At 44.5% G+C, this 144,179-nt stretch overlaps 2 protein-coding genes and 1 non-coding gene across 3 annotated transcripts; 1 reads left to right on the top strand and 2 right to left on the bottom strand.

Moving 5' to 3' along the window:
* Positions 1-8,261: 8,261 nt before the first annotated feature.
* On the top strand, positions 8,262-31,176 carry Cnn3 (calponin 3). Its single transcript, XM_042677813.1, has 7 exons — positions 8,262-8,541; positions 25,042-25,163; positions 25,347-25,413; positions 26,402-26,539; positions 26,931-27,047; positions 29,859-30,005; positions 30,720-31,176. Exons 1-7 carry the CDS (start codon positions 8,485-8,487, stop codon positions 31,059-31,061), a joined length of 990 nt encoding a protein of 329 aa, XP_042533747.1. The 5' UTR covers positions 8,262-8,484; the 3' UTR covers positions 31,062-31,176.
* Positions 19,357-19,480, bottom strand: LOC122112983. The gene has a single exon (XR_006148350.1). It is a non-coding gene; the product is annotated as a small nucleolar RNA SNORA40 (small nucleolar RNA).
* A 3,052-nt stretch (positions 31,177-34,228) lies between the features above and the next one.
* Slc44a3 (solute carrier family 44 member 3) lies at positions 34,229-94,267 on the bottom strand. Its single transcript, XM_042680126.1, has 15 exons — positions 94,202-94,267; positions 93,817-93,924; positions 89,938-90,080; positions 87,793-87,929; positions 86,820-86,913; positions 77,660-77,820; positions 75,986-76,075; positions 74,613-74,737; positions 72,655-72,841; positions 64,728-64,893; positions 56,650-56,806; positions 53,092-53,178; positions 37,737-37,874; positions 35,476-35,712; positions 34,229-34,482 (listed from the first exon to the last, which is right to left on the bottom strand). The coding sequence occupies exons 1-15, from the start codon at positions 94,226-94,228 to the stop codon at positions 34,378-34,380; spliced, it is 1,962 nt and encodes a 653-aa protein (XP_042536060.1). The 5' UTR covers positions 94,229-94,267; the 3' UTR covers positions 34,229-34,377.
* Between the last annotated feature and the right edge of the window lie 49,912 nt (positions 94,268-144,179).

A 144,179-nucleotide genomic window follows, 5' to 3' on the forward strand; every position in this document is an offset into this window, starting at 1 on the left:
GAAGAAGAAGAAGAAAGAAGAAGAAAGGAAGGGAGGAAGGGAAGTAGGGAAGGAAGGAAGGAAGGAAGGAAGGAAGGAAATCACAGTGGCTTACACCTATACTCCTAGATACATGGGAGGTAGAGATGGGAAGGAAGATCAAGGTTAGAAGCTAGCCCTGGCAAAAAGCAGCTCACTAGATTCCACCTCAGCCAATGGTTTGGTGTGGTGGCAAACCCTTGACAATTGCAGTTCAGGCCAGCCAGGCATAATATACTGCTTTGGAAATAGCCAGGAAGCATGGCCCAAGTGATAGCATGCCTTTCTAGCAAATACAAGGCCTCTAGTTCAATCCTCAGTACTGAAAAAAGAAAAAAGAAAAGAGAAGGTTAGCCCCAGAAAATGATGTTAAGAAAAAACAAATCAGAGGGATTAAAAACACCATATTTTCCCCCAATCAAATTCAGTAGTTATTCCCCTCTCCCTTCCTCCCTCTCTCCCTCTCTCTTGATCTCTCTCCTGTCTCTCTTCTTGTGGTCCTCCTAGCTGCAGGCAGACCACCAGTTGCTGTGTGAATTCTCTTTCCTGATTGTCTTACTCACATTCTCATGACCTGACCACCTCTTACAGAACTACCACTTACTATTCCATGGCGAATATGTCTTCACATATTTTTTTGGGGGGTGGGGGAGAGACAACATTCAGGCTATGGTACTTCCAATGTGACAGCAGTAAATCAGGCAATCCATAGGCAAATTTTAACAGTTGAAAGGGACCTTTTATTTTGGACTTTGGAAAGGATGCCTATAAGTCATACCTATGCCTTTTTCTATCTGAGAGCTTAGTTTAAAAAACATTCAAATCACATTGCAAAGCAGTTGCCTTGAAAACTTTATTTTTGGGAAAAATATTAGGTGAGGCCAAAATATATATTTTTTAAATTCATGGTCATGATCCAAGCAATTTACAATGCAAAGTGGGAAAAAGAAATTAAAGTGTCACTGCCAATTCTAAACACATAAAAAAGAGTGGAAAACTTTTTCCTACTGTGTTGACCACATTCCTCCCTTAAAATACAAGCTCTAGGTGCAATGCAATGAGTATTATAATGTAATCAATACTATTTATCTAGAAATGCTGGACAATGATCCTCCTATTTAATTCTATTTTGGGGATGAGCTTACAAATGTGCTACTCAAGACTTTCCATGTTTAAATCACCTCAATACTTAATTAACTGGGGTTTATTTTACTCTTTAATTTTGAAACAAGCAGAGAGGGTTTCTCAGGGCCTCTGTTTCTTGTAATTACTTTTATGGATCTGGTGTTTTTGTTGTCGTTATAATAACAAAGTGTCTGAGAGTGGGTACTTTCTAAGGAACAGAGGCTTCATTAGCTCATAGTTTCACAGACTACAAGTCCCAGATCATGGAGACTAGCTGCTGGAGAGGGTTCCCTTGGTTGCATTTCAATATGGTGGATAGCATCTCAGCAACAGGGAGAAATGAAATGATGTGATAGGATGATAAAGGCTGGGAAAGGGCTTGTTTTAACAACCTACTTGTGAAAACTAACTAGGGTCCCGAGAGAATCCCCACTGATCTCTTCCAAGGGTGGGACCCAGAGACCTCAGTACCTTCTAGTAGGTCCACATCTTAAAGCTTGAAATACTCAAACACCACCGTGCTGGGGATCCAGGCTGTAGCACATGAATCTTGGGAGAACAAACCACATCCAAACCAAAGGATTACGACTCAAAGGCTAAACAAAGTTCTCAACTCCTTCAAAGCCCTTCTTGCTCTGATCTTCGTTCGTCCCTCCTGCAACTTCTGTTTTTCTCTCTGAAGTTCATTCTCTCAACACATAGGCCTGCAAACCTTCTTCCTGAAACACATTTCCCCTTATCTTCTCAACATTCACCCCTGATTTTGAGCATCCTTCCCCCCCCCTCCCACCCCCCCCCCCCCCCCCCCCCGTCCACCCTCTCTCCAGCACACATACAACATGCTGAAGCATAATATTGGCTTGCTATCCTTGGATGCTCTGAAATAATCTTCCTTGCAGTGCTTGTTGACTGTGGGCTGTCCCGCCTCCACTAGACTGGTAGCACCTAAAGAAGGATATTATTAATCCTCATAATTTTCATGGCCTTGGAAGAGTACCTGTGTTACAGTGGCACTCAACAAATAGGTGCTGAGCTGGGAAGGTGGCTCAGTGGTAGAGCGCATGCCTTACATGCCAGAAGTCCTGGGTTCGATTCCTCAGCACCACATAAGCAAAAAGAAAAAAGCCGGAAGTGGCGCTGTGGCTCAAGTGGTAGAGCGCTAGCCTTGAGCTGAAGAGCTGAGGGACAGCACCCAGGCCCAGAGTTCAGGCCCCATGACCGAACCCAAAAAAAACCAAATAGGTGCTGAGTTAATTAAATGAGACAATTAACTAAACAGCAAGACTCTAAAGATGCTTTTTGTCGAATACATTCAGTTATGTCTTATTTCCAGTTCATCTATTAGATTGTTAAAAGATAACCAGAGCCAGACCTTGGAGGCTCATGCCTGTAATTAATGGTAGCTATTCAGAAGGCTGAGGTCTGGGATCCTTATTTAAAGTCAGCCTGGGCAGGAAAGTTCTTGAGACTCTTCTCTCCAGTTAACCACACACACACACACACACACACACACACACACAGTGAAAGTGGAGCAGTGGCCCAAATAGAAGAGTGCTAGCCTCGAGCACAAAGACTCAGAGAAAACATCCAGGCCCTAAGTTCAAGCCCCAGGACCAGCACACACTATACATACAAAAGCAATAAACATTGACACAAAAAGACTTACAAGGATTTGTTGGAGCTACTTGGATTCAATACTTGGGCATCCCTGTTCAGGGGAGCATACGGGCAGTTCTGTGCTCCCCTGGACAGGGAGTAAGAAGCTTCTGGAAAGCATTTGCTGCAACATAGCAAAGGAAATATTTGATTGACTGAACTAAAAAGTCCATAGTTAGAGTTCAGTGGATGGCTACTGATTAGTTAAGAATAAGTTTTACTGCTTACATCGGGCAGGGTTTTAACCATCTCCCAATTATTATTGTTATTATTGTTAATTATTAATTGGATAGAACTGAGGGCCTTGCATGTGATAGGCAAACAGGTCTACCAGAGCCTATCCTTACTTCCTCAATTAATTATTTTAATAAAGTGTGTAGAAAATAACATTAGCTACTTTCCATAATATTAATAATATAATATCATTACCAAATACTTCATTTTTAATTTTGCGGCAGGATTGAACCAAACATTTCTTTTAAGAAACAAGTGCTGAGCAACTTCGAGTAAAAGCTGGCCCCGCTCTCCTTTGTCAGGACAAAGCCCAAGGAGTGACATTTCATTAGGGAACTCAGGCCCTTTTTATTCAGAGTAAACAGCTTTACAAAGTAATTAAAGTGCATTAGTACTCTGATACCATCTTAAATCAAGTTATCTGACATTTTCGATAAGCCACAAAGAAGATTGGAATGTGACTCATTCTGGACTTCAAAAAGCTTGCTTAGCTAAGATTCTGCAAATTAGTTCATCCAACTCCTTACAACAGAAGCTTTCCAGCTAGCTATGCCCTTTATCAAAATCAGGAACATGTATTTTATAGAAGTTAGAATTGAGCAACTGTATTTGATAGAGGTAAAAGGCAGCAGGACTCAAAGTTTTTTGGTCCTCCTTTCCATCAATAATAGCAGTGGAATAGACTGCCGAAAAATGTATAAAAGGACACACAGGTGTGCACATGTGTTTGTACATACACACACTCGCATCAAAGTCCTGTGATGATAGCTCTGATGGGGGCCTCTCTGCTCTTGCTATACTTGCTCTCCAGGCTGCTCAAGCAAAGGGGGTAGCTGCTCAAGCATTATGTTTTTCTGTGCTTTTAAAATTTTTGATAACTATTATTATTTTGGGTGGGGGGGTCCGGTCATGGGGCCTGAACTCTGGGCATGGGCGCTGTCCCTCAGCTCTTCAGCTTAAGGCTAGTGCTCTACCACTTGAGCCTCAGCGCCACTTCCGGCTTTTTTCTTTTTGCTTACGTGGTGCTGAGGAATCAAAACCAGGGCCTCATGCATGCAAGGCGAGCGCTCTACCACTGAGCCACCTTCCCAGCCCTCGATAAGTATTATTTTATATGATCAGAGGCATTGTGCCTTGGGGGCTTCCCCTCAGAGTATCCTCTGGGCTCATTATGTTTCATTGCTAATGCCAACTGGTAATATCTTAAGTGACAATAGATAAAAGTGCTCTGTGTGTGTGTGTGTGTGTGTGTGTGTGTGTGTGTGTGTATAATTCACAGTTGCTTCAAAGAGAAAATAAGTCAAGACAAAAGTAAAAGGAGAGAGAAAAGAGGAGAGGAAGGACAAGACAGGAGAGGAGAAGCTAGGTAGGCAGGAAAGGTAAGAGAGGAGAAGAAATGAAATGGGAGGAAGGGAAGGAGAGGCTGGTCAGAATGATGTATGCTTGTAATGCTAGCACTCAGGAGGCCAAGGTCTAAGGGCCTTGAATTTTAGGCCAGCCTGGACTGTGTAGTAGTTAGACCTTGTGTGTGCATGGGTGTATGTGTGCATACACATGTGCATACATGTGGGTGTCCTTATGTTTATGCAAACTGATAAACTATGGGACCCTGGGCCAGGAGCAACCATAGAAATATTTGAAAAGAAGAAAGGGCCCGTAGGAAAGGATGCAACCTTTCCTATGATGAAAACCTTGTCTGAGAGAAATGTCAGCTTCTGGAGAAAGCCGATGTGTATGTGTGCGTGCATGTGTACACACATGTGTGACAGTACTGGGGCTTGGATTCAGGGTTTTGTACTCTCACTTGGCTATTTGCTCAAGGCTGGTACTCTTCCAGTTGAGCTCTACCTTCACGTCTGGCTTTTTCCTGGTTAATTGGAGATAAGAGTCTCATGGACTTTTCTGCCCAGGCTGGCTTCTAATGGAGATCCTTAGATTTTACCTCTTAAGTAACTAGGATTACAGGTGTGAGCCATTAGAACCTGACTTGAGTTGGATTTTGAAGGCTAAATGTAACAGAAGCAGAGTAAACCACCCATGTTGAGGCCTGAGGTGAACCAGCATAGTATGGCTGCTCGGGGCTCTTTCTAGAATTGAAGCAAGCAGTTGGAAGTGACAGAAGACAAGACTGGAGAGAGAGCGAGAGGCCGATAATACTCTGTAATAATAATGGTAATGACCTCCAATTATTGCGTGCTTACCCTGGGCAGTGAGCAGACCTACGTCATTAAGCACTTTGCATACATGATTTTTAAAGTCCCTGTGCTGGACAGCTGAACAGTTTAGATTTATCATGGTGGCCAAATAAAGAAGCATTAGACTTCTGTTCAGGATGGATACCACAGGCAAATGTGTGTTTAGAGAAGTTATAGGCATCCATTTAGAGGGTTGTTTTGTTTTTGTTTTTTAGCACTAAGGGTTTATGCTTATTAGGGAAAGCATTTTACCACTGAGCTACACCCTCAGCCTAATTTTTCTTAATTATGGCAAACTACACATCAAATTGCCAACTTAATGACGTAAACGTGTGCAAGCAGGTGGCATCAAGCACAGTCACATTGGTGTGCTTCCCACACCATCCATCCATTCAACTCTTCAGCTTGTAAAATTGAGATTCAGTACCCATTGAATGACAGCCTTCTCCCCGCCCCCCCACCCCCCATTCTCCTAAGCATTCCCTGGCTCCAACACAGACAGAGCATTTCTTCATCTTTAGTGACTGTGAAGCCATCAAGTGAAAATTTGGGATTTGTTGAAAGGTAGTCTGTCTTTAGCAGACGTTGGGCAGTGTTATGGGGGAAAATGAATAAAAAAATTCACATTACTCACAACAAGAGTGCTTGCCTCACATGCATGAGGCCCTGGGTTTGATTCCTCAGTACTACATAAACAGAAAAGGCCGGAAGAGGCGCTGTGGCTTAAGTGGTAGAGTACTAGCCTTGAACTGAAGAGTTGAGGCACAGAGCCCAGGTCCAAAGTTCAGGCCTCATGACTGACTATAAAAAAAAGAAAAAGAAAAAAAGATAAAGCCACAGAGGTAGACAGCTTTATTAAGGATATTTCCATGGTTGTGTGGCCCTTTCCACTATCCACTTTCAGAACTTTTTGAGGATCCCAAACTGAAGCTGTAGTCCTTAAAACAACAGCTCCTGATACACAATAAAGCTCATTGTTTTCATGAATATAATTCTTTAAATTCTCCAAAGAAGATGCTTAATCAGATTAAAATAATTTTGACCTCAGTGTTCATGGCCTCAGCAGCAGACCGGAAGTCTTTAGGCCTGGACTGCTGGCATAACATGCAGTTAAGGCTGTCCTTGTGATTTCTACCTCAAATTTGCTACCCCTTTCTCACATATTGGTCCTGATGAAAAGTGGGTGAGGTATGTGAATGACACATGGTCCTGTCACACTGGAAAAACAGCCCAAACTGCTTGTCCCACAAATAGTGGGTCAGTTGTGTTATCTGTGAGTGTGGGAGGAATGCCCTAATTATCCTATGGTAAGAGTTAAGAGTCAATCGGCAAATCATTTATAAATCATTTCACTGGGCTGGGAAGGTGGCTCAGTGGTAGAGCGCTTGCCTTGCATACATGAGACCCTGGGTTTGATTCCTCAGCACCATATAAGCAAAAAAAAAAAGGCCAGAAGTGGCGCTGTGGCTCAAGTGGTAGAGCCCTTGCCTTGAGCTGAGGAGCTGAGGAGGGACAGTGCCCAGGCCCAGAGTTCATGCCCCACAACCGGACACCCCACAAAAAATAAATCATTTCACTTTTCCCTCATGATCCTTCTCTCCAAAAGTCTCCCCAAGTTAAGAGCAGCTTTGTGGGGTTCCTTTTCAAGCTGCCTTATTTGTAATTCCAGAAGGTTTCCACTTGGGGAGATACTCGGGCTCCTCTTTTCAAGCAGGTTGCCACGCCTTGTTCTGTGATCTCCTTTGGTATTTTAGCTTGTGTTTGGCAAACAGTAGGATTCAGAGGACTGAAACCTGCTCTCCAACCAAAAAGGCCAGAGGTGAAGTTCTGGAGGTGAATTCCAGCCAGGATAGCAGGAGTCTGAGTTACAGCTCATTCATCTCTGGAAGGGATGTCAAAGTATGGCTAGAGTGGTTTTTTTGTGGTTGTTGTCAGTTCTGAGACTTGAACTCAGAGCTGTGGGTGCTGTCGCTCAGCTTTTCTGCTCAAGGCTAACGCATTACCATGTTGAGCCACAGCTTCCCCTCCGGCTTCCTGGTCGACTTGGAGATAAGAGTCTCAGGGACTTTCTTGCCCAGGGTTGGCTTTGAACCGCGATCCTCAGATCTTGGCCTCCTGAGCCACCCCAAGCTCAGAGGCCTGGTGAGGAAGTTCTATCTTTTCCTTCTTGGATAGCAGTTGGACTTTCAGGTCAGAATGCAAAGAGACAGAAGCAAAAGGACCATAAAAGACGAGAAGTTTTAGGAAAACTTCTGCTTTATAGGAAACTTTCCACACAAACTATTTCTCATTCCATGAGGACCCTTGATTAAAAACCAAAGAAGAACCAGGTCACTTGAGGGGACGGGTGGGGTCGGGATTTGGAACCGGTGAGCGATCGAAACGCAGGGTACTCATTCATTGAAAGGCCTCGGTGCAGCTACTTAGAGATCACGATAATCACAAGGCAGAGCCACGGACGACCCGACCGTGGGGCCAGCTGCCTGGGGGCGAAGATGCTGGAAGCAAGCAGCTGCCCAGCAGACACGGCACGGGCCCCCCACGGGCCCCGCACGTCCCCGTTTACCCCGCACAGCGTCCAGGCGTCAGTCGGCCCGGGATCTTCCCGTCCGGGTCGACCCGGAGGTGGAGGTCAGACCCTCCGGTGTGGGCGGCTGCGCGGCGGGGACGGGGGGTGGGCGGTGCGGGCTCTGGCGGGGTCTCCCTTGGGCGGGCACTGGGGACCCAGTCGGCTCCCGCGGCGGGTCGGGAGCATCGCTCTCCTCGGGGTGCGCAGACCCCGCTGGGCGCCCCCCGAGGCCGGTCTGCATCCTCCGCGCCCCAGCCCTCCGATGGACGTGGAGGACGCCCCGGGCGCGGAGGGGCGGGGCTACCAAGGGAGGGGAGGGGCCTCCAGGGGGCGGGGCTCCTGGCGCGGGACCCGCGAGGGGCGGGGAGGGGCGGAGGAGGCGGCTCTCCATTGGTCGGGCCGGCCAGCCAATCCCCGAAGGCCCGGGGGACCGGGCGGGGGGCCCTGCGTGCGGAGCGCGGGGCGGGCGCGGCAGCCAGCGCGTCTGTTCGGAGCGGACCCGAGCCTCCGCGGGACCCCGAGCACCGAGTGGCCGAGGCACCGCCTCTCCTTCGCGTCCCGGCTGCTTCTGCCCCGCGCGGGGGACCCAGCTCCGAACCTCTCCCGCGCCGCCACCCCTCGGGGCCAGGAGCGGGGACACCGAGTGCCAGGGACTCCCGCACCCCAGCGCAGCCTCCTCCGGGCACCATGACCCACTTCAACAAGGGCCCCTCCTACGGGCTCTCGGCCGAGGTCAAGAACAAGGTACGCCGGCCCGGGGGACCCCGCGAGACGCCGCCGGGGCCGGGAGACCCCGCGAGACGTCGGGGTAGACGGCGAGGGGCGGGGGGCGCCCGACGCCGGGGGTCGGCGGGGTGGGGACGCCGAGGGGACCCCGGGGTCCCCGACCCCGGCCGCGGTCCTGGCTTTGTTCCCGCGTCGCGGACCGGGACTCGCGGCGGGCAGGAGGCTCCCCGGACGCCCGGAATCCCGCCTCGCCGGCCCCTCCGGGCTTGGGGAGGAGGAGAGGGAGAGGGGGGCGGCGGCGGGACGAGCACCCCTCCGGGAAGGGGGCGCTGCTGCGCGGTCCTCGCCCTTAGTCGGGACTCGGCGTCGCACCGGGGTCCCCGCGAGCAGCCGTCTCTCCCGCTCCCGTGCGCGGGGCCCGGGCTGCGGTGGGACGCCCCCCCCCGCGCCCCCCCTTCCACCGGCGCCCCCTCCGCCGCCGGGGGCGAAATGCGGCGGCGACGTGGCCGGCTTGGGCCTCTATTGTCTTCGTCCCGGGTGGGAGGGGAGGCGGGGAGGGATCCTGGCCGGGGCGGGGGGTCCCGCCGACCCCGAGGACGCCCCGCAGGAACGGACCGGGTCCGCGGAGCCGTGGGTAGATTTCTCCCGAGACAAAGCCGGAGCGCAGGGCGCGCGCGCTCTTGGCGAGCGGAGTCCGCTGCGGATCGGGGACCACTTAAAAAATAAAACCCGGAGAAGTTTGAGGCTGGAGGCTGTCACCGCGCCGCAGTCTTTGTGACTTACTTCTGTGCGGGGTTTGTTGGCCCGGGGCGGTTGGGGTTTTGGTGACGGTCAGCCTGACCCCCCCAAAACTAAGAACGCATAGTCGGGTTGATCTTTGTAACTTTTTGGCCTGCCTGCGAAAGAGATGAGGGGCGTCCCCCCCCCCCATCCTCTCCTTCCTTCCTTCCTTCCTCCGGGCCTGCATTCCAAGCCCATGACATCAAGGGGTTCGGGGAGGGGGGGGGGGACCAGCCAATCGGCGTGGAACCGCGCACAGGCCGCTCATTGTCTCCTGGCTGCGGCTCGGGCCCGGGCGCCACAAAGGAGGGCCGTCGGGGGTTTCGTTCCCGTTAACCTCCGGGGAGCCTCCGCCCGGACGGCCCACCGCGGGGAGAAGGCACCCGGCCTGGTCAGGCCTCTGACATCCCCTCCACCCCACCCCGCCGCCGCCGCAGCCGGGGGCTGCGGGTGTCCGCGGTGGGAAGCCGATGCCCTCCGCGCCAACCCGGGCAAAATGTGCGGGGCGCTCCTGGCCCGCCTGCCCGCTGTTGGGTCCTCCTGGCCTCCTTCGCCTCCTGTGTGGTTCAGTGTATTTTGAACCGGCCTGGAGATGGGAGTTGGTTTTAGTCTGAGCATCTAATCTGAAATCGTTAGGATTTTCACCTTTCCAGGCCATCTCCTTTTCCTGTGTTGTTTTTTTGTTTTGTGATGGACCTGGGGCTTGGACTTAGGGGCTGGGCACTCTCCCTGAGGTTTTTGTTTTCGTTTTTTGTTTTCAAGGCTAGTTTCTACCACTTGAACCACAAGTTCCACTTCCAGCTTTTTGGTGATTAATGGGAGATGATAGTTTCAGGACTTTCCTGTCCAGGCGGGCTTTGAACCGCGATCCTCAGAACTCTGCCTCCTGAGTAAGGATTATGGACAGGAGCCATAGACACCCGGTTTTCGCTCATATTTTAAAACGGTTTCATAATTTTTTTCTTGGAAGAGACAGAAAGGTGAGAGGTTTGTTGTGTACCATTTGAGAATAAACATCTCCAACCGAAAACTTTGTTGGAAAATATTGCTCCTTGCTTCCTTCCATGGTTTACAAATCAAGTTTTAGGGGGCCTGAAGCTGATCAGAGAGCTGGAACTGTTGGACGCCTTGCTCTGGCCTGGATCCTGCACTTTAATTACAACTCCGCCTGTGATTCTTGGCGGGTGAGCTCTGCCTGCTCTCTTTACCTTTGCATTGTAAATGAGCTACTGATAACTTTGGCTGTCCTTCAAGTAGTCCACAGGCTTTTCCTGGATGTTAAGAACCAAGCTGGTTTTCTTTTTGCTGACTAATGTAGCCAGCCCCTGCCCTTTTCTTAATTCTAGTTGAGCAAACCCAAAGAAATTCATAGACTGGGGCTAGATCACTATAATTACAAATGTTTCAAACAGCAAAACCTTGCTTTTCAGAACCTTAGGAAAGTTAGTTATAAAGGCTGTGGGGTTATCCCTTTATGCATTAAACCTATTTCTTTTTAATAACCCCTCTCGTTTATGTGGTCTTTTCATACAGTACCCTTTCATAGGAAGTCTTTTGATCTTAACCAGTTAGCTAGGATTACCCAAAGCCCTGGACTGAGGAGGGCACAGAAGCTCAGAGGGGGTGTGGTCACTCAAGGTCACTCAAGAAAGTTGGAATAGTCTAGTTTCACCTCTACAAGCAATGTCTTAGTTCAGTGAGGAATGTAGATGTTTCTACCACAAGTCACTTTTGTCTGCCCCTCTCCTTATTTATTTTTGTCACCCATCTGTCTCTTCTTGACATTTGATAATTCTTCTTATGCTGTTTCTCATCTGTTCTAGGCTTGGAAACCAAATACCCATGCTTGCTAGTCTTTGCATGAGATAGTGGTACATCTCATATAGTTAAGCCTCATGGCTTAACTGTTGTTGCATGGATATAAATGGAAGGCTGGTGGTACACACCTGTGATCTCAGAATTTGTGGGGCTGAGGCTGGATTGTGAGTAAGGTCAGCCTGGGCCACATGGTGAGTTCCACATCAGTCTTGACTACATAGTAAGAGCCTGTCTCAAAAAACAACAACAACAACAAAAAACAACCCAGTTGGACTCAATGATTCACACCTGTAATCCTACCTACCTACTTGGGAGACTTAGAATAGGAGTATCATGGATTGAGGCCAGCCCAGGCAGAAAAGTCGTGAGGCATCTCAACCCATTGCTAGGCTCAGTAGCCTTCATTCCCTTGACATCCCAAACACATGGGAGGCTGAGAGTGGGAGGACGATGGTTCCAGGCTGGCCCAGACAGAAAAGTCTGTGAGACTCCTTCATAGAAAGGAAGCTTGATGTGATGCCGTATGAGGACTGGTCTGGTTGGGTGGAGGCCTGTAGTGGGAGATCCTGACCCTGGCAACCTCAGGCAGGAAGAAAGGCCCTATCCTAAAAATAACCTATGAAAATCCCCTCTGGAAGCATGGCCTCTGTATCACTGCAGCCTAGCGAATGCCAGGCCCGGAGCTCAGACCCCAATATTGCCCTCATCCCCCTAAAAAGAATGGGTACATGGAAACATGAGCTATGATATTCCTTGGTTTGGGCACCTTGCTTTTTTTTCTTTATGTATTATACAATTTGTATGTTAATTAGAATGTCAGGTCTTTTTTCTTAAAACCTCATTTAACTCCTTTGTACAACAACTTAAAAAGTAATAATGAAAATGAACAAATGCCCTCATTGAACAGTGAAAAAAGCATAAGCATTTTGGGGAGCCTATGTGGACTTCAATTCAAGCACACATGGGTTCTGGTCTTCCCTAAGTCCTTTACTACTTTGTTTGATATTGTCAAGTTGTTTAACGCCTCTACTGGAAGGAAACTTGAGTTTCCATCCCAAAACCAAGCACTGTACTAGGAGGTGTACCTGTTTGTGTGTAGTTACTCAAAGATCACATTGTAGCTATTGACTCTTAGTAATAGGAAATTAGTGTTAACATTTCTTGGATTTGCATATCCCTTACTCTTTAAGTGTTCTATTTGTATTAATCAGTCATTTTGATCTACATTTTTATCTGTGAAAACTGTTCAGCAGCAAATTGAAGGAACCTTTAATTGTAAATGCTTTGTTTTTTGGTGGTATTGGGTTTTGTACATAATTGTACAAATTGTACCCAATTTATACCCAAATTGTACCCAGTTTGTACCCATTGTACTTTCCAGAGTGGCGCTAGACAAGTGAAATGGGTTGAGCTATGCTTCCAGCTAGACTTTTGCTGGTTACTTTTGGAGATGGAATCTGATGGGCTTTTCTGGCTGGGCTAACCCTGAACCGTGATCTTCCAAGATCTCAGCCTCCAGAGTAGCTAGGATTACAGATGTGAGCCACCAACACTCAGCCAATCTTAATTAGATACTTTTAACTAGTAAATTTCCAAGGGGGGGGTCTGTAAAATTAAAATATTTGACTAGATGATAATATATAGCAGAATATAACAAACTTTAAAAAAATGGGACAAGAAGTTGAAACTAGCATTAAAACATGGCATTCTTCAGCCTAGGTTAATGAAGTCTTATAACAACAAAAGGATGCCTAAATTATGATGTGCAGAGAACCATGATATGGCCATGGCAAAGTAGAAGATGCTGGTCTAACCAGTCAGTGTAGGATAGCAACACAAAATGCTGTTGTCCTCCTATAGGTTGAGCCTGGCCCTCAGTGCAATTTGGGGAACGGAAGGAAAGCACAGATATCCCAGTGACTAATAAAGGACGAGGAAAAACAGTTGGCTCTATAAACAGAGCCAGTGAAGCTTCTGGAATGCTGAGGGTGCCAGGAAGCATGCCCTCTCTGGGACGTAGCAGATGCAGCAGGGACCTTTCTTATAGGGAGTAGGGAAAGTGGAGGAATAAATCGAGGTGTGGCAGGACAGCTGACATGATCTTAGCTCAGAACCTCCATTCCGGGAGGAGGCTGGGCCTGCAGGATGGATGGCTCAAGTGCATTCCATCTTCTGCTCCCTGGAATGTGATTGGAACAAAGGAGCTGCTTTGGGACTCTTTTCTGGTTACAGAATGCTATTCCGCAGCAGGGGAAAACCACTTAGAGGACTTAATAAGAATAAATGAGACAATTCTGTAGTTAGCAGCGAGGGATCAGGAAGGTCCTTCAGCTGGGGCTGCCAGGGGCCTCTGGACCACAGCTGCTGGCCTGTGGAGTGAACTGAGGAAAGGAGCCTCAAGGTAGAGCCCCGAGGTGACTCCAACTGTAAATGAAGCCTTAAACTAGAGCTCCAGAATTACTGGGAAAAGGCACAGGTGGCCTGTCTTAACATTTTCAAGTTCAGAAGTGTATCATTTTTAATTAAAGCTGTAATGATGTGTCTTCCACCAGAGGGGTTTGCTCAGTAACTGATTGTTGAAACTGGAAATTAACCCCACGTAAGAGAATGCAGAAGTGTAAATACATAATGTTTTAGAATGGTGTGATGATTTATATCACTTGCTTGCCTTTTTTTTTAGTCTTAAGTAGTTTATTCATTAATATTACCCTGCATGCATACATCACTGAGAGAATTCTATCCGGGTTGTGATTTGTGGATTATCTTCTAAGAAGACACCTGTTTGGTCAGGGTTCTTTCCTAGACTCAGTTTGAAGTCAGGGTCACCTTTTGCAAAGCTTTGGCCAGTGCTTGCCTCTCCCTGCAGACCTGTAGAAGTGGCCATTTGGCAAGTCAGCAAGCCATAGCTCCTGCTGGCGGCTGACCATTTTGGTTTGTCCACTTACTTTCCCCACCTCCCACCCTCATCTTGACAAAAACAGATAAGGAAGATTCACTCCGATGAAAAGAGGAGAGAAGCACCAAACTTTGCTCTTTAAAATACTCACACTTCCTGTGGGATTTTCATGGGGATTCTTGTCCTGCTCCTCATCCCAGGACGGCAGCTTTTGGTGCTCTTTTGTGAGGTTGTTCTGTGCGCCTCACCTGCTCCCTTGGATTAATGCAAAGGCATTGCCAGTGCTGCCTGCCATCCACCAGAAATAACTGCTTTTCCCTGTGCCTGCTTGTCCATCCAGGTTGGGGCTTGAGGATTATTGAGGGGTGTTTTTTGTTGTTGTTGCTTTCTTTTCTTTTTTTTCCCCCCACCCCACGTACCTGTGTATTATGAGCTGTGATTAATGGTAGCTGTGACCATTGGATGGTTTTGGTACCTTGGTTTCCAGGAGGATGAGCAAATGCTGAACCTCCAGGAAACTTGTCCTTAGAGTTATTGGCAGGTTCAACATTATTTTAGGCATTTGCCGACTGTGGCATGGGTCCTGTTCATTGTTTCTGTTAACTCCCAATCCTCAGCCAAGTAAGATTTTTATTAAGGATTTCTGGAGCCCACGGGTAGATCCTAGTTTGTTTGTGGGAACTCAGGCTTTGTTCTTATAGAAATTCATACCTTGTGGGTTTTAGGAAAACATAACCAATGAATCTTTGTCAATTAGAAGATGTTTTCTTGCTAGATTCTTGTTAGAGAGGAAGTTGTTGAGCCTGGGCCTCAAGAACTTGAATACTGGTTTGGATCCTGGTTTTACCAGATGTACTGTGGGTTTGGAACAAATGGCTTCTTATCTTTGTATCAGCTCAGTGGAATGAGGATATGGTAATATACCTGTGCAGCAATGTTGGGAGAAACTAATAAGGTGGTTAAGTCAGCTCTAGTGTTCAGGATACTAGTGCCTGAAGCATACTGCATAACTGAGAGCCTTGGTTCCCTGAAGCTGACTGGTCTGGCCAAGTCGTGCATTCTGAGCTGCTTTTATCTTCTAGATGTTGATAATACCTCCAGAAGCTGACCACTCACTCAGGAATCTGTGTCTGGATGAGGGGACTGGTGGAGCAGGGCTGCAGTGTCTTGGATGTGATGTCAGGAAAGTGATGGCCTCCTGGGGTCCTTGTGCAGGCCTGCCATGTGAGATCCTTGGCTCACTGCTCTTGCGTCCTTCTGTCCACATGGCCCTCAGTGTCCAGGAGTTTTTTGTAGAGCCAGAACAGAGCTCTGTAGAGCAGAGCTTTCAACATGACAGTTTTCTGCTTGTTCTTTGATCTCTTTCCTTCTCCTTACTCTCTCCCCTCTCTCCTTCTCCTCCTTCTCTCCTCCCTCTCTCCTCTTTCTCCTTTATCTTTTCTCTCTTCTCTCCTTTTCCTCTCTTCCCTCTTCTCTCCTTCCCTCCTCTCTCTCTCCTTTTTCCCCTCTTCTCTCCTTTCTCTTCCTCTCTTCTCTCCTTTCTCTTCTTCTCTCTCTCTCCTCTCCTCTCTATTCTCCTCTCTCTGCTCTCTGCTCTCTTTCTGCCTGGATGCTGTTCCCTGAGAATTTGAGCCTCAGCTCCACTTCCAGTTTTCTAGTGGTTAATTGGAGATAAGAGTTTCACAGACTTTCCCACCCTGTCTGGCTTTGAACTGCAATCCTCAGATCTCAGCCTCCTGAGTAGCTATGATGACAGGTGTGCACGTGAGCCACTGGCTCCAGGCTTGATTTCTCAACATGATACTTCTTTTGTTTCTTAATTTCAGAAAGGGCTTGTTTCCCTCACCCAGTTCACTGCTAAGCCTTTGAGTGAGTCACTGAAAGCTCAAAAGTTTTGTTGTTTTGTTGTTGTTTTTATTTTTTGAGTCCTGTACGTGCAGGGGGTACGAGGTTGAGAGTGAAGAAGGTATGTGGGCAGAGAAGAGGAGAGAGCCTCCCAGTATCTTCCCTCCTACCCTGGGACTGGAAAGCTTCCCAGGGGGTAGTGATTCTTCAGTGAGGCATCTACAGAGAAGAGAGGTCCGTTTTGCCTGGAGGGACACTTTGAGGGTGGTCCTAACCTAAGCTGGGAGGGACTATTTTCTACCTCCCTCCAAGCATTCCCCAGGGGAACCTTATTCAGTGGCTGGATGAGGCTGGTGGGGATTCCCAAGTTAGTCTTATTTTTTTCCTCTTCTGAATGTGTAGACTCTGGTGTGTGTGGTGTGTGTGTGTGTGTGTGTGTGTGTGTGTGTGTGTGTGTGTGTGCGTGCGTGCAGCGCGCATGTGCGTGCATGCCTGGGACTTGAACTCAGGCCTGAACTCAGGCCTGGGCACTGTCCTTGAGCTTTTCTCCTCTAGGCTAGTGCTCTACCACTTGAGCTGCACCTCCACTTCCACTCCCACACTTTCCTACCTGGGCTGGCACTGAAGGGTAATCCTTAAATCTCAGCTAGGATTCCAGACACGTGGCTGGGTTGTGGTCTTCCCCCTCCACTTCCAGCTTCTCAGCCTGCTGCCCAGGCTCTAGAAGTGATGGAGTGCTTCATTGTTACACTTTTCCCTCTGCTTTTGTTGCCCATGGAGGAAACAGGAGAGAAAATAATCAGTACCATGTGTAGCGATTTTCGATTTTCGTAGAGTGGGTCAGTTCAGACACACGACTCTGCTTTGGTCAATAGCAACAGTGGATCATACCTTGCTTCTAGTCAAGTATAGAAATTGCATGTATGCAAACCCCCAGATGGCAATCTTGGGTTCTCTGGTGCTCTGCAGCAAAACCAGACCCCTCAGGCTGCTCTGCAGACTTGAGGTACATTTGTTTCTGGTTTTCCCTTTTCTTCAAGCCCTGAATGTCAAATTAAAGCCCTCTTACCCACTACCTCACCCTGCCCCCATCTTGCCAGCCAAGCCAAGCTTTCATTTCTAATTTTCTTCCTTTCCAGCCTTCATTTTCTTTCCCCATTTTTTCTTCTCTCCATGGCAGTAGCTCTGTTGTGGGTACTTCCCTACCTCTGTCTACAGTGCCTGGAAAACATGCCTGTGGCATTTGCTACTTTGTTTAAAGGAGGGCCTAGAGAAGGAGGAGGAGAGTGTTTTATTTCAGAGACATCTCTGCCGTAGATGTCCTTTTTTTCCCTTTGCAGTACTGGGACTTGAATTCTGGGCCTGCGCTTACCAGGCAGCTCCTGCGACCACTGCCTTTTGGCTTTAGTTATTCTGACTTCCCGTAGGGTTTTGCATTTTCCTGGCCTTGAACCTGGGTCCATCCTACTTCTGGTGGCTTCCAGCATAGCTTAGATGACACGTGTGTGCCACTACTACCTGGTGTATTGATGGAGATGGGATCATGGGAACTTTTGGGGGGCGGCTGGCCTCACCTCTCGATTCTCTTGATCTCTGCCTCCTAAGTAGCTGGGATTTACAAACGTGAGTCACTGTGCCCGTCTTTGCCAAATATCTTATTGTGAACTTTTGCCCCATGCAGACAGCACCCCTGGCAAATTCCTGTGGGCTGCTTTAAAGCAGTGCTTTTTAAAAAAAAAAACAAAAACACTGGCGACTATTCCAGTGTATTTGTCTGATTCAGTAATAGCATGTATTACCAGCACGTTCCCCTACCTCCACTCTCCAGATGGATTTTAAAATGTTGTCCAGACTGGTCTCTAACTGCCAGGTTTGAGAGATTCTGCTGCTTCAGCCTGCTGAGTGGCTGATACTATAGTTGTGTTATGCTGTACTGGCTTGCCACCTTGGGATGGACTTGCTTCTCTGGGAATTGAGAAGGACTATGTGTCTAGCCACAGAGCCTAAGCTGGTCTTACAAAGAATTACATTGTATTAGGTATTTATCTAGAGATGGTTTGAAAATATACGGACAGGGAGGCTGGAAAGGTAGCTCTATGGTAGACCCTCTGGATTCCATCACTCACAAAGTATATCGGACAATGTGCGTAGGTTATTTACGAATACTGCTTTAGGTACTATTTGTTTCGCAAGGGACCTGAGCATCAGCTGTGCTGGTGTCTGTCGGGGTTGGTGAATGTTCTGGAACCAGTGCCCCATGGTTACTGAGGGACTGTGTTCACTGGAAAGGAGGGTTGCCTTCCAGTGTCAAGTATTACTGTTGGCATGAATTAACCTATGATCTGTGGTTTTTAGCAGCGGAAACTTGGCACCTGGCAGAGACATGGGATTTTAACCCAAGCAGTCTGTTTCCAGAATTTCTCCAATGTAATCCTCAGCCGGAGCTCAAGGAGGGGGCAGGGGAGAAGGGCATGGAGTGCGAGAGGGTGGTCAGGGAGGCGGGTCTGTACGTGTTCAGGTCTGGTTGTGAGCAAGCCCTGGCCGTAGCCTGGGAGGCTTGTGCTGTGGGTCACGAAGCTGTCAGTACTTCCAGAGAACTTTCTCCTGCTTTCCTGGGCTCTCTTTGCCTCACAGTGACCTACGAGGAGGTGCCTTTACTGTTGTCCTGGGGCCTGCCTCCCAGCACCTTCTTCCTTCAGGGCTAGAAAAAAACTGGACTCTGACTGGCTTTACAGAGGAACTCTGAGTCTCCTATTGGATCACTTCCTGCTTTGATGTATATATAAAAAGAACTTGGACTCCAGTGTTATCTGGTAGGATTGGGTTTTGAACTTAGAGCCTCCGACCTGCTAGGCAGGAATTCTACCATTTATAAACCAGCCTTTTGTGCTTTAATGATTTTCCAGGAATCTCATAATTTTGATTGGGCTGGCCTTACATGGTGATCCTCTTGCCTTTTCTCAGGTAGCTAGGATTAAGGCAGGATCTCACTGACTTCATTCAGGCTGGCTTCCATCTGTAATCCTTCTGTCTCTGCTTCCTGAATAGCTGGGATTATAGCAGTGAGCAACCACCATGGTTTATTTTTGCCCTGGCTGGCCTCCAACCACTGGGATTATAGTCATGCACCATCACACCCAGCCCTTACCTTGTCTTAGGTAAGATTTATGCAAGCTTCATGGCATGTGGGTATTTGAACTTTAACCCTCCCTCCCCCATAATATCCTACTTAAAAAATAAACCAAAAACATTTTTTGTGTGAAAAAATGAACCAATAGGCCTCAAAAAGCAGCATATGTTTTTATATCCCATTTTATGAGACATGGTTACTAATTTTTTTACGAAGAGGAAATGGGAAATTCCATCCTATGGTTTAATAGAAACCTCATATCCTCTCATTTTCTTCTTTCTTTTTCAGCTTTCATGTCAACTTTATTCTGAGCCAGCCTTCATGAGTTAACCATACTTCCATCACTGCCAACTATTGTAGGAATCATATTCCTTCTTACATGTACCAAAACTCATAAACATGATTCTGGGTTGCAAGAGAGGATTTACTGTTTGCATCTGTCTGTAAGGATTTGTTACAAATTAAACAAAGATACATACACAAGTGCTCCTCCGCTCCTTTTCATGAAAGGGGGGAAAGGTGGTTTTATTTTAAATACTCAACATACTTGTTATACTCTTGTCCACACTTACTCTACCTTTTGTGTGTGTGTGTTTTTGTGCTTGCACCAGCCAGTACTAGGGCTCTACTACTTGAGCCACATACTCAGTTCTGACTTCTTGCTGGCTAATTGGAGGTAAAGAGTCTTCCAGCCTTTCCTACTCAAGCTGGCTTCAAACTCCAATCCTCAGATCTCAGGCTTCTTGGAGTAGCTAGGATCACAGGTGTGCCCAGCTTCTTCCTTTAAAATGAGGTACTTGAGCTGGGAAGGTGGCTCAGTGGTAGAGTGCTTGCCTTGCATGCATGAGACCCTGGATTCGATTCCTCAGCACCACATAAGCAGAAAAAGCCGGAGGTGGCACTGTTGCTCAAGTGGTAGAGTGCTATCCTTGAACTAAAGAGCTGAGGGACAGTGCCAAGCCCAGAGCTCAGGCCCCACGACCAACAAAAAAAAGTCACTTGAGCTCTGAATGCTGTGTAAAGCCATCTCGTAGTAAAGCTCCCCGCCCCCCCACTCCCAAAGGCATTCATGATCTGAGATCTAGATGTGGGTCCCCAAGGGAGTTCCAGAGTTTCCTAAGGCTGGCAGAAATGCTGAGATGGTTTCTCCTTGTTGTCCCCCTGCCCCCAAAGCTCAGGAGGAAGTGGTATGGATTCTGAGCATTTTTTGACTCCAGTTTGGATCTGCAGACAGACAACACTTGGATGGCTGGTCGGTGACCAGGGAGGCAGAGGGCTCCCCAGACCCCTGCTGATGGGAGAGAGCTTCACAGCCCCTCTGTCTTCAGGCATTGTACCTGTGGCAGTTCAGCTATTACCATCTCTGTAGATCTCTAAGATTCAGAAGCAACCTCTCACCCGGAGCCATTGCCTGCCAGCAAGTCCGCTGCTGTCTGTGCTGCCCACATTCACACCTGTGTTCTTCCCTTCTTGCTTACTTAGTCTGTCTCCTTGCAGATTTATCCCAGGATGCACCTGGATGTCCTCCAGGTGGCCCCAAAGTAATCTTTTGTTTTTCTCAGGTTATTTTGTCACAGCAACCAAAAACTGCCTCATGCACTGACTCTAACATGTCTGGAGAAAGAACACTGTGGTGTCACGTGGGCACATGACTGATCCCTGATGTCCCTAGCATCCAGTCCTGCTGCAGACAGGGTTTTCCATGGCTTTCGAATGTCTTTGGCAAGTTGGCCCAGGTTGATGGGGAGGAAGGCATTGTGGACATCCTGATGGAATTAGAAGTGTGCAGCGATTTTTCCCCTAAGATAGAGCCCTGCTTTGCGAAGACGGATTACTTCTTCCCTTTTATCAGCTATGGTATGAAAGGAATGCAAATTTGGGATCAAAGACAAAATAGGCTAGAAGCTTAAAGACCCGGGCAGACCAGCGCCTTTGGTAGTACGAGGGTCCCAGTTGTGGAGGTTTTCTATTGATTATGAACAATAAGGAAATAATTGTTCATAATAGAAAACTTCATTCCTTTCCATTCAAGCTGATAGGAAAAGTTTGCAGCACTTCTGGAGTGCATCATGTGTTGGGTGGGGCTTTACCTGTGGGGCTTCCTTTTTCCTGAAGAAATGGAGACCTGTGGGGGAAAGACCAGCAGGTACTTAATTAAGATCTCTCTGGAATTGCAAGCACTGAGTTTTGAAGTTTGACCCCCAAAGCATGTGATCTTTAGTCTAATTAGACCAATGTGAATACTTTAAATTTTTGCTAAGATGTTTATAGGGTCTGTTCTGTGAGGAATTTCTGGTAGGGAAGAAATACTAAAGCTTGTTGGACTGTTCTGGTTTGAGGTGTCCAGAATGCAAAGTGATATATCAAAAGGAAGGGAATTTGAGGTAACAGGACATTTCAGATGAAAATGTATTTAGTTGAGATTTTGAGACTGTTCCTATTTTAACTCCCACTTCCCATTCTTTATTTTAAATATATGCCTTAATATGTCTTAGTGATTATCTCCCCCCCCCCCCCCCCATCATCTTTAACACACCCTACTTAGTATTTGTCTCTTTCTAGACTGAAGAGCTGGGCAAAATGATTTTTTTCCCCCAGCCATTCTTGGTTGTAGCTCATGTTTTGTAACTCCACCAAAGCTCCACTTCTGCTCTTTTGGTGGTAGAGATAAGAATGTTACTTTCCTGCCAGGGTTGGATTTGAACCTCGATCCTCAGATCTCAGCCTCCTGAGTAACTAAGATTACAGGTGTGAGCCACCAGCCCTTGGCTTGTGTTGTTGTTTTTTGCTCAAGGCTAGTGCTCTACCATTTGAGCCATAGCTTCACTTTGGGATTTTTTTGTGGTTAATTGGAGATAAATCTCATGGAATTCCAGCACCAGCTGGCTTTGAGCAATGATCCTCAGATATCAGCCTCCTGAGTAGCTGGGATTACAGGTGGGAACTACCCACCGCCACCCAGCTAAAACCAATTATTTGAAGGTAATTATTTTTGTTACAAGAAAGATATTATCATTTTTCTTTATGTTCAGGAATTAAAGCTTTTTTTGGATGAAAGTAGTTTTTATTTTTTAAATAGAACGTTTAGTTGCTTTCAGCTCCTTGCCTTTAAGAGACCATACTTTTTGGGCTCTACTAACTAGAAAAACATTTGCAGTATTTGGGATAAAAGTCTTTGTTGCTTCTTTAAAAGATAAAAGAACAGCCAAAGGTAAAACAGCAAGATGATACGGCTACATACCTAGGGTCTGTTTGGTTTGGGTTTTGTTTTGTATTTATTTGTGTCAGTACTAAGGTTTGAACTCAAGGCCTCAAGCTTTTCCACTCAAGCCTGGTGCTCTACTACTTGAGCCACACCTCCACTCTTGGCCTTTTGCTGGTTAATTGGAAGTAAGAGTCACAGGTTTGTCTGTCTAGGCTGACTTTGAACTATAATCCTTAGATCGCAGTCTCCTGAGTACCTAGGATTGCAGGTGTGAACTATCGGCACCCAGTTGTTTTTGTTTTGTTTCTGCCAGTCCTGGGGTTGAACTCTGAGCCTGCTGAGTTCCTTTGTGGTCAAGGCTAGCACTCTACCACTTGAGGCACACAGGCTCTTCCAGCTTTTTCTGTGATTAATTGGAAATAAGAGTTTCACAGTCTTTCCTCTTGGGGCTAGCTTCAAACTACAATCCTCAGATCTCAGCCTCCTGAGTAGCTAGGACAGGCTTGAGCTACTAGTACTCAGCTCTAGTTACTTTTTTAGATAAGAGTCTACAATCTTTCTAATAATTTCCCGAGTAACTGGGATTACAGTGGTAAGTCACTCTACTGTAGGCTGAGAATGACTTCACTTGTTTTTAATTTTAATTTTTTATTATAAAAGTGATGTAAGGTAGTGACTTTCAAAAAAAATCTCAATTCACATTCAAAATTTGCTTCCATAGCAATTGTTTTGGTACCCATGAGAATACTAGCTTCTGTACTTTCTTACTCCCTTTCATCCATACCTCTGGTTTATGCTGTTTATATTTCTAGCCAACCTAGAAAAAGATTCCAGTATGAAAATATAGTCAGGACTTAGAGATTTATCTTTCCATCTCTACCTTGACCCAAGAGGGGGAAGTTGGGAGAGAAGATCTCTGTGAACTTCACGAGTCTCACATTGTGTTTTCAGTCATATCTTGAGGCTCTTGTGAGCCTGTACCAGGTCCCTGCCTCTTCCATTTATTTGAACTTGGAAATGAGATCTTTTCCCATCTTCAGACTTAAACCGTGATGGCAGAGGGTGGAGGGGACCAGACCCTTTGCTTTTAGGCCCCGTAGTGGACTTCAGTTTTGAGTGATGAGAGGTGAGATGCATCCTGCAGACCTTTTCCAGTTCTCTCTCTTGGAAAAGAGCTGGATGCAGCCTGTAGGTCTGTATTCCAACACAACGGGCCTAGGGCACCTCGAACTTTCTGCCTGGTTCCCTTGTGATAGCTCAGACTAGATTATGTGTATATATTCTGTGTCTTTACCCAAAGAGAACAGAGTATTTGTGAGCTCTCCTTGTTCCCCCCTGTGATCTGCTTAGTAACTCATTGAATGGACTCTTAAGAGGTCTTAAGGTTTTAAAGAACTTGAGTGTGCGATTTTTAGTGATATTTTGTTCTAAATTGTATTTTTAAAAACTGAAGTATATGGTATCTTTCAAAACCTGTATTTTCCTAGTAGTCTTGGCATATGTAATAATAATAGCACAGCATGCCAGTTTTCTTTCGTTCTATTCAGTATTTGTTGTCAGGTACTGCAGTAGGTACTAAGACAAAATGGTTTGTCTTTCCTATGAGGCGCCTACATGAACAGTTTCAGTGGTCTACATTTAGTACTGAGGAAAGAGCATGTATGCACGTGTGCATGTATCCGTGTCAGTCTGTGCATGCAGACCATGTTCTGTGTATCTGGCTGAAGAGAAGGCAAGTGCCAGAACTTCCTAGGTAACAGAACTACATTGAGTGTGATCTGTGCTGGCTAATTGAGATACTATATAAAGTAATTTTGTATAATTCTCTCATTTTTTATTGATTTTTAAATTTTTTTTTTTTGGGTCCGGTCGTGGGGCCTGAACTCTGGGCCTGGGCGCTGTCCCTCAGCTCTTCAGCTCAAGGCTAGCACTCTACCACTTGAGCCACAGCGCCACTTCCGGCTTTTTTCTTTTTGCTTATGTGGTGCTGAGGAATTGAACGCAGGGCCTCCGGCATGCAAGGCAAGCGCTCTACCACTGAGCCACCTTCCCAGCCCCTAAAATTTTTATTGTTATTATTGAGATGATGTACAGAGGGGTCACAGTTACACAACTCAGGCAATGAGTACATTTCTTTTTGGACAATGTCACCCCCTCCCTCACTCTCTCCCAGTTTTTCCTTACTGTCCCCACCCACAAGTTATAGCATTCATTTTCAACAGTGTCTAGTGAGTACCACTGATGCATTTGTTCACCCTTTGTCCCTCCATTTCTGTGGCCCCCCTTACCCTCCCAAAGACAGATAAATGAACAATCAAGACAACAAGAAGATGAAAACAGCAACTAAGAAAAAACTTCTTGCTTCCGTTTCTCCGAGTTCTTTTTGGTCAATATTATTTAGTATGATCAGAGGCACATAGGCATTGTGCCTGTGTGTTCCTCTCCCAAGAGTATCCTCCTTTGGTCCCATCATTTTTTAATGTGATGATTGATGACTTGGTCTTTAAAGTTTAAATCACATGTGATGTCATAGTGTCCTCTACACTAAGATCCTGTCATTTCCTGTGTGTCAGACTTGAGTCTCTTCATCTTGATGGATGGTCTTTCCTTAGTCCCAGCTTTTCTCCATTTGCTCTTCAGAATTTCTCATGACCATCATAACCATCAATTTGTGCTTAGTTATCAAAAGTTAAACTCAGTGCCATTGCTGGTGCGTGTCACTTCCTGCCAGTTCTTGGGGTGGGGTGGGGGTCTCCATGCATAATGAGTCCAAGCAGGGCCCTGCATCGGGACTTGGTGGTGCTGTGATGGAATGGCTCTGAAGCCACTGACCTTGTGTTTCAGATTGCTTCCAAATATGATCACCAGGCGGAAGAAGATCTTCGCAACTGGATAGAAGAGGTGACAGGCATGAGCATTGGCACCAACTTCCAGCTGGGCCTCAAGGATGGCATCATCCTCTGCGAGTAAGGAGGCCCCGGGGGTGGGGCCCTTCTGCCCCGTGGGTCCTTCCCATGGCTTCCAAGGGCATTGTCTGGGACTGGGATATTGCCTGTCCAGTGAGCCCTCTACCGAAGTGCTTACTGATTCAATATTGCAGTTCTTGTTTGGCCAGTCAATAAGCGGTTCCATGTATTTTTTGCCTTTAGACTCATAAACAAGCTACAGCCGGGCTCTGTGAAGAAGGTCAACGAGTCCTCGCTCAACTGGCCTCAGGTAATCACCAAGCAAAGAGCCTCAGCCTCTTGCCTCTAGTTGATGTCTTTTTTTTGGGGGGGGGGGGTGGAAATGAGGAGGGAGATAAGGTCTAGCAGTATAGCCTAAGCCAGCCTTGAACTCACAGTCCTCTTGTTTTGTCTCCCAAAGTGCTGGGATTATAGGCAAACATACCACACACAGCTCGTTTCTTTATATTTGGTAGACAAATGTCAAGTTTGGAGTTTGGTTTTGTCACTCTAAAAAAATGTTTCCATAATGACTATTTGTTTAGCCCTGATTCAGTCTTCACACTTTCAAAAAGCATTTCACAAAACTTAACATGGGAGATACAAATTAGACATAATAGGAAGGAAAGGGAACAAGCAAGGCATTTAATATAATTACTTCTTTTCAGCACAGTGTATCAGATGTAGTTTTAGCTCATGAATGAGTATGATTGAGTAATTTCAGGTATTTATCTGGCCTGCAACTTGTACAAAGGAGTTATACAAAGGGGTGTCAATTCAACATGTCTGTTTATGAGCACAGTGCCTCTTGACCACAGTCACCCCTTTCCTCATTCTCCCCATCTCTTCTAACACCGCTAAGAATAATGTTTTGAGATAGGAGAGATTGTGGACAATTAAATAACCATAGGTTTATTTTTCAATTAAGAATAAAGCATGTAATGGGTTACTTAGTAAGTGTACAATCTTGGATAAAGAAAATTCCAGGCCTGGTTAACTCTAACTGTGATATAGTACAATTCTTCAAAATGTAGAGGGAAGATTTTTGTCCTTAAAGAGCTAGAAAAAAAAATTGCTTAAATATTGAGTCCATTACGTAACTCCTTTTTCAGAGAAAGTTGTGCTTTTGTGTGTAACTGACCAAAAATTCCTTGCCAAGTACTTTCCTGTCTGTCATCTTTAAGTCATGAAGACTTCAGATCTTAGAATGTCAATATTTAGCTTGCCACGTTAGTCATGTGCCTCTTTTTCCTCTACAGTTGGAAAATATTGGCAACTTTATTAAAGCTATTCAGGCTTATGGTATGAAGCCACATGACATATTTGAAGCAAACGATCTTTTTGAGAATGGAAACATGACCCAGGTTCAGACGACGCTGGTGGCGCTGGCAGGGCTGGTATGTACATGTCTTCAGGGCTGGTTAACTCCATTCCCCTCATGTCAGTGTTGATGGATTTCATCATTGTCCCCTCCCACAGGGGTTCGGAGCATGGCGGGGGTGGGGGGGTAGGCCCTGTGTCTTCTGTAATTACTAGCTTTGCAGGGAGGCTGTGATATTATTAGCTGCCTCAGACTTTGATGGGTTCATTGGAACCCACACATTTCAGAGGGAACAGTGTGACACTGATTAGCCTGAAATATGTTTCTCCAGTCTAGTGTGGACTTACCTAGTGAGGCTTGTGCCTGTGGACCTAACATTTCTTCACCAGTCTCTCTACAAAACTGTGCTGGCAAAAAAAAAATCTCTAAAGTGTGCCTATTCAGCTGCTGTAATTGTTTCTGTCCAGGCTAAAACTAAAGGATTCCATACAACCATCGACATTGGAGTCAAATATGCAGAGAAACAAACAAGACGTTTTGATGAAGGAAAATTAAAGGCTGGCCAGAGTGTAATTGGTTTGCAGGTGAGATGTTACTGTTTAGTTACTCGAGCTCATTAATTACTGCCATGCAAAATGTTATTTCTCTCATATGTAAGGTATAGGTAAAGGTACTGTAATCTAGATTTCTTGGGTGGATATTGGTCTATACAGTATTATGTAGATTTCTTAGGTGGGTATGTGGTCTATACAGTATTATAAATGTAGATTTCTTGAATGGATATGTGTTCTCTACAGTATTTATTATTGTTGTACTAGGGCTTGAATTCAGAGCTTGGGAGCTGATCCTTAGCATTTTTGCTCAAAGTTGGTAGTCTAGAGCCACAGCTCCATTCTTTTTTTGGTTAATTGGAATTTCATGGCCCTTCCTACCCAGGCTGGCTTTAAAATGTGATCCTAAATCTGAACCTTCTGAGTAGGTAGGTTTATAGGCATGAGCTACCCATGCTCGGCTTACAGTTACTGCTATTTGAAAACCTATAAAAAGGATTGAGAGTTATTGCTCAAGTGGTAGAGCACCTGTCTAGGAAACATGAGACCCTGAGTTCAGACTTACGTATTTCTAAATACATTTAAAAAAACAAGTAACAAAATACAGTCTATAGAAATGGCTGGTGATTCTAGAAAACATTCCCAAGTATGTCACCTGATTTGACAGCTTTCTCCAGGAAATGAGAAGTGTTTTTTTCTGAAGTCATACCATTTCTAAAAAGAAAAGCTGTATAAATTTCTGAACATGGTTGAACAAATGAAATGTTTGTTTGTTTATTGTTGTTGATATTGTTTTGCTGATCTGGGACTTGAACTTATGTCCTGGGTGTTGTCCCTGAGCTTTTTTTGTTCAAGGTTAGCACTCTACCACTTGAGCTACACCTCTGCTTCTGGCTTTTTGTGGTTAACTGGAGATGAAACTCTCATATACTTTCTTGCCTGGGCTGGCTTTGAACCGTGATCCTCAGCAGACTCCTCAGTGGCTAGGATTACAGGCGTGAGCCACCGGCATATGGCAAAATGAAGCAGTTTTATAAGACTTAAGGCCAAAGTCATTCATTGACTAGGACACTAAACCCTATAAAATCCTGGCAAATGCTTGTTAGGATCCCTTTTCCTTCACATGTTACCCTGGAGAGAGGCACAAACACATCCTGGCCAAAGGCTTTGTGTGCTGTGGACATACCCCCTCTCCCCTCTGAGTCTCTGGGGTGGGTTTACTTTTAGAAAGTACAAAACAATGAAGAGTGAGAAATTAGAAACCTGATTTTTCAAACTAGTCTGTTGGTTAAATTACAACTTGTTGAACTTGGAAACTTATTACGTAAAAATAAAGCCATGTTTGAAAGGTTAAGGGGAAAGTTTGGTTATAAAATACTGTGAGCAGTGTGTTTTTTTAAAAAATTTAAGTATGTTCATGCATTTTTTTGTAACTGTGTGTCAGTATATGTACAGTTATAGAATTGTATGCAGACCCATAAGTTCAAACTGCTGGCTGGCATTGCTCTACCACAGGTGCACAAAATGCTAGAACTCCAGTGAGTTTCACCTCTTCCTTTTTGGCTTTAATATGCCTTCTGAATCTTTTTCATTTTATGTTTAGTAATAAAAGCTTTCCTTAATGTTTTTATGAGCCAAAACAAAACCTTCCAACGGTAGAATGGAGAACACGGTGCTTGATTGGTCCTAAAGGCACAGAGTTCTCAGTGAGGAAAAGAAATTAATTGTTCCTTTGGACTTGGCTGAGTTCTGATTCCTCATTCTTCCTGTTTCTGGCTCTGGCCAGTGTATGAAAGTTGAAGTTATAAATTGTAGTTCTTTTTCCCATGAGAATGTTGGTGATTTTGAAGCTTTAAAAAAAAAAGTTTAATGAGCTGGGCCAGTGGCTTATGCCTGTAATTCCAGCATTCAGGAGGCTAAAGTAGAAGATTGTGCATTTGAGGCCAGCAAGGGCTATATTAGTGAATCCTGTTTTAAAAACAAACAACCAAGTGCTTATTACGGACCTGGTATTTACTCACACTTTCTTAACTTTTTTCTAACTCCATAGCTGGAGTTAGAAGGCACATTTATTGTCTGGCCAGATTGCTTTAATCCATTTCCGTGACTGAAGCAGGTAGCCAGCCCTTAGTGTGCTTATCTGAGCTATAATGAGGAAGAGAAGAGAAGCATGGAAATAATGATCCATAATTTTGCCACTGTAATATTATGTAGGCACGTGTATGTGTGGTTGCTTATGCTGTGAGGTACAATCAATAAATATTTTCTAAAGATTTAAAAAAGTCCTTGAATTTTGTATATATATATATATATATACTTGTGCACGTTGGTTCTGGGGCTTGAACTCTGGGCCCGAGTGCTGTCTCTGACCTTTTTCGCTCAAGGCTAGTGCTTTACCACTTGGAGCCACTGCCCCATTTCCAGTTTTTGGGTGGTTAATTGGAGATTTAGAGTCTCATGGATTTTTCTACCTGGGTTGGCTTTGAACTGCAATCCTCAGATCTCAGCCTCTTGAGTAGCTGGGATTACATAAGTAAGACACCAGTGCCTGGCTAGTCCTTGGAATTCTGTTTGCAAAACAAACCTAGAGGAGAATTAACAAATTAACAAATTAGTCCTCTGACAAACATAAGTTCTTAGGAACTTAGCCAAGCCACATCTTTCCACCTTTTTTTTTTTTTTTGTTTTGTTTTGGTGCTAGGAAATCAAACCCTGAGCCTTGTTGGTAGGAAGGGCTCATTGTCACTAACCACATTCCCAGCTCCATCTTTATTAGCAGCAGAGAATGTTGGGTATGAGGTTGCCATCTGATCAATAGCACTCATTTTCTTTCCACCTGAAAAGATGGGAACCAACAAATGTGCCAGCCAAGCAGGCATGACAGCCTACGGGACTCGGAGGCATCTTTATGATCCCAAGATGCAGACTGACAAACCCTTTGACCAGACCACGATTAGCCTGCAGATGGGCACCAACAAGGGAGCCAGCCAGGTGAGCAGCGCCTTCCTATCTTGCAGCCAAGAGCATACCCTTACTTCATTCTCATTCACCCCAAAACACAAGGATATTTTTTTCAGCATAGTATATTGAGAGAATATTCTTCAGGAAAGTCAATTTTGCTGAGAAAGCAAAAGAATCAAAAGGCCTTTTCTCTCACAGTCACCGAAAATGGGGTGTGGCTTGCAGTTTTTGTTGGCAGTTAGAACAGCTGGCCTTTCTACCTAACCAGAAGGAAAAACAGATGTGTGTGTCCAAGCAAAAGATCGCACTGTTTAAAGGCTGGCTTTTATTTATTTACTTATATTTCCTCTTTTGGTTTAGCTTTTAAAGGGGACTTTTTAAGATGATAGGTAAGATTATCTCATGTTTCTCTTTAGACCTCTTAAACTAGAATTCTTATAACTGAGCTTCTAAGGAACACATTTTCTGTAAAATGTTAAGTGGATCCTAAAATGGTAGCAAAATAGTTCTTCGGTAGCAGATAGAATTGCAGCATGACGACATATGTTAACGTATTTCCTGTTAAAAACACTTCAGAGGGAGAACTTCCCCCCATCTAAGTGAGCTGCACCCAAGGAAGGACCTGCTGCATCCACTGTCACACTCAGCGTGAACATCACACTTTATAGAACACGAACAGGCATAGATTTATTTTCATGTGTTTAAGCTGCTGTGTGTAACCTGTGTATCGTGTTCTGATCCCAGGCAGGGATGTCAGCACCAGGCACCAGACGAGATATCTACGATCAGAAGCTAACATTACAACCAGTGGACAACTCGACCATTTCCCTGCAGATGGGGACCAATAAAGTTGCTTCCCAGAAAGGAATGAGTGTGTATGGGCTTGGGCGGCAAGTGTACGACCCCAAGTACTGTGCTGCCCCCACAGAACCTGTCATTCACAATGGAAGTCAAGGCACGGGAACAAATGGGTCAGAAATCAGTGATAGTGATTATCAGGCAGAATACCCGGATGAGTACCATGGCGAATACCAGGATGACTACCCCAGAGATTACCAATATGGTGACCAAGGCATTGATTATTAGAGTCACAGAGGCAATCAGTATATAGTCCATTGATTTTTATCCAGTGAGAACCAAACTAGCCTTGAGTAATTTTTATCTTGTCTTCCTAAAACACTATTATGCTTCTTGTACCTTTTTTTTTTAATGCCTTACATACATTCCTTTTTCCTTTTTCTGCCTCTTCCCTAAATAGTTGCCTTTTAGTGCTGTAACAGTTAAATCCTACAGCCTAGCCAGTAACCTGCAAGTGAAGTAAAAAGGAATACTGTGAAAGGGGAATTCTTGTACAGCCAGTTCTTTTATTAAAGACCTATGCATTTTTACGATCTTACACTTAAGCTGGTTTTTTCAAACAATAGGAAAGTTTTGTTTTGTTGTTTTTTTTTACAGTTTAGCAGATCTGGTTTCTACATGGAAGACTAAACTCATGTTTATTGCTACACGTGGCCTTTGCCAACTAAATCTAAGATGCAGCATTTTAGAAATTTTCATATCAATGTCTACAGTATTGTTTGCTAATTTTTAAATAAAGTCATGATCGGTGTGCATTTGTGATTAGATGTGTACTCATTCTCTTACTGAGGCTGACAGATCTTGGCGGAGAGGTAGGCCTGGGGCGTGCGGTTGAAGTCTTCATTTGTGCCAATGTATCAATGTGGAGTTGCTCTGTTTTCTTCAACTGTATTTATTGCTGCATTTCTCAGCATAAACTTATCCCATTGTATTTTTTATAAATAAATATTTTTTTTTGGAACATTCATACGAACCACAGGCTGATTATTTTCTGGCTAGCTTCCAAATAGGCAGGAGTAGATTAAGAACAACGGTAACAACAGAAAGTACTCTTTCCTGGGTGCTCTGATAAGGTACTTTAACATTTTATTCAGTCTAGCCAACATTGTACCCTGCGCTTAGGACATAGAAAGAAAAGCGAACATTCTAGCTCTGAGCATGTCTATAGTGAATGCTAGCCAGAAGTGGCCTGACCCTTGCTGATTTCACTGTTTCGAATATTCTAGATCTGAAGTTTAGTAAGGAAGAGTATTTTTGTGTGTGTCTGTCCTGAGGCTTGAACTCAGGGCCTGGGTGCTGTCCTTGAGCTTTTGTGCTCAAGGCTAGTGCTCTCCAACTTGAGCATAGCTCTATTTAGGGCTTTTTTGGAGGTTAATTGGAGATAAGAGTCTCATGGCCAAGCTGACTTTGAACTGTGATTCTTGGATCTTGGCCTCCTGAGTAGCTAGGATTATAGTCATGAGCCACTGGTGCATGGCTAAGAAGTTAATATACATACTGTAGGGTGAAAATAACATACTGCATCAGAAACAGGACGTGCTGTTTGATTAATAATGACAAGGCTACAATCACCGTAGCGAGCTGGTAACTCACTTTCTGACATTATCTCAGCCAAATGATTCCTTCTGGTGGGACATGACCTGTTGCAAGACTTGGGAATTTAAACAGTTCTTTTGCTGACACTGATAAGGAGGCTGTACATGTGCTCTGAACCACAAAACTGAAGTTTATTTGCCCCATTACAAGTCAGTTCAATGTTTCTAGAAACTGCCGTGTGCATCCCTTTCTTAAAGGAAACTTAAAGGAACTAAGCTAATTGAGTGGTATTGTTTAAGAACAAATATACACACATGCGTGCACGCACACATACACATATAAATCTATATGTATAGATTTGGATCTATACATATAGTCCACAGTGTAGACTGTGGCTTTGAGGAGGTGATAAAGGAGGAGAAAAGCCTTACATCACATTACTTGCCCTGCAATGAAGTCACATTGAACCTCCTTGTCAGGAGGGAGGGTAATGCTACCCAGACATCTAACAAATGAGGCTGCCAATCAATGTGCTAGATGGTCCTATTTGTTTAAAAAGGAAAAGCTCCCCCTGATGCCTGTGGCTCATGCCTCTAATCCTAGCTACTCAGGAGGCTGAGATCTGAGGATCGAGGTTTGAAGCCAGACCAGGCAGAAAAGTTTGTGAGACAATCTGTTAAGACTCCACTAAGCACTAAAAAGCCAAAATTGGAGCTGTGGCTCAAGTGGTAGGGTACTGGCCTTGAACAAAGAAGCTCAGAGACAGTACCCAGGCTCCAGGATCAAGCTTCAGTGGCACTCAAAAAAGGGTGTATGTGTAGTGGTTTGGGGGAGATGGAGGAGAAGATCTCCCCTTAACCCATCTAAATCTCCAGAGTCTAGGTCTAAATATCACAAATCTTCCCCTAAGCGAGTCCCAGATGAGACATTAGTTGTAATATACTCAGGCTGTTGGCTAATTAAAAAATAATTTTTATTGTTATTAAGATACAAAGGGATACCATTTCATAAGTCAGGTAATAAGTACAATTCTTTTTGGACAATATCACCCCTTCCTTTGCTCCACCCCCTCCCAAGTTTTCCCCTCCTATTGGCTCATTTTAAGGTCCCTTCTGCTTGATACCAAATAAATTACATCTTTGGAAATTCTGTTTATCTCAGTGGAGGCCCAGTTGTAGTGAGAGGCCAGACTTTGTTTTTAGGTCCCTAATGTAAGAATTGTACTTTGAAAAGTTGATAGATTTTGCGTATTTGTAGGAATAAAGTCCTGCTTTGCAGAAAAGCAGCATTTCAGACTTCTGCTGCCACAGGCCTTTTATAAAAATGGTGTACTGGTTTTATGCTCCCAAACTCATGGATTTTTCCTTCTTTCCTGGTTATTATAAAGGTGACGTAATGAGGGATTACAATTACAGAAGTCAAGTAAGGAGTACATTTCTTTTGGGACCATGTCACTCCTTTACCTTTTTTTGGAGAAAAACAAAACCAAAAAACATTTGTGAGACAAGGTCTCACTATGTGGCTTAGACTAGCCTCCAATTTTTATCCTCCTACTTGAGCCTCCTGAGTGCTGGGTTTACAAGGATGTACCACCATGCCCAACCACATACTTTTGCCGGTCTTGGGGCTTGAACTCTGGGCCTGGGCGCTGTACCTGAGCTGCTTTTGCTCAAGGTGAGCATTCTATCAAGCCACAGAGCCACTTCAGGTTGTTTTGTTTTTTGGTTATTTTTGAGTTGTTTATTGGAGATAAGGTCTCACAGAGTTTCCTGCCTAGGCTGGCTTAAAACAGCAGTCCTCAGATCTCAGCCTCCTGAGCAGCTGGGATTATAGGCTTGATGACCAAACATCTGGCTACACATGGTTCTTTTCAAATTGGTGCACATGAATGGGGTATTAAATGTTCCCAGTTGGTATCAAAAGGTCGTATGTGTTGAACATGCAAACCATTGTGGGTCTTATCAGATCATTGGCCTGGAAGATCACTTTCTCCAGGTACAGGTGTTTCTTATGTCCCAATGGGCCGGAGTTCTGTTCCCTCCTGATTCCTCAATGAGTCCTTGTTTTGCTGGGACCTTGAGTTGCTAAATTTCTGGGTCCTTTTTACAAAGCTCTGAAAAACAAAAGAGTGAAGGATGTGGTGTGTCTGCGCTGTTGGGAACCATTTACTAGTTTTCGGCCTTGTAGTCTGAGGGAAATTAATCCTTAAAAGTTTTATTTTCCTGTGGAATTAAAACTTTGGGGTGGCAAGTTGAGGTCTGAGACTTCAAAGTGCAGTTTTAACTGCAAGAGTAGGAATCAGGAAAAGACCAAGCTAACTTCACACAACCACCAGAAAGAGCCAACTTCCAATTCTCTGCCTCCCGAGTAGCTAGGATTATAGGCATGAGCCACAAAGCCCCTTCTGTTTTTATTTTTAATATAGAAACATGAGGATACATGAATTGTAATAAAACCATAGAGGTGCTTATTAAACTTCATCCTGCTGAACTGAGAGTGCTTTGGGTGCTGTTTAAAGCTAACAGGGTTTTCACACTGAAGTTTTGTTTTTGTATGTGTGACAACAATGTAAGATGAGGATTCCACTTGATGCTGGCAAAAGATGGTATCATTCTGTTGTGGGGGGAAAAAAATCCCTGTCTAGGCAGGATAAGGCAGATGAGCAATAAGTGTGCTGCAGAAAAGAACAGATGCCTGCTATTTCCAGATACATCTGGACACCGCTCAGGGTGTGCCTTGCTTAATGGAGGGCCTGGGGACTACAGATGAGTCAGTACTGGCACAGAAAGCCTGGTCTACAGTGTGTCTCCCTCTCCCTCTTCAGCTCAGTGGGTTATGACATACAAAATGTCTTAGAAAAACATCAGGTGTTAAACTCAGACTGCTCAAGGCATGTAACCTATAGCCTTTAGTAGCAAGGGTATTGGGTTGACTGCTGTACCTCAGGTCCTTTGGTGCTGCTATGACTGAGGAGTTACTGCCATCTTTCTAGGGATGAGGTTCAGCTTTGGAAAGCTGAGCTCACTCAGGTCTGTGTAGCGATAGAACCTCTCAGAGCTCTGGAAGAGGAATGAGCCTTGCCAAAGGAAACAAAATGTTTGCTTACCAAAAACTCTTGGTCCATGAAGTAGGGCTTTTCTGCAGATCCGTCATTGGTTTCCAGGTCCACAGCAAAACACAGGAGAAGTGTATCCAGCACAGTTCCAAACACAGACAGGAAACTGTGAGCCACTAGATAGGCAAAAAAAGCCACCAGTAGCAGAGGGACTGTCCATACCTGGAGCACACGGTTGTAGTTAAATGCCATCAGCCCTCCAAAAACAGTGTAGCATACCACCAACACCTGTCCAAAACCAGAATTTGTTGAAATCTATAAATCGATTGGTTAGAATGTTCTAGAAAGGTGTGTGTGTGTGTGTGTGTGTGTGTGTGTGTGTGTGTGTAATAAGTACTTCTTTGTATCCGTGACCTATTGGAGAGTGCTTGTCAGAAAATTTGGCAGGATGAAATAAGGAAAACAAAAGCTGTACCAAAAGAAAACTTCGTTCATGAGTATAGACGGGGAGATAACATTTTCATTTTATCCACAGCTAGTCTTCCTAGAGATTTGTACCTCTCAAAAGGGATTTCTGTTCCAGTTTTTCATTTAATACCATGATGTCACAAAACCATTTCCGCGTGAAAGCCATTCTATAAGTTTTGTTTTCGTCACAGGATAACAATCCATCGAGTTGGGTGTACCTCATAGTGGTACGTGACTAGTACTACATGATTAATGGACTAGTGTACTACATGATTAGTTCCTGCCCCCACCCCCCCACCCCCCCACCCCCGCCCCTTCCCCGGAGCTGAAATGGAAAGGCTTTCCAGAACTCCTGTGGGGAGAATCGGCTGATTCCATTTATGATGTATAATGATGATATTTTCCAGGCTTGTAATTACAGGCCATAATGTAGCTAATTCTTTAACAGATGCATTATGGTCATCTGAGGTCCTTGCTGCCCTTGGGTATCTATCTGTAAAGATGAACACGGAAATCCAAATCTACTTCCTCCTCAAAGCCAAACAATCACGGCTTGCCACATACTTACTTAAAAGCTCATTAGCTTTTGGTGTGTTTCTTGTGGGAAATGTAGGAAAGTGAACTAGTTGCCAAAGGAAAATAAAATGCTTTGCCAGAACATGTGCCCAAATTGGAATGATACCGAGATGAGCAATGGTCTCTGCTCAAGAGCATCACACATTTGTGAGGCATTTGTGTACATGCGGGGCTTCACTGTGACTTTTCTGCATGCTTCTTCAAAAAAAAAAAAAATTATTCGGAGGCTAGGGGCCAGTGACTCACACCTGTAATCCTAGCTACTCAGGAGGCTGAAAACAAAGGATTCCATTTCGAAGTCAGACTGGGTAGAGAAGTCTGTAAGACACTCATCTCCAATTAAATAGCAAAAAGCTGGAAGTAGAAGTGTGGCTTAAGTGGTAGAGTACCAGTTGAGCAAGGAGCTAAGTGAGAGCATAAGGCCCCGAGTTTAAGCCCCAGCACTGGCAAAGGAAAATAAAAAGGATTCAGATGACAAGAGAAATGCCACTTTGGCTCCATTCAGAGCCTTAACAACCCGTTTTACAGACTTAATAGCCTTAAATAATGCATACATTTCCTTGAAAAGAAATGAGTGATCCCCATACTTTTATGGCCAAACCTCTACAAAACATACTCATCTCCTATTAGTAATATATTCATTTTAGACATAAAAAAGTAGGTTAAAATTACACCAGTAACAAAGACAGACTGAGGATTAAATCTCTACCTGTGTATGGTGGATCCCCAAAAAGTTTCTATATTTTTGTTTTACCATCTGCCAACCAGGACCAGCTCACAGGATAGAAGGTAAAATGTGATAATGAAGCAAAACATCCACTATGGAAGTTGTCAAGAGATACACACACACACACACACACACACACACACACACACACACACACACTTTTTCTTTTTTGTCTGTCATGGGGCTTAAACTCTGGGCGTGGGTGTTGTCCCTCTGCTCTTCAGCTCAAGGCCAGGGCTCTACCACCTGAGCCACAGTGCCATTTCCAGTTTCCTGGTGGTTCATTGGAGATAAAAGTCTCACAAACTTTCCTGCCTGGGCTGACTTTTAAGCCCCAATCCTCAGATCTCAGACTCCTGGGTAGCTAGGATTACATACCGGCGCCTAGCTGCATTTTTATTTTTTACAGCATCCCTGGAGAATGAACTGAGGGCCATGTGCTTGCTAGACAAATGCGCTCCTCTTTCAAATCAATTGCTGTATGGCTACATTTTTTTTTTGTAGTCCAGCTACTTTTATTTATTTAGTCAAGACATCTCACCTTTCCTAGAAAGATTATGAAGTCTCCAAAGCAGTTCACAGAAGTAAAATGACTCGAATTCTTGGATAAGATTTTGAGTGCATCTTTTGCTGACGTACAAAAATCTGTCCCATTAATGGCAGTTGTAGCATAGGCATGCTAAAACAAAAGACAACAGTGAAAATATTGGTGATTCTCATAATGACAACAAGGAGCGTGCAAGGTACAGAAGGGGAGGGGGCGACTTCAAACCCACTCACCATCTCTGCTCATGACCTACCAGTTCCAAGTCTCAGCTTCGGATACCATGCAAATGTAGTCTCATAGAATTACAAGTTGGAAAGATGAATAAGACATTCTGGTCAATAGGGTGGGTTAAACACCCTACTTCAAACATTGGGAACACACAAATGATTTTTGTTTAAAGCATAGCACAGTTTGAGGGCAGGAAAGGAAGTATAGCTGCAGAAAGTAAGCAGACCGCAGTGATTTGTGAGGGGTGAACTCAAGGGTACAGAGGTTGGCAGCTAGGGATTTATGCCCTTAGGCTCTTACTACAGAACTGAGCTCCCTGACCAAATTCGGAATTCAGACTCATTCATACTCAGGCGCCAGCGGTCCCTGAAGCCACTAGAATGACTAAGATCTGGAAAAGTGCAAAGCAAAACCTTCTCCCCCACAAGGCCAGGGAACAGGGGAGCTACACAGACATCCCTGCTCGCAGAAGATGAAAAAGATCTCCTAGGAACAATCTACAGGACTCCCCCGCCCAGATGCATAACATGTGTGCTCTGAGAACATTCTAGAAAGAAATATTCAGTGGGGCATGGTTAAGATGCTAAGAGACAAATGGAAGATTAGCCCCGGGGGCAGGAGGGGGGAGTAGAACCCACGTCAGCTGAATAGAAATTCTAGAAGTGAGTGATACACCTCTTAAATGGTGCAGTATCAAGATGATACAACTGATTCTTTTTTGTTGTTGTTGTTGGTTGTGGGGCTTGAACTCTGGGCCTGGGCGCTGTCCCTCAGCTCTTTAGCTTGAGTCAAGAGCTCTATCACTTGAGCCACAGTGCCACTTCCGGTTTTCTGGTGGTTTATTGGAGGTAAAGAGTCTCACAGACTTTCCTGCCTGTGTTGGCTTTGAACCGCGATCCTCAGATCTCAGCCTCCTGAGTAGCTAGGATTACAGGCATGAACCACCAGCGCCCAGCACAATTGATTCTTTTATATCCTTTTTAGAAGCATTTTATATTGCTACATGGCTTCTATAATTTTAATCTTTATTCAATATAGATTCTAGTGGACTCTGCTATGTTTGCACACATGTACAAGTGGGACTAACTGTTACAGTTATTTTGCTATGACAAGTAACAATGCAATGAACATCTTATTCTTGATTTTGAATAACTAAAGATGAATTTCTAAAAATAAGATTACTGTGTGTGTGTGTAAACATTCATGTGAGAAGATTTATGGGGTGATTTTATTTCCAAAACACTTTCCCCTTAGGACTATTAGGTAATTTCAAGATCATCCACTTCCAATTATCTTGAAGTCTCTGAAATTGCCATTTCTAATAAAGAATTAGTTACATTCCTAAGAAAATACCCTGGAATATTTTCTGCTTAGGATGTTGTTCTTTTTGCTTAGATGAAGAGTGAAATTTTTTTTTAATTCCATGATTTATCCCATGATATACCTTTCTGAACACTTCAAAATCATCCTAAGAAAACCAGTCTACTGGCCCCAACGGCACAGGTCTCCATCACAAGAAGTGGAAGAGGAGATGGTGGTTGAGAAACAGGTGTGTGATGAAGGAAAAATTCAAGGCTCTTTTACCCAACTCCCTCATCACCAAAAACAAGAGGCTGCTAGCCAGTTCCCCATGCTTCCTAGAGCAGGGATCAGATTAAATCCTTGCAAAGATGTTTTAAGTTCCACCCAGAACTTCAGGTGTCTGGTTTACAAAGAATACATTAAAATTTGCTTTTGAAACCTCCAACCCCGTTGGCAGGAAACTGTTGCACGCGGGGGGACTTGAATCTTGGATGGGGATATGGAAATTCACTGGCTCATAATGTTGAGGTAAACATCTTCAACACCATAAGGTTTTCTCAGAGTCCTGATAGACCAGTCTGTGTTGAGTGTGGGGTATGGCAGGGACATGGAGAATGGCAAACTCGTTCTTCTCAAGTCTGACACCCAAGATCAAGAACATTCTCCTAAGATCCCTTGGGGAATCAGTGAGACCCAGAACTTTTTAATTTTTTTAATGCTTATTCTAAGCTTCTGGATATTAAACTCTCAATTTTCCTTAGGCTAAATGCTATTTAAGAGTGTGGGCGGTTAAGGGTGTGGGTTCAAATCTCAGATACTGGTCTTAGGCTAGTGATTTTACCTCTCTAAACCTCCATTTCCTCCTCTATAAAGGAAGCCACAGCATGGACTATAGAGGGATGGATGTTGGGCGGATGAAAGGACACATGCCCCATAAAGCGCCTGGCGATGGAAAGTGTTCTGTGCAAGGTGGCTATTATACACAGCTCACCAGAGATGACCTCATTTACAACCTGGAGCACAGAGAAACTCTTTCATCACTTGGGGGTGAGGGAACCTACAGTTTCTTCTCTCTCTTTTTTTTTTTGACCTCAGGCTTTAATCTCTCACATCTCAGGGATACAGGATGGATGGGCCACTGGTCCCAGTGTGTCCCCACAGGCCACCCAATCTCTGTCTCCATCTTCAGCTTCTGTACCCAGTTCCTCACATCCCCCTTCTAAATTGAGGTTCTTCTTACTGCACTTCCTGAGTCACACAGGGCTGTACAGGTATTATAGGGATTTCTTTTTGGTACCATTCAGAAGCAATAAAAACAGATTGTGCTCCTGGCACTGGTGGCTCACGCCTGTAATGCTAGCTACTCAGGAGGCTGAGATCTGAGGATCTCGGTTCAAAGCCAGTCCAGGTAGGAGAGTCTGTGAGATTCTTATTCCCAATTAACCACCAAGAAACTGGAAATGGTGGCTGTGGCTCAAAATGGTAGAAAGCTGGTTGAGAGCAAAAAGAGCACAGGGACGGCAACCCAAGCCCTGAGTTCAAGCATCATGACAGAGGGAGGAGGGAGATAAGATGTACCCCAGATGGCTGGAGCTGGGCCTAACAGAGGCTTCCCAACTCATACCTGTGGCCCTTTAAGGTTTTGTCCATCTGTCTTGTGTGTGCATATAACTACGGGAGGCAAACATCCATCAAGTGCCTACTATCTACCAGGATGTAGTAAATGTAGTAACTAATTTAATCCTCAAAGCAACCTTAGTCAGATAAGGCAGCCGAGGACAACAAAGCACCGAAGGCTGGGTGGCCTGTCCCTGTCCCACACCTGCCACCTGCAGGAAGGCGATCTCTGATTCCTGCCGTGCAGGAAACCACAGACTTTGAGCTGAGCTTTGTGCTTGCCTTCCAGAAGGGTCCAAAGAATTGAATGGTACTCTCACAAGAGGTGCCCAGATACAGAGCAGGGACCATGGCTGGACAGTGTATGGAAAGAGGCTGGGTTCCAATGGTGCCACCTCTAAAGGCCTGCTGATCAGCCTTTGTGGCACCTGTCACCTCTCTGTTGTCCCGTTTCTGCCAATGGTGAAGTTCTGTGCTGGAGATGTGTCTTGTCTGTGCCCAGACCTTCTCACCCCCTACTCTGCTCACATTATTCCACCTCTGTTTCTCATCACCGCTCAGGGAAACAATCACCATGGTCCTATTATTCCCATCTTCCAGAAAATTCTAAGTATTGATGAAAAAATGAGAGAGCTAAGTATATATGGAATAGAAATGTAGATTCTCTCTTTAGTTTACATTGAGAATTCTCCAAGAATGTCCATCATAGCTTTTATGGAGAAAGCAGAGAGCCTCCATCCGTCTCCCCTGCAGCCCAAACTGGAATGGTTTCTTCTTAGGATGGCAAACTGTGAGGTTAGTTTTCAGTCTTTTTAAAAAGATAAATAGAGACAGGTGCCACTGGTTTACCCTTGAAATCCTAGCTACTCAGGAGTCTGAGATCCTGAGGATCATTGATTGAAGCCAGCCCAGGGAAGGAAAATCTGTGAAACTCTTATCTCCAATTAACCACCAAAAAGCCAGAAGTGGAGGTATAGTTCAAATGGTAGAGCACTAGCCTTGAGTTAAAAAAAAAAAAAAGCTCAGGGGAAGCACCCAGGTCCTGAGTTTGAGCCCCAGGAGCTGCATACTTTCCATTGAGGAAAGTATTGGTCAAACACCAGGCCATTAATGGCCAGGTCTGTTTTTGTGGCTTCCTAAACAAGTTCTCATAGTTAACAGCAAGAGCTACCAAGAACAAACTTGAGAAAGAATTGAAAGAAATACAGTGAATTCTGCATCTGGATAAATCTCCATACACATGGCTCTACAGGAAAAGGTACAGAATCAACCCCTCACCAGTTTCCCCCTGAGCTTCTTTGGCCACAGATGAAGTTTGTGCAAACAGCCTCTAGGGCTGAGAATCACCCTTCACATCCCCACAGGAATTCACTGGTCACCACTGTCCAATGAGGTGGCAATTGGAAAGCCTGCCCGCCCTCTCAGGGGTCCAGCCAAGTGGAGGGGGGGAGGCTAGAAGGAGGGAAATGTCTTTGCTGTGAACTACTACAGCTATAGAAAGTAGGTGCAAGGCAGCGTGGGCATGTTTGCTCTGAAACTTTATTTGCTTTTTGCATATTTTTTAGAATGGCTTTATGATTTCCTTGCTCAACATTAAAAAAAAATCAATAATCCAGCACCACAAAAAGACAAGGAAGAAAGATCACTGATCTGCCCTCAGAAATAATAATGGCAGCTAATATCACCTGACCATCTCCCAGAATTCCTCTGCACGTATACACTGTTGCTGATGGATGGCTGGATGGATAGATGTATTGAAAGATAGAAGGACTGAAGAATGGACATCAGGGAATGAGTAAGGAAAAACAGAACAGCACTCCATAAGGTGTTAAAAGTGTGCATGTCCAGTTGATTGTAACCAAACCAAACAAAAAAAAAACTACACCCGGACTGAAAGAATTGCTGAAAACTGTGCCTTCACAGGCACGCCTTAGGTTTCCAAAGAAATAGAAAAAGTGCTAAAACCATTTACTGTCTTTTCCACTTTTTCTATTTTGAGATAGGTCTTTCTAGGTTACTCAGGTTGGCTTTAAACTTGAGATCATCTGACCTCAGCTTCCGGGATGTGGGGATTGGGTATGTACCACCACACCTGCTGTTGTGAAGCTGCAGCGTAAGTTAGGCAGCACTGAGGACAAGGGACGCTCTATCACCTTCGTCTGCCTCCTGGTTTCTATGAGGTTCGTTACTATTCTGATTTTGCTAGGATTTACATACAGAGGCTCCGTGGGTGGCAGCCCTCTTTTTGTGTGTGCCAGTACTGTGGCTTGAACTCAAGAGCTTGGACGTTGTCCTTTAGTGTTTTTTGCTCAAGGCTGGTGCTCTACCACTTGGGCCACACCTCCATGTTCAGCTTTTTGGTGGTAACTGGAGATAAGAATCTCAGTGGCTTTCCTGCCTGGGTTGGTTTGGAACTGTGATCCTCAGATCTCAGGCTCTTGAGGAGCCAGGATTACAGCCATGAGCCACCCACAGCTGGTCTGACTGTCTCAGTTCCTTAGGGAACAGCACTGCCCATGCCTGCCCCTCATCCCCCTGCTCTGCCCACCTGGCTTTCACACCAACCCCAAAGATCCCACAGTCCCTCTGCTTGTACATGCTGCTGCTCCCCTGCTCCCCTCTCCTGTCTGTACCGCTGCTGGCTGAGCAGTAAGTGAAGATGCTTTTGGCAAATCAAGAATGCCTTCCAAATACTTCTTCATAAAAAAAAAAAAAAAAAGCCAAAAAAACCTTGAATTCAGCCTGGCACTGGTGGCTCACACTTATAATCCTAGCTACTCAGGAAGCTGAGATCTGAGGATCAAGGTTTAATGGCAGCCTGGACAGACAAATCCAAGAGGCTCTTTTCTCCAACTAACCGCCAAAAAGCTGGAAGTAAAGCTGTGGCTCAACTGGTAGAGTACCAGCCTTGAGCAGATAAAGCTTAAGGAGTGCTCAGGGCCCTGAATTCAATTCCTGGCACTGGCACAAAAACAAACAAATAAACCTGAATTCAACTGATTGGCTCGTGTTTTTTTTCTTTCTTTCACTGGACTGTGTGAATGTTACCTGCATTACTGCCTCATTTTACCTCTGAGGAAGATGGGCCCTCAGCTAGTACTCTGACCGACACGCTGGAACCTCCTCCACAGCCACAAATACCCCACTCAGGCAAGGCCATCTTGCCAAACTTTTCTCTTGGCTAATCTAGGAAAGTCTTCATCGGGCCTGCAGCCAGCTCCCCTCCCCCAGCAGTGATGCGCTCCTGAATGAGCTGGCAGGGCCGGCCCTGAGACCATGCGCAAGTGCTGCCTTGATCCAATAAGCTCAGCCCAGTTCCAGAGCCCTGTCATGCCTATTAATCTCATTTGATCTGTGCATAATCAGGAGGAAATGAGCAAGCCAAAAGGGAGGCCTGGTCTTTCATAAGGAAAAATTAGACCGGGGTCCTGCAAAGGATGGGCTGGGGGTGGGGTGGGGGGGACACTGGGGCAGCTGCGGGCTTCAGGCTTTATTAGCAAAATGAACAAGGCACATGTGTCCCTGGGTCATGGGACCAGTGTTCTCCTCACCCTTAACCTTGACAAGGAGCTGTAGACAGGGTAATGGCGCCGGTAAGTCCATGGCTTTTGGTACCATACAGAATACCACCTAGTAGTACAGTCATCCTGGGTTAAGTGTTTCAGCCTCTGGACCTCAGTTTCCTCATTTGTACCATGAGGGTAATACTTAGCAAAAACTGAGTCCTAAGGATTCACTTCGCTGGGCACCGGTGGCTCATACCTGTAATCCTAGTTACTCAGGAGGCTGAGCTCTGAGGATTGCAGTTCAAAGCCAGCCTGGGTAGGAAAGGCAGTGAGACTCTTATCTCCAATCAACCTCCATAAAACCTGAAGTAGTGCTGTGGCTCAAAGTGGTAGAGCACTCACCTTGAGCAGAATAGCTCAGGGACAGCACTCAGGCCCTGAGTTCCAGCCCCATGACTGACCGAGAGAAAGAGAGAGAGAATCTACTTCAATGGTGTGTGCAAAATGTCTACCTTGTGTCTATTATGCTGTCCAAAGACCATTTCTAGGCATTAGAAGGCTGGCTTTTTTTACTTAAGAGAATGGAAAACATCTCTAAATCTCTAACTGAAATGTCAGAAACTGGAAATGGTGAGAGAAAGAGAAAGAGCCAGAGCCAGAGAGTGGAGGCAGAAACAGTAATGCCCATGTGTTTTTCATATCATACTGGGGAAATGACTTTTTTTTTCTTTTCTGCCAGTCCTGAGGCTTGAACTCAGGGCTTAGGTGCTGTCCCTGAGCTTTTGTGCTCAAGGCTAGCACACATCCACTTCCAGCTTTTGTTGTAGTTAATTAGAGATGAGTTTCGTGGGCTTTCCTTTCATGGCTGGCTTTAAACCACGGTCCTCAGATCTTAGCCTCTTGAGTAGCTAGGATTACAGGCATGAGCCACCAGCACCCAGCATGGGAAATAATTTTAAAGCTGATGTCTGTTCCCCATCGGACTCCCTGCAGGTTGGCTCAGGGCTGGCAAAACTAGAGTTGGGGCCACATGGTTATACGATTTGTTGTTCGAATTCAAGAAATTGCTGCCAAATCCAATATCCTACATGTTCTCCTCCACCCCCTTGTGTCTTCCAGAGATTCAGATCTGACTTTAGGGTCTTTAATCCAGTGTGAGTTAATTTTTCACTGGGGTGTAAGGAAAGGTATTTCATTCTGCAGTTTTCCCAAGATCCTTTGTTGAAGAGGCTGCCATTTCTCCCTTGCCTATTCTTGGCCACCTTCGGCCACATGTGCCAGGGTTTTGTTTCTGGGTTCTCTATTTTGTTACAAAGGTCTATATGTCGTCTATCTAGCACATGTCTATATTTATGCCAGCACTAAACTGTCTTCGTTACTGTGGTTTTGTAACATGACATATTTTCTGAGCCCCAAAAGGCTACCTACTTGTCTTCCCATTTTAACTCCTCTTCTATCAGGTGCGTCTGCTGAGCGCATGTATGGTTCAGACAGCTTCCCAAGAAAGGGCAGCTCTTCTGAGCCAGGAATTCCTTCTTCATCACCTCCCTGCTATTCTAAACAAATCGTAAGAGCTGAGCAAAGTCAGCATGAATTCAGGGTAGGTGTGGAAGCAAAGGGGGGACCTTCCCAGTCATCCCTCAACCCACAGACACGTACAGAAGATCTGTGCTGGCCAAACTCCAGGCTGGGAACTGGTACATCACTGAGTGAGACCAGTAACCTCTGATGCTTTGGCCCTCATCAAGTTCCTTTGTTGTAGCTTTGATGAAGACAAGCCTTGGGCATGGCAAACATGCCCCGCATCCTTTCTCCACCCACACAGAGACGCATCCGATGAAGTCATTCAGCCTCAGCTGTCTCAGGCCTGGGATGAATGTAGGTCTTGTAAATATACTTTAATCCCACCCCCCACTGCCCCTGCCAATGGAGGCATTCTATAAAAGGCAAACAGGGGACTTGGGGAATGGAAGATGAAACCACAAGAATGTTCAAAGCCTGGAGCCAACTGCCAAAACTTTTAGGAACTTTCTAGCCCCACCTACTTAAGAAAGCTTGCGGAGCCAAATGTATCCACTTGGCTTCTTCCCTACTGTTCAGGGAACTTGTGTCTCAATGTGTGTAGACTGCTGGGAAGGACCATGGCCTGATTGATTATCCTAACACATGGATGATGTTGTACCACCACCTCATCCTCCTCATCCTCCTCGTCCTCTGCCTCCTCCGCCTCCTCCGCCGCCGCCGCCTCCTCCTCCTCCTCCTCCTCCTCCTCTTCTTCCTCTTCTTCTTCTTCTTCTTCTCCTCCTTCTCCTTCTCCTTCTTCTCCTTCTCCTTCTCCTTCTTCTTCCTCTGTCTTTTGCTTCTCTTCCCTAATGTATTTCTTCTCTCTCTTCTCCACATACCCCATTCCAGCAGGACTCAGGCTTATGTTCTAAGACCAAGAGAGGGGGCCTGGAAGACACCCAGGCTACAAATCTTAGTGGCTTTTGTTTCCTAATTTTTTCCCCTTGGTTAGTACTGCGTCTTGAACTGGGACCTGGGGTGCTGTCATTTAGCTTTTTCACTCAAGACTGGTGCTTTACCACTTGAACAAGCTGAGGGAGCATATGAGGCCCTGAATATAAAGCCCTAGTCCTGGCAAAATAAAAAGATTCCCACTCATCAGGTAGAGTCTAAGGAGCCACGAAGGTGCCAAGATATTTTGTCTACTACTGCATGGCTACACCTAAAAATTTGTATAATCCCATGGTAGAGGGAGAGAGCAAGAAAAAATTAAATTTTTTTATTAACTGTCTAGTGGAATGAGAGCTCTAAGTCAGAAATTAGAGTGAGAGACACAATACAGTGTTCCTTGCAATGTGAGTTTGTGGCTGAGATTCACACGAACGTGAAAACTATCTGAAGAGGAGACTCAGGTGCTGTAGCCTAGGGCACCGTCAGATCCCCACTGGTAGCACAACTCAGTCTCTGCTAGAGCTGAACCCTCTACGTGTATTCGTGTATTCCCCAACTGCCATGACTCAGCCTCCTTCCTGACAGGAGTTTATCTCTAGTCTCTAGCCAACAATCGCTTCCTTCCCGCCCCCCCCCCCCCAACTTCTCTGTGTCTAGGAGGAGAAAGCTGGAGAATGTCAGTTGAGGGATGGACCTACAGTCAGTGCCTTGCTGAAATAAGGCGTGAGAGAGGGAGAGGGCCTGGCTTGTGGCGAAGGGCAGAGCTGCTGTTATTTCAACTTTGTTGCAGTTGAAGAGCCAAAGACAAAGGACATGTGAAGAAACCTATTCTCCATCATGGGGATGATTAGATTTGTGGCAGGAGCTACTTAATTATTTCATTTCCCACACTAAATGAATTGGGGAAATGTTGACACCCATCTGTCATCTTGACATCTTTCATCGTGAGCAGCCTCCTGCACTCTACCTGTAGTCCTAGCTGAGGGTCCAGGCCAGACTTGGGTACCAGGGTGTCTACCACAGGCACTAACCTGCAGAGGGAAGGGATTAGAATGTGTCTGTTCCATGGCTTCCAGATCCTCCCATCCACACAGGGCTCATCACAGCTGTGTCTTCATGAGTCACTGCTTCCTTATTTAGGAGGAAACTGGGTTTTGCTGCCCCTGAGGTGGTTTTCTTTGCGCTTCTATTTTGTTGGTCGTGGGGCTTGAACTCGGGGCTTGGCTGCTCTGTCCTTGAGCTCTTTTTGCTCAAGGCTAGTGCTCTACTTCTTTAAGCCACAGCTTCACTTCCAGTTCCCTGGTGGTTAATTGGAGATGGGAGTCTCACAGACTTTACCCTGGCTAGTTTCCATCTGCGATCCTCAGATCTCAGCCTCCTAAGTGGCAAGGATGACAGATGTGAGCCACTAGCGCCTGGCTCTGAAGATGGCTCTCCTAGATGGAAGTTAAAACCATGAGTGGCTCTCCCCACTATTTCTAGTGTATTCAGACACATCATGTTGGGAAGATACAGAGATTACACTGGGGTTCTTCATGTTCTGTGTGGAGCTCAGGCTTACAAGCTACTGCTATTGGAAACAGCCCCAGCTACCTTTGCTGGGTAATGTCACCCCTGCTCTTAGTTGTTGAAAATAGAGAGAGGAGAAAGAAAATGAAAGCTAGATGCAGAAGCGAGTGGTGGGGGCCCTGGAACCCGAAAACATATTAGCTTTAGACCTGTGTGACCCCTGGTGGCTGGAGAGACTTGCCTATTGCTTTGCCTCGCTAGAGATGGAGCACTTAGTAACTCAGCTAGCCCAACAGGTGGTCAGCGTGGTGGCTCTGGGTGAAGATGGGTTAGGGAAGAGAGAAGATTCCAGTAGATACTGATTCTCCGCCAACTGACTGCGTGAGTTTACTGAATAGCCTGGTGAGTGGACACTAGTTCAGGTATTATAGGATGCAACCCGGAGCTCACACACTTCCCTGTAGGTAGATGATGATACTAATAACACTTTCCATTTGTTTAGGAAGTGCCATTACATGCCAGGCCAAAACTAAGAGCTTAAAAAAAATCCTACCTCTAATTTATCATAATCCCATAGACAGGTGAGCCCTGTTTGACTCTTGTGTCTCTTGATACTTTGGAACTTTGATGAGGAAAAGCAAAGACTTGCAAGTTAGCTGTTATTTTCTTCTCTGTACATGTCAGGAAAATTACCACTTTACCTCTCAAAACCCAGAGTTTTTAGGTTTAAAAAAAAAAAAGCTGGGTTCTGGTAGCTCACCTGTAATCCTAGCTACTTAGAAGGCTGAGATCTGAGGATCCCAGTTCAAAGTCAGCCCTGGCAGGAAAGTCTATGAGACTCTAAAACTCCAACTAACCACCAGAAAATTAGAAGTGGAGCTATGGCTCAAGTGATAGAAAAGTTCAGGGACAGTAACCAGACCCTGAGTTCAAGCCCCACAGCTGACAAAAAAGAAAAAGAGCAAGCAAGCAAACAAACAAGCAAGCTGGGAACTGGTGGCTCACACCTGTAATTTTAGCTACTCAGGAGGCTGAAATTTGAGGATCATGGTTCAAAGCCAGCCCAGGCTGGAAAGTTCTTAAGACTCTAATGTTCAATGAACAAGCAAAAATCTAGAAGTAGACCTATGGCTAGACTTGAGGAAAAAAAAAAAAAAAAAAAAGCTCAGGGATAACACTCAGGCTCTGAGTTCAGGCCCCAGAACTGGTGAGCGCATACGCGCGCGTGCGCGCACACACACACACACACACACAAGTTGGAAAAAGAACATCCATACAGGGGATTTCTGAGGGAGCACAGGCAGTTAACACACTCAAGTAGATCAGTACGTGGTCAAGGCCCAAGACAAAACCAGTGTTCATATCTTCAAAGGCTGCACATTTCAGAGCAAGTCAAAGCCACCCCTGCTGAACACTCCCTTGTCTCCCAAGAGAGTTGCCTGATTGTCCCGTTGCCCCTGTCGCCCTTCCCATAGTAATGCAACCATTCATTTAACAAATATGAATCGTGTCTCCCAGAAGTACAGGACTTCTGAGTCACTCTGGGGGTTTCAGACAGTCCAGTCTAAGATGGCGGCTGCCTGCAGGCCTAAGTCCAGAGGCCCATGTGCAGAAGAGAGCTGAGGGTGTCACCCTCCTGGGGCCTAGGCCACAGCAGGTGGGAGCTCCTGAGAGGCTCCCAGAGAAGCTGCACAAAGCCCTGGTCATACACTTCCGAGCCTGGCTCCAGGAAACAGGAGGATTCCGTTTGTCTTCTCCCAGACAGTCTGGGGCCTCTAACAAAGAGGTGCCTTAATTCCTTTCTATCTGAAGTGGTAGCATTTGCCACAAAACAGCTGGCTGCGGGCGGGGATTATGATTGGCTATAAATGAGCCTTCATGCCAACGATCGTATTGACACACGTGTGAGTATTCTTCTTAAACACGCATGCGAGGGGTGTGCCTCTCTACATCAGCTGGCTGCCCCAGAATAGCGCTACACCAGCTGGGGTGGGGGAGAGGGGCACGAAGTAGAGCCACCTCTGCCACAGCAGGGCTGGGTGGACACTCCATGACAAGGTTACCTATTATGGCAAAGGCGGTGACCAATAGAACTTCCTCTTCCTCAGGACCTTTCCACTGTTTTTCAGAGTCAGAGCGCTTTTGCTCTATTTGTTATTCCTCCCTGAGATCCATGCTCTTCTGGGGAGAGAGGAAGTCACTGGCTTGGGATGAACCCAAAGTCACCGGTCGCCTTTGCTATTGAGGGACAGGGAGAAAGAGAGGCATTGACACGGAGTTGGCTGCTAGGGCCGGGGAGAGAGAAGGCTTTGAGATTTTTACACAGTCAAGTCGGCCACAAAGGCTCAGAAGACAGACCAACATTATGCTCACTGAAGCGGGGAGCGGGGAGAGTTGGCAGGCAGGGCAGGTTGTGGAGCAGGGGGAGGGGAGAGATGAGCATATTCCCCAGGAAGCAATAGGTTTTTCTCTGTGCCTGATTCTACCACCCTGTGGGGCCTTTCTGACCGGTGCTAGTTGTTTGTGAGAAGACAGGAAGCCCAGACCTGTGCTTACACTGATAGCAAAGGAAGGGAGGTGACACTTTTTTCTTTTTCTTTTTTTTTCCGTGTTAGTCCTGGGGCTTGAACTCAGGGCTTGGGTGCTGCCCTTGAGGGTTTTGCCACAGCTCCACTTCTGGTGGTTTGGTGGTTAAATTGGATTTAGGAGTCTCAGGGACTGTTCTGCCCCAGGTTGGCTTCAAATCACGATCCTCAGATTTCAGTCTCCTGAGTGACCAGGTTTGCAGGTGTGAGGTAGCACGTTACTGTTTGCATCAAATCAAATTTGTGAGGTGCTGGTGGCTCACACCTGTAATCCTAGCTACTCAGAAGGCTGTGATACGAGATCACAGTTTGAAGCCAGCTGAAGGCAGGCTTGAGACTCTTATCTCTAAAACAAGCTGGAGGCGTATCTGTGGCTCAAGTGGCAGAGAGTCAACCTTTGTAGGGAAAAAGCCAAGCCACAGGGAAAGGCACTGCATTCAAGTCCCAGTACTTGCCTCCCGCCTCCCTCCCCTCTAATTTCACAAAGCCAAAAACATGTCCTTCAGAATAACTGAGCAGAGTGAATGTGAAAACAGGAGACAGTGATTTCCAAATGTTTAGCTGCAGAGACCTGTCGTCAAAGGAAGCCTTCAGGAGACGACTGGCCCAAACCAAGCATGATTGCAGCTGCTGTGGTTGACTAGCAGGATGGGGTGGAGCGGATGGAACCAGAGCCCATCCTTGCTCCTCCTCACTCCAGGCTTCCCCCTCCGGATGGGGAGGGGCCTGCAATATGCCCCAGGGGCTGCTATGGGCAGCTTGAAAACCACCAGTGAAAGAAGGGATGCAGAAAGAACTCACATTCTATAACAACCAGGAGTCTCAGAGGCCCATGTGGCCAACGTATTCGCATCCATGGCCTTATGCCTTTCTTCTTTCTCGAGTCTAAATGACCCTTAGCCTCAACTTTTCATGCAAATACAACCTGTTTTTGTACTACATCTCCAATACTTTAATGGTGTAAGATGATGTCCAGAGTTATGCACTCAGTTCTAAGGAGAGAGCCCAGGCATCTCACAAGTGTTGGCTCTATGACCCATCACTCCAAAAAGTGCCACGACATGCTGACAATTGTGTTTTAGCTTGAGGGGATCCAAGTGAAAACCAACTATGCTCCGAAATACACTCCAAGATTCTTCAGAGCCTTAAAAATAGAGCTGAGCTTTTCTTTCTGGAATAATAAAAGGTATTCTTATAAGTACTACTTATAAGACATTAAACATGGACGGTATAATTAGCCCCTTTACTTGTACTGGTGCATTTATTAGGGAGATGGGCAATGATAAAAACTACTTCCCTTAAGTGCGACCTCCGAGAACATTTAAATTATAAAACAGCCCGCTGACTAACAAAAACACTGCATTGTGTAAATGTGAGGATGGGCCATTAAACTTTCCTAGATGATCGACAGAAAAATAAAACATGTATTTAAATTTTCATCAACTTGAAGATTCAGGAGAGGGGAGAAAAAAAAAACAATCTGAAGTTCAAACAATCGCAGGATATCCTGTTTATGATTTTAAAGGAATATTTATAGCTTGAAAAGGAAAGGCTGGTGAAATATAGAAAAATGAGAGAGGCAATTCTCCCCCACCTCCACCCCCCCAAAACAGGAAAATTATGGCCTTTGAAGACAGTGAAAATGAGCTCTTAGTGGATGTATATTCATTATGTCAGGGTTTCCAAAGACGCCCTCTGCTTGCTTGCTTGGTTTATTTACTTATTTATTTATTTTACTTTGGTCAGGAGAATGACATTTCTTTCAGAATTTGAAGAGTATCTCTAATAGCCTAAGGTTCTGCAAACCACAGCCTGGGTGATCCATTTAGATCATGGATGTAGCTACCAATGATTTTATTTTACAAATTTAAAATGGTTGGGGAAAGAAACAAAAGGATACCTTAACATGTGAAATCCTGTGAAGGCCAGCAGCCATCAATGAAGTTGTACTGGCAGACATTTTGTCTACAATGATGGCGGCAGGATTGAGTGGATTCAATTGAGAGTATACGGCTTAAAAGTCTAACAGATTTACGTGGTTTTTTTTTTTTTTTTTTCTTTTCCTTTCACAAAAGAATTTGCCAGTCTCTGACCTGAGAGCTAGCAGCTGCCCCGGGGTACTCTGGGGGTAGAGGGTAGGGCACATACCTGGTTGAGACGAAGCAAATATCGGGATAGACACCAACACCCACAGGAGCAACAGCCTCTGGATGCAGCCCTGGACCATGTGCTCTGCTGTGGGATCAGATCCAGACCACGGCCACAGGAACAGAGGGAGGGACAGAGGAGAGAAGGTGAGCAGGCAGCATCCAAGGGGTCACTGTTTCCATCTGCCAGCCAACACACCTGGGGAATCCTGAGAGCTCTCCTTCCGAGTGGGAGAAGCTCTGTTTTGTGCATGCTTTCAATGACTATCATTACAAAGAGCTAAATTCCTCTCCTGGGCTTAGCTGTTGTGGGGGATTGTTAACCTCAGCAGAAAGGGATCAAAACAGCAGATTCAGACTCTAGTCGAGAGCATGCCTCTCATTCTTCATCTGCCTCTGAGGGTGGTATCTCCAACAGTACACTGCGCTTCGTAAATTTGGGGTTTTATTTTATTTATTTGGTGTGACAATCCTGGGACTTGAACTCAGCACCTTGGCATTGTTCCTTAGCTTTTGTTTTCTTTTGCTCAAGGTTGGCATTCTACCATTTGAGCCACAGCTCTACTTCTGGTTTTTTGGGGATTAGAGATAAGAGTCTCACACTCTTTCTTGCCCAGGCTAGCTTTGAATCTTGACCTTCAGATCTCAGTCTCTTGAGTAGCTAGGATTACATAGGATTATAGGCTAGAGCCATTGGCGCTTAGCAGGATTTTTTGTTTTGTTTTGTTTTTAAATTTTGGACACAGATTCTTGCTGAGTAGCTCAGACCAGCCTTCTTGAATTCCCAACCCTCCTGCCTCAGTGTCCTTGGTGCTGAGATTAAAGGCATGTACACTGTACACTGTACCTGGCACAGTTTGCTTTTCTTCATCACATTATACATATAATTCTAATACCATATAACTAATTTTCACATAGTAAAATAGTTAATTGTCCTACAGTATAATTTTTGGCAGATGTGTGCCATTGAGTCAATTTCTCATTATCAGGCATCCAGGTTGCTTTCAGCTTCACTTTGCCCTCTTAACCCAAAGTTTATGTTCCTGGAAATTTTACATCCCAAGGACACAAACCAACCAACCAACCAACAAAACACAGACCCTGGGTATCTGCCCACATCAATAATCAAATTTGACTTTGGGGGAAATGAAATCCTGTTATGAAACGTTCAAGGTCTACATCTCAAGGAACAATTCAGCCTTTGGAAATATAACTAGGATTTGTGCATAACTCAAAAGTGAATAATTAAATAAAAGGCCTGGGGGAAGGGCACCTCATTCTGTCTTGCTCATGCCCCAGAGAAGGAAACATTTCTTGCGACCCATCCTAAAATAGTGTGCTGCAAGGACCCCAGGAGTAACTCAGCCTTATATGGACATTTTCTTGCCCCAGACTTAATTCAGTTGGATGAAACTTGATCTGGATTCTCTTTGGCCTGGCAGAGGCTTTGAATGAGCCAATTTAGTGTAGGAAAGATCACACAGAGCTGTGCAAAATGTTTTCAGTGTAGACAGTCCCGGGCTGTAAGGCCACTGCAGATTTGTTTTATTTTCTTTTTAACCTAAGAAAGGCTCTAGTTGCCAGCAGTGTCATCACTAAAAAAAGGAGCTGGCTGCTTTGATGTGGAATTGGGATGGAAAAGGGGGTGAAAAATAATCATTCAGACCTTGGTCAGAGTGACCTTGGGACTTCTAGAAACTTCTCTTCTGGGTAATGGAAAGCTGCTTCCCCAAAGGGCTTAACATGGCTCATTGGAAGAGGGATAGCTAGCTCCCAGCTGGTCATTTATTTATGATAATTTACCACTAATACATATGTTAACAAATGAATATATGCATACTAAAACATAAATATAGTGTTAATAGTTAATACATAACTATGTCTTCATATAGGTAAACACACACAAAAACAGAATATGTATGTTTGTGTGTACGTACATATGCACGACTATATTTTACATAAAAGGCTGTGACATTCAAGAAATCTTTCTGAAGGTCTCCCAAGACTCCAAAATTCAGGAGCCAGAAGTAACTAGATTTGCCCCCAGAAGAGCTAGCAATGTGTCTTCAAATACCAAAATGGAGCCAGGCGAGACTTTGATAGAAACACAAGGAAATATTCTCCGATCAGAGGCAACTGCTCAGCATGCATTTCAGAAAAATGGAAGCCAGGTAATTTTCATGTGAAATTCAGTCCATCGTTTTCTAATTGACATGCTACTCTCAAATCTTGATTGCAGACTTTCAAATGCCAACAACTCAGATGTCTGCCTAAAAGGGCAAAGCTAAATAATTCTTAACTATAATACAAGCCCACGTGTCCGATGTCCTCCATTTACGAAGGACATAGAATTAAGTGAGTGGCTCTCAAGGGTTAGACTCAGGTAGCTTGCTGAAAACTCAGATCAAGTCTTGAAGCCTGACGTCGGGATTGGGGAAAGATGAACAATGTGTGAGAACAGGAAAGTTGGGTGAAGTCCAAGCTTCCTTGTGTAGCAGGCTAGAAATACCATGAGAACAGCTGTTTTCCTGGTGTTCTGGTTTCCACTGGCATTCAGAACCAAATGTGCATGGAAATAAAACCCAGGGAGGAGAAAATTCTCAACACAAAAGCCCTACAGTCCTCTGTCCTTTGAGCTGAGATGTAGGTCAGCTTGCCCATTTCTTGATTTCAAAAAGCATGTGTGCACCTCCCCTTCCCCCCAACACATTTACACAGAGTTCTGACCCTCCCTCTCCTCTTTCCTCCCTCTCTCTTTCCCCCCTCCCTCCCTCTCTCTCTTCAACCCTTCCTCCTCACCCACACCCATTACTTCCCTGTAGTACGTGTTAGAAAATGCAGCAGGAAGGGCAGGGAGGTGGGTATGTCAGCATTGAAACAGAAACCATGTTATAATGTATTTTCTTACTGTAAACAAACCATGCTAAATAGTTACAAACACTGGTTTACATTTCTCCTGCAGAAGCCAACCCATTTGATCTACATTGTGTGTGTGTGTGTGTGTGTGTGTGTGAGAGAGAGAGAGAGAGAGAGACAGAGACAGAGACAGAGACAGAGAGACAGAGAGAGAGAGATGTGCTAGTACTGTGTCTTGAACCAAGGCATCATGTTCTCACTTGGCTTTTTCACTCAAGACTGGCACTTTACCATGTGAGCCACAGCTCCACTTCTGGCCTCTTGCTGGTTAACTGGCAGTAAGAGGCTCATGGATTCAATCCCAGCTGTCTTTGAACCCCAATCCTCAGCTCTCAGCTTCCTGGGGAGCTAGGATTGTAGGTGTGAGCCACCAGTGTCTGGCTATATTTGATCTGCACTTCAATTTGAAGGAAAATAGGCTTTGCACCCTCCCAACTACCTCCAGTTCCCCTGCTGGAAAACAAAAACAAAAACAAATTAGACCATCATCAAACCCAAAACTTGGGAGCATGGCCTTCTGGCAGATGGCCCTAGGAGCACAGGGGCCTCTGATTGGCCACTACCAGCCACCAGCCACACTCCAGTCCCAAGCCCCTTTGAGTTTTCAGCCCTTAACTTCCTCTGTGATTGGTCTTGCCCTTACCTTTTCTTTCAGGGTGTTACACATGTACATGAAAACCATCCTTGGAATCCTCGTCACAGTGATTAAAAAAGATCCTTTGGCGACAGTTCCTTGGTGGTAGCAGAAAAGAATGGAGAGGGATGAAAGAATTGGATGGTCAGGAGGGTCATTCTTATTCCTGGGAACAGAAGAAAACAGTGTTTCAAAACCACCTCAGAAAGAAACAAGAATCCTCTTCAGCACAAACATCCATGCACCAATGACTTAGAAAGTAGGAATGCAAGCTGGGAGCAGGTGGCTCAGGCCTGTAATCCTATATTCAGGAGGCTGAGATCTGAGGATCAAGGTTCAAAGCCAGTCCAGGCAGGAAAGTCTATGAGAGTCATTTCTCCAAATAACCACCAGAAAATGGGAGGTGGTGTTGTGGCTCAAGTGGTAGAGCCCTCACCTTGAGCTGAAGAGCTGAGGAACAGCACCCAGGCCCAGAGTTCAAGCCCCATGACCAACAAAAAGAAAGAAAGAGAGAGAGAGAAAGAAAAAGAAAGAAAGAAAGAAAGAAAGAAAGAAAGAAAGAAAGCAAACAAGCAAGCAATAGCACTTGGCAAGATCTTCATCTGCTCTGTGGTAGCTAATTTAATTTCTTTTGGTGGCATTCAATGCCACAAACAAATAAGAGGATAAAAAAGAAATAAAAAAATACTGGTGAGTTAAAAATGAACAAGTGTGCTTTTACAGCACTTCCAGTTGTCTGTTTATCCCATCTTCCAAATTTAATTCTCTAACAGTCAACTATTTGAATGACATGGGAGCAAAGGGAAATATGGCCAGCATTAGCTTGATAATAAAAAGCATCATCAGATCACAGGAGCAGGACCAGGATGTGGCCAACAAGGCTGCAGTGAGATCCAATTCAAAGGAAACCCAGAACCCAGGGTGTCTGACTTCTGCACAGCTCTGGGCTCCTGCAAATTCAACTGATTTCATCACAGGTCGCTTCAGTGTGAATCATTTGTGGGATTCGCCATGACTTGACACAGCACCCAAGGATGTGCTCAAGTCAGTTGCCCAGAGAAACAGAAGTGACAAAAGAGTTGAATGGGCACAGCCTCCCCTCACCCCCTTACCCAATCCTAGCAGATAAAACAAAGGAGGAGAGCTGCTGTAACCCCTCTGAATTCCCTCCTCTGATGCCAGTTCTAGAAAACGCAGCTCTTTCCGAGAAGCAACTTCATGGGTTACAAGCGAAGACCGCTTTCCTCTACAGCTTTCCCAGGTTGCTCATACGTCCATGTGAATTAAGGTTTTGACAACAGCTTGGGTTTTCAGGAAGAAAAAGAATCGTAGCCAGCAATGTCTCATGAGCTGGCAATGGCTGCATCTTGCTGTTGCTTTAAATCATTAGGAAGAAAAAGAAGAGAGAACGGGACAGTAATTGAGGGAGCAGAAGAGTGCAGCCCAGTTGTCCCTCATCCCCCCCCTCCCAAAAAAAAAAAGATGCTGTGGACATTTTGGGCCAGGGAAGCCATTGCTGATAGGAATTCATTTGGATCTGATACATGAGGAGTGTCAGCCAGGAAAATCTGACATATCTTTTTCCTTTCTTCATTTTAAGGAAGAATGTTTACTTTTCCATTGAGATTTATGTGCCTCAGAACTTATTCCTGATGCTCAAGAGATTGGGAAAAGAGAAAAACACCTGCTTTCCATCTGGAAGCGGGGAAGAAAAGATTCACAGGCCACTGTGAATGGGAGCCCTTGGTGTTGGGGAGGGGGCTTGGGCCCCCCTCAGGTATTGAAGTCTGGAGTTAGACATTCCGTTTTTGAGGTTTCACTGCTGGGGGATAACTGGTTTCAAGGCACGGTTGCTTTCCTTCTGACTCTGTGCTCAGCAGCGCTTGGCTGGAAGAAAATACAGAGGCTCCAGCAGCTGGGTCATCACATGATGAGAGACAACGTTAAAAAAGAAAGAAAGAAAGCAAAGAAGGCTCTTTCAACCCAAGCCAGCTCACAGGGGCCAGGAGACACTCAATACCTGCCCTCAAAACCAGACACAACCCTGCAAGGAAAAAAAAAAAGGCTAAGCGAAGGATCTGTGAGACCTTGTCTTGGCAGACCCTTTGCTACACACATTCCCCAGTACCAGCCATCTGCCATCCCTCCTGGCTATACTTGCAGCTGCTGCCCTCAGCTCTGGCTCCCTCACCAGCAGCAAAACCTGCCCGGAGAAGAGGCGATTACCTCCAGGAGGCTTAAAATGCTACTGGTCTCTGTATTCCACCATGTTTTAGAGAATGGGCATTGAAGTACTAACCCAGTGGGTGATGGACAGACAAGTTTGGGATGGGAACAGGGAAGATCGAATCATCTTCATATTAAAACAAATACCTGGCTAGAATTTCTTTCTTTAAATTAAAAAAAATGTTATTATAAAGGTGGCGTACAGAGGGGTTTCAGTTACATAAGTCAGGTAAAGTGTTCACTTCTTGTGGGGCACTGGTGTCTCAGGCTTGTAATAGCAGCTACTCAGGAGGCTGAGAGCTGAGGATCACTGTTCAAAGCCGGCCCAGGCAGGAAAGTCCATGAGAATCATATCTCCAATAAACCACCAGAAAACCAGAAATGGTACTGTGGAGCACTAGTCTTGAGCAAAATGAGCTCAAGGACAGTGTTCAGGCTCCGAGCTCAAGGCCCACAACCGAAAAAGGAAGAAAAGTACATTTCTTTTTCGACAATATTACATTTTTTTTCCCTCACTTTTCCCCAGTTTTTCCCTCCTATCCCCATAACACAAGTTTTCACATAGTGTCTAGTGAGTACTGCTGCTGAATTTGTTCAGCCTTTGTCCCTCCATTTCTGTGCCCCCCTTTCCTTCCCAAAGACAGATAAATGAATAAACAAGACAAAAAAGGAAACAAAAAGAGCAACAAAGAAAAAAAACCTCTTGTTTCAATTTCTTGTAATTCATTTCAATAAAGATTATTTTTTTTAACTTAATTTAATTTTATTTGTGAACATACTGTACAGAGGAGTTACAGTTACATGGGCAGGATAATGCGTACATTTCTTACCAAGCATTGCAGCCTCCTCCTTTGTTTACCCTTCACATCCCTTCCCAGCCTCCCCCCTCCCCACCTAATCCCAATCCTTCTCCTCCCCCCCCCCTCCCCCCCCCCCCCCCCCCCGCACCAACGTTGTAAAGCTCGTAATAAAGATTATTTTTATATGATCAGAGGGACATAGTCTTTCTGCTCCTCTCCTAAGAGTATCTTCCTTTGGTCTCCATGTGAATACCTAGAGAGCTGTAAATTTATAATAACCCAGTGTATTTTAGAACTAGTTTTGCATATGAGAGAAAACATGTGCCGTTTGTCTCTCTGAGCTTGCCTTACCTCACTTAACATGATTTGTTCTAGGTCCATCCATTTCCCTGAAACTGACATGATATTATTCTCTCTAATGGCTGTGTAAAATTCCATTGTGAATAGGTATCACACTTTGGATCTACTCATCTTAAAATTCCTTTTAAAGGAACTATATGGCTAAAAAGAAATCATCATGTGTTTTAAGTTCATTAATTTTAATACTAACAATAAAGTGACTTTAAAAGCCCAATAGTACTGGTCAGTCAATAGCAAAAATGGCAGTTTTCTTCACCATCCCCAATTCTTCTGTCTGGAGACAATGGTTTAACTATTTCTTCTGGAAATCCATTTTAGATCGATTGTATTGGTGCTGAAGATTGAACCCAGAGCCTTGAACACATCAGACAAGTGTTATACCACAACTGAACTGTGTTATCAGCCCCTCCTGACTTAAACCTTAAGATAGTGTCCACTGACTCCTCATCATGGAGACTCAAGTTTCCTTTTCCTTATTCACTCAGAACTGCTACCCCATATACTCATTTCTCATTGCCTTTCTTCTCAATCTAATTAGATTTTTAGTATGCTTAGTGTTTATATTAGTAGCTTAATTAGATTTTAGTTATGGTTAGTGTTTATATTATTGGCACATAAATAATGTGTACTGTGAGTATTCACAACTAATCCAAGTAACTTATTCCAAGTTTTTTTTTCCTTCCCTTGACAGTTTTTGTTTTGTCTTGGAGTTCATAATCGGTACACATTTTTTATTTGCTTTGCTTTGTTTTCTATGACCTTTGCTGATTGTCTCTCCAAAGCATAAGTCTTTTCTCAACATGTTCAAACACATCTCTTCTTCTCTCAGTTTCCTTTTCTTTTTCTTTTCTTGGAGATAGCCTTCCTGAAGCTCACTGCCTTCCTGCTCCATTTTGGACTGGATTCCTTCCTTCCTTCCTTCCTTCCTTCCTTCCTTCCTTCCTTCCTTCCTTCCTTCCTTCCTTCCTTCCTTCCTTCCTTCCTTCTTTCCTTCCTTCCTTCCTTCCTTCCTGCCTTCCTTCCTTCCTTCCTTCCTCCCTTCTTCCCTCCTTCCCTCCTTCCTTCTTCCCTTCTTCCCTCCCTCCCTCTTCCCTTCCTTCTTTCCTTCCCTCCTCTCTCCCACCCTCGTTTCTTTCCTTCCACCTTTCCTCCCTTCCTCCCTTCCTTCCTCTTTTCCTCCCTTCCCCCCTTCCCCCCATCCCCCAATCTTCCTTCCTTCTGCAACTTGGTGACCTTCCTGGCAACTCTCTTCTCTTCTTTTCTGTGCTACAGACCATCATTTTTTTTGTTTGTTTTGAAAACTCATATTTGCCTCCTTACTTACTGAAAATTACTCATAAGTTTCAGTGGAGAAAGTTCTTTTGTGAAAAGATGGAGAGGGAGATATTTTGGGACTTTATTTTCCTTTATTCTTGATTGACAATGGAAATAGGTATGGATTCAATGTTGGGAGCGGTCTTCCCTACCATGCTGACAGTGCTGCGGTGGTATTCTCCTAGTTTGAAGTTGCTATTGGAAGTCAGATTGCATCCTGCTTCTGGTTCTCTGGTTCTGCAATCTTTTTCCTTTCTTTCTTTTTTTTCCACTTGATCTCTTTTCCTTCCCCACTTTCCAAGTTTTTCTCTTTACTTATGTCCTCAATCCTGGGAAGCTTTCTACCATAATTTATTCCTCTAAAAAAGTATCTTGGGGGCTAGACACAGGAAGCTCTGTGCCTGTGATCCTAGCTACTTGGGAGGTTGAGGTCTGAGGATTCTGATTCAAAGCTAGCCTGGGCAGAAAAGTCCACAAGACTCTTATTTCCAATTAACTACCAAAAAATCTGGAAGTAGAGTTGTGGCTCAAGTGACAGAGCACTGGCCTTGAGTAAAAGGAGCTCAGAGACAGCACCCAGGTCCTCGGACAAACCCCAGGATCAGCAAAAAACAAAACAAAACAAAACAAAAAAACATCTTGGGGGTGGAGATTTAGCCCAGTGGAAGAGTAGCAAGTGCAAGGCACTTGAAAAAAAAAGTTTTCTCTTTCTGGAATTCATATCCATCCTAAGCAACTCTAATGTTTTACCTTTTCCCCAGTTTTCTATCCATGTCTTTTCCCCCTCTCCTCTCCTAACCCTAAAACCCTAACCCTTCTCTGAAAGCTCAATGACCCTCAGGAACCCAATTTACCTAGTTTTCTCTCCTCTCCTCTGCTCCCCTCCCCTCCCTTCCCCACCCCTCCCCTCTCCTCTTCTTGGTATACAATACCAGACTTCAACTCAAGGCCTTGTTCCCTTGCTTAGCTTTCCTGCTCATGGCTGATACTCTACCACTTGGGCCATTTTTGCTGGCTAATTGGAGATGGAGTCTCACAAACCTTTCTGCCTTGGCTGGCTTTGAACTGAGATTCTCTAGCACTCAGCCTCCTGAGTTGCTAAGCTTACAGGTGTGAGCCACCAGTGCCCAGCTTTGTGTCCTTTTGTTCTACTTTCTAGAAGAATCCTTCAACTCTATATTCTAACTATTCCATAGAAAATGTTGGTTTTTACCATTTTTTAAAATCATTGAGGGCTCTTTCTTACTCGTTTACTATTCCTTTAATGGGGAGATATTAGTTTATGGGTGTAAAATTTCTTTGTTCTTTCTGATGAAATTATAAGTGTGTATGTGCGCATGCACATATGCTTTCGCTAGTTTCCTCTTGTGCTCTGTATTGTATCTGTCTTTTCTAAACTCCTTTTGTTATTTTTATTCTCTTTCTCTCACCAGTGATTTTCTTCAAATCTTTAACAATCACCAGTTAGTGAGTGAAATGTGGGAGAGCCTTGGATGCTGGGGGTGGGTAATTGCTGGCTGCCAGGTGCATTTCACTGTTGGGTTAGGGGTCAGGAAATACATTTCATTGGCAGGGGTGGCATATGGACTATTTGTAGATCTTGACTTGTGTTAGCCATTTTCTTGAGAGAAGAATATATATATATTAATTGGAGATGAGGAGTCTCATGGGGACTTTTCTGCCTAGGCTGGCTTTGAACCACAATTCTCAGATCTCAGCCTCCCAAGTAGTTGGGATTACAGGCGTAAGCCCCTGGCACCGGGCTCTGAGAAGAATCTTCTAGCCAGCCTTTCACCTGGCTGCCACATCTAGGAGCTGAGCTGTGGAATGTGGGGCTGGATGTGTGGGGAGGGGGGGGTGGGAGGGGTCCTCCCTCTTGGGTCATTCTGCTTGGCTTGGTACAGAGCTTTGCTCTCAGCCTCAGCTTTGTTGGCTCCTCCATGTCTAGCGCCTCTTGAGTTTGGGCCTCTGAAGAGCCCAGGTGCCATCTATACATTTCCCCCTTGAAATCCTGAGCTTTGTCTGGGTTTTTGTGACGATAGTCAGTGTGCATCTCACTTGGGCCTCATGCCTCCAACACACGCTGACAGGCCTTCCCGGGTTTTTCTTGTAGGGCCAGCAACCCTGACCACCTTGCCTTCAGCTCTCATCATTCTCTATCTATGATAGTTTCTCGGGTTCTCCCGGTCCTTGTGTGCTCATTCCTCTTTCATTCTTTCAGGGATAAGCAGAGTCAGAGAGGGGATAAGCAGATAAATGCACAGACTTCGCTGGAATGCCACATCAAAGCCTTGCTAAAAAGGCTTTGCTTTTGTTGTTCTAAGATAACACACATCCATTCTCTGGGTCAGACAAGTGTCACCTGTTGGCCAATTCAGTCAGAATGATCTTTGCTTCCTACTCAGGAGCAAGCAACACCCTTCCCCCTCTCCTCCCTCTCCCAGCACCTGGGAGGTTCTTAGTGTCAAGAGCAAGAGCCCTGAATGATGAAGTCCTCAAATCTCACCACTATATTAAAAACCCACAATGTTCTCTACTGTCAGGAGCAACTGTAAGATGGCATAAATCATCCTGGGTTGACTTTCTTACCCCATGAAAACTCCTATTTATCTACTCATTTAGTCTGAGAGATTAGAAGAAGATCAACCCTTCTGGGGCTAAACTTCCTGTTTGGAGTCCAACCCTGTCATTGTCCTGGCTCTGCTCTTCTGGCTTCAGTCTCACTGTCTGGTGGAAAGTCACACACACAGAGTCCAGGGTTTAGGGTGTGTGTGTGTGTGTGTGTGTGTGTGTGTGTGTGTGTGTGTGTGTGTGTGTGTGTGTGTGTGTGTGTGTGTGTGTGGTCAATTAATTTTTTTTATAAGGTAATAGGTTATAAACACAGAAGCATTAATTTACTAGTGCTTAATTCTTCAGGCATAAATTACAGTTTGTAGTTACACACAGATCCTTTAGGGTTTAAAATTATTTTTAAACAAACATTCTCCTAATTTTACAGAAAAAAAGAACCCATGATTGACAGAACTTACTGAAGTATATTCAAAATAAACGCAAAATTTAAAAAAAAAATCTGCAGTCAATAAGAATGGATATTTATAGAATTCAGCTCTTCCTTTCAGGAATTTTTCAGTTCTAAGCAATACGATCACTTTGCTATTTGGCTTCTTTCTATACTGTCTGACTTAAAGCCAAATGGCTTAGAAATGTGACAGATTTGAGGTATAACATTTCTTCTTACCCCCAAATGAGCATCTAGTTCCATTTTTAGCTTAGTGTTTGCCTCTTGTCAACCTTTTTTAAAGAGTCAGGTCAAAACCCTCCCACTGTTTTCGAAGTCCCTACCATAAAGTACTTTGACAATGCAACAGGAAGAAAGCTGGTGCCCACCTGTTGAAATAACAAGTAGCCACTGTCCCTGCAATGATCATTTGCTGGCAGGCAAGGATGAATTCGCTGGTCCAGACGAGGCCGATTAAATGGTACCACCACATATACCGAATGCCCCAAAGAGGCTTGTATTCTACTTGGCCACCTTCAATAACCTGGGCAGTGCCTGAAGTTTAAAACACAAACATGCTTTAGTTAACACCCACGTTCTCTTAATGCGGAAGACAGTTCAAGCAGTCACGTTTTCTTCATAGCTGGTAATCGGCAACACACAAAACACAGATGCCAAAGTCAAGTTTGAAAGACCCAAGATAATTTAAAATTTCCATAGCCAACAGTAAAAAACTGAGAGCCTAGCAATGATAACCTCAGCAACGAAGTCACAGGCAATTTGTAAAATCCTTGACATACTCTCTCATGGTTTGCATCTGACATGTCCCCCACAGGCTCATGTGTCAAACCATTTGTCCCCAGCTGGTGGCGCTATTTTGGGAAGTGAGACTCAACTGGAGGAAATAGGTGATTGGGAACCTTATACCTTGCCCCAGATCCCTTTTTTTCTGTGCTTCCTGTCTGTCATGAAGTGAACAGTCTCAGCTAGAGGCTCCACTGCCACGTTGTTCCCTGCCTTACCCAAACAGGCTCAGAATCAACACAGCCAAAGATCAAAGGCTGAAATCTCTGAAACTATGCACTAAGAGAGATCCCCTAGCCCTCACATTGTTTATGTCAAGTATTTTGTCACAGGGATGAAAAGTCAGACTAACTTAATACTCTGAAATTCACTCCACTTTGAAGATGTGAAACTTGAGTTTGGGAAGAGCCAAGGAACTCAAGTCTCAGTGTTCATAGTTGGTGGAAGGGCATCTTAGACTTAAAACCTCACTGTTTGCCTACCACATGCTTTGTGATGCAATGCAAACATGTTTCATGGAGGAAAATACACAAAGCTATCAAGACTTTTATTCACCCCAAATTCAGACTATGTAAATCAGAAGATTTCAGTTCTCTGAAAGGAATTCAGTTTAGATGTCATTCCAAGAGCAAACTCCTCTAGTATATTTAAAACTTCAAATATCTTTCTTCAGATCTCAGCTTAAGTCCTTCCCAGGGAGTATGTGTTATTTTGGAGTTTTAGTATCATTGTCTACAGGACAATGATAGTAGTCTGAGCATGAAGATTACCAGGATAAATGCAGGTGCTGATGGCTCATGCTACTCAGGAGATTGAGAGCTGAGGATCATGGCCCCAATCCAGCTAGAACAGGAAAGTCCATGAGATGCTTATTTCCAATCAACCAGCAAAAAGCTGTAAGCAGAGGTGTGGCTCAAATGATAAAGTGCCAGCTTTGAGTGAAAAAGCTAAGGGACAGCACCCAGGCCCAGAGTACAAGCCCCAGTATCAGCAACACACACACACACACACACACACACACACACATTACTAGGATAGTACTTAGTTTAGAGAATAACTCACAGAAATATCCCTCTATGGGCAATATCAATAATAATAATTATTATTACTACTGAACTTTTGTTCTGTACTAGGGATTGAACCCAGGGTTTTGCAAATGTTAAGAAAGAATCACTTTATCATTTGGGCCACATCTCCAGCCCTATTATTTCTAAATTTCAGGAGCATAGTACTGTATTTAACATTAGCCAGCCAGGGAAGGATAATTATGTTCAAACATTCAAGTTAGCACACCCTGCTCTTTTCCCATCTAAGCTAAAGAAGCCCTTGAATTTGCCCTGCAGATAGGGGTGCATATCTGATTTGTAGATAACCTTATGCTTTGCATTTCAAATAAATTGCAGTGAGGAAGAAAATGTGCACTTTGAACCTTGGTGAAACCTGTGGCATGAATATCATTTAATCACGTGTCATAGCTATAAATTGACTTTAAGTTTGTAATTCTGGTGTCTGTGCACAAAAGAAGGGGGAGGATCACACTAGATCACACTAGAGAATAAAACTTCCTCTAGACTAAGGCTGCTCCTCACTTCTCCACTCTGTGTTCTGCTAAACAAGAGTCACAATGTAAGACATAAATATTGGAACAGCTTGATTGACAGACACAAGTCAATATTCTATTGAACGCTGAGCTCATTTTGGCTTGAAAGACAATCTGCTTCAGGCGAGGTGCAGATAACTGCTTAGGCTTTTCCAACGTGGATGTGTTTCAGAGAAGCATTTCCAACTCAAAGGGGCAGGGCTTCCAAATGGAACGCAAGTTTAGGAAGGTCAGGCCAGTGGGTTTGGAGAACTAGTCACTCAATCATGGAAGGGCTCAGGGCCAGGGAACAAGCCCATGAGTCCCAGCAATGGATGACAATTTTGCAAGGCCAAGTCTGTCATTCCTGTGATAGACAAACGGTCAGTAAGAAAGCCTTGGACATTAAGAGGGGACAGCCTCTCCTGGCGGTTGCTGCCTATGGTGAATAACACAAATCTGCGCATCCTCTGGCAAGGGTTTAGCCAGTAGAGCAGCTGAAATGATGTCAAGATCCACTGGGCACTGGTGGGTCTAGCTACTCAGGAGGCTGAGATCTTAGGATCAAAACACCAATAACAAAAACAACAACCAAAAAACCCAACAAAATCACTTAGATCTCAAAACCTTTTGGTACTTGCCATAGAAGCACAGCCTACAAGTTCTTTTCTTTTCGTGCTGGTATTGCAACTTAAACTCAGGCCCTATGTTACTTAGTCTTTTTGTTGTTGTTGTTGTTGTTCAAGGATAGCTCTCTACCACTTGAGACATAGCTCCACTTCTAGCTTTTTGCTGGCTAACTGGAGATAAAAGTCTCACTTTTCCTGCCTGGCATTGGCCTCAAACCTCAAACCTCAGATCTCAGCCTCCTGAATAGCTAGGATTACAGGCGTGAAACCACTGGCATCCCCTAAGTAATTTTTGAATGATTGCAGTTGGCTTTGGGCATATTTGTTGAAGCCATCTTCTATCAGTTTTACCAGGCTGTTTATAGATTTTTATTTAGGGCAGGCCGATTTACTCTCTCATTGTACCAACTAACATTTGGGGCCGGAGACTTCTGTTGTTGGGTGTGGCGGCTGTCCTGAGCATGTTAGGATGTTTAGAAGTATTTCTCGCTTCTACACACCAGTTATAAAACCCCAAAACATCTCCATATGTTGCCAAATGCCACCTGGGAGGAAATCCCCGCTTGAGAACCACTGCTTTAAGCAAACATTCTTGAGGAATCAGGCGCCTGTGGCTTCAGAGTAGAAGCCTGGGAACAGAGGGAACACAGCTGGTGTCTGAGCCTCTCAGAACCTCTGTGGGTGGGGCAGGTTCGCCTGAGTGCACACGACCGCCCTCTCCTGGATGGTTGGGTTAGTGCAGGCAAGCTTCTCAACAAACCACTGGGTGAGGCTGAAAACGATGGCCATATCTATGGGACGCTGGTGTCATTATGATGGAACTTAGGGAATGGTTGTGGAAAGGGCATTGAGTTGGGAAGATTTGATTTTAGGCTCAGATTTGGAACACATGGGAAAATCTGGGCCCTCGTTCCCACGGCAAAGGTAAAGAAAGCAGATGGGGAACTGGAGCGGGGGTGAGAGGTAGGCTTGGCCTTGAGAGTCACACGAGACTGTACTGTTCCCCAATGGCTGACCAACCCCAAACGAGTCCTGACACCTCCTACGATGTTTCCTCCCCTGTCACCCAAGGGCAGCAGTACCTACTGCTCAGTCTTGGTGATGCCATCCCATCGTAGCTCTAAGTGCCACCCGTGAAGCCACTACGAGCAAGTTTAATAACTCTCCTGGTGCCATATTGGTCTCATGGTCTAACCACCTCCTCCAGCCATGGCGAGATTCTTCCCCACCCTCCCTCTCAGCCCATGGCCTTACCTCCTATTAGTCCGGGAAAAGTGTAGCAATGAGAAAAGCTCTGCTAGTGCCCACTCCCCACTTCTGTCTTACATCGATGCATCTACTCACACTGCTGACCTCTTTAGGACAAACTGGGATACCGAAGCCAGCCCTGATTCTACCCTCTCTCCTTCACTGAATTTAGTCTTCAACAGCTCTCTTCTTCTTCCTTTTTTGATCAGTTGTGGGGCTTGACCTCTGGGCCTGGATGCTGGCTCTGAGCTCTTCAGCTCAAAGCTAGTGCTCTACCACTTTGAGCACCGGCGCCACTTCTGGTTTCCTGGTGGTTAATTGAAAAAAAGAGTCTCATGGAGTTTCCTGCCCAGGCTAGCTTTGAACTGCAGTCCTCAGATCTCAGCCTCCTGAGTGGCTAATTTACAGGTACCAGCCACCAGCACCCTTTGGCGTTCTTAACTATTCCAATATAAAAAGAAAATCTGCTCTAGACTCTCTCGTGCATCTTCCTCTTGTCTCTTTCTTCTTCATAGCCAAATTCTTCAAGATTGTCTATGCTTGCTTCTTCTAATTTTTTTCCCTCCCACCCTCTCCTAACTTACTCCCATCACAATCCCTTTCCTTTCTGCTCTGAAATCATTTTGTGTCATCCAGGTTGCTAAATTCAGTGCATTAGCACTGAAATTTAAACTGAAAACCTTTCTCCTGGATTCCAGGACACCTCTCTCCTCCCCCTCCTACCTACCAGTTACTCCTTTCCCCTTTGATGTTCTTTCCTCATCTCCATAGCATTCTGTGTTGTTGTTGTTGTTTTTCAATGCTGAGGACTCACCTCAGGGCCTTGTGCTCTACCCTTGAGCTCACTGGAGCATATTACCATTGAAACGCTTCAGACCATCCTTGGATTCTTTCTCTTCCCACACTCATTCTAATCTCTTGGTTTTAACTGCTACTTATGAATATTATTTATATATTATTTAAAATATTATGACAGTTGTCCCCCAAAAAATACCCATCTGGGATTTCCTCCTGAACTTCTGAAAGACCAGGGCTGTTTCCAGCCTGATAAGTGCCATCTTCGTCCGTTCTGTTCCTGGGTTAGGGTCCAGCTCCCAGTCTTGTAAAATAACTTCAATTATCTCCTAGATCTCGGCTAATCTTCCCTCCCCGGCCCCCGCCCCCCGACAAATGGTCATTGTCGTTTATACTATGTTCTCAACTATGTCGGGCAGAGCAGAGAAGAACCCAGAAAGCAGAAGCAAGTACTGGACAGTCTGAGGTCAGCACTAGATCCTATGACACAGAGCGTTCAGGGCCTCTCATTTGCATGGCAAATCTCTCCATCTAGGAGGGACTGCATGAAGGTCAATCGGGAAGCACAGAGGACTGATCTGTGGAGGCCCCAGCAGCCCAGACCCCTGAATCTTTGAGAGGAAACCTCTGCCTGACCCTTCAGCCTCCTGTCCAAGCCTGACCCTCTGCCTGTTCCAAGCATGCCGGTTGTCCATCCCTGTGTCCACCTCTTTTAACCACAGCCCGGACCTGCAGGAAATCCCATCCCTCAAGACTCTTGGGCTTCTTGACCACTTTCCTGAACTCCGGGCTTTCCAGCTCAACAGCAGCACCTACTGGATTTCCAGTGTTACTACAGTTTTCACTGTCTTGCATTGGATCTCTTTTGGTTTGGTTTGGTTTTCTCTGAGTTTTGGTTTTCTTGCTAGCTATAGAGCCTAGGCTGGTCCAGCACTTGCTCTATAGACCAGGGTGGCCTCAAACCCACAATATTCCAACCTCAGAGTCCTATGCCCGGCACCTGACATAACAGTGTTTGTCATTGTCACTGCAACTTTGAGGACAGCAAACACATTCCACGTGAACTAAAAAACGCCATCGTTCCAGGGCCTTGAAATGCTCTTCTGAAAAGATCTCCAATGAGGCAGATCACATCAATTACTTAACAGACTCATCAACAGTCCCTGGAGAAATGGCTCCTCGGGGACACACACAGCCCACCTAAGTTCACTAATTCTTGTTTTGGGGTGTTTTTTTTTTCCACATGAAATATCAGTTCAACCAGTTGACCCATGAAAAAGCTCATCAGGACTTACTGACCTACTGAGAGGCACAAGATGGCACACTGCGGAGAGGGCATGCAGGAAGATACGCAGCTGCTATGCCGTGGGCCGTACCCCCACACCCGTTCCCAAGCTCAGTGCGGGCTTCTGAGGAAGGTCACACAGCAGGACCGCCGCTGCTCTCTGTGCAGCCCTGGGGCTGAGCCACTCTGGCACTGGATGAAAGGCCTCGGAGAACAAAGGGCTTCTGTGCACCAGGCAGGGCCGCAGGTGTGTAGAGTCCGGGGCACCCAAGGCCAGTGTCAATCTGGCTTCCACAATGGGCTTCCCCAGGAGGGCAGAGGTCTCTGTCAGCACCTGGTCTGTCTTGGGGCTGTTTCTCTCTGACTTCACCCCAAACTCTTAAGACTGGACCCCTTCTTTGTCTCTGGTCTTGTCTCGACCTCCTCTCCCACTGAGTCCTTTTTGGGCTCTTCCTGTATGTCTGGTCTCCTGTCGATTTTTAGCCAACCTGTGCATAAAGAGGGTTGGCACCTGGCTCTGAAAGGGAGGGGGCAGAAAGAGTCTGAGGCTCTTGGCAAGTGACCTACCTACAGCTGGAGACAAGCACCACCACTCTGTCATGTTCCAAAGGGACAGCAGAAGGTGCTGAGTGCCGAGGTTAGAATCTAGGACACTGCCAACAAAGGCTGGCGTCTGCCATGTGCCAAGGCCCCATTCCTGCTTCTGACCAGGATGGAGATTGCATCAAGCCAGTAGCTAGAAGACTGGTCAACACTGCCATGGTACACAGTGGAGGCCCCCAGCTGTCCTATAATGTCTGCTTCCTTCTTTTCTTTGTAACAGAACCTTGGAAGTTGTTCACTGAAATTACGTGTGTGTGTGTGTGTGTGTGTGTGTGTGTGTGTGTGTGTGTGTATACATGTGCCAGTTCTAGGGTTTGAACTCGGGGACTCTCCCTTAGTTGTGTTGCTCAAGGCTGGAGCCCTACTACTTGAACCACAGCTCCACTTCCAGCTTTTTGGGTGGTTAATTGGAGATAAGAGTCTCACAGACTTTCCTGCCCTGGTTTGTTTTGAACTGAAATCCTCATATCTTAGCCTTCTGAATAGTTAGGATTATAGGCCTGAACCACTGGCTTTCTTGTTTGTTTGTTTTTTCTTTTAATAGTAGGACCTTCTCTGTGAAGGGAGTAATATATATATATTACTATATAGTAATATATATATATATGTTACTATGTATATATTCTAGAATATGGTTGCACTGTGTGTGTGTGTGTGTGTGTGTGTGTGTGTGTGCTCATCTGGTCCTACTCCCAAACGAAACAAATTAGACTGTGGGGATGGGGCTTACAAACCTATACTGTAACAATATAATCTATGTTGTATAATCTATCATCTATACTGTATAATACATCAAAACTGACTCTGGAATACCTCTAGTGGAGAAACAGTGCTTCGATCTGCCAGGAGGCTGGAGGATAGATACAGTATTGTCTTCTCAGAACCTAAGCGACCTGAGCTCCTGTATGCACAGGCTTTAAACTTATTCTGGCCTTGCTGGGCACAAACTTAACAGAATCTCACCAGGGCTCCGCATCTCCTGCGCTCTGCATCTCCCGCTACCGATTTGATGAAGGCTGGCGCGTGACCTCAGCTTACCCTGAACCCTGGAGCCATTGGGTCATTTCTTTCTATCAGCCTCGGTGTACCCTGCTGTCATGGTTCCCAAAGCTCTCAGTGCTTAGTGGGATTCTTCTTTCACAAAACACAATCCCAGCTGATAGAAAAGTAAACAAACAAAAAGAATTTCCAGCTCTACCTCGTGCCAGAGCTTCAACACCATGCGTGTCCATCAGATGCCCCTGGCTGCACAAGGGGCATGGTGCCCACTGGGCCAGGCCGGTGTGTGTGTGTGTGTGTGTGTGTGTGTGTGTGTGTGTGTGCACATGTGTACAGGGTTCTCATGGGGTGGAACTTCACCCGCCGTCCCTTACCGGCAGTGCCCAGGCTCAGCAGCACAGCCACCCAGAGGACCCAGAAGAACAGGAGGATGGTGAATGTCCACAGTGGCTGGAAGAGGAGGAAAGGAGAGGCGCCGAGGGCTCGGTGAGTGATGTGGAATAGCTCGACTGTCCATTTTATTCTCTTTCTGATGCCATAGATCAAGATGAGCAGAACTGCCTGGTGAGAAAGGAACGTGAGTGAATCATTTCAGAACAGCTTGGACTGGGTAGAGCTGAAAGCAAACCCCACTATTCTACAGACGGTTTAGCGAACAGCTTTTCACAGCGTCTCAGGTAACTGAACAGATAGATTCTCACACACCAATGAAACACCTACTATGTGCTGGTCTCCTACATGAGGCCTTATGCAAGGCCTGTCCCTTCCTAGAGGAGCTCATAGTCTGGTCAGAGAGGAAGGAAAATAAGAAGACAGTCCCTTGGGTCAAGAAAGTTTTTTCTTTTCTTTCCCTTCCCTTCCTCTCTCCCTCCCTTTCTTTCTTCCTCCCTCCTTCCCTCCCTCCCTCTCACCCTTCTTCCTTCCCTCCCTCCCTCCCTCCCTTCCTTCCTTCCTTCCTTCCTTCCTTCCTTCCTTCCTTCCTTCCTTCCTTCCTTCCTTCCTTCCTTCCTTCTTTTCTCTCGTCCTTCCTTTCTCTTTTTTTCTCTTTCTTCCCTTCCTTTCCTTCTCCCTTCCTTCCTACCCCCCTCCTCCATCTCTCTCTTTCTAGTACAGTAGCTTGAACTCAGGGCCTGACTGTTGTCCTTAAGCTACGAACTCAAGGCTAAAGGCTGGTGTTTTTTTCTCATTTGAGCCATAGATCTACTTCTGCTTTACCTATTATTTTTTGGTGGTTAATTGGAGGTAAGAGTTTCACAGATTTAAACATTCCCCTCCCTCATGACCCCAGTTCTTTGTCTATAAAAGCTGAAGCCCATATCTGTAGCCTGAAAGACAGCTAAAGATGGGCTGATCTGGTGTCTTCCCATGGCTGCTGCCTATGCCAAGTCATAATGCTACCCTTCACCATAATTTCTTTTAAAGAATTTTTTTTGGGGGGGTCTGGTTGTGGGGCCTGAACTCTGGGCCTGGGCGCTGTCCCTTAGCTCTTCAACTCAAGGGTAGCGCTTTACCACTTGAGCTACAATGCCACTTCCGGCTTTTTTCTTTTTGCTTATGTGGTGCTGAAGAATTGAATCCAGGGCCTCATGCATGAAAGGCAAGCACTCTACCACTGAAATACCTTCACAGCTCCAGCTATAATCTCTTTATTGGGCATACAAGGGTGAGCTTGCTGGATCTGACTTGGGGAATTCCTGGAGTTTGAACCTGGGTTCTAAGACGCTTGTTTCAATGTCATCTAGACAGTGATCAGAATGAGTCATGCTTGTCAACCTCTCTCCCCTACCAACCAGTCTCTGCTGTGAGTTTGCCTGTTTTCAGCCAGAGAGTTCACAGAGGAGGCAACAGGTTCTGTGGAAACCAAAGTAATTCGGCCCTAGGCCAGCTTGGAAACAAAGGTCTCTGTGTGTTCTAGACCAGCAGGAGAGCCGGCCTCTATTGGCTGCAAAGCATGCCACTCCTCATAAACAGGAAATGGGATAGGTCATAAGTCTGCCCCCTCCCTCTCCACCTTGCAGCCCTGTGGGATTAAAAATTATACAGGGGCAAAAATTTAACAAATCAATCTCTGGGAAATAGATGGCAGACATGACATGGAAAGAGATAAAGACCATTGTATCATATTTGTGTGTGTGTGTGTGTGTGTGTGTGTGTGTATGCAAGTTTTGATTTATTCCTATTGAGGCATCTGAAATCCATAGAAGACACCAAACAAATCATGCTAGCATATTCTGGGGGTGAAAGAAGATTCAGTGCTAGTTGTTTGGGGCTAGAACCCAACGATTTGGCTATCAGCGCTTTGGCTGGCTACTCATGACATGGCATTTCTTACCGTGATAACTGTGGCCACCACCGCGAAGCCCAGCACATACTTCATATTCTCCTTTTCTGTGTCCAGTTCTATGCTCGGGTCATTGGTATAGTCATAATATAGCCACCACAAGACACCACAAACAACTAGAAGAAAAAACATCCTCATGGAACCAACCCCACACCACCATTCCTGCATGGTGAAGCCCACATGGAGGTCAACCAGATGACCCTGCCCTGGAGGCAGGACTAAAATTCCTAGGACTTGATAGTCAGCAGCTGCCCTCTGGAGGAGCTGAGGAGACCTCGGACAGACTAAAGAAGACCCACCTAGGATGGCTGCCAGTCTCTGGGAGATCCAAGAAGGTAACTCCAGAACATAGAGGTCTAGCCTAATACAGATGGGGGCTGGGTATGAGCAGGAAGGAAACTATATGAATGGACAGGATGGTGAGAGGAACGCTAGCTTCCAAAGTCCACATTGTTCAAATAAGTGTAATGACAACCTAGATGGTGGCCTCTTACCCATCAGCCCTTGGGAATCATGCAAATGAGAGCCCCATTTGGAGGCTAGTCTGACACTGCAGATGCATAGCAGTAACTATAGGGAAGGTCAGCGTTGGTGTCTACCTTTATAAGTCATAGCCCCTGTTCTCCACCACAGGGTCTATTATGGCTTGAGTTTGAAATATTCTCCCTCACATTCATGGATTAAAGGTTTGGTCCTCTGCTTACAGGGCTACAGAGGGGTGGTGTAAACATTAGAAGGCCAGGCTTGGTTGGAAAAAGAAGGCCACTGGGTGGATTCTTGACAGGTACATTGGGACCCTGACCCCATCCTCTGACACGCTGCTTCCTGGCTGTAAAAAGTGAGCAGCTTTCCTCTCCCACATGCTTCCTGCCATAAGAACACGGACTAACCAAAGGCCCAGAAACAAGAGTGGAGTGATGATGGGTTGAAACCTCTGAGACTGAGATCCAAATTAAATCTCCCCTCGTTTGAAGTTGATCTTCTGAGGCATTGGTCACAGTGATGGAAAATGGACTAACATGGGACATGAGGGCTCTCTGGGCCTGACTTTCTCATACGTACCCCAACAGGACTGGCCGAGGTACCCCTAAGGCTCCATTTAGCTAAAAACATGTCAACATTTCAGCTCTTCATTCCACTCAAGGCTGGTGCTCTACCACTTGGAACCACACACAGTTCCACTTGTGGCTTTTTGTTGGTTAATGGAGGATAAGAAGGGTCTCACAGACTTTCCTGCCCAGGTTGACTTGGAGAGCCTCAGCTTAATGATGCAATTCTATACTTCATGGAAAGGCTTTTCATTTCCTCAAGAAGAAATCAGTCAGGTAGAAATACTTACATAGCAATCAGGTAGAAATACTTACATAGCAATCCCAAAATAACCAGCGAAATGACAATGTGCACCAGAAGAGTGGTGATGAAGCGGAAGGTGAACAGCATGGCCAGGGCCAAGGCTGAAAAAGAAAGTAGGACACGTAAAGGCCCCAGACAGGGCGTCACTGGGGCTGTGATGGCCAAGCCCTGCCGAAAAGCAAGGGCCCACAGGCTTCCCCTAACCTCAAATATCTCAGGACGTACACCAAGCACCAAGTGAAGTGACAGGATGCCCTTAGCCCCGATTTGAAACAGTTACTTCACTCAGCCACAGAAAGCTGCACTCGGAAAGGGCCAGTCTTCTTTGGCAATTAAAATTAAGAGCTGGCACTGGTGGCTCATGCCTGTAATCTTAGGTACTCAGGAGGCTGAGATCAGAGGGCCTTCGTTCAAAGCCAGCCCAGGCAGCAAAATTGTGAGACTTTTATCTTCAACAAACTACTCAGAAAAAGCCGGGAGTGGCGAGTGGCACTGCGGCTCAAGTGGTAGAGCATTAGCTTTGAGCAAAAAAAGAAGCTCAGAGACAGCGCCCAGGCCCCGAGTCCAGGCCTTACAACTGACAAAAATTAAATAAAATTAAAGGGTTTGGAGATTTAGTTCAGTGGAAAAGCATTTGGCTGGCAAATGTAAGGCCCTGCATTTGGTCCTCAGCTCTGCAAAAATTAAATTAAATTAAAAATAAGTTGCTACTTCCAAACTCCCAAATGATTTTTGTTGTTGTTGTTGGTCGTGGGGCTTGAACTCTGGGCCTGAGTGCTGTCCCTTAGCTCTTCAGCTCCTAGCACTCTACCACTTGAGCCATAGTGCCACTTCTGGCTTTTTTTCCTGTTTATGTAGTGCTAAGGAATCAAACCCAGGGCCTCATGCATGCAAGGCAAGCGCTCTACCACTGAGCCACCTTCCCAGCCCCTAAACACTTTAGTTAGTAAGCACTTTAGAATAGTAAGCTATTCTGTGCAAAAGAAGGTATTTATTTTCAACTATTTGGGCCTTTAGGATTATGAATCTGTCTAAATAGTTCAGTAAATCTATAAATATAAATGATTATCTTTCTAAATTAAAAAAGATGGCATATCGACATTTCAAGGCAGAGCCTGGTAGTGTCAGGTTTGGAATCAGACAGATGTGGGTGTGGGTCACAGCCCCACACCTGCCCCGTCTTGTAATCTAAAGCGGGCACATGCCTCTCAGGAGCTGGACACACAGGCATGTGGTCTAGCCTGTTCACACGGATGTATACCCTTCCCTCTCTTGCTTACTAAGCAGCCCTCTGATCTGGCTGACCTACAGGCAGAAGACATATTGATCAGGAGACGTGGCTTCTGGCCCCCTGATGGTCATACTCTTCATGGCCAGTTTACAAACAGGCCATCTGCTTTGTGCTGTCCATCCCGTATGCAGAGTTGAGGACCATGGACACTAGAGGCCAGGGAATACATTAGAGCAGTTCCACCAGAGTGTCTTCTTAACCGAGCTAGTCTTCTTCCAATCCTACCGCCCCTTCCCCTTGAGCCTGAAACATCAAAAGTATCTCTCTAAAGAAAGTAAGCATGAACTTTTATATCGAAGTCAGAAAGCTAAAGTTCTCACTAAGCTCATCTACAAGGGCTAGACATGGTGGCACTCTACAACCAATTAATAAAATAAAATGAGCTGAAAATTACCTAATGCGAGAAGACACAGGCCAAGGATGGTGCCTCTTCCTGACATGATTCCACTTAGAATTCGATGGAGTGTGTCCACGTCGTTGATCAAAACGGACGCAAACAGGGAATAGCACTCGGGCGTTTGCGGGATACAACGATTAAACAAAGGAAAGGACTTGCTAAAAATGAAAGAGTTGATGGTGAACGTGTTTAATTATTTATCATTTGAAAAGATATTTACTCAACATCTTTAACAGCCAATAAAATGTAAGATCTGTAGTAATGAAGAGTTTGGGAACCTGTTGGCAAAGTATATGGTAGAGAGCCAGGCAGCCTGCCCTGGCTCTGGGATGAGCTGGTGTCTGAAGGAGAAGCTGACAATGGAAATCTGTGGAAGACAAAAATCAAAACTTGAGGGACAGACAGCATTTTTTCTTTTTCTTTTCAGGGTCTTAACATATGGGAAGTTAAGTGTTCTGCTTCTGAACAACATCCCTAGTCAGAAGGATGTTTAAAAATTATTTTTCTTTCTTTTTTTCTATTAAAAAATTCTAAGACAGGAAGTGGCGCTGTAGCTCAATTGGTAGAGCTCTCGCCTTGAGTTGAAGAGCTGAGGGACAACGCCCAGGCACAGAGTTCAAGCCCCACGACCGACAAAAAAAAAAACAACAATTCTAAGACAGGTTCTAAGGGGGCTCATGTCTGTACTCTTAACAACTCATGAGGCTGAAATCTGGAGGATCACAGTTAGAAGCCAGCCTAGGCAGAAGAGTTGGGAAAGCTCCATCTCAAAAATAATCAGCAAGGGGCTGGGAAGATGGCTCAGTGGTAGAGCGCTTGCCTTGCATGCCTGAAGCCCTGGGTTCGATTCCTCAGCACCACATAAGCAAAATGAAGAAAGCCAGAAGTGGCACTGTGGCTCAAGTGGTAGAGCGCTAGCCTTGAGCTGAAGAGCGGAGGGACAGCGCCCAGGCCCAGAGTTCAGGCCCCACAACCAGATCCCCCCCCCCAAAAAAAAATCAGCAAAAATCTAGGCTGCAGGCAGAGCTCAAGCGCTAGAGTGCCAGCTGAAAAAGCAAGCCCAACAAGCATGAAACCCTGAGTTCAAAGTCAACTTCCACCAAATAACAAACAAATAAATGTTTATATTTAAAGACGCAATATATAAATGTATCTACTTAAGGTATACAGTAGTAAAAAATACCATTATGAAATGGTTACTTCGGTGAAGCCAATGGACACATGCATTGTGCATATACTTATCAGTTTTTATAAGAGCATGTAAGATTTACTGGCAACAAATTTCAGGTTTAGAGTTTAGTAGAACTAATGAATGCCAGCATCAGCTATATCTCTAGAATTTATTCATCCCAGACAACTGAAATTGGTACTCTTGGTATAACATCTCTTTCTCCAACTCCCTGATCTTAGTAACCAGCATTTTTCTGTTTTCATGAACTTGAACTTTTTAGATTCTATACCTGACAATGTGTCTTTTTGCCCTTCTGTGTCTGGCTTATTTCATGAAACATAATGGCTTCCAGATTCAGCCATGTTGCAAATGTCAATGTTCCCACCTCTTCTTCCTCCCCTTCCTCCTTTTTTAATTTGAGTCACATCTCATAGTATATATAAACCACATTTTCTTTATGATGCGTAACACTTTTGACTCTGTTGGCCCCTCCTAGACCACCAATTCTAACATAAGAATCATGTTTCTGTAAGAATAGTTACTAACGGTACCTGACCCAACTAGAAGCTGAATTAAATCAGTGACAGCCTCTTCAGAAAGGCAAGCAAGACTTCCTGTAAACAGAGTGCTTAATAAATGCATAAACATATAACTGACACCTTGAGTTAGATGCAAAACCAACCTTTTTGTGTAGTCCTTTCCTAGGGTAGAAAAATACCCCAGAACAAACTTTTTTTCTCCTCTTTTTGTGTGGCTTGAACTCAGGGCCTGGGAATTGTCCCTGAGCTTTTTTGCTCAAAGCTAGCACTCTACCACTTTGAGCCACAGCACCACCTCTGGTTTTCTGGTGGTTAATAGGAGATAAGAAGCTCACCGACTTTCCTGCTTGAGGTTGGCTTTGAAATGGGATCTTCAGATTTTAGTCTCTTGAGTAGCTAGGATTACAGGTGTGAGCCCCCGGCTCCAGAATAAACTTCTTTAAGAATCTTTTCTCTTCCTCTCCCCCTCTCTCTCCCCGTCTCCCTTCTTCTCTCCCTCTCCCTCTGTCCCTCTCTTTCTCTCCCTACTTTCTCTCTTTCTCTTTCTTCTTTCTTTCTCCCCTCCCTCCCCCCTTCCCCCCTCTCTTTCTTTCTTTCTTGTCAGTTGTGGGGCTTGAACTCAGGACCTGGGTGCTGTCCCTGAGTTCTTTTGCTCAAAGCTAGTGCTCTACCACTTGAGTGGCAGTGTCACTTCCAGTTTTCTGCTGGTTAACTGGAGATATGAGTCTCATGGACTTTCCTGCTTGGGCTGGTTTTGAACCTTGATCCTTAGACCTCAGGTTCCTGAGTAGCTAGGATTACAGGCATGAGCCACTGGTGCCCAGCTCAAAATCTTTTTTTTTTTTTTGCCAGTCCTGGGGCTTGAACTCAAGGCCTGGGCACTGTCCCTGAGCCTCTTTGTGCTCAAAGCTAGTGCTCTACCACTTGAGCCACAGCATCATCTCCAGCTTTTTTGAGTAGTTTACTGGAGAGAGAGTCTACATAGGCTGGCTTTGAACCGATCCTCAGACCTCAGCCTCCTGAGTAGCTAGGATTACAGATATGAGCCACCAGTGCCCAGCTCAGCTCAGGAATCTTAATGCAGCCACAAATACCTTCACAGTATCCTGATCTTCTTTTTGCTCCCCATGGACCTCAAAGGGTTAAAAAACAATCCCAACTTAACAATGCCAAATTACCTAACACATTGCTAAACCTCCCCAAAGTTATCAACCATCTTGTGAAATGTATGAAGGTGAAGTGAAGGAGTACTCATTTGAAGAGAGCAAATACATGACTTCAGAAACTTCCAATGAAGCACCACCTCAAATGCACATGAGCCTTCCTCAGAGGTGACAACATCACAGAATTAGCATTCTGAAGAGGGGCTTCAAAGAAGACCAATGGAATAGAAGACATTTTTAAAATTAAATTTCTGAAGATACAAAAGCATTCACATTGCTAAAACGCCCTGAGAAACTGCCTCCTCCTCCCCTCCCTGAGCGTATTTCTTGAATAGCATTCCAGTGAGCATATGGAAATGAAGCAGGAAAGCTAAATGGATTCTTGCAGCTGAGATCAAAGATAACACAATTGCACTCCAAAAATGAGAGGCCAGACCCTGGCTATGCAGAGCTTGCCCCAAAATGAGGTAGAAGGGCTGGAGTTTTCTTTTCTTTTTTTTTTTTTTTTTAATGATTTTTTATTGTGAAAATACTGTACAGAAGGGTTACAGTTACATGAGCAAGGCAATGAGTATATTTCTTATCAAGCATTCTTGACTCCTTTGTTTTTCCCCGACCATCCCTTCCCTCCCACTTCCACAACTATACTCTCCCCGCCTAAATTGTAAAGTTTGATGTTCAACAGTGTCTTGTACATCTCATTGTTACAATGGGTCAACCTGTATCCCTATTTAAACATTTTGTTTTTTCCTTCCCCTTCCCAAATTATACTGACATCAAATACAGTGAAAACAGGAGTTATACCATGGGAGCGGAACACACAAAGCAACAACAACAACAAAATCATATGGTACCTTATAACTACATTAGAAACAATAGCAAGAAAGAAAAAACCACTTGTGTCCCTATCTTGAGGTTCATTTTGCTTAACATCATCTTATTTGGTCATATGTACATCGCTTTTGACCTTTTCTGCTTGTCCCAGACATATACTAGTTATTGCAAATAAGGGAAACCATGGGACCTATGTTTCTTTGGACCTGGCTTACTTCACTTAATATAATTTTTTCCAAGTCTTTCCATTTCCTAACAAATGGGACGATGTCATTCTTTCTTTTTTTGGGGGGGGGGAGATCCGGTTGTGGGGCCTGAACTCTGGGCCTGGGCGCTGTCCCTCAGCTCTTCAGCTCAAGGCTAGCGCTCTACTACTTGAGCCACAGCGCCACTTCTGGCTTTTTTTTTTTTTTTCTGCTTATGTGGTGCTGAGAAATCGAACCCAGGGCCTCATGCATGCAAGGCAAGCGCTCTACCACTGAGCCACCTTCCCAGCCCCGATGTCATTCTTTCTGATGGAGGCATGGAATTCCACTGTGTATATATACCAATGTGTATATATACCACATTTTCTTGATCCATTCATCTACTGAGGGGCATCTGGGTTGGTTCCAGATCTTAGCTATGGTAAATAATGCTGCAATAAACATAGTTGTGCTGGTAGCTTTAGTATGGTCTTGTTTGTGATCATTTGGGTAAATGTCCAAAAGTGGGATTGTTGGGTCATAGGGGAGCTCTATGTGGAGTCTTTTGAGGAACCTCCATACTACTTTCCAAAGTGGTTGAACAAGTTTACATTCCCACCAACAATGCAGTAGGGTTCCCTTCTGGCCACATCCCCTGGCTGGAGTCTCACCCACCCCCCTCCACCCACAGAGAGCACAAAAGGCACTGGGATTTGGTTAGAAGAGCATTTTAAAACATAAACCTTTCATTCTGGACTCATGTTAGAGTTACAGAAAAACCTTGAGGATGGAACAGAGAGTCCCAGTGTGGATTCACTCACTTCCAGTGATGTTCACATCTCTGTAACCACAGCAAACTTGTGAACATTAGACTTAACCTCGGTGCTCTGCTGTTCCCTAAACTATAGTCTTCATTTGGTCCTCCCCATCTCCCTCTCCCTCCTCCTTCTACTTTTTTCTTCTTCCTCTTCCTCCTCCTCCTTCTTCTTTCCTGTTCCAGGATCCAATTAAGGCATGTATATATCACGTCTCCTCTTTGGTTGTGATTTGTTGTGATTTCCTTGTTTCTCATGATGTTGACCTTTATGGAGATTCCTCTCAGGTATTTTGTAAAATGTCCCTCAGTTGTCATGAATTCCATCATGTTTTCTTGCAAGCACACTGGGAAAGGGTCTCCAAAGAAGCCAGGCACCATCTCACGAAATCCCAGCAGGAAGTATCATTAGTGGAAGGGAATCACTTTTTCTCTGTCACACTATCTTTGGATGAGGGTCACTAAGTCTTGTCCACATTCTAGGGGAGGGAAATTAAACTCCACTTCCCTGAGATTGAAGTATTTATATCATTTGAGAGTCCTCTGTATTATAATTCAGTACAATCATTGATTGGCTATTAAGCTTTCCAGCTTGACTTCTGTGTCCTCTGGACATGATCCATGCTCTGTATTATTAGTTGTTGTGGTCATCTTCTTCCTCCTCCTCCTCTCTCTCCTCTTCTTCTCTCTCTTCCCCCTCCAGCCATTTATAATCTCATCATATTTTCACGTTGAGAAAATGGTTTTTATGAAGTTGATGTCTTTCCTGAGTTATTATGAGAGGTCTCTTCTTTTTTATTTGATAGAAAAATTAATTTCTCAAGAATTGCAACTATTTGCATAGTAATTTTATTTCTTCTGCTTTTGTTATGTGAAAAATATTTTTATGTTTCAGGTTTTTTTTTCTTTTTGTTTTCTGCTTTGTGCTGATCCTGGGGCTTGAACTCAGGATCTGGGTGCTGTCCCTGAACTTCTTTTTACTCAAGGCTAGTGCTCTACCACTTGAACCACAGCTCCACTTAGTTTTTTTTTTTTAGTAGTTTATTGGAGATAAGAGTCTTATGACTTTTCTGCCTGGGTGGGCATCAAATTGTGATCTTCAGGTCTCAGCATCCTGAGTAGCTAGGATTACAGGTGTGAGCCACCAGTGCTCAGATCTGTTTCATTTCACACAGGTTTAAGATAATTATAAGCCTTTCCTATTCTTGAGTTATGAAAGAATTCTTCTTTGGCTTCCAGCACTTTTGGTTTCATCTTATCAATTAAATTATTCTTTTTTTGTTTGTGTGTGTCACAGTACAGGGCTGAGCTCAGCGCTTCAAGCTTTTCTCCTCTATTCTGCTCAAGGCTGGTGCTGTAGAACTTGAGTCACAGCATCAATTCCAGTGTTTTTGCTGGTTAACTGGAGATAAGAGTCTCCCAGATTTGTCCCCTTCGGTTGGTGCAAACCACAATCCCCACATCTCAGCCTCCTTAGTATCTAGGATTACAGGCAGGAGCCACTAGCACCTGATTTATGCATGAAAACCCTCCATGTATGGGATTAAGTTTGGCTGTACCAATATCAGTTGTTTATCATGTACTTTAGTAGCTAATTCCAAATGCTAGTTTCATTGTATACTAAATTTCTGCTGATACTTCTATTGAAATCATGATAAATTTATATACCAACAAATAACATTTTTATAATGTAGAAAGAAATTACATGTTTAAAATGCTGAATTTTGGTGGGCCCCGGTGGCTCACACCTGTAATCTTTGCTAATCAGAAGACTGAGATCTGAGGATTATAGTTTGAAGCCAGCCTGGGCAAGAAAGTCTGTGAAACTCATATCTCCTATTAACCACTAAAAAGCCAGAAATGGTGCTGTGACTCAACTGGTACAACACTAGCCTCGAACAAAAAAGCCATTGCATACAAACCCCATAAACAGTACGAGGTTGGGGGGTGGGGAGAGAAAGAGAGAGAGAGGTATGCTATAGTAACATGGCCAACAGAGGAAGAAGAAACAATTAGTGTAGTCAAAAGACATATCTAGAAAATGTTCTTTGGCCCATAGGCCTCTTCTCATGTTTTTTAGCTTTTAAATCTTGGCCCCACCCTTCCACAATAAATATGATAATCTCCCTATTAAACAAACACTTGCCTTGTGGAGAGAAAGGAAATGGAGTCCTTGGGTCTGTGTCTGTTCCCCTCACTCCATCCAAGAAAGACCAATCAACACTTTTGCTTCCATCTGAACAGTAAGTATTGGAAAGGTCTATGTGTGAGGGTGGATAGGGCTAGGCCTGGCTTGAAAGGCAGAGCAGCTGGCTATCCATAGACACATGGCACATGTCATTTCCCCTCCCACTTTGGTATGAGCCAATTGGCAGTGCAATTGAGCTACCCGTCTAGCTTGGGCTGTTTTTCCTGGGCTGTGGAAGCAAACATGGACACTGCTTGGGTTTGAATGTCAGCTTCCATTTGCTGGTGTTATGACCTTCATTTTTCTAGGCATCCATCTTCTCAACTGTGAAACAGGCTTGGGAAACTACCCCAACATCCCAGAGCATCTGCGAGGCCCGAGGGTGTCAACTCACGACAAGAGCATAGAGAAGTACATGGCAGGTGCCAAGAGCGCGATCAGCACTTGCCACACCTGTGGTTGGTATCAGAATGGAAGCTTCTCATGGGATCCCAGCTGGCCTTCACTTACAGGAGGAGAAAGGGTTACCCAACACCACTGACAATATCCATCACCTACTCCACTGGCAAGTACTGTTACAAGTAGAGGTCCCAAAACATCTTTCTTTCCAAGTGCTAAATAATAAATAGAAAATACCAGTATCTTCCAACCCCTGGATTCAGGGTTTTTTTTATTGTTGTTGTTTTGTTGTTTTTTTGTTTTTGTTTTTTTACCAAGACAGGTTTTGGATAGCTGACAATAGCCATATTATCTTTAAAAAAAGATATTACCTATTATGTATCTTACATATACATAATATCTACATAATACCATGCAGATATGATATTGAATGTTTAGCTTTAAAAACATATTTATGGAAGAGAGTAAACACTCTCCTTTGCAAATAATTCTTACCTCCTACAATTACACAAGCATTACTTTGAGGAAACAGTTTCACCAAGATGGCTACTTAGAGTCATCCACTACACAGTTAAAATCTACTTGAGTCTTTTTTAAGCACTTGAAAGGTTACTTTCAGCCAGTTAGAAAATCATGGAATCTATATACATATATAATATACACACAGACACACATCTATACACAAATACACACATTAGTCATTCATAGACATGCTCACACACATAAACATACACACACATAAGCATATCTGCACATATATACACAGATGCATACAGATACATATTGCAGTACTACGGATTCAACCCAGGAATCTCTATATATATGGTAGGCAAGTACTCCATGTCTGAACTACATTCTCAGCCTTCTTTTTGAGACAGGGTGTAACATTGTAGCCCCTTCTGGCCCCAGACCAGACCCTCTTGCCTGTGCCTCTTGGGTTCTGGGATTACAGGTGTGAACCTTCATGGCAGACTGAAATAAATTATTGTTTAAGTACATTACAATAGGAACTATTTAATAAATCATTTGTAGCAAGCAGGGAGTCTTATAAGATTTCTGTTTTGGTGGCAATAAATTGTTTAGTTTCTCTAAGGACTAAGTGTGCACCATTTATCCCAGCAACCACTGCTCCCTCCCTGATTCAACGCTACAAATAATGTGTGCACACACAAATAAAAGTTCATCCAAGATCTTCTTAATAAGGACTTGTACTTCCTGTGTTCATTGAGATGAAGAGTGTGCCTTGCCCTCTCTCTTTGCCTGGGAAAGAATCTAGAACTATAAAATCTACCTAAATAGCAGGGTGCCAGTGGCTCAGCCTGTAAGCCTAGCTACTCAGGAGGTTGAGCTCTGAGGATCACAGTACAAAGCCAGATGTAGCAGGAAAGTCCACGAGACCCTTATCTCCAATTAACCACCAGAAAACCAGAAGTGGTGCTGTAGCTCAAAGCAGTAGAGCACTAGCCTTGAGTGCAAAAGCTCAGAGATAGCAGTCAGGCCCTGAGTTTAAACTCCACGACCGACTCAAAAACTACCCGTGTGCATTTGCAATGAACAAATAACGGTAGAAGACTACCTTGTAATAACTGGAGAAGATAATATATACCCCAGTTAACAACCAATCATTGGGTGCATAGATTCTCTTTTGCTTGCTCTAGTGTTGCTGTTTGAGGACTGCCCATATCTTTATTGTTCACAGTTTTCCTCCTTATTTAGTCACTGTCCATTGTGTAAATTACAAATAATCTTCCCGGTCTGCTCCTGGCTCTGTAGATTGTAAGCTCCCTGCGGGCAGGGGCTGAGCCTCCTATCCCATTTGTGCTTCCCCAGTGCCTAGCTGGCTGAAGGATAAGGAAGTGCTTACCTTGGAGGAACCGGTAGCCTGGGACACAGTGCTCCTGCATTTGGACTCTGGGTATAGTTGAAGAAATTCAAGCTATAGACACACAGGAAAGACCCTGGAAGCAGAAAATATGCAGACTGAAGGATTTCAGATAGGCCCTATCACACAGCTGTAGAAAGCACAGGATCTACATATAAGACCAGACATTCAATCTGAAGTTGAGTTGGAATGAGTCTCCCTCCCTTCCTCCTTCTCTCCTGCTCTCCTTCCCTCCCTCCTTCTCTTTCTCCCTCTTCCTTCTCTCTCATGCTCTCTCTCTTTCTACAAATCCAGATTCAACGCTAAAAACTAAGTGTTTGGTACTAACGTAATTTGAAGTTATTTGAAGAAAGTATATTTTGGGAGCTTGATCATTTTAACTTTAGTTTTGAAGATACTGATTGGAATCTGGCACTCCATATTTCGCAGATAAAATTCACAGCAGGTTGTGCCACATGTCCTTAATTTTCCTTTGTTGGTTTATAATATGAATCTGAACGGTGGGCTCACAGCAAGGGTCTGGCTGTATTTGTGTTGCACACAAATGCTTCTGAGAACAAGTTGAGACTACTCTGTTACTCAATGAATCTGGGCAATCTAATTCAGAGAATCTGATTATAAGCATTCCAGCCCAAAGCCATTGGGCTCTAAGTGTCTGCTCTTCCCTTTTAAGGCCTCTACGGAAGCCAGAGAAAACACCTGCAGAGAAGACTGGGTTCTAGAAAAGCCCGACAGACCTGAATGAAATGGCACAAGCTCCTAATAAAAAAACAAACAAACAAACAACAAAAAAAAAACACAAGGCCTTCACCACACAGGAAGAGGCAGCTGCAAGCAGGGAGAGTTGGAAGCCTTCTAGAGACCGCAGTGCTGGGTAACTTATCCATCCGGGTCCCTCCAAGTTACTGGGCCATGGGAGTGTGAAGGGAGTGTGGGCTGGTCCCTCGGTGCCTACCGCTGGTGTTGGCAAAGAGCTGAATCTCTTCCAAGGTGTCCAGTTGCTCTTCGGGACAGCTGGAGACGCAGAGGGCAGTGGAGGCAAGCCTCCTGCCTTGGACTGCCACGTCGCAGGAATTCATGAAGAACACGTGTCTGAGGAGATGGGTGGGAGAGAGGCTTGTCTCAAGGCATGGGCTCTGATTGATCTGAAGTGGTGCTTCAGATCTGCGTCAGGCTGTGTCAGCGTCACTGGGTATCTGTGCTACCAGCCCAGGGGCAGCTACAGAGTTGGGCAGCTTGTGACCTGTACTCAAATGTTCCCACTCTGGCTGGGTGTGGTGGCACACACTTGTGGTTCCAGCTACCCAGGAGGCCATAGCCAGCCGGGGCAAAAGTTACATGTGAGACCTTTTTGTGAAAGAAAAATGAAAGGAGAAGGGATGAAGTAATGGTTCAAGAGCTAGAGTGCTTGCCAAAGCTCCTGACCTAGTATTCACAAGGAAAATACCTTTATTAGGTTTGACCTTTTGGCGGGGTAGAGAGCAGGAGACGATCTGAGAAAGTCACCAGGAAGAGAGGCCTTGGCCAAACAACCCAGGGGCTATAGATACGCATGCGTAAGCAGCCCAACAGAATCCTGGCTGAGCAGCATCACTTCCAACAGGGTCCAGATATACTCCAAGAACAGAGACACAGGGAAGGAAGGAAGAAAGGAGAGGCCAAAGCTGGGAAGTGGCTCAAGAGCCATGGTCTTCAGGTGACCTTCCTGTCACCCAGCTGCTGGGTGAATGGTGCCACAGAACCAGCTGCTGGTTGGCATTCGTGGCTTATGGGCTGGCACTGGTAGCTCTCAGCTACTGGTCCAGTGCTCATCCTGGTTGCTGACACCACAGGAATAGCCCAGCCAGTCCCTGGAGACTGCTGCTATGGGTGGAACCTCCGTGAGTGTGAGGAGCTAGCAGCCATTCTCTCCCCACTGGGAAGGGAAGGAAGGTAGACCGTCCAAGAGGAGAGGAGAAAACAGATTTCCTGACTGATTTGTAAGTTTGTATTTTGTTCAAAAAGTTAAGACATTATAGCTGGGTGTCCAGTGGCTCACACCTGTAATCCCAGCTGCTTGGGAGGCTGAGATCTGAGGATCATGGTCATGAGACTTTTTTTTTTTTGGTAAGTCGTGGGGCTTGAACTCTGTCCCTCAGCTCTTCAGCCCAAGGCAAGGGCTCTATCACTTGAGCCACAGCACCACTTCCAGTTTTCTTGTGGTTAATTGGAGATAAGAGTTACACGGCTTTTCCTGCCCAGGCTGGTTTGGAACTGTGATATATAGATCTCAGCCTCCTGAGTAGACAGGATTACAGGTGTGAGCCACCATATTTCCAATAAACTACTTAGAAAAGTCTGGAAGTGAAGCTATGGCTCAAGTGGTAGAGCACTAGCCTTGAGCCAAAAAAGCACAGGGACAGCACCCAGGCCCTGAGTTCAAGTCCCAGGACTGGCACGTGTGTCTGCACAAACACACACACACACACATACACACACACACACACACACACACACACACACACACACACACACACACACACACCATCAAACAAGAATAGCTCATTCTTTCTCTCCCCAGCCCCATGCCAGGGCTTGCTTTCTATTTCCATTTTCCTGCCTATAGAAGTGGACCCACATTAGTCCTTGTGATTTGGATATACTACCAATAGTAATGGAAACAATGTATTCTTTCAGTGGTTCATTAAAACAACCTTGTGAAAAGGATATGATGACCTGGCGGCTCACACCTGTCATCCTAGCTACTCAGGAGGCTGAGATCTGAGGATCACAGTTCAAAGTCAGCCCAGGCAGGAATGTCTGTGAGACTCTTATCTTAACTAACCACCAGGAAATCCAAAGTGAAGCTGTGGCTCAAAGTGGAAGAGTGTTAGTCCTGAGTACCCAGGACCTGAGTTCAAGCCCCATGACCTCTGATCTCACAGCTGAAAAGTCACTGAGGCTGAATCTGAACCCAGGACTGGCTGATTCTATAACACAACTGAACCTCCCTTCCGCTCACGGCCTCCTTATGAGATGCGCTAACCACTTCCAGGCTCTGGATTTACACCAAGTTTTGAACACGGCCTCTCTGTAAGTGGGAGACCATTCAGACACTTACTTCTTTAGGGTCATGTCCCGCCCGGAGAGGGGGGCTCCGTCCACCGGGGAGTTCTTCTTGCCACACACGTTACCAAAGCTGTCGTAGCCGAAGAGGAGTCTTCCTGCGGCTCCAGCTGTCACCGAGTAGCCCATGATGAACACCTAGCCAAACACAGGGGGTCAAAGGCTGGTCACAGGGCGGACAGCACAACCCCCCCCCCCATCTCCCCAGAGGTGCTGATGGGAAATGAACCAGGAAAGAAATGAGTCTCTCCAGCTAAGACTGAATCTCAGTTCAAACACATCTGTTCCAGTAATGTGCACCAACAGGCCCTATACCCATATTGAGTTGCTCCCTCTCTTTCCTCCTTCCTTCTTTTCTTCCTTCCTTTTCTTTCTTTCCTTCCATCCCTATAGTCCTTCTTTCCTTTTCTGTCCTCCTTCCCTCTTCCTTCTTTCTTCTTCCTTTTTTGTTTTTGCTGGTTCTGGGGCTTGAACTCAGGGCCCAGGCGCTCACTGTCCCTGAGCTTTTGTACTCAAGGCTGGTGCTCTACCACTTTGAGCCACAGATCCATTTCCAGCTTCTTGATAGTTAACTGGAGATAAGAGTCTCACAGACTTTTCTGCTTGGGCTGGCATTGAACTAATCCTCAGATCTCAGCCTCCTGAGTAGTTAGGATTACACGTGTGAGCCACTGTGCCTGGCAAAAACAACCAATTGACAGTGTATAGAATAGCACTCAGGGGGCTGGGAAGGTGGCTCAGTGCTTGCCTTGCATGTAAGAGGCCCTGGGTTTGATTCCTCAGCACCACATAAGCAAAAAGAAAAAAGCCGGAAGTGGCACTGTGACTCAAGTGGTAGAGCACTAGCCTTGAGCTGAAGAGCTGAGGGACAGCGCCCAGGCCCAGAGTTCAGGCCCCACGACTGACGGAAAAAAATTAAAAAGAATAGCTTGGTGCTGACATGCTCATTGCAGTCCATCATCCAATAACATATGATATGTCTTTAATAATATATACTTGTTATATATAATATGTATATCAATATATAATATATATCAATAGTTCTATCTTTGCATCGTCTGTATTCATAACAGAAGTTAAATTTTTTTTTCAAATGCCCAGTGTGTGTAGCAGAGACTCTTGTTTTGGGGGGACAAAGTGCTGAACGAGTCCCAGTCCCTGCCTTTAAGTAGTTGGGAGCTGGCCTGTCTCCTCCAGGCCTCCTGGGGAAGGAGGTTCCTCTGCCCTCCTCCTGACTTTAGAGAGTGGTCGCTGCTCCTTACTTGAAGGCTGTGTGGTAAGTCGGATTTCCTAGGAGCCCCAGTGGCAGACAGGCTGTGCTGACCCTGTCCTGCGGTGGCCGCCTCCTGTCCCTCCCACTTGGAGCACGTGACCTGTGGGCTTCAGGGTAGGATAGCCTTGTGTCTCTCCAGGGATCTCCTCACGAAGTGACATTTTCCATACATCACCATTCTGTACTAGATATCTCCTTTGGAAAACCTGAGGAATGGGAAGGTTTCAGCGGGAGGAAGGTGGGTTTTCCTGAGTCCTTACCACACGGTTACTACTGGAAACCATTATCTCTCTGACTGTCGAACAAGCAAGGGTGCTGGGCGTCGGTGGCTCATGCCTGTAACTCTAGCTGTTCAGCAGGCTGAGATCTGAGGATTACAGTTCAAAGCCAAAGTCCCTGAGACTCTTCTGTCCAATTAACCACCAGAAAAACTGGAAGTGGCGCTGTGGCTCAAAGTGATCGAGCACCAACCTTAAGTAAAAAAGCTCAGAAACAGCACCCATGCTCTGAGTTCAAGCCCCGTGACTGACAAACCAACCAACCCAAGCAAGGGCAATTTCATATAAGAGGGGACACCCAAGATGCGTGCCCCAGAGTGATATGGTCACCAGGAAGGAAAATGGAGGTTGGAAGAGGATTACTAGGGAGGTAAGTTGAGGCAGAGGTGGTTCGGAGTTTGAGGCTTTCTGCTCTATGTGTTAGATGCAAATATAAGCACAGGCTGGTGCTCTTTCTATTTGGACACCCTGGCTCGCAGTTCTAGCAATTTCCCTAGCGTTTTCAGCACTAACTTGTCACAGCCCCACCAACGGCAGGACCTCCATGATAAGATCAGAGACACAGGAAACGCTCTGTTCTGCGCATAGTGGAAACATCACGGGAGGCTCACAACGAGAACCAATGAATGGCTCAGAAAGAACTCAGGTTATTGCAAAGCAGTGAAGACGATGAGTGTAATTGTAATTGTAAAGCTCTCTCCAGTTCCAGGCCATGTCCACGCTGGGCCTCAACTCCCCCCAGGCCATGAAGGGAAGCCATGCACCCAGCTTCAGGCAGGAAAGCGAAAACCACCAAGTGACAAGAACAGCTCCAGGCCAAAGCTGCATGCACTGGGCAGGACAGCTGCCCCACGCACGTGTGCCACAGCACATACAAACAGCCAGGCCCCTGTGGGCCGGCAGGGCAGCCAGATGTGTGGCAGGTGCCTCGCACTTCCTTCGGGATGGTTCTGAAAGGTCACACCTGGAGCTGCACTAGCAAAACCCAGCATGCCTTTCGGTCCCGGACTGTTACAACCACATCTGTCTGTGCCAAGCCAGTCCGGGACATCAGCAGGTGCCTTTGCCACTGGGAAAGGATGAACATATAGGTAGGTGAGGCTACTCCACCAAGGCCATCACTCTCTGGTGGTGATTATCAGGCTTCATGAATTAATCATTGACCATGTGGCAAACAGCCTGAAGTGGGCCTAGATGGTTTTATAAATGTGGCCTTTGAAAAAAGGCTGAGTGAACATGTCTGCTGTACCCACAGCCCTCATATAAAGATGAAGTGAGTCAGGATTCGGCTTCCACAGCCATTCAGGGCCGAGTGGGCCGCAGGACCCCAGGGAGCTGGGAGCACACGCAGAGCTAGCTCAACCTGTTTCACCACAGAGCACGCGCGTGCAGCTTGCCTCAAATAAAAGCTGTCCGCTCTGAGCTGGCCTTTGTTAGAGACCGGCAGAAGTTGGAGGGATGTTTGACCTAGGGGTGTGGCAGAGGGTAAATGAACTTCCACTCAGATAGCTCAGATAATGAGAGAATTCACATGAGCCCCACGAACTAACAATCCCCGCAACCTCTCCTAACAGACCAAGGGCTTAGTCAGGAAACTCTGTCCCGCAGCAAGAACAGTTTCTCCAGTTAAGCCAAAGGGAAGACAGACCACACCAGAATTCTCTAGGGCTGCCAGGGCGAAGGGGGGCTGGGAGGGCTGGCGTGTGGCTCAGGTCTAGAAGCTCATTTCTTCAGGAAATGGAGATTGGAAGGATGGAGATTTGAGGCCAGCCTTGAGAAGTTGTTTTTTCTTCTCCATATCATCTCAATTAACAAGGCAGGAAAGTTAGTTGTTCCTTGCCAGACCAGCTACCCACAGAGGGCAGCGAGGGAAGAGGGTGGGGGAGACAGGCTACAAGAAAGGGAATGAAATTAAGCCAGCTAAGGGCAGAAAGGAAAAACCTTATTTGCAAGACAACTTAAAATAAAAAAGAAAAGAAAAGAAAAAAAAACCAAGACTGGGGCTGGAACTTAAGTGCAAATTGCATGGTTGGCAAGCTCCAGGTTGGGAGTTCAAACCCTAGTACTACCAAAATAGATAAGATAGACAGACAGACAGACAGAGAAAATATTCCCAGGGACTAGCTTTTCTGAGTGAATGGCAGAAGTTTTGTATCACAAACTTAGAGCGATGGACATTTGAGACTTGAGGCCACACACACACACACACACACACACACACACGCACGCACACGCACGCACACGCACACACACACACGCACACACACACGCACACACACACGCACACACACACACGCACACACACACGCGCACACACACTTACCAGACCAGTCCAAAAGAGAAAGAACAGGACCAGCCACGCCGTGTCCGTGCATTTCCGATAAAGCTGGGGTCGCCAGGCCGGCGGCCTGGGAGTTCTCTCGGCAGGAACCTTCCAGAAAGAAAAAGTGCAGGTTGAGAAAAAGCCCCGATCTGCAGGAAGACGGCTCAGGGAGGGAGCTGGGGGTCCCCCGTTCCGGGCAGGTGTGGGGGTCCGCACCTGGGACCCCCACACCCTAGGCCCCGCCCCCGGCCGGCGGCTCCCCGCACACCTGCGTGGGGGGGGGGGGGCAGGCAGGTGCAGGTGCGGAGGGCGCAGCCCCTGTCCTCACCTCGCACCCCCTCCCTGTCCCCCGCCCCGACCTCGCGGACAGATTACAGGTGCTCACCTCGTACTCGGCGCCCAGACACTGCATGGTGCGCCCCGCGGCGGGCTGGGGACCCGGAGTCCCGGGACGCGGTGTCCGGGCGGGCGGGAGTGGGGAGGGGGAGGGCGGGCCGGGGCGGGCGCAGCGCCGCCTGGTGGCCGCGGGCGGGACTGCGGGACAGCGGGACGGCGGCCTCGGCAGGTGCACCTAGAGGGCTCCTCCCTACTCTGCTTGAGTAAAGCCCCAGCCTATTGTCCCCTAGTTAATTTTTAACATGGGGCCTCGGCTTTCTGTTTGCGTTTGTTTTGTTTTGTTTGGAGAGTCCTGGACCTCAGTCCTCCTATTTATGCTTTTGTAGCCGGGTTGACAGACATGCACCACTACATGCAACTTTCTCTATGGAGATGGAGTCGCTAACATTTCGCCCAGGCGGACCTTAAACTGCAATCCTCCCGATCCCTGCCTGTCAAGGAAATAGGATTTACAGGTGTGAGTCACTGGCACCTGGCTGAAAATCTTCTTTCATCATAAATATATGCATATTGCATTATATTACTTAAATTAATATCCTTTGTATCAAATATTCCACAGTAAGAGTATGGCCTGCATATGAACACCCCTGAAGGCACCCCTGAAGCAGAATGTTTTTTATAGAGTCTGCCCATCTCCCCTTAGACAAACACAACCCCTGTCACACCATCATTCACTTGGATTACAGCCACTGTTCTGAATTTTGTCCTTTAGTCTTGCTTCAACATCCTCACTAGCTCAGGTTAGTCTATCTGCTAGCAACCTAAATTTAGTTTGCTTTAGAGAGATGTTACAAAAAATGGTGCTGTATGGTCGAGTTGCCTGGACCTGTTCTCATTCAACCTTGTTTTGGGCTTCAAAGTTAGTGTCGATCCTCCTTTTAGAGAGAACAGAGGTGTTCACCTCAAGCTTTCTGCCTGTAGCATGGGAGCTCAGAGCGAGGCTGGAATCTCTAGGGCTGAATTGTTGGTCTGAGTTGTCAGCTTTCTTCTGTCCCAACATTGCTGTTACTAGTGGGTCATCTCCCAGGGGAAGATGCTAGATTTTTAGCATCACAATCAATTGAACACACACACACACACACACACACACACACACACACACACAGTGTGAAGAGAGTAAGAAATGCAAAACACGTACACCATTAAGGACGTGGGCTGGATGCCTTCAGACCAAGCACGTGGTTAAGGATCTCAGTTATTGGATTTGGGGTGCTCATGGTCATGAGAGTGGGCAGATCGAAGAAGATGATTGGCAGGTTTCTGGAGGGGACGTGCGCACAGACAAAGCTTCCATCCCATGATTTCAAGTACACGCATGAGATGCAACGTATATGCATGAAGCCAGGTTGTGCACAGGTCAGGCTAAGTTCCACTGCAAAGGCACTCGGTTTGGTCAGAACATGTGCAGTGCTTCTCTGCCCTTCTGGAGAAGGCCTGACTGAATGCTGGCGGCTGCTGCTGGACCCAGGGAAACACTAGGGAGAAGAGTCATGGATGCCTCCTAGAACTTGATGGACGTGAATCTCAAGATCTGCTGTCGCTCCAGAATGAGGCCTGAGACTCAGCAAGGACTCGGCAAGGCAGATTTTATTTCTGCAGAAGGGTGGGAAGATTAGCGAGTGCACAGGGCAGGCTGTCAGCCCAAGTTTTATCTGGAAGGCATCACTGCCCCCGATTCCAATTGCATGGGAACTTAAGTTCACAGCCCTGCGTGATTGGCTTAGTGTAGGATTTATCCACTCAATCACCCCCAGAACAGAACAACCCCTTGTTTATGACAGGATGTGGCTCAACAGTAGGATTTCATGAGATTGAAGGTAAAAAGACATAGACAATTTGGGTTGTATAACAATTTAGGAGATGATGATTGTCCCTAAAATGGCATTGCTTGTGTCAAGCAACCATTGGCCAGAAAAGCCCTTGCAGATGAGAGTAGAAAGCTTTAGATCTGCCATTCTTTCTCTGTAGCTAACGTGCCTCATTTCCTATCAGTTAGATGTCAGTGCTACAGCCTTTATATTGGTGAGGACACCTTTTCTCTCCTACTTTTTAGACAATGAACAGTTACCCTTCATCAAGGATTTATGTCTGTGTCCCTAAGTTCTTCCTGGTGTGCAATCATCTTCACACACCAACCGTTCTCTACTTTCTATGTCTAAATGAGTGCGATTTTAGAAGCAAAGCTCAGCATGGCCTTTAGAACAATTGCTGTAGTCCAGGATACCCGATCCCTTCATGCGTCCTGAGGAATATTTTCAAAATTATGTGCTATGTGTTGAAAATGAACTCTACAACTTGTGGATGGGGCTGGGAAGGAACAACTGGGACTGGGAGAGAGCGAGGGAAAGGGTGACATTGTCCAAAAAGAAATGTACTCATTGCCTGACTTACTAACTGTAACCCCTCTGCACCTTTATAATAACAATAAAAATTAAAATATCAAGAAAGAAGTGGTTTGGGAGATACTGTTTTCTTCTTTCCTTTCTTTCCTTCCCCCTCCTTCCTTCCCTCCCTATCTCCTTTCCTCCCTCCCTCCCTCTTTCCTGCCTTCCTTCCTTCCCTCTCTCCCTCTTTCTTTCTCTCTTGCTTTCTTTCTTTCTGTTGTAGGGCTTGAACTCTGGGCCTGGGTGCTGTCCCTTAGCTTTTTTGCTCAAGATTATTGCTCTATCACTTTAAGCCACAGCACCACTTCCAGTTTTCTGGAAGTTAATTAAAGATAAGAGTCTCATAGATTTTCCTGCCTGGGCTGGCTTTGAACCATAATCCTCAGATCTCAGCTTGATTTGTTACATGATCTTAAGAGAAGAAGGAATGAATTGTGAGCACTTGCAAAGTCTTTTTCTTGGTGGTTGTGCCTGGGGCATGAACTCAGGACTCAGTGCTCTTGCTTGTGTTTTCATTGCTCAAGGCTGATGCTTGAACTTGAACCATACCTCCATTTTCAGCTTTTTGCTATTTAATTTGGAGATAAGGGTCTCATCAACTTTCCTACTCAGGCTGGCTTTGAACCGTGACCTTCAAATTTCAGCCTTCTTAGTAACTAGGATTACAGGCGTGAGCCACCAGTGTTTGGCTCAATCCAACAATCTCATCTTTTTCTGTGCTAAGTGAAGGGAAGCAGAAAAGGAAAGGGAAGAAAGAATACAACAGGAGGAGGAGAACATCATGGTATACATAGAGAAAGCGATGAATCTGACTGGGGAAGCCTGGGACCATCTGTGGGATATATGGCAAATTTCCTGTCTCTCACAGTTCTTCTGAAACATGAGAAAGTAGATCCAGATTTCCTTGGAGCTCCGAAATTCTCTGAATTAAAATCACATGACATCTGTATGAAAACTAGAATCCCAAAGCAAGTAGGAGAGAATGAATGAGAGAAAGAGCAGAAATAAGAGAAGCAGAAAACAAACAAAAGAGGTAAGACAGGGGCCGGGAAGTTGGCTCAGTGGTAGAGTGCTTGCCTTGCACGCATGAGGCCTGGGTTCCATTCCTCACCATCAAATAAACAGAAAAAAGCCGAAGTGGCACTGTAGCTCGAGTGATAGAGCGCTAGCCTTGAGCAAAAGAGGCTCAGGGACAGTGCCCAGGCCCTGAGTTCAAGTCCCATGATGAACAACAACAAAAAAGACAGTTAATCGATATAAACAAAAAAATCTTGTTCTTTCAAAATAATGGAAAACCACAACAAACAAACAAAGCAAGCCTTTGACATGGCAGATGGATAAAACAGGTTGGTGGCAAAGGAGAGTCACATCTGAATATGTAAGTTGATGTAGACTTCACAGAAAAATACCACTTCCCTGCTTTGCTTTTGCCGTTGCTTCTCTTCTCATTTACTTTTCTTCATGTTCAACTCTTGGCCTCATTTTCCCTGTTGATTCCTTAACTATATAATATGAGAGTCAGACAACAGGCAGGCAGGCCCTCTGAGTCAACTCAACAAGGGAAGAGAAATCCTGACCTTGAGGGCAAATGTAGTTACCCCTTGCTAACAGAAGATGGCAGTGTCAGTCAGTGGCTGAGTTGTCATGTCAGCGCTTTTAGCTGATTGCTTCTAAGATTTTTGTTTTCTCTTTCCTTTCCCTCCTTTTTTCTTTTCTCTTTCCACTTTCCCTCTCTTTTCCTTTTTCCCTCCTTCACTTTCTCTCTCCTTCTCTCTCCAAAATTGTGAGCATCTCCTCCCTGCTTCTGTCTTAGTACAGAGGACATTCAAGCCGTTGGCCTCAGCTTTCCCTAGAAGTAGTTGATGTCCTTCTTAGAGCATTAAATACAAGTATTTACTGGCCACTTCCAAATAATGCCTTATGTACTTGTCCGGGAATACTGAATGTTAGAGGTCTTATGACTGGGGTTGAACACCAGCCAGCTGCAGAGTCTTGGCAAATGAACGTACCCTCTGTGAGCCCCAGTTTCCTTATTTATTATTTTTTGTGCTGGTCCTAGGGCTTGGGTGCTGTCCCAAAGCTTCTTTGCTCAAAGCTAGTGCTCTACCATTTTGAGCCACAGCTCCACTTCTGGTTTTTAAGTGGTTAGTTGGAGATAAGAACCTCACAGACTTTCTTGCTCTGGCTGGCTTTGAACCAGAATCCTAAGATCTCAGCCTCCTGAGAAGCACCACATTTCCTTATTTATTTATTTACTTTTTGCCAGTGCTGGGGCATAAACTCAGGGCCTGGGCACTATTCCTGACCTTTATTTTGTTCAAGGCCAGCACTCTAGCACTTGAACCACAGTGCTGCTTCTGGCTTTTTTTTTTTTTTTTTTGGTAATTTATTGGAAATAAAAGTCTAACAAACTTTCCTGCTTGGGATGGTTTTGAACCTGGATTCAAATCTCAGCCTCCTGAGGAGCTAGGATTACAGGTGTGAATCACCAGCACCCAGCTGGCAGTTCCTTATTTTTTAAATGGCTAATTTAGAAGATTGTTATTATATACATATCGTATAACCTAACTTGGTCCCAAGCCAGTTCAATGACTTCTAGGTCATATTAAATAATATTTTTAAAAAGATTCAATTAAGGATACCAAAGAGACTCCCTGAAGTTGACAAGGGCCATACCCTCTTCCCCACTTGAACTATCCAAGGTTCTATTTTTGCTGCTTCACCTACATTTCTCCTCTCTGCTTTCTCTTCCTTGTTTGCCCCACAGCTTTCTTTTTTTCTTTCTTTTTCTTCTCTTCCTCCCCTTTCTTTCTTCCTTTCCTACCCTCCCTCCCCTCTCCTCTTCTCCTCCTCTCCTCTTCCTTTCATTTCTCATTCTGAGCTTTGTCTTTTTCATTTTATTTTTTTAAAGGGTACCCATGTCTAGCCAATGGCAATCTTTCTCCTTTTGTTAATCAAGACCACTAAAGTCTCCTCATTGCAACCTCCTCTTCATCTTTTAGAATCTACTGTTTATTTCAAAAAGCATCTGACAGAACATTAAAATAAAAAAACCTCACAAAGTGTGCATATTATATAATAGTATGTGTATTAAATACAAGCACCCCCAAACCAAGATCATGTTCCTCTGCTTGGAGTGCACAGGGGGGACTAGCCTGCAGCACCCTGCGCATGCGCATCCCAGTCCCCTCCCACACATGCAAGTTACGGAATGCGCTCGTCTGTGTCTTTTCAACTCTTCTTGGGGTTTTGAACCTTGTGTTGGAGTCTTTGCTGGCGACTTCTGGCTTGGTGGTGTTTCTAGGAGGAGGAAATAGCAGAGTCTGGCCCATGACCTCGCAGGTCATGACCCCAGGGGTGACCAGGGTAGACTGGCGGCTGCTGCCTGGCTTGGGGGATCTGTAGAAGCCTCGGGGGTGTGCTACACACTTCATTTTTCCATCTTGAAAATATCTTTTGGTTCCCCGGAGAAGACTGGTGCGGCCTGTTGGACAGGACCAGGGAGGGAGGGCTGACCCCCTGGCCTTAACCCCGAGCCTGGCGTTAGCGGGTATGCTCTGCTGGCTAGGCCCGCAAGGGACTAGGGCTCTCCCTGCCCCGCCCACCCCCCATGGCCCCGCCCTAAATCCTGATCACCTGACTCGCCTCGCCCAATCCCAGTGCTGCTCTGGGAGCTCGCCACTGTCCTTCCTCCTGACGCTCAGAACGCCCTCCCCCATGGCCCCGCCCTAAATCCTGATCACCTGACTCGCCTCGCCCAATCCCAGTGCTGCTCTGGGAGCTCGCCACTGTCCTTCCTCCTGACGCTCAGAACGCCGCCCAGCAGGTGGCGCCAAGGAGCACTGGGCAGAGCACGGAGGCTGGTGGTGCAAAGGTTCCCGGCCCGGTCCACCTGTGGCGGGCAGGGCTACCAAGTAGCACGGCCCGGCCGAGCCTTGGCTAAGGGTTTCAGGACCCAGGGCTTCTCAAAGCCCTTTGGTGGATGAAGCCTGCCAGGACGCGGAGGAGGGGATGCGCAACGAGGCGGCGCAGGAGGAGGGGTGCAGAGGGTCTAGGGACAGAGAGGGTGGGCAGGGAGGGTGGGGCGGACCCAGGCCTGCAGCATCCGCCATCAGCGTCACACCAGCTCAGGCGCGATCGAATAGGATCGCTTTTTTGTGCACAAGTCTCTGTCTGTCTGTCTTAAAACTTATCTAAGCATGTATTTAGGCAAGAACGCGTCAACATTTTCGGGTGGTTTTATTTCTGTGCTGGGGATCGAACCCAAGGCCTCACCCATGCTCGAAGGCACGGGTTCTAAGATGGAGTGACATGCTAGCACAGCATCAGAGCTGCGAGGAGATGGGCGAGGGAGCTCTGGCGTCTGTGTGCATTGCACAGATAGGGGAAGGACAGGGAACGGCTCTGCGCAGCTCATTCCGTGCCCTCAAGACTGCGGAGCGCGTGCACCAGAATTCACTAGGTATTGTAGGGAGGAAGAACGTGTGCGTGGTCATTCAAGCGCGTCTTCATTGGAACAAATCTGCCCCACAAATGAAGCAAGTGAAGTGAATAAGGAACCGTTGGCTGAATAAATGGCAGGTAAACAGTCCTTGTGGACAAAGAGAAATCATCAGTACATCATGGTGTACAATCAGTACACCGAGCTCCCCTCACCCCAAACCTCCCTCATGAGCAGAGTCAATCAGACATTCTGTCACAGAACAAACTCGAGCTTCAAGAAGATGAAGGACGGAGTGTCTAGGTGACAGCAAGAATTGTACTGGAAACACTCGGCTACAGAACACAAATTCATACCTATTTGTCTAAATTCAAAATTAAATTAGAGATGGCTGAATTACTGAAAATAGTTTCTAAAAATCTTATAGTCTTTATTTGAAGGCATGGCCATAAAAAATTGTAGGAGGAAACAACAGAAAATGGGTAGAAGGAAGAACCTGCCAATTCATGAAGAAAGACACACAAACTGGGCTGGGAAGGTGGCTCAGCGGTAGAGCGCTTGCCTTGCATGCCTGAGGCCCTGGGTTCGATTCCTCAGCACCACATAAGCAAAAAGAAAAAAGCCGGAAGTGGCGCTGTGGCTCAAGTGGTAAAGCGCTAGCCTTGAGCTGAAGAGCTAAGGGACAGCGCCCAGGCCCAGAGTTCAGGCCCCACGACCGGACCCCCCCAAAAAAAATAAAAATAAAAAAAGAAAGACACACAAACTTATAATCATTAAAAAAAAAAAAGCCTAACTCCATATCCTTTCTCCCCCTGCCTCCCAATAATGGGGTTTGAACTCAGGGTCTCATATTTGCTAGGCAGGAGCGCTACCACTTGAACCATACCTCAGCTCCCAATTGCAATGCAATTCTTGAAGCTTTTATATGAATGAATGTATGATGTCAACTTCAATGGAATGGAGGGTTCTCTTCATAATAGCTAGAACTTGAAAATAATCTGAATGCTCTTCAAAAGAGAAATGGTGATTCACCCAAGAAAACTTCATTCACTAAAATAGGTTTGAGAATTATTTGATAGATAGCATGATACCTGCTTTTGATATAAAACCAGGTGGAAAGTAATGGCCCAGTTGCACTCCAGCCAACTGAGATAACATGGCAAAGACGGCGTCTGAGAGGAAAGTTACTAACACACTAGTAATGGCCCTCAAGTAGAAAAACAATGGATGACTTTCCAATATTTTTTATTTTTTTCCATGAAGTTCTGTATTTCCCCATTTTTCGAATTAAAGAAAATGTGTCTCTCCACCCACACGCAGTGCCATTTAAGGTCACTGTTTGTACCTTGTGGATAAAAACAGAGGCCAGCTCAGTTTGAACTGTTTTCTTTGGGTGCACTTTCGACATCAGTTGATGAGAAATGCAATCACATACAGGATGATACTGGGACAGATCATTTTGGGGCCTGTATAACTATATCAGTTCATATATGTTGGTGCACTAGTTTAGACAGATAAAGTGAGAGAAAGCAGAGCATGAGAGAGAGAGGGAGAGACAGAGACAGAGGCAGAAAGACAGAGAGAGAGAGAGAGAAAGAGAGAGAGAGAGGGAAATGGAATTCCATAGCAGAGTTCATCACTTAATGGGGAAAAAATCCTGCAAACCTTATCTCTTTAAAGAAGCAAGCAAAGGGACTGGGAAGACGGCCCAGTGGTAGAGTGCTTACCTTGCATGCATGAGGCCCTGGGTTTGATTCCTCACCATCACAGAAGCAGAAAAAGCCGGAAGTGGCACTGCGGCTCAAGTGGTAGAGCACTAGCCTTAAGCTGAAGAGCTGAAGGACAGTGCCCAGGCCCAGAGTTCAGACCTTATGACAGGTGGGAGAGTTGGGGAGGTGGGGAGGGAAGGGATGGTAGGGGGAAAACAAAGGAGGAGGTAACAATGCTCGCTATGAAATGTACTCATTACCCTACTCATGTAACCGTAACCCCTCTATACAACATTTTATATATATATATATAAAACTCCAAAAAAAAAAAAAAAAGCAAGTTTCAACCTCTGCCAAGGAGCCTTAGCATTTCTCCTATTCCTTCCTGTAATGTTTTCAGGATATCTACCATAGCTAAGATATTGAACCAACCCAGATGCCCTTCAGCAGATGAAAGGATCAAGAAAATGTGATATATACACACAATGTCATCACCCTATGTGTAAGGAAATGGAAAGACTTGGAAAAAGTCATATTAAGCGAAGTAAGCCAAAGAAGCATAGGCTCCATGGTTTCCCTCATTTGTCATAATTAGTATATGTCTAGGATAGTCCTAGCAGAGGATCAAAAGTTATGTACATATGACCATATAAGATGATGCTAAGAGAAATGAACTCCAAGATATGGAAACACAAGGTTTTTCTTTGTTGTAGTTGTTTTTAATGTACTACGTGAAGTTACTTCTTTTTTCTTGTGCTTTTTCTTTTTTCCTCCTATGGTTTATACCTTTTTGTCACTGTATTTGATTTTGGTACCCTGGGTATTATATATACATTTATCTGAATTAGGGAAAGGAAGGGCCACAACAAAATGTTGAGGCAAAGGACAAAGGGTGAACCAATGCAACAGTAATACTCATAAGACAATACTGGAAATGAACTTTACAACTTTGGAAAGGGCAAAGGGGCGAAAGAAAGTGGGAGAAAAATGAGGAAAGGGGTAACAATGTACTCACTACCTTATGTATGTATCTGTAACCCCTCTGTACAACACCTTGACAATAAAATTAAACTTGAACAAGCAAGCAAAATCCAGTTAAAATAGGAAGTTATTGCTTTCTTGTTTGAAAATATTGTTTTTATAATTGTAGTTGTACAATTATATAGTTACAGTTGTACAAAGGAGCTGTCATTCAGTGAAGTAGTGTATAAATACAAGAATCCTAATCAATGTCATCCCTTTGTTATTGCTTTCTTGGTTTAATGTTATTTGTTTTTAACCTGAAGCCATTAAACTAAAGATGGTTTAGCAGCCTAAGTCTGCATGACATACTTCGCATTTTTCTGCTGTCTTGTCTTTTCCTGATGATAATGGATGAAGAAGAAATGAAGTGAAATAATCCCAGCACACAGTGGCCAGTGTTTTGATTGTTGTCTTGAAATCTCACATGTTTCTCTGGAATAAAAAGAGTACCTTTTTTTTTTTTTTTTAAAACAAGTGTTTACGAGGTGCTTGACACTGCTTGGAAGTCTGACACTAATTCACTCAGTTCTCTTCAAGACAGTCTAATGGGGGAGATAGAATAATTAGTTGGCTAGATTAAGTTTCTTGAGCAAGACTATGCAACTGGGAAGCGACAGAGCCAGGGAGAGGGAGCCTGTGGAATAGAGCTCCACTTCTCTTTCTACCACATCAAGAGATCTAGCAGTGTATATTTATCCAAGTGCAATTATGCTGCACTGAATGTCTTAGAGTCTGCAATGTCCTTTCAATGGATCTGAACAGCCTTCTAAGCCAAGAGACATAAATTTACTTCCTTCTTTTAATGGCTGATTTGTAGTTTGCTACACAGATAATGCATCTAACCAAATAGATTGTGGTTAACTCCATATGGTTAAATACATTATCTGTTTCCACTTTTGCCTTAATGTATCTACTACTACTACTACTAATGTATCTACTACTATGCAAATATGTGGAGAGATATTTTGTTAGGATAAATTCAGATGAAAGAAGATTCAAGGGATGATTTTTAAGGCTGTGGCTATGTCTCATTCCATCCCCACTCAGCTCAGAGAACATTTTTCTCTATATTCTAATGGTTTAAAAACACCTAGCATCTTGATCCATTGTAAGAAATATATTTCATATAGTGATCCTCTATAAACATACACACACACACAAACACATGAAGAAAAGTTTAATAATTTTCCCCAATAAATGCAACACATTCTTTTACTCTTTTCTTCCTTTCCTTTTCAAACATTCTCCCCCAAAACACCAGGTATGGCTCACTAAGTTAATTTCACCATCAATGAATGGCTAGTAGTGCATCACTTGAAAAATGCTCTGTCAATGCTTCTCTATTAGCATCCTTTAAAGTACTATCTGACTAGCTGATCATCAGCGATAAGTTATTGCTTCAGTCTTGTTTAATCACAAGAGAGGTGGAATACTTCGGGATCTCACACTTTTCAAAAGGAGAAACTGAAGTTCATTGTTTCTCAATTTTAAGGACTCATTAGGATTTTTTCCCAAAAGAATCATTTAATTAATTTACTGGTCAAATAATCTCTAGAAGCATCAATATTGGCAGCCAATACTAAGAGCAATGGCTATAGATGGTTACAGTAAATTAGAGGTTTATGTGGCATGAACTCATGAAAGACCTAGCTTGTTGTGTGTGTGTGTGTGTGTGTGTGTGTGTGTGTGTGTGAGAGAGAGAGAGAGAGAGAGAGAGAAGAGAGAAAGAAAGAGTGTTATACAGACAGACAGAGTAGACACTTGGGTTTGATGTCATATTGAATTAAAGTTTATTCTGAAATTTCCTGAAAAGAGAAATACACATGATAAACTTTCTAAAATGTTGTATTCAATTATGAGCTTCTGACTACTAGGCACGAATCACGTCTAACAGTCAGTCTTTACTTAATTTTAATCCTCTAAAATTTTTTGCAAAGCACAACACCTGGCTCCAGGGATCAAAAGAGAAGCCAACAGCTCACTAGGCAAAGGTGACTAATTCACATAATATCTGTAACACTATGAATAAAGCCGTTCCATAACATTATCATTTAAAATCAGACCACTTGGCAACTTATGTCTCTACTATCCTTATTGAATGGTTCACTGGTGATCCTTGTTATGATCCTGGAAAGCAATAGGAAAGCTTGGAAATAGGAAAGCTTAACCTAGATGTTGAACTCTTCTCTGCCTCTTCCCCAGCTTTGCCTTCTGAGGGAGGAGCCAGGACCAGTCACCGAGGAAAAGCAAAGAAAGGCTAGACGGGACATCTCGGATGAGTGGAGGGTGGATTTTCCCCTGCTTGACTATGGTCACCCGAGGTCAATGATCAAGTCATCAAACACAGACATCACTTTTTTTAGAGGTAGAAAGCGGAAAATGAGGGAGCGCTCCATCCTGTTGGGTCACATCCTGTTCACGAAGGCAGGAAGTGGGACAGCAGCCCACGATGATTGAGAAAACACGAGGAGACATTCACACGCAACGAGTGTGTGTGCATGCGTGCATGCCTGCGCATGTGTGTGCATGTGTGCATGTGGTCTGGTATTCAATTCCTTAAGACTGAATCAAAATAAATCATTTCTTCGGAAGCCTTCAAGCTTCTTGTCAAATGAAACTGGCTACAAGCCAGGTCTTTTTTTAGCCTACTGTGTAGGAAGTTACAATCCTGACAGTCTTAGGACAGAAGTGCGTCCTATTGGCCATCTGAAAACTAATGACCGACGCCCGGATTGGCATGTGAAATAGATGCAATGTTGGGGATTCCACAGCGACATTCCTAGGAAGCATGGTGTTGTAGATCTTGTCCAGAAATGGGGGTGTTGTTGCGACTCTTGACGGGAAGAGATGGGTTGTGCCAGTCATGGACGCCCGGGGTGCACGTAGGAAGAGACAGCTGCCTTGTGCAGAACTGAGGACCCACAACACTCCCCACTCACAGAACAGTCGTCCTTCAGCTGACTCATCTGACCTTCACCTTGACCTTCACTGTCGCTCTTGCCTTCATTCAGTCCCCACCCCCTGTACCTTTGTATTTGTCCTGGCACTGGGGCTTGAACACAGAGCTTGGGGACTGTTCCTGAGCTTTTTTCACTCAAGGCTGGCTCTCTACCACTTGAACCACAGCTCTACTTCCGGCTTTTTGGTGGTTCATGGAAAACAAGAGTCTCACAGACTTTCCTGCTTGGGCTGGCTTCAAACTGTAATCCTCAGATCTTAGGCCCCTGTGTTGCTAGGATTATAGGTGTGAGCCACCAGCGGCTTACCTTCGTTTCCCTTTCTTCTCTCCCTTTCCTTTGCCAGTCCTTTAGCAGGTGGGTGGCTGCTCAGCGGCTCCTGCTCTGTGGGGTAGGGTAGAGGTGACAGTGACTGCAGTCTCTTGGGTTTTGGGCTGATAATTAGCATCCTCAGGAAGCTATTTAATGAGGTCTGGGAAATGACAGAGCCTCAGGCCGTCCAGTGATCTGGGTGTCTTGTAGCTCCTTTCTGGAGAGACACAGATTAACCCCAAATGCAATTCCCGTAGGCACCAACCATCCCTTGGTATCACTTGCATTTTGAAATTCAAAGCTGTTGGGATATGCCTCCAGTGGTAGAGCACCAGCCTAACAAGTTCAAAGCCCTGAGTTCAAACCCCAGGACCACCAAAACAACCAACCAAACATCCCCACCCCTCAAACTGAAAAGCTACCTGCCAGTAAATATAGGGTAGAAATTAATTGATGTGTGATTTCAGATCACCAAGATAGAAAGATCCAGTTTTAAATGCTGCCATCTTTATAAAAGGTCTTGGTATCTGGGCGGGCCATCAGGCAAAACTGTGTCCTGCTTCCTTGGTGCTTCCCCTGTTTTCTTTTTCTTCTCATCATTGGCCATCATTCCTCCTCAGATCCCGGTGAGGTCTATGCCAGAAGCTCCTCCTTGCTAATCTCTGGGAGTTTCTTATGTGGCAGGCAGGGTGTTAGGCCCTGGACTTGAATCTTATTTAAGCCTAGTACCTGGGAAGGTTTATACAAGGCAAGGATGAACTGCTGGGGTACAAGGCCTTGCTCAAGGTTATGTAATCAGGAAGCATTGGAGCTGATGTGCCCCCAACTTGTGCAATTTAAGTTTTCTGCCTACAGACAATGGGCTGCCTTTCAGTACGGGCCCTAAGACAGCATGCTAGAAAAAGACGGGATGCACGAAGACAGTGTGGCCTGTTTTATTCTTTGGATAATATCATCCCTCCTTTTATTTTGGCTTTGAAGCTTGAATCTACTGTCACCAGCTTCTAAGAGCTGAAGACGGATGCCACTGGACAGCGTTGGCTAGTAAATATAGTGTTTTTTTTTTAAAATAGGAAACAAAGCATTTCAGAAATGTAAACTAGGAGGAAAAGAAGTATCCTGTTTCTGGATATCTGACTTCCTCCTTTTTCCCTCCCCCACTGCTTTCAATGAGCTAGTTGGTGGCTTCATTTAGCATAAAAAGTTAACTGCCAGCAGGATGAAAATAACTTCTTGGGTAGTTTTAACTCATACAGTAACAACAAATTGTGCTTTAAAATAAATGGAAAGATCTATTCTCAGAAACAATGCAAGGCACCCTCAGCCCTGTGAGTAATAATTATTGGGTAAGATGATACTTACGACATAGGATCACCCCAAATCCTTCTTTGGAAGGATTATGAGGTAAATTTTGTTTTTGTTTTTTTTTTTAAATTCATCTTGTACGTGTTGTTTTGTGGTACATGCAACTTCATTCGATTAGAACCCCAAAAGGACATATGTAAATCCCTTTTACTTCCTGTGTAATGACTCACAACTTAACTGTACCAAATTGGGCAGAGAGAACCTCTCTCCTGGCCTTGCAAAACCAAAAACCTGTAAGCCAGGAGCAGACACAAGAGACCCCAGTGTGCTCATGCTGTGTTTCTGAGGCAGGAGGGGGCCTCTATGGATGGTACTGGAGTCTAGAAAATGAGACCACTGGTTAATATAGTCACCCAACTTAACATACAGCCAGAATTGATGCTTTACTCTCCTCTCCTCTTTATTTTCCCCCTTCCCTTCGTTTCTTTTTTCTATTTCTTTCTTCTATCTGGGCATTGAATTCAAGGTTTTACCCTGGTTAGTGATCTACCACTTGAGATACTCAGGCTTTGTGCTTTTCAGAGACCTTTTTTCAAGGTCTCTCATTGCTCAGGCCAGCTTCAGATCATGATCTTCTCAGATAGTTGGGATTACAGGCATGTACAACCACCTCTGTCTACTTTGGAACCATGATTCCTCTATCTCTGCCTCCTGAGTAGCTGGGATTACATGCCACAACCATGACCAGACCTTTATTCTGAGTTTTATTGTACAAACAATGTATGATTTGGTTCAGGTTTTGTGTAGTTGTATTATTTGCAACAATAATTTCATCAGGAATTCAAGTAAAACTTGACCTAATGATTGAGTCCTGTCCAAGTGAAATAATTGTACAACAATCAGAGGCATACCACAGAACCAATTCTCATAGTAAAGAGGATGATATATGCTTAGACAAAATGAAAGCTCATACAATGTATACATTTAACACCAAATGCAGATGTCCAAGAATGAGCTCATGTTTTTAAAAGAACTCTATCAAGCTAGGCACTGGTGGCTCATTCCTGTAATCCTAGCTATGCAGGAGGCTGAGATGTGAGGATTGCTATTTGAATCCTTTCTTCTAGCTTTTTTGAAAAGCACAGAATACCTTCTCTTAGTGGCATTTTGAAGAATAAAATTTAAATTTGAATAATGTCTAGTTTAACGTATCTTGTTTTATTTATGAATCAGGGATGCTGTGGCATGTCTAACAAATATTCGCTTAACTCATAATCATAAAGGTTTTTATATTTTGTACCTACAAAAGTAAGTTGTTATCTAGGGTTGGGGATGTGGTTCAAGTAGTAGAGCACCCACCTAGGAAGCAGTAGAGTATGTTTAGTAAGCAGAATTAAACCCCAGTATTGCCACGAAACTATATACATATGTACACATAAAGACAATTTTACTTTCCTTTATAAATTGCATGCCTCTAATTTCTTCCACTTGTCTTATTGCACTGATCAGAATGTCTAGTACAATAGTGACTAGAAATGATGAGGACAGACATCTTTGCTTTTCCTTTCCTTATGGAGAAATGACTCAGTTTTTCATCACCAAATATGATGTGAACTGTAGATTCTTCATGGATGCACTTTATTAAGTAGAACTTAATAAGTGTGTTGTTGGCTATTTTATTTTATTGTGTATTTTTGCTGGTTGACTTTTCAATAATACCAAGAAAGGATATGAAATTTTTGTCAAATGTTTTTCTGCATCTGTTGAGTAATTATTACATGTATTGATTAGGAGGTATTAAACCAACCTTACATTCCTGGGATATATTTCACAAATGTGATTTTTGTTACTAGCTTGGCATTGTTGTTGTTCAGAGTTTTGCATCTGTATTTATAGAGATAATTGTCTGTAACTTCCTTTTTGTGTCTGGTTTTCATCTTAGGCTAATCCAGGGATATTATTAGAATGAGTCTGAAAGTGTCTCTTCCTCATTTTATTTCCTCTTTTGGCCTTATTATATTATCTAGGATTTCAATGCTGAAAAGAATGGTGAGAGAAGGCATTATTGCTTTGTTCCTGAGCTTGATGGGGAAGAATTTAGGATTTTAACTGTAGGGTTAAAAAACATTTATTTATTTATTTATTTAGCAGTACTTGGTTTGAACTCAGGGACTCAAGCTTGTTAGACAAGCCATCTACCTCTGAGCCACCCTTCCAGCCCTTTAAGTGTTGCTTTTGTTTGTTTGATTTTTTAATCTATATATTTTGTTTATCTATCTATCTATTTATTTATTTTATTGGTATTGGGATCAAACTCAAAAATACATGGTTGCAAGGCAGGTCCTTTACCACTTGAGCCATGCCTCTATATTATTTTTGAGGTTGACTTTTACTTTATGACCAGTCCACGAGGGTTATGATCTTTTTACTTCTGTTTCCTACTGAGCCCAGCCATTGTGCTTACCCTACAGCAGGCACCCGGCAGACACTGCATCCAGCCATTGGTTGAGATGGAATTTTGTGAACTTCTTTTTGCCTAAGCTGGTCTTCTCTCTGCTCCCAAGTAGCTAGGCTTACAGGCTCAAGTCATCATACCTGTTGGTTTATTTATTTTCAATTTTGTGTAGAATAGATAGCAACATGCCCCCTCTACAAGACTCTTTGGCATATTTTTCATAAACCATTCAGTGAGTGTAAAAAGTGTCTACAATAAACAAAGAAAGGCATGGCTAAAACTGGAATGACAAATTCAGCCTGTGTTCCTTGAGAGTTATTCTGAGGAGAGTGAAGCCGAACCAAGCTGGTCACTATTCAAGTCCAAGTTCTGATGGGTAAAGAATGCTCTTTACTGGGTAGGAAACTGCTGTGCATTGTGGGACAAGCACCAGGTACGAGATCAGAAAAGAGAAGTACAAACATCACATGGCCCTTTATGTAGCTGTCACAGAGCGCCTGCTGGACCTTATCTTTCCTGTCTGCTGAGTGGGAATGTGAGTTTCTGTGTCTGTCTCTGGACTTGCAGGGGATCTGAAGATGTCCTTAGGACCTCTAGGACCTCTAGGGTAGGGACAGGTAGGAGAAAACCATACAGGGAGCAGGAGAGGAATGTGAGCAAACTCTGGGGCCCATATCCCCCAAGAGTGAGCACAGTGGTGATTTCATGAAGCCCAAAGATTGGCAATACAATTCTTAGAAAATCCAGAACCTAGATTCCAGTCTTAAACAGTTGGCAGCTGGAGAAGCAGAATTCAATCCTGTTTTGCTTATGCTTTCCCAGAATTCTGAAGGAGCCAAAGAAAGTTCTGGGGACTTAGCATCCCCATGTCTCTTCCATTGCATCCCTCATACCAGCAGCCACCCTGTCCTGCTCACCCTCCAGTTGCCTGCTAGTGGGGCTGACTCTGACCTCTTCAAGCTGTGTAAAATCCTTCGTGTGTGTGTGTGTGTGTGTGTGTGTGTGTTTGTGTGTGTGTATGGGGTGTGTGGAAGTTGGAAGCAGAGGAATTAGTATTTATGATACCTCACTTACTCTTGTCCTGATGAGGGCCCACAAAGGTAAAGATTGTGTTGATGCAGACAAAGCATACTCTTTAGGATATTTTGTTTTCTTTCCTCGGTCTACCTTCTAAGTCAATTTCTGGCTTTCCCTCCAGTGAAAAATGGAGATATGAGTTCCTGCCTTGCTTGAGAAGCAGCTTTCAAAACAGAAGCCACATCTCAGGGCAGTGGAAGCTTCTGGATTCTGCATCCTGGAAAGTCTTGCAGCTGGCCAGCCAGGCACGAGTGCTCCAGGCAATGGGGCCATTCTGCCTCCTGAGGCTGAGCAGATGAGGTCCGACTTCTCAAGCCAGCCCCCACCAAAGGACAAGTGTCTCATCTGTCCTCACCCCTTACTCATCCTGCTGCAACCTCCAACTGCTAGTAGCATGCCCCCCCCACCCACTGTATCCAAAGAGATGACACAGAAATATGGTATACAGCAGGTGCCTAAAATGTTTCAGCAGAAGGAAGAAAATGATTTCAACAAGGACCAGAATTCTGATGGCTTCTTTACAGAGTTGAGGCTGGAGTTAGTTTGGAGAAGAGTATTTGAGAAGTGCCATAGTCAAGGTTACTAAGGAAGCAGGCCAGCCACATTCTAGGTCTGAGGGCTCAGGGCCCAGCCATGTACCTCAGAGTGAAACCGAACTAAATTCTGGGCTCTGGGACTTGACTTCTTCATTGGTGAGATCGAGCTACTCTTGGCACCGCATGGGGTACTTTAAGTTGTATATGAGCAAGCAGGCAAGACTCTGCTTGTTCATAGGAAATCCAGGGATAATCTAATTAGGATGAGTTGATGGCCTGCATGGGGACAAAGCATGGTTTGACTCTCCATTTTCCTGGGCAATCGGGAATTCCAACCCAGTTATTCTGTCTTGTCCTAGAATTTTTAGGAACCTTGGCATTAAGGGCTCTCTTCAAGTTCTGGCTTTTCTCCAGTCTCACCTAGCTACCTACCTGCTGGCCTAGGTGGCTGGCTAACTCTGTATTCTCCAGAGAACTAAGTTCTATAGCTTCTCAGCTGTTCCTTCTGAAGTCTTACCACTTCCTTTCCATTTTCCAAGAGTCTGTTTCTTAAGGATATTCTTCCTGCCTTGGCCTCAACCTATTGTACTTAGGCTGATGATGTCATGTCTGCTCTCTCTTTTGTAGAAGAGCAACAATCCCTTCTCACAAAGCTGCAAGACTTGGTTTCCTCACTGAAATAAAGGGTTGGAGAAAATACAGGAAGGATGGATAATTTTTTTTAAGATTGTGAAAATACCGTACAGAGGTGTTACAATTACATGGACAAGGTAATGAGTACATTTCTTATCAAGCATTGTAGTCTCCTCCTTTGTTTCCCCTTCCCATCCCCCTCTACCCCCACGCCCCACCCCCTAATTTTTTTTTTAATGCAGCCAAGGACCTTGTTGTGGTGATGAGATCTCCAAGTCCCTGGAGAGCGTGAGAAGGACTTCTTAGATTTCCACAGAGCCCAGGTATATAGAATGTCCTAGAAATCAGGCCACGTTCCTCCCTATCATATCCTTCTAGCCAGCCCTGGAGTCCACGGCTTGTGTCCAGGACGTCTGTTAATGTTACTGGCTGTGTGAGTCCATTTCTGGGGTGGAATCTTGTGTGTGAATTGTGGGGACGGCTGGCATCCAAAGTAAACAGCATTTGTTGTGGTGAAGGCTGCATGGGCGGCCTCGCTGGCTGCCTTTCAACAGCTCAGGGGCCTCCGCCAGCAGAGCTGGGAGAAGATTCTGGATGCCCTAAGGCCCTTTGGCAGGCAGCTCAGGGCTCTAAAGGACATGCTTCCCCTTATCTCCCTCAGCGAGGACCTCAGCCACTCTGCTCTTCCCACTCAGATCAGGAGTGTGGGTGGCTGAGGGGGTGCTCTCTGCCCCCACTCCTCACACAGGGGGCAGCCACAAGCATGTCAAGGGTCCTGTACACTCTGGTCATTCCCATCAGCCCAGCTTGCCACCCAATGGAGGACAGAAGGTGATTCTCTGATGTTCTAGAAAGAGTAAGGGCTAGGTAGTACTGCCTGCGGCTGGCTAGACATCTTGCTCATCATCCCATTCATACCTTTGCATTGACTTTTCCTCACCTTGTTCCTTCCTATCCTCTTGGAGAAATCAGCTCTTCCAGAAACTCACGACCCTTCTCCTCAGCTCCTTGTTCCCTTAGCTTTTAGAACCAAGACCTAATGCAGTGCTTGGTACATATAAATGGCAAATGATGATCATGATAGATTCAGGGTTCTTTCTACAGAGAACAGGTGCCAGGCATGGTGCTAGGAGCTCTATCTTCACCATAGGATTGGGTCACCATTGTAATGCTAAGGGAAATTATTGGTGGTGTCTGAATTTGGGGATGGGCTGGCAGCCAAGAGAACTTTCCTGACTCGTTTAAAGTCCCAAGCTTGAAAAGGATGGAGCAAAATTTGAACTCAACTTGGTGCCATGTTGAAAACATTAATGTTTTGAAGCCAGGTGCTTGTAATCCTAGCTATTCAAAGGGCTGAGATTTGAGGATCCAGGTTCAAAGGTAACCCTGGCAGGAAAGTCCATATGACTCTTACCTCCAATTAACCACCAGAAAGCCAGAAGTGGAACTGTGGCTCAACTGGTTGAGGGCCAGTCTTAAGCACAATAGTTAAACAGCACTTAAGCCCTGAGTTCAAGCTCAGGACCAGCACACACACACACACACACACACACACACACACACACACACACACACACACACACACACACACACCCTGGCTGAGAACATTCTGCAACACATCCTGAGAGTCTAGACTCCCCTTAGGTCTCTCTAGTAATTTCTAGAAATATACCTGAAACCTGTCTATATATTCTTCAACCTGGGCTAATGGTCGATCTCTGTCTTCCCACTGACAGTGCGTCCAAGATTTAAATAGGAAAGGAACATATGCGTAGACGGTTCATTCCAGTAAGGGAATCCTACACAGCACATCGTAAGTTCCAATAAATATGTGAAGTGAACAAATGAAATAAAAATTACACTTATTCAAAGAACCTTTCTTGAACACTCTGTTGTTTTGAGGTAGGGCTTTGTTATGTAGGAAAGGCTGGCAGGGAACTTACTATGTATCCCAGGCTGGCCTTGACTTTGTTATCCTCCTGTCCCAGCCTCCTCAATACTGGGGTTATAGGAGTGCACCATCTCACTTGGCGTACTGAACATTTTTGATGCACTGAATTCTATGTTAGAGAGTAGGAGTGTTCATGTAAGCATAAATAAATGAGTTTTCTTGAGAAGCCTTCGGGATGTTACTCTTGATAAGAGATGGATAAGTTTTAGATAATGGAATTTAAGGAAGCATTAAATATCAGAACGTGTTTAAATATGTGCTCTTTAATCCAACTCATCTGTCATATTCACAATTCAGATTCATAAACAAAATAGCCAAGAACTGAGCAAGTTAACCAAAACAAGCTTTGGATAATTCTCCCACTCTGTCTTCCTTCCTTCCTTTCTTTCTTTTCTTTCTTTCTTTCTTTCTTTCTTTCTTTCTTTCTTTCTTTCTTTCTTTCTTTCTTTCTTTCTTTCTTTCTTTCTTTCTTTCTTTCTTTCTTTCTTTCTTTCTTTCTTTCTTTCTTCCTTCCTTTCTTTCTTCCCATTGGCTTGCACTACCTAGTCCTGGCTAGTCTCACCTTGAACTTGTGATCATCCTGCCTCTCCTGAGTTCTAGGATTACAGGTATTTGCTACCTCACCTGACTGGTATTTTTTTTTATTTAAATCTTTTAGAAAACCCAAAGGTCTTCATTCTAGCTCTTGTTTGAGAAAGCCGAGTTTAAAACTTTAGAACAAAAATTTCCATGTCAACTTTATTAACCTGAAAATCAAATTTTGTTCCTCTCTATCTTCATGCAAGAAACACACAGTTGGGAGGAGGAAAAAAGCCAGAGTAAACATCCACTAAATGAGGGACTGTAGACTTTGCAATACAAATACTTCCAAAAGGGAAATGAGATCCTCTGTCCTGTTTACACAGACGTTTTAAGGAGTTCATTTTGTTACAGAATAAGTCATCTATTTAATAATTTGAAAAACTGAAATAGTTAAAAGATTATGTCACCTAAATAAACTACTGTTGGTATTTTCTAGCGCTTACATTGATATCTGTGCTTTGCCTTTCTTTTGTGTATGTTAACTACAATTCTTGAAGAGGAAAACAAAACTTGATAATCTACAGATTGTGTTTAAACAATACCAAAGTAGATTTAAAAATTTTGAATTTGGTCAGTAATGCCCAGATTAAAAAAATTAGATCCTTGCCAGGCACCAGGGGCTCATGCCTGTAATCCTAACTACTCAGGAGGCTGAGATCTGAGGATCACAGTTTAATGCCAGCCTAGGCAGGAAAGTCTGTGACAATCTAGTCTCCAATGAACCACTAAAAAGCTGGAAGTGGAGTTGTGTGGGTCAAGTGGTACAAAAGCTCAGGGACACCACTCAGGCCCTGAGTTCAGGCTCAGGACTGCTTTCCTTTCCTCCCCCGTGGAAGCCAAAGTTGGGACTGCCCCTTTGCCACACACTGAGTAGGGCACCCAGGGGACACTTGGATGTGCTTGGAATGCAGACTTCGGTGATGAGGCAGGCCAGGTACCCACAGAGACCTTCTTGTCTCCACTGAATCTCCAAGGACAATTGACAATGAAGCAACACAAGCAGGTGTTCTAGGAAGGGGGCCGTGCAATGATGAAGTCCCAAGATCCCGAGAACTGGCAAGTGTGGAACCCGTGTGTGTTTTCTTTGGGTGCATGTAGGGTTTCACTGTTACCATTTGTCCCTGATTGTGCTGGGAATGTGTGATGATACTGTTCCAGGTTAAGAATGGGCTTTCTCAGGCTGGAAAGGTGGCTCAGTGGTAGAGCACTTGCCTCACATGCATGAGGCCCTGGGTTGGATTCCTCAGCACCACATAAGCAGAAAAAGCTGGAAGTGGTGCTGTGGCTCAAGTGGTAGAGTGCTAGCCTTGAGCTGAATTGCTCAGGGACAGCAGACAAAAGACATTCTGTTTCCAGCTACTTCCTGCTTCAAGGATCCCAAGAGAGCTCTGTGACCTACGATTCATTTGGAGATTTTTCCATGTTCTGGAAAGGGACATACCTTTGGCCGAGACCCTGGCACCGGGCGTGTGAGCTGGAGCGGTGAGCCCATGGCCTGGTGGAAGGGAGCAGGTGAAATGATGGAGGTTCTCAGAACTGAACACAGAAGGGGGCAACTGGTCCACTGGTGCCTGAACCCTCCATAGGAAAGGCTGAGCCTCTGACGGCTTTGATTGAATGAGACCTTTGTGAGCTGGTTTATCTTGAGGGTGGACCTCTGGGCAGCAGGCCCAGGAGAGGCCGGTCCGGTTCATCCTGTTCCTCAGCCCAGCAGGCATTGGACTGCTTTTGTTGATGCGGATTCTTTCTGTGCAGCAATGTGTGGGTAGGGTTTCTCTCTTCCAGGTGGAACAACAGTGGGGGCTTGGCTTCCTGAAAGATCGTTTTTCTCTGTCCTAGGATGCTGAGCTGCTTTTCTAACTTAGGCTTACCCCTGTGTTGTTCTGTAATACCTCCGAACAGTGAATTAATCAGTAACTCATCCCTTATGCAGTCTTCAAGTTCCAGAATGATCGACTCTCAGCTGTAGCTCAGATTCATGTCCTAGTTTATTAAAGGTCTCATTACTCGTTTCCTCTTCTCCACAGAGGAAAGTGGATGGTTCAAGGAATTGCAAACACAGGCAACTAGTGACCCACACCTGTAATTCTAGCTACGCAGGAGTCTGAAATCTAGAGAATCACGCTTTGAAGCTGGCCCAGGCCAAAAAGTCTGTGAGGATCCATCTCCAAAATATTCAGCAAACTGCTGGAAAAAGAGGTGTGGCTTAAGTGATGGAACACCAGCTGTGTGCAAACAAACTAAGCAACTGCAAGTCTCTGAGTTCAAACCCTGAGATAACGTGTAAAGAAACCTAATGGGGATCCAGTACATTAGGCCCATTTGGCCTAACTTGGCCGTGTTATAAGTTAGGATGCAGTGAGCATTGCTTTATTTCTCTCACCTTGTTAACTAGACTGAAAGAGGAAAGGGACTTTCTGATTAATTTAAGTCATAGCCGGAATTGTACTTTGGAGCATATAGACTCAGAGTTACAGAGTTGCAGGATGCACCCAGAACCCAGGCTCTTCTGCTGTCCAGCTCAGTGCTGCCTCTTCCATGAGCAGTGTGTGTAGTGTGGTATGGTGTGGTGTGTGTAGTGTGGTGTGGTGTATGTGGTGTGTGTGTGTGTGTGTGTTTCCTGGGATTGAACTCAAGAACAGGACACCATCCCTGAGCTTTTTTGCACAAGGGTAGCACTTGAGTCACAGTTCCACTTCCAGCTCTTATTTATTTATTTATTTTTGATGGTTAATTGAAGATATGATTATCACAGGCAAGCTGGACTGGCTTCAAACCTCTATCCTCAGATCTCAACCACTTAGCTGGGATTATAGACATAAATCACTGGCACCCAGGCTCTGTGAGTATTTTATTACATTAACTTTCCCAGCTCTTCATGGCTTTGTAACCAGAACACAATGTTCTTTATGTAGAAGGTACTTAAGAAACATGTTGCCCAACATTTTATTTGCTTGCCATTGCAATGTTACCCTTCAGGAAGTGCTCTAGAAATCAATGTGTGAGGGGGAATCTCCCAGGAACCTTTAATGCCTCTGTTGGTTTTTAAGGGCAGTGATGTCATATTTTGAACCAAAAGAACAGAAAGGCTTCAAAGATCCTTCTAGGCTCTAGCACAGCACTTCTCGCTCACTATCATGCTATGTACATGCTATGTAACTGGCAAGACTCTGTATCTCTTGATCTTAAGAGGAAAAACTGGAGAAGAAAATATATGTTCTGTATTTCATAGAAATAAAACCCAAGTTGCAGCCTTTAGAACACTACCATCATGGCAGTTTATTATGTGCCCAATATGATGGTGTCGATGTGCTGTACAAAGTGTAACTCATTTAATCTCTCCCCACCTCAAGCGATGGAATTAATATTATTCTGAGATGAGTGAGCCTCTGATTCTTGTTCAAAGTCACACAGAAAGTGGCAGAGCCCGGAGGCAGGCTGGTTCGCTGCAAACCCTCTAGTGGCGAAAAGGTGATACTGCATCTCTGAAGACACCACATGGGGTAGGGGTCCTGGGAGGAAGGCCACTGGTTGTGTTCTGGAAAACACTGGGCTTCTCTTACCTATGTCCAGAATCCAAGAAGGAAAAGGGTGGGGAGTTAATTTTTCCCTTAATTTTAAATTGCTATTATAAAGGTGATTACAGAGGGGTTACAGTTTAAGTCAGGGAGAGTACATTTCTTTTTGTCTCCCAATTTTTCCCTCCCATTCCCACTCACAATGTAGAGTTAATTTTCCACATAGTGTCTAGTGAGTACCATTGCTGCATTTGTTCACCCTTTATGCCTCCATTTCTGTGCCCCTCTTACCCTCTCAAAGACACATAAATGAACAAACAAAACCGATAAAGAAAGAAAGATAGAAAAGAAAAAAGAAAGGAAAAGAAAACAATAACAAAGAAAAAAAAAAAACTTTTCTGTTTCCATTTCCTGGAAGTTTTGATAAGTATTATTTTATATGATCAGAGGTATTTTGCCTTTGTGTTCCTCCTCTAAGAGTATCCTCTTCTGGTCTACTGAGTGTGAATGCCTAGAATTGAAAAGAGGGGGTTCTTGTTCATCTCTCCATTCTCTGGTCCCACTGTCAAGTCCTGTTCTCATACTGGGAGGAGAGAGAGGGAAGGGGGAGGCCCGGTCCCCTCCACCCTCTCCTCCAGATATCTGGTGCTGGAATCACAGTGTGTGTGTTGGGAGGGGGGATGGGAGGGGAGGGAGAGATAGGAAGGAATGGATGCCTGCAACTTTGGTGTCTTGGGTTGATGTGTGGTCTCCAGCTTCTGTCAGGGATCTGGGCCGCATCTGCACTTGATCCAGGAAGAACAGAACGATTCTGCTTCAGCAAGTGTCTGTACTCATTTCAGAGGGTGATGGGAAGTCAGTCCCTATGGGAGTAAGATTGTGGAGACGGACTCTTGTCTTATCATTGACACATGTCTAGGTCATTTTCTTGCCAAATACAACAAATCTGATTGGTCCCTCCCACAATCTTAAACAAATGGATTCCAGAAACAACTTATCTGTGCCCTTAGAGGATTGATTTGTTTTCTTTGCTTATCAGGTTGATAGAAAAATGTGCCAGTCCCATACTGGAAGCCAATGTTGGAACTGCATTTGCATAACTGTTAGAGTTTTAAAACTAGTGTATTTCTTTTTTTGTCATGCAGTCTCCATCAAAACCAAAGATATGCCTGTCTACAGAAAGCTCATAATCTAAAGATACCCTAGTGAACCCCTTAGTAGTGTGTGTGTGTGTGTGTGTGTGTGTGTGTGCGTGTGTGTGTGTGTGTGTGTGTGTCAGTCCTGGGACTGGAACTCAGGGCCTGGACACTGACCCTAAGCTTTTTTTTTTTTTTTTTGCTTAAGGCTAGTACTCTATCACTTTATCCACAGCTCCATTTCTGGCTTTTTGGTGGCTAATTGGAGATAAGAGTCTCATGAACTTTTCTGCCTGAGCTGACTTCAAACAGTGATCCTCCGATCTCAGCCTCTTGTGTAGCTAGGATTATAGGCATGAATCACACCTGGCCTCATACTTATTTTTTTTTTTAATTGCAAGGTATTTGAAGAAAACCAAAAGCTAACAACCACCACCAAAACTTCTCAGCTTAATGCAAATTTTGTATTTGTTTTTTACCCTGGCTATTGAACCAAGAGCCTTATTGTACATTAGACAAGTACTTGACCACTGACGACATCCTCACCTTTTAGAACAATTTCTTGGGGGAGGGGGTCAGCACTGGGCTTTGAACGCAGGGCTTTATGCTCCCTAGGCCTCACCATCCTGGAGCCATGCCTCCAGCCCTTTGTTGCACTGGGTATTTTTGACATAATCTGACTTCGTTTTTTCACTTCATGCCATAACTAGGTTAACAGGCATGCATCACCTCCCCCAGCTTTTTCCACTGAGATGGAGTGTTGAGGAGTTTGTCTGCCCTGGCTAGAACCAGGATCCTCCTGATTCAGTCTCTCTCGTAACTAGAATGATAGACATATGCCACTGCCCTTAGCTAGGGATTAAGAGGGGCCTTTTGTGTATGCCCTGGCTGTGATCCTTCCCATTTTAGCCTTTCAAGTAGCTAGGATTGCCAAGTGTTAACAGTGGTGCCTTGCTTCTTGATAACCATTTTTAATCTGAACAGTGAACCTATTAAAAGAAGAAAGGAGGAAGGATAAAGCCTTGATGTAAGTTATTAGTCTTGGAATTTAACTTGTCCTTTCTTGCTCCTTACCACCCCAATCATAAACCCATTAAATATGATCCTAAAGGGTGAAGTAACTTTAAGGGAGCAACAAGCTTTGAAAATGCACATATTTCATCTCAAATATCAGAACACTTCGGGTGCTGTGGGTGAATAAATGAGGGGGTCGTTAGATGAACAAGTATAGTCCACTGTACTGCTAGTCTTGCAGCAAGGTGCTTAGCTACTTAGGAAGTAAGCAAGCATTAGAGCCATAAGCAGGAGCCAGATGCTGGGGGGTCATGCCTGTAATCCTAGCTACTCAGGAAGCTGAGATGTGAGGATCATGGTTCAAAGCAGCCTGGGAAGAAAAATCCATGCGACTCTTATCGCTAATAAATCACCAAAAAAGCTGGAAGCGGAGCTGTGGATCAAATTAGCCCTCAACAAAAATGCTCAGGTCAGGAGAGAAACACAAAGGCACAAGGCCTATGTGCTTCTGATCTTAAAAAAAAATCATATTTATCAAAATGAATTCCAGGAAATGGAAACGAGGTTTTTCTTTGTTGTTGTTTCCTTTTCTTTTTGTCTTGTTTATCTGTCTTTGAGAGGGTAAGGGAGAGGCACAGAAGTGGAGGGACAAAGGGTAAACAAATGCAGCAGTGGCACTCACTGGACACTATGTTGAGAATAAACATTTTTGGGGGAGGCATGAGGGAAAAAATGGGAAAGAATGAGGGAAGGGATGACATTGTCCAAAAAGAAATGTACTCTTTTATTATTATTATTATTATTGTTTTTTTTTTTTGGTCCAGTCGTGAGGCCTGAACTCTGGGCCTGGGCGCTGTCCCTCAGCTCTTCAGCTCAAGGCTAGCGCTCTACCACTTGAGCCACAGCACCACTTCCGGCTTTTTTCTTTTTGCTTATGTGGTGCTGAGGAATCGAACCCAGGGCCTCAGGCATTCAAGGCAAGCGCTTTACCACTGAGCCATCTTCCCAGCCCCCTTATTTTTTTATTTAATAAGTATTTATTTATTGACTTTATTAATCTAGGGTGATATCAGTGGCTTGGAATACATAGGAAGAAATTCAGACCCAAGATAGGCATTCAAAGATGATGGAGAAGAGGGAGAATGATATATTAATGCACAAACATAAATATATATACATATGTATACATATGTTTATATAAAATATTAACCTGTAGAAAAAAGTAAAATAATACTTACATATTTCCATTGCATATGTATCAGTCAAGTAATGTCAGCAACCACCAAATAATAGCTAGTGGCATTAACAATTTGTACTTGTCTGGTTGGCATGTCTCAACTTTGCCATTAAACTCTTCAGGGGTTCTTGAAATATCATAGGACTATTGAACTTGGATGGATGGATGATGAGAGCAAGTAAAAAAATAAGCACAACTTCTTCTTTGCTAAGCAAAACAAATTTTCTTTTGATCTACTAGCAAGAGCTGTGAATGAATCCAGCACTGAGAAATAAAAAAATGTACTCTTTACCTGACTTATGGGCCTGCAACTCCTGTTTATCACTTTTATAATAACAATAAATAAAAGAAAAAACAAGAGAAAAGAAAATGCTCAGGGATAGTATCCACATACTGAATTCAATTCCCAGGATTGGCAAAACAAAATCAAATCAAAACAGAGTATGTGGGAAACGGTGAGGCTTCTTTCATAACATCTAGATCAACTGCACATCCACTGGTCAGGAGAGTCCATTTGCATGGGTACACGACAATCATCTCCTACCCGTCACACCCTTTCAAGACTAACGAGAGAAACATGAAAACTTCAAGCCAGTTAAACTCCATGCACAGTGTGTGAGCCTCTCATGGGAATCTTTTTACTTCCCTTTTTTTCATGTTGTGTTATTATAAAGCTGATGTTATAGTTACAGAAGTCAGGGAACCAGTCCACTTCTAAGAGGATATTTCTCTTGAAGATTTTCTTCCTGTTTGAGAATCAGCATCTTAATATGAAACATGCCATGTAAAGTGAAGCTTAGGTCTAAATAGTTTAAGGCTGAAAAAAAATGAACATTTTGAGAGTCTATATCTTATGGTGAGGGGGAAAAAAAATCAGAATTTACCTTTGGGGCACACTTGCCATTTTGGAAGACACTGTGGGATTGCCTTTCCTCCACTAAGCTGACCAGTATGGTTGTGACATTTTTGGGTCCCCATTTCAGAACACCTTGGAATTTGACCTTTGTCCACTATCCTGTCCTCAGCACTTAAAGCAGGGGCTGGTGCAGAATAGATAGCCAATAACTGTTTGTGACATGAGGTAACTATCTCGTGCTGCCAAGGTAAATTTGGGAACTTGGCAGTGGGAACTCTGAGTTGGTGCTTGAGCTGCAGTTGGAATTTTCCTTCAACAGCAGTGTAGCCTATAGGGGCTGAAGTACCTGATACTCTTGGCACATAATTACTGTGAGGACTGGTGTCTTGCTGGGCCTGAGGCCTGTGGGGATAATCTGTGTCAGTTTCCATGGAAAATTGCATTCTTGATCCTAAGAATTACCTCGAGGCAGGGAAACACAAACCAGTCTTAGCTGAGATCTGGTTTAAATGTTTGGCCAGTTGTGGCTATTTTGCAATTTGTCCACAAATAAGGCATTGCTAGGAAACCTGAATAACCTTTGTTCTGGTGGCTGGTTCTTCGCAGAAAAGGTGGTGTAGAATTAGGAATATAGTTAGGGCACTTAAAATTTGTTATTATAAAGATGATGTACAGAAGGGTTACAGTTACATAAGTTCATTTTCAACATAGTGTCTACTGAATACCACTGCTGCATTTGCTCATCCTTTGTTTCTCCATTTCTCTGCCCCCCCCCCCCGCCTTACTCTCCCAAAGACAGATAAACAAGACAAAAAGAAACAGAAACAACAAAGAAAAACCCTCTTGCTTCCATTTCCTAGAGTTCATTTTGATAACTCTTATTTTATCTCATCAGATGCACACAGGCATTGCACCTTTGGGTTCCTCCCCTAAGAATATCCTCCTTCGATCTCACTGGGTGTCGATGCCTAGAGACCTGTATGAGTTATCACAAGATGGGGTCACACTGGTAACAGAGGGTCTACTGTTGCCGCTGAGGGGCTTTCAGGCTGACCACACAGATACACGGGCCGCCACATGAAGAGACAGCACTTTTAGGATGCTGTCAGGTCTCGGCAGAAAACCAGGGTAAAACTGGAAGCAAAAATCTAAAGCTCGCCAAGATAGAAATGTAGCATAGCACTGGCCTCTTCTTATATCTTTTTATGTTTTAATATAATATATTTTATTATCTTTAAGTAGTTATACAAAGGAGTTGCCATCAAACAATTTATAAATTCAAATACTTGCTTACTATCACTAAGTACTATGTCCAGTCCATGTTCAAACTTCCTCAATTATGTCAAAGGTGTTATAGTCTGTTTGTTATAATGAAGATCCTTAAAAGACCCAAATATGTCGTAATTCATTGACATCTCAAAATCCATCAATAAAGCTATCAATGAATTCCTTACGCCGCTTTTCTGTACCTTGCAAGATATTTCTTAAGGAACCTACTTCCTTTTTTGTTTATTAAACTGTATTAAAAATGTATTGTTATGATGAAGGTGATGTACAGAGGGATTACAGTTATGTAAGTCAGGTAAAGAGTGTATGCTCTGGTCTTTTAATGAAGGCAATATCAATAATCTCCACTTCCCCTTCCTTCCAGGGCTCCTCTGGTAGTGTCCGATTATAGGAACACTAGTAGCTTCATGTGTGCATGGAGAAAGTCACAAAGGGTGTGAACTATCTGGGCAGAAACATGGACACCGTTACCTTCATTTGCCATGTGATGGCAAAGGTGGTGCTTGGAGCCTAGCTCCTCTCCCACCTCCTCTGATGGCTCTGTCCCAAGAGGACTATAGAGATCCTGAGGCTGATGCTGAGCCTGGACCACAACTGTGACCTTGACTGGCCAGGCCTGCAGCAGCCAGGCATTCTTGAGCCCTTGCACAGGGATGGTCAGATAAATGGTTCTCCCAGTTCCTCGCATCTCAATTAGAGGGCATGGGTTCTGAGCAGGAAGGCATCCGCAGTACCATTGTCCTAACTCCAACACACGAGACTGGATGTAGGTCAAAGCTGGAATTTAAAGAAAGGACCAATCACCGCAGGCTTTCCTGTAGCAGCTAAGGTTCCTAGAAAGTAAGGGGATTCCCCTTTCATCGGTTCTAGAATATTTCTTAAGCACACTCAAGCACTTGCTCAGAAAAATAGTCACATGATTTACCCATATATAAACAGGAAACCTGGGGAAGATGGGCAAGAGGCTAAAGGAGAACCCCGTCAACAAATAGAAATGGCATCACTTAGCATAAAGGAGGAAATGAAGCAAGAATCAAAAAGCATGAAGTGAGCGTGCGTTGGTGTGTGGGGAGGGGCACAAGCGTGAGGTACTGCCGGTGTGAAAACCTGACGAAACTCCAGCTGATTTCCTTCACGATGGTATTATGGATGGCAGTGACATTCTTAATTCTTCATGCCTTACGAAGTTCCCTGTTACTGTGATGTGGCCATCAATTCTTCTCTATCAGGTAAAGTCCCTGCCATCTTTCAAAGATGTCTGTTTGAAGAACCTTTCAGGATTGATAGAGAGCTCCTATTCTTCCTGTCCATCTCTCTGTCTCTGCCTTTTGAACATGTGCCGATGGCAGGGTTTGTCACAGTGCAGGGGGATTTGTACTACAGGTTCCAGCAACCCTGCCAGGTAGGAGGTGTGGGATGTGGTTGGGGAGGGGGTGCCTTTGGTTTCTCTGAAGCTCTCACTGGAATACTAATGGCTCCTCCCCATGGGCGCGCTGAGAGAGTGAAATGAAATGAGTGGATGCTCATTCATGAGCAGTCAGAACGGTGTGTGAGTTCCGCACATAGCAAGAACTCATGGAATATTGGTGGCTGTGATTCTAGTGGTTAAAATAATAGTAGCCACAGGCGGTGTGGTCCATTGCCTGGACAGTGTCATCTTGGAGGGGGGTGGAGGTGGTTTCGAGGACAGGGCAGGCTCTGTATGTGGAATGAAGGAATGAAAAAGAGAAGAGGGAATGGTGAAGGATGATAGGAACAGAAGATACAAATAAGAGAATATAAAATGTAGCAATACCAGATTTGTGCAGAAGTGCTAGCACCACATAGGAGGAGTCTGTTTGGCTGGAGGGCTCACACAAGCTTCGCTTTATAGATGAGGACAGAAAAGATTGGGAAACTTGTTAAATTGAGGAGCTCTCTCTTGGGTTATCCCTGCTGTCATCTGGGGTCATCTTTATTGACCCCTCCAATTGGGGTGTGTGTGTGTGTGTGTGTGTGTGTGTGTGTGTGTGTGTGTGTGTGTGTGTGTGTGTGTGTGTGTGTGGTGTGTGATGTGTACATGTATTGCTGGTCTTGGGGCTTGAACTCAGGGCCTGGGTGCTGTCTCTGAGCATTTTCTGCTCAGGGCTTGTACTCCACAACTTGAGCCACAGTTCTACTTCTAGCTTCAATTGGAGATAGAATCGTACCGACTTTTCTGCCTCCGCTGGCTTCAAACCACAGTCCTCAGATCTCAGCCTCTTAGGTGGCTAGGATTACAGGTGTGAGCCACCAGCACCTGGCTCTCCATTTTTTTAAAGTAAATAGTTATGTATCCACATGACTGCCGACACTGGGAGATGAGGGGAGATCCCCTCAGCTAACGCAGTGAGGACACATAGGTACTGGGTGAGAATTTAATACAGTTGAATCTTTTATGAAAACCAAAAGACAACCATTAAGGAATACCATGATCTTCCTGTTGCTCTGGTAGGCTTTCACGAGACCCTGTTCCCAGCTATAATGAGAATTATTGATGCTAATAGCACGTTAACTACGTCTATTTTTCTTCAAATGTGTTTGGACTAAGGTGCCTACAAAAGTGCCTTTTTGGGAAATTGTCACATATTACAGCTGATCTATTTTATTTATTGGTTTGTTTTTGTGCTGGTACAGGGGCTTGCACTCATGCTCTTGCTGACTTTTTTGCTCAAGGCTGGTGTTGTACCATTTGAGCCATACCAGTCCTTCGGCCATTTTTTTTTAGTGGTTAATTGGAGACAAAAGTCTTACAGATTTGTCCTATCTGGCTTCATACCATGATCTTCACATCTCAGTCGTCTTAGTTCCCAGGATTACAGGTGTGAGCCACCAGGACCTGGTTTATAGCTGATCTAAAAGAGCTGACATGGAGAGATGGACAAACTCATACAGGAGGGAGCATTAGAAAGGAAACCTAGCCCCGAGTCTGTATGGATGAGGATTCTCAGCACGGAGTGGAAATTAACTGTGAGGCATGACTGGGGGGGTGGGGACGGGGGGGGGGGGAGGGGACATGGGAGAGGAAGTGGGAATAAAATTCAGGGATGGAACCAAGCTAGGTGTTGCAACCTGTGAAACTTACAACACATCATTATAGCACAGGCAGTGTGATCTCACCTGTGTATAACAGTTGCATTACTCCAGATGCAGTCACTTACCCTACGTGGGAAGCGGAAGTGAGCCCTAGGGGGAAGACCCACTTTGTAATTAGGAAGCTTGCACTCTGGAAGCAGCCTGGGGGAAGAGTTTTCGCCATCGCTGCTGCAGATCAACTGCACGAGCTTGGCTAGTGGGCGCACTTGATGTTAGAAACGGGTTTCCCCGATGGCCTCAGTGGCTTTTAAGTTAGCGTGCTGGGTGCTATAAATGGGGTTGCCTATAAAGGGAGCAACCCCATTCACAATAACCTCCCAAAAAATAAAATATTTAGGAATTAACCTAACCAAAGATGTAAAAGAACTATTTAATGAAAACTATAAGAAGTTAAAGAAATTGCAGAAGACACTAGGAAATGGAAAGACCTCCCATGCTCTTGGATAGGCAGACTTAATATAGTGAAGATGGTAATACTGCCAAAATTAATATACAAATTCAATGTAATTCCTATTAAAATCCCAATGACATACATCACTGAAATATAGAAAACAGTCCAAAAATTCATATGGAACAACAAAAGACCTAGAATAGCCAAAACAACTTTAGGGAATAAAGACATGGGAGGGATATCCATGCCGAACTTCAAACTCTACTACAGAGCTATAATAACAAAGACAGCATGGTACTGGCACAAAAACAGACCTGAAGACCAATGGAACAGAATAGAAGATCCAGAAATAAATCCACAGGCCTACAGCCAGCTGATATTCGACAAAGGAGCCAATGACAAACAATGGAAGAAACACAGCCTCTTCAACCGCTGGTGCTGGGAAAACTGGGCAGCCACATGCAGAAAACTAAAAGTGGACCCCAGCCTATCACCATGCACCAACATCAGCTCAAAATGGATTAAAGACCTTAACATTAAACCTGAATCTCTGAAACTACTGCAGGAGAGAGTAGGAGAGACACTTGAACTTATAGGCACAGGAAGGAACTTCCTGAACAGAGTCCCAGGGTCACAACAAATTGTAGAGAGACTCGACAAATGGGACTACCTTAAAATAAAAAGCTTCTGCACAGCTAAAGCTATTACAACCAAGCTAGAAAGACAACCAACTAATTGGGAAGAAATATTTACCAACAATATATCAGACAAGGGGTTAACATCCAGTATATACAGGGAACTCAAGAAACTAATCCCTCCCAAACTAACAAACCAATTACTAAATGGGCAAGGGAACTAAAGAGGGACTTCTCAAATGAAGAAATAAAAATGGCAAAGAAACACATGAGGAAATGTTCATCATCCCTGGTGGTGAAGCAACTGCAAATAAAGACAACCTTGAGATACCACCTTACCCCAGTCAGAATGTCCCACATCCACAAATCAGCCAACAACAAATGTTGGAGAGGATGTGGGGAAAGAGGAACCCTATTACACTGCTGATGGGAATGTACACTTATACAACCACTTTGGAAAGCAGTCTGGAGGGTCCTTAGAAAGCTAAAGATTGACCTCCCTTACGACCCAGTCGTACCACTTCTAGGCATCTACCCTGAACAACAGGAACCAATATACAAGGACACGTGCTCCTCCATGTTTATTGCAGCACTGTTCGCAATAGCTAGGATATGGAAACAACCCAGATGCCCCACCACAGATGAATGGATCCAAAAATTGTGGTATCTATACACAATGGAATATTATGCAGCCATTAGAAATGACAAAATAATGGTGTTTGCAGGGAAATGGATGGAGCTAGAAGGAATCATGTTGAGCGAGGTAAGCCAAGAACGAAGAGACAAACAGTACATGGTCTCCCTGATAAGTGGATGCTAAATCCAAAATGTTAGGTGATACGACAAAATTAACAGGACTTAAGAAACAAAGAACTCCCACTCATCTGGTTGAACCACTACTAAATATCCCCATGCTGCTGATCACATGTATAGTGTATATGTGTACACCGTTATATGTTATAGACTGTGATAGACAATTTGCTCCAGGAAAGTTAGAATGAACTTGTGACTTTAAATGAGCATCATTTTCCCACAATACTGTGAAATTTGGGAAATTATGTAATCACTTAAATCACAATTTAAAAAAAAGAACCTTGGGGAAGGTAGGGAGGGAAGGGATGGTAGGGGGAAAACAATGGAGGGGGTAACAATGCTCAATAGGAAGTGTACTCATTACCTTGCTCATGTAACTGTAACCCTCTGTATAGTATCTTTACAATAAAAAAAATAAATAAATGGGGTTTCCTTGGTAAGCTTGCTGGTGAAAAAAGACATCTATTGTCTAAAGGATTTTAGAGTTATCTCCCTGTTGTTGCTTGAAAAGAGTATTAAAATCTCACCAGGGCAGTAGCTCTTAGTAATAGAATAATCTCATATCTAGAGTTAGATTTGGAAGATTGCAGGCATCCTGCAGTTGCAGGATGTCTGATATAAGGTTAATTCAATGCTGTCCTAAATATGTATTGTATTTAGCTGGAGAGAGGGTGTGATCACCAGAAGCTGTAGCTATCATGCTTTTATTATATAGGGGAAAAACTCAAAACCAACATGTTCTGTGTGAAAATTACTCCAAAACTGAGTGGCTTAAAGCAACAGTAGTTATTCATTGTGTCCCCTTGTTCCTAGGAGTCAGGAATAGGAAAGCAGCAGCTCTGGCCTGAAGGTCTCTCATGAGGTGGCCATCCCATGCTGATTGGAGTTGTAACTATCTGAAGGCTCAGCCAGGGCTGAAGAATCCACTTCATGAAGCAGGGTCACACGGGGCTGTCTTCGGGGGACAAACCTTAGGGTCTTAGCATCGTGACACCTCTGTGAGTTCTGAACTTGCTCACAACAGCATCTTGAGAAAGTCAAAGGAGCCTGAGACACTTGGACCACAAGATCCCTATCCTCCAAAAAGATGCAGAAGCAAAACTTCTGGGCCTTTTCATTTTTAATAATTTATCATCTTAAAGAAGAAAATGAATAGAAACATGAGCCTCGGAGCCCTTTAAAAATGCCTTGATAATTTTCCACATGACATTTTTTTGTTAGCCAAAGCAAATTAGTTACCTTTTCTCACAGAGGCAAAGTAGGCAAACTTTAGTTCCTAAAGGAGTCATTTAGCAGGTTGAAAAGTAATGCATAGCCTGCCCAATCACCCACTGGCCGACTTGGGACTGGCGGGTACCTGTGCAGGCTCAAGGGTACTAGGAGAAAACAGGCCAGTGCACAAGAGAGTCCAAGACAACCCAAAGGCGTTCAGGAGAGAGGGCAAAGCTGACTTGTATTAGGCAGATCAACTTTCTTCTGATGCTGCTCTTTCTTTAAAATGTTAAGTCCTCCTGCCAAGTGGATGTCTTGGTTTATGCACATGCAAAGAAGCAAAGCAGAAAGGCACTCCCATCTGTTTTGCCTGGAAGCTGACCTTCAACTCTCAAAGGAGCATCTCTTGTATGTGGAAACAAGGGCGTCCAAATTCACCAGCCTTACCACGGGGGAGTCGGGAGCAGATTGACGCTAACCTCAGCTTCTCCAGCCACAGACATTTGCAGAAAAGGTCTCTGAGAAGAAGGCACAAAACCCACAGGCCAGACAAATTTAGGAGAGTTCTGGGGATGGGTGGACATGCCTTGCATACTAATTTTGGAGATGCACTAAATGCCAAGGGAGTAAACTGGAAATGTGAGGCCAGCTAACTGGAGAGTCTGCTTCCCGCTGTCCTGCGGAGGGAAGCAGTTCCCTGTTGAAACCCTCGCCATTACATCTTCTCTTGAAGCTTTCTTTTCCCTGGTGTCTTCATGCAATGGTTAGAACAGGGTGGTAGACAAGACCTCACCCTCAGATCTGCATCCACACCCAACAGCCGGAGTCACATTTTCCTCCACTGACACGTGAAACCCAATAGTGCATGGGAAAGAAAGGTTTCCCTTAGCTTTTAGGATCCAAGTGATAAGCTCTTTTTATTTTAAGACACACACACACACACACACACACACCCCAAAACCCAGGGCCTGGAATATATTAGACAAACTACCTATTGAGCAACATCCCCAGCTCTTGTTTTTAAGAGTCTCATTAATTGTGTGTGTGTGTGTGGTGTGTGTGTGTGCTGGCACTGGGGCTTGAACTTGAGGTCTGGACACTGTCCCTGAGGTCTTCTGTTCAAGGCTATCATTTGAGCCACAGGTCTACTTCCAGTTTTTTGCTGTTAATTGGAGATAAGAGTCTCTGGGACTTTTCCTGCTTGGGCTGTCTTCCAACTATGATCCTCAAATCTCAGCCTCCTGAGTAACTAGTGTTATAAGAGTGAACACCTGGCAAGACTCTCTTATTTTGCCTGGGCTGCCCTTGAACTCACCATCCTCCTGCCTCAGCCTATCATAGTAGCTGGGAGAATTATAGGTGTATAATTAATATAGGTGTATAAGTGATAAACTCTTTTCACCATACAGATCTAGCTTAGAAAATGGTCTATTATAAGTCCAGTAGTATTTTCTCATTTTAGATAGAAAAAACTCAATTTTTATTCACACAAGTTTCCTTTCTTTCCTTTTCCTTTCTTTTCTTTTCATTTCGTTTTCTTTCTTCTTTTTTTGTGTGCCAGTACTGGGTCTTAAACTTAGAGCCTGGGCACTGTCCCTGAGGAATTTTGCTCAAGGCTAGTGCTCTACCACTTGAGCCATAGCTCTACTCCTGGCTTTTTTTTTTTTTTTTTGTGGCTAATTGGAAATAAGAGCCTCTCAGACTTTTCCTGCCTAAGCTGGTTTCGAACCTCAATCCTCAGATCTCAGTCTCTTGATTAGTTAGGATTACCAGGGTATAAGCCACCAGGACCTGGCCATACAAGTTTCTTATTTCCACTATGGTTGGACAAAGTGCCATCAAGAGAGACTGCACAGCCAACCGGGTTAAAGAGCCCCTGTGTCTCTCCTGGCCCTGTAGAGAGACAGAGGCTTGCATTTACTGGTTTGGACTTGTTTGCCTAATGGGGTCTATCTCTAGTCTCAACAGCTCAGGGTGTACCCTGTGTGACAAACCTGGGCCCTTGTCAAAGCTAAGCAATCGTCAGAGAGCTCTTTAGTTTTCAGGATTGATGACCGGCTATCCTTGTCTTTACTGGACCAAGGGGCATCATGCTGCTAAATCCAGGGAACTTGAAGGTCCCATTGGTCATAGTATCTTTGTGAATTCACACCCAGGAAGGTGGCAGAGTAGAGCGCTACATCTCCACACATGAACTAGTGTGCAGCCCTGGGCACATTCCTTAACCTCCCCTCCCCTCAGGTATTTTTTCTTTCTGGAAACTGGGAAGGATAACACTTACCCCTTAGGCCTATTGCCAAACAACGTGCAACACTGTGTAGCACCTCTGGTGTAGAGAAAAGGCTATTATTATTGCTGTTATAATCATAATTATTATCGGAAATATAATGACTGCTTACCTCTTGAGTAGTGGGCTGGACAATCCTGTAAGAGAAACAGCAAGGAACAGAACTGATGTCAGCCCAGAAATATGGAGAAAGAGGCGGGGGTGGGGGTGAGCTTGTGAAATTGTGTTATTCCTTTTGGAAGCTGTATTATTACTATTTTTAAAATCAAAATTAAGATTTTCCTTTTAAAACAATTGAGGGGCTAGAGGAGCAAGCTTTGATGATCAGGAATATTCGGACACAAGTCACTCTGCTGAGGGAGTCATAGCTCCACCAGGCTGGACAGCCGGGGGAGGCCTGGAGGAAGGGTCATGCACCCCCACCCTGGGCCCAATGGCAGCCTGCAGACCCTGGCTGGTCCCACCCTGGGGTTCCAGGCACATGTGTTTGTCATTAGTGTTCATCAAGGCTACTTCTGAAGCTCTGATTTCCTGTCTTTGGCCTGTGAATTTCTGCTGAGTCACTGGACTTCATGGATTTTTCTTTTTTTTCCCTGAAATAAGAGTCACACGCTCAGAGCTTGGCCGCAGGCACATACTCGTTTCCATCCCATTTCAACCAGTATTCACAGGCAGGGCGGAGGGCTTGAGTGAGAGACCCCAGAGCTCACTTCAGCTCACTTCATCCATACCTTGCTTTCTAGTGAGGAGGGCAGGCTCACAGCCCTGGACCTCACCATCTACCAGCTGGCAGGGAATGGACCCAGGGCCTGGGCTCCAACTGGCTGAACACAATGGTTGGGCCATCAAGTGAGCCAGCGAGGCTTGAGAAGCAAAGGAGAATAGGTAGGATTATTTGCTGGGACCAGCTGAGAAAGGGTAAGGGAAAGGCGGACAGCAAATATACAGCTCAAGAGCATGCGTGCAAGTTCTTGCTGTCCAGTGTGGCCAGCAGCAAGCTTGATTGGGCCACAGGAAAGGAAATGGAAATAAGAACCTTCCCTGGGGACAAGACAGGAAGTTGTCATGCCCTCAGTTCACAAAACCTTTTACCCATTGGCAGTTTCTCCCCTCCCTCGTCCAGGCTGTGTAGAATGAGCTTGGCTCTTACCTGTAAATCTTAACCTCAAGAGACAAAAAATATGCATCAGGGACAGGGCCACGTCAGAACCCCTCCAGGAATGAACTTGTCACGGATCGGTATTCTAATTAGGAAATACTCCTTAAACCATGAGGCAGAGATTTTATTTAAAAAAAAAAAATACTATCCTCATGACTAACAAAAATTTACCAGACCTCAGACCACTTCAACAACCTGATAAAATGCATTTTCCCCTTTCTTTTCTTTTTTTCTTTCTTTCTTTCTTCCTTTCTTTCTTTCTTTCTTTCTTTCTTTCTTTTTTTCTTTCTTTCTTTCTCTTTCTTCCTTCCTTCTTTCCTTTCTTTCTTCCTTCCTTTCTTTCTTTCTTTCTTTTTTCTTTCTTTCTCTTTCTTCCTTCTTTCCTTCCTTCCTTCCTTTCTTTCTTTCTTTTTTCTTTCTTCTTTCTTTCTCTCTTTCCTTCTTCCTTCCTCCCTCCCTCTTTCTCTCCCTCCCTTCCTTCCTTCCTTCCTTCCTCCCTCCCTCTTTCTCTCCCTCCCTTCCTTCCTTCCTCCCTTCCTCCCTCCCTCCCTCTCTCTCTCTCTCTTTCTTTCTTTCTTTCTCTCTATCTTTCTTTACTTTTTATCAGCAGCAGTCTGAATACCCTGCAATCAATTCTGTCCTCTTTAGACCTCTCTTTCCTTCCAATTAAGACACTTGAACTTGAGACTAGTGGCTCATGCCTATAATCCTAGCTAATTGGGAGGCAGAGATCAGGAGGCTCATAGTTGGAGGCCAGCATGGGCAAAAAAGTTTTTGTGATGCAGTCTCACATAATATTTTAGATGTGATAATGTGTGCCTATCATCCAGTGTGGGAAGCAGAGACAAAGGGGATTTTGATTCCAGGCCAACCTAAACAAAAAAAGTTTGCAAGACTCCATCTTAACCAAACAAGCTGAATATGATAGCATATACTTGTCATCCCAGTGATGACAGGAAGTATAACAGGAGGATCTGTAATTCTAGCTACTCAAGAGGCTGAGATCTGAGGATTGTGGCTTGACGCCAGCCCAGAAAGGATCGTCCATGAGACTCCTATATCTAGTTAGCCACCAGAAAACCAGAAGTGTGCTGTGGCTCAAAGTGGCAGAGCACTAGCTTTGAACGAACAATCTCACAGACAATGCCCAGGCCCTAAGTTCAAGCCCCATGACTGACATAAAGAAAAAATAACAACCAAAGCACCCTCAACAGATCAGAAAAGGCAGGAAACATGGCTCAATCAGTAGAGCACCTATTCATCAAACATGAAGCCTTGAATTCACACCTCAGTATCACAAATTTTTAAAAACACAACTTTTGCCTGAGAGTTTATGCTCTACTCTGTATTTTTATTTCTGTGTAATCACCAGGATGAAAGTCCCTTCGTATGTGGTACTAGAAGTGCAAAAAATGGTTTAGTGGGTGATGGATGAAGGCTGGGGAATGAATGAATGTATGACTGTGGAGCTGAGTCTTTATTTCACTCAGAGATAGTAAGATTCTAACCCAGGGAGTGGTGTGGTGATGAGTAGACCTTAGAAAAATGTGGAGGCTTTTATTAGCATCGCAGGTGAAATCTTGGAAGGCAGGGAGAGCAGAGTTGTTAGATATAAAACATGGGTGAGAGTTGATGAGGCCAGAGAGGGAGGGAGGGAGTGAGGAAGGAAGGAAGGAAGGAAGGAAGGAAGGAAGGAAGGAAGGAAGGAAGGAAGGAAGGAAGGAAGGAAGGAAAGCAGGGAGGAATGGAGGAAGGGAGGGAGTGATGAAAGGAGGAAGAGAGGGAGGATGGGATGGAGGGAGGATGGAAGGAAGGAAAAATGGAAGGAAAAAAAGGAGAGAAAGAAGGGAATAGAAGAAGAAAACATTAAGGATGTCAGAAGGCAAGCATTATCCACACCCCACTGCCATGTGGAAATGAAGCAGGGTAGGATGCAAAGTGGGTTGCAGACTAGACAGAGCTAAATCAGGTCTCAGAGTGAAGATGCTGGAAATGGATGGGGGGCAGTCTAGAAGGAAAGACTGACCAGCCCCTCCCCCCATAGCTTGCATGTGCCTGGAAGAGACCTAGACAGCTTGCTTCCCAACTCCTGAGAAAAAGACTGGTAATATGAGCAAGTTAGATGGGAATCTAAGAAGGAATTTCCCAGATAGAGAGACTTGGAGGCATTTTACTTTCAGGGTGAGTTTTGTTTCTGAGGTTAACTCGTTTCTTCACTCTTGAAATGGGAAGAGATCACTTCCTACCCAGGCTCTAGCTGACGCTCAGCTCAGCCATCATTGACCAGTGGTTTCCTTGTCTTGACTGAAAAAGACATCCTCATTGTATCTCTGAGGAAATGGAAAGCCATCGTCGCCACTGCTTGCCATTACACATGGATGTACTGAATTCCTTTGTGGGTTTTATTTATTTTGTGCTACCTAAGGTTTGAACTCAGGAACTTGTGGTTGCTAGCAAGTTCTCTTTCCTTTTTTCATAAACATATATCTATTATAGTAATAGTATAATAAATTACATATTAATATATAAATTATTTCATTTATTTATTTATTTATGCCCAGGCCTGGCCACAAACAAGAGTCTCTCACCTGTGACAATACAGTAGCTGGGATTTTGCCTGCATACCACCACCACCACCACTTCTGAACATCATTTCACTTCAGGCTGCTTGGCAGCTATGTGTTGGCTTTGGTCAGTTGTGGGGTTTGAACTCTGGTCTGGGCACCATCCTTGAGTTTCTTTTTCACTCAAGGGTAATGTTCTATCACTTGAGCCAAAATGCCACTTCTAGGTTTTTTTGCTTTTTTTTTTTTGAATAGTTTATTGGATAGAAGAGTCTCACAGACTTTCCTCCTTGGGCTGGCTTTGAATGGCAATCCTTAGATCTCAACTTCCTGAGTAGTTAGGATTACAGGTGTGAGCCACCAGTGCCCGGCTTAGTAGCTCTGTTTTGCTGGACCCTTCTCCCCTCAGGAATCACAGGAATTGGTATTGTTGAGTCACAAACCTTTGTAGAGAGAATTTCAAGGTCAAGATGATGACATTTTGGGCTGGGAAGGTGGCTCAGTGGTAGAGCGCTTGCCTTGCATGCATGAGGCCCTGGGTTGGGTTCCTCAGCACCACATAAGCAGAAAAAGCTGGAAGTGGTGCTATAGCTCAAGTGGTAAAGGGCTAGCCTTGAGCTGAAGAGTTGAGGGACAGCGCCCAGGCTCAGAGTTCAGGCCCCACAACCTACAAAAAAAAAAGAAAAGAAAAAAAAGGATGACATCTCACTGTGCTTCATGCCATCTTTTGCCTCTGACTCTGTTGCTTAGCTTCTACAACAGTCCATCTCAGTGAGTCAAGACCAGGCAGCGTGCTAGATTTCTCTACCTCACCTCTCACCTGCACATACTTGAATTGGGCCCTGAGAGTTTGTAACTTTTTTTAAAAAGTGTTAGTGAATTATATTAACATCTAATAAACTACAGTGTATGGATTTTTAAAGCATATAATTTGATACATTTGGATGTATGTATATGTGTATGAATGCATAACCAAACTCAGGAGAAGAAATGCATCCAGCCCTGCACTTCATTCCTATCACTTTGGAATCTCTTCCTCCTGCCCTTCTTCCCATCCCTTCCAGCCCAGGCTACCACTCTTCTATTTTCAGTTAATGTGCATCCATTGCATTTTCAGGCTAGTGTTAGCTCTTGTTTATTTAATTTTTTTGTTTTGCTTTTTTTAGTGAAAAATAATTGTGAGATTTATCCATGTCATTGCTGTTTAAAAAAATCAAGTTGATTGCTTTTGTTTTGTTAAACCACTGAATAGTATTTTATTGTATGGGTATACCATGGTGTGTCTAGTCATTCACCTGTGGATGGATTTTTGGATTATTTCCCAGATATTACAAATAAAGCTGCTATGTATGTTGTATACAAGTCTTTGATGAACTTGAGTAATCAATTACCCTGAGTCATTAGCAGGAGGGAAATAGCTGCATGAACTTTCCAACTGTTTTACGGTATGGTGTATACCACGTTACATTTCCACCAGCAGTGCCTGAGAATTCTAGTTCTTCTATGTTAACTGTCAATTCTCTTTGAAAACTGTTTGACCATAAATATGTGAATCTACCAGACTCTGTCCTGCTCCACTACTGGTCTAGCTTATATCAGTACCACACTGTCTTGGTTATTAAAGCTTTGTCATTTATCTTGAAGTCAGGTAATATAAGTTCTCCAGGTTTGCTGCATTTTTTTTTCCAGTTTTGTTTTAGTTTATCTAGGTCCTTCCCCTTTCCATACATTTAATAATCAGTTTGTAAAGAGTACTTACTGGGATTAGGTTGGAATTTTGTTGCATCTTCGGGGAAGATGAGTTTTGTTTGGGTTTGATGCGAAGGTCTTGCTGTGTCACCCAGGATGGCCTTGCATTCATGATCCTCAAGGCCAGCACTCCACCACTTTGAGCCACAGCACCACTTCCAGCTTTCTGGTGGTTGATTGGAGCTAAGAGTCTCTGATTGGCTTGAACGGAGATCCTCAGATATCAGCCTCCTGAGTAGCTACAATTACAGGCATGAGCCACTGGTGCCCCGCTTAACTTCTTAATTATTTCGTAGAATTCTCAGTGAAGATCTCTCCCTACAGTTTTTTTTTTTTTTTTGGAAAGTGTTTTAAAAACAAATTCAATTGCTTAGAGATGGTGGTTATTGTATATTTTTAGTAAGCTTTGATATCATGTCTTAGTCTATTTTTAAAATTCATGTTTATACTAGTTCCCTTTAAAGTCTGTAATGATATCATTTGACCATCCTTGACCATGGCTGCTCATGTTTGCTCTCTTTTGTCTTAGCCGGGCTAGAACTTTTTCAATTTTATGATCTTCTCAATGAGCAAGCTTTCCCCATTTGTTTCCATTTGCCCCCCACAAACTTAAAAAAAAAAACCAACACAAAACACATCCCATCCTTTAATCAGATTTCCCTAGGTTTTTCCTAATGTCCCTTATCAGTGTTCAGCTGTCTTTCTGTTGGCTGGGCCAGTCTTTCAGATTTTCCCTATTTTGAAGAGAACTGGTTGAGTATCTTATAGAATCCCTCTCAGTTGGGAATTGTCTGGTTTTCTCAGTTAGACTGTAATTGTGGGGTTCTAGGAGGAGGAGCGCAGAGGTAAGGGGCCATTTTCATCAAACTACATCAAGAGTACAAGCTACCTATTTATTTATCCTGATCACCTGGCTAAAGTACTATCTGGTCATGTTTCTCCACTGGACTTATTCTTACTACTATCAATGCTGAAGTTCTGGAAAGGAAGTCACAAATTCAACCCGCCTTTGCTGAGTCAGGAGCACTGCTTTGCCTGTACCTGCTACACCTAGTCCTTTTGGTTTTCACTGTGACATTGAGATGCTGTCTTGCTGCTACCTTTTTCCTGGACTGGCCTTGAACTGATGATCCTCCTGTCTCTGCCTTGTAAACCCAGCTGGGGCTACAAGCATGTACCACCATGCCCAGCTAAAAGAGAGTATCTAAGTAAATTATTTGGAATCTTTCTCCATGGAGTATTTCTCTTGTTTATTTACTTACTTATATCAGTGTTGCACATTTGTTTTTATACTTTAGTACAGAGGATGTATTTTATTTTAATTTCCCTAGTGGCTTTTTTTTTGACCCGTAGGTTATTTGTAAGTGTAGAATTAGTTTCCAAATATTTAGGGATTTTTTTTCAAATATCTTTCTGATACTGAGTCCCCTTTTTTAATAGTCCAGCACAAGTTTCATCTTTAAATTCTATAGGTACTTGAAAAGAATGTGTATTCTGATCATTTGCTACAAAAGTGTTTGGACTCAGAACTGTGCAAAGACAAACCAGGCTTTGGTGGGGAATAAGCATTTCCCGGGGTTATTCCTGGGGAATAACCATTCCAGCTCTGGCATCATGCCTACTTGCTGAGAATGTTGCCCAGGGAGTTCAGACGCCAGCTAGGAGGAGTGAGTGAGTCCGTCAGCCTCACAATTCCATTCCAGCCAGAGGACGTGTGAATTTATGAATTCCGAATTCAGTTACTCTCTGTTCCCCGAGCTCTGGGGGCGGGGCTGGTATTGCACCATCCCCTGTGACCCCTCCTCACTCATTCCTGTAGTTATAGCAGCAGCGGCCTGGCAGCCTGATTGCTACCCAGGTGAGTAGCACATCCGGAGGCCTGTGGTCATGTCTGAAGTCCTGGAGAATACCTACTCTTAAGCCTCCTGTGTGCTGCTGGGGATCACGCCTCCTCCCTCAGCCCTTCTTTCAATGCCCCCGGGGTCGCTGTGGCCGTTTTGTAAATGTTCTTTCATCTTTCCAAGCTTGTATTTCCTTTAAGAGACTGTTGAGTTGGTTTATTTTTTTTGTGTGTGTTCCTTCCTATATTTTTATTAACCCGAAAGTAGTCGATTATGTTTTGCCAAGGGAGAAAAAAAACAAAAAACGCTTCTTCATGCCAAGGATTTCTCCTCGACTCATCCCTTAGAAAACGCTATGTCTGAGTGGCCTTCAAGCCTGGCAGGACATGAGTTACACCTATGATCTCACTCAGAGCACTTGCAAGAGAAGTTGTGGCCTTGGTTGGAAAACCATCTTGTCTCTGCTACTATCTAGATACAAGTGTGTGTGTGTGTGTGTGTGTGTGAGTGCGTGTGTGTGCACGCATATGGTATGTAGAACCAAGGGCACACCTACCATTCTGCAGGTGTTAAAATAGAAGGTCAAATGTGGTGACAAGGAAGGGTCCTGGACCAGCAGCTTCCTTCCTGCCTAATCATTTAAATAAACTCACCAACACACCCAGCCATTGGCTGAGATGGAGTCCTCACCCCCAGGGGTCCTTGAACTTCCTCCCAAATAGCTAGGATTACAGCTACTGTGCCTGGCAAGTAGAGTTTTCTCCTTTTCATCTTCACAGAAAGGCTTTAAAATTAAGTCCTTAGTCTGCCCAAGAAAGCGGTAAGAGCACCAACTAATTAATCAACTACAGCTGCATATTCAATACAGTCATTCTGTCCCTTCAAACTTTATGTGGAGAATCCCTAGTAGAACTGTATTGGTAGCTAAGGACTTTAAGGAGACAGTCAAGACTAAGATAGTTACCAGGGCTGGGCACTGGAATCCTATTGAAGCCAATCCAGGTAGGAAAGTCCATGAGACCCTTGTCTTCCAGCTTTTTGCCGGAAGTGAACTTGTGGTTCAAATGTCAAATCACCAGCCTTGAGCAAAAAGCTAAAATATAGCACTGAGACCCTTAGTCCAAGCCCTGGTACCAGCCCACACACACAGACAGACACACAGACAGACAGATGCACAGACACACACAGTTCATAAGTGAAGGAACAGAGGTATGAGTATATTATTGATTAATACAAGGAGTGAGTCAGCATGAAGAAGACAAACAGAGTTTTCACAGTTCTTTGTACTGCTTGAATACATTCTTTACATGGATTACTTTAAAACAAAAATTGAACTAATAGTAATAATGATAATAATATTAGTAAGTGTTGACATTAGTAAAGGAAACATGTTCTTCTGTTCACAAGTGTGAAAACAGAATTGGTTCATACTTTTCAAGGGACATTTTCACACTATGCAAAGGAATGAATCACTCTCCAATAACATCGTGTGAACTTCCAGTTTGCTTGCATGATGTCTGAACAGTAGCTGGCAAAACCGATCAAAAAGGAGACAGAAGCATTGAACGTGGACATAAACCTGATTCTCCATGTTCACATTCTGACACGTATCTTGTATGTTGACTCTTTAAGGTGGAAACACCAGCCCCCTAGGTTCTTGTAGTTGTCTCATCTCCAGCTTTGATTTTATTTTCTTAATCTTGATCCTCACATGGAAAGTTGTCTCTGGGGGTTTCTCATCCCTCCATGACTCATTTTGGTTTACTTTTGTGGGACTGACTAAATTGGACATTGAGCCTTTTCCCTCCTGCCAGGCTCTGAGGCAAACCACAGTATTCTAAGCCAGCCACTGGGAGCCATGCCTTGGAGTCTGTTTGTTTCTCCCTTTGCAGTTACTCAGGAAAGACCCTGTCTATGTTCCAAATGTGGTCAGCTATTAGAAGTGCCGCTCCCCTCACCCTCCCCGGGTTACCCTCCCATGGCCAGTCTCCCTGTGTCATCACTGATATTGTGGGAAAGAGAACGGTGATGGCTCTTGGAAAGCCTTGCCAATGGTTGTCCATCTTGACTAGAGTGGAGAAACTCAGGTTCTTCCCATGAATTGCTGGTGAATCTCCCAGGAAATGTCTGCAGTTGAAGTACATTTCTGCCAAACATAACTACCATTCATACATAATCACTCACTGCAATCTCTTGTAATCTCTACTTTATGTGAGAAGATAGATGTTCAGCCATAAGTCAACTGTCTCTGACTATTCGAGTAGGGATTCCCATTTCTATGCATGAGATGTTCCTTAGGACTTCGGCTCTAAGTGCAATTGTGGTGGAGATTAGATTATTTTTGCTTCTGACTTTCCATGGAAATTCTGGTTGTGCATGTAGGAATCCTAGAATCTTATATTGCTGGGTTTTGGTTTGGATGAAATCCAAATGCCCTTCGTCAAGCTCATCCATTTCTGAGTTCCATTTTCCTCATCTGGAAGAGACGTAGGTGATAATATTTATCTCCTTAAGACATTACTAGGATGATTGTGAGGCGTAAATTGTGTATCAAGTGCTATGTAGGAGTTCAAGTGGCTGTGTTTGCTAATGTTGAAGAGATCTATTTTGAAGCATATTGACATATTAAACAGTGCATCTAAATTTCTTCCTCATGTAGGTTTCCATCATTTCATCTGTCTTCTCAGAATTTAGAAAGTAAGCTATCCAAGCCTGTAATCCCAGCTATTAAGAGTCTGGGGCAGGAAGATTGTCAGTTCAAGGCCAGCATGAGCTACAAAATGGACCATGTCTTTAAAAAAGTAGCTGGTCAAAATTGATTAAAGACATAAATGTAAGATCTGATATTAGATCTGAAACTACTGGAAGGAAAGAAAAATAGGGGAGCACTTCAGGACATTGGAATACCTAGAGATTTTTAATATTCCAAAAGCATGAAAATAGACAAATAGGATTATACCAAAGTAAAAGGCTTGCATGCAGTTAAAGAAACAGACAACCTAAAGAATGGCAGATTATTTGCAAACTATATATTTGATAAACAGCCAATATCCAATGTAGAAGATATTCCCAAATCATAATACAAATAGAGCCAAATAACTCAATTAAAATATAGGCAATAAACCTAAATAGATATTTCCCAAAAGAAGACATAGAAATGACCAATAAGATATGAAAAAAAAGCTCAGCTTCATCGATCATCAGGGAAATGCAAATCAAAGCCATAATGAGACATCACCTCATTGCAATAAGAATGGCCATTATAAAAATTATAGCATTACCAACCATTGGCAAATATGTGGAAAAAACCTGTTTGCACACTGTTTGAGGAGAAATGTAAATTAATACAGCCATTTTGGAAAACACAATGATGGTTACTCAAAAAATTAAAAATAGACCTACCATGTGATTCAGCAATCCCATTACTTCAACAAGTCAGAAATTTCTGTATTCCAATGTTCATTCCAGTACTACTCACACTTGCCAAGAAGTAGAAACAACCAAAATGTCCATCAGCTGTTGGATGGGTAAAGAACTCGTGGCCTACAATCATCATGGAATACTACTCATCCATAGAAAATAATGTAATGCCATTTGCAACAACCTCAATGGAACTGGAGATCATTAGGTTAATGGTGATCGGCTAGATTTAGGAAGATGAATGTTGTAGGTTCTCATCTCTAAACAAATTGATCTCTTACATATTGAAAACAAAACTGCTTTGTCCAGGACTCAGGGTGCTCTTAATTTTGCAGCACTTAAGACACCCAAGTATATATATATTTAAAA

This window comes from Dipodomys spectabilis, unplaced genomic scaffold (genome assembly GCF_019054845.1).
Source record: "Dipodomys spectabilis isolate Male_0828 unplaced genomic scaffold, ASM1905484v1 ptg000002l, whole genome shotgun sequence".
Taxonomy (NCBI): Eukaryota; Metazoa; Chordata; class Mammalia; order Rodentia; family Heteromyidae; genus Dipodomys; species Dipodomys spectabilis.

Bases quoted from the DNA above. Each gene is read 5' to 3' on its own strand.
- Cnn3 (XM_042677813.1), top strand. From the start codon at position 8,485: ATGACCCACTTCAACAAGGGCCCCTCCTACGGGCTCTCGGCCGAGGTC. The intron at 25,164-25,346 runs GTAAGGAGGCCC...TTTTGCCTTTAG, and splicing joins GATGGCATCATCCTCTGCGA to ACTCATAAACAAGCTACAGC. The intron at 27,048-29,858 runs GTGAGATGTTAC...CCACCTGAAAAG, and splicing joins AGAGTGTAATTGGTTTGCAG to ATGGGAACCAACAAATGTGC.
- Slc44a3 (XM_042680126.1), bottom strand. From the start codon at position 94,228: ATGCAGTGTCTGGGCGCCGAGTACGAG. The intron at 53,179-56,649 runs GTAAGGGCAAGA...CTGATCCCACAG, and splicing joins GTAACACCCTGAAAGAAAAG to CAGAGCACATGGTCCAGGGC. The intron at 35,713-37,736 runs GTGAGATGTCTT...GGTTTTGGACAG, and splicing joins TCATAATCTTTCTAGGAAAG to GTGTTGGTGGTATGCTACAC.